The sequence below is a fragment of the Dysidea avara genome, chromosome 3 (genome assembly GCF_963678975.1).
Source record: "Dysidea avara chromosome 3, odDysAvar1.4, whole genome shotgun sequence".
Taxonomy (NCBI): domain Eukaryota; kingdom Metazoa; phylum Porifera; class Demospongiae; order Dictyoceratida; family Dysideidae; genus Dysidea; species Dysidea avara.
In genome coordinates, this window is record NC_089274.1 from 44,422,187 (window position 1) to 44,566,365 (window position 144,179).

General features: G+C 38.4%; 7 protein-coding genes, 4 long non-coding RNA genes and 2 pseudogenes across 17 annotated transcripts in view; 5 read left to right on the forward strand and 8 right to left on the reverse strand.

Annotated features, from left to right (window-relative positions):
* Positions 1-8,327: 8,327 nt before the first annotated feature.
* LOC136251180 (uncharacterized) lies at positions 8,328-9,950 on the reverse strand. Of its 4 annotated transcripts, none has more exons than XR_010698972.1 (7): positions 9,653-9,950; positions 9,534-9,600; positions 9,375-9,486; positions 9,233-9,326; positions 8,944-9,183; positions 8,715-8,888; positions 8,328-8,658 (listed from the first exon to the last, which is right to left on the reverse strand). It is a non-coding gene; the product is annotated as an uncharacterized lncRNA (long non-coding RNA). The 4 variants fall into 4 exon arrangements; XR_010698971.1 differs by having other exon boundaries at positions 8,715-8,773; positions 8,828-8,888; positions 9,534-9,947; XR_010698970.1 differs by having other exon boundaries at positions 8,715-8,773; positions 8,834-8,888; positions 9,534-9,946.
* A 4,540-nt stretch (positions 9,951-14,490) lies between these two features.
* LOC136248532 (uncharacterized) lies at positions 14,491-15,018 on the reverse strand. Its single transcript, XM_066040305.1, has 2 exons — positions 14,958-15,018; positions 14,491-14,903 (listed from the first exon to the last, which is right to left on the reverse strand). Exons 1-2 carry the CDS (start codon positions 15,016-15,018, stop codon positions 14,491-14,493), a joined length of 474 nt encoding a protein of 157 aa, XP_065896377.1.
* A 5,439-nt stretch (positions 15,019-20,457) lies between these two features.
* Positions 20,458-24,141, forward strand: LOC136248534 (NADH-ubiquinone oxidoreductase chain 5-like). The gene is made up of 10 exons (XM_066040306.1): positions 20,458-20,528; positions 20,861-20,896; positions 21,026-21,059; positions 21,476-21,504; positions 22,158-22,193; positions 22,321-22,359; positions 22,484-22,522; positions 23,123-23,135; positions 23,771-23,806; positions 23,934-24,141. The coding sequence occupies exons 1-10, from the start codon at positions 20,458-20,460 to the stop codon at positions 24,063-24,065; spliced, it is 465 nt and encodes a 154-aa protein (XP_065896378.1). The 3' UTR covers positions 24,066-24,141.
* A 3,316-nt stretch (positions 24,142-27,457) lies between these two features.
* On the forward strand, positions 27,458-35,425 carry LOC136251187 (uncharacterized). Its single transcript, XR_010698977.1, has 3 exons — positions 27,458-29,440; positions 31,900-31,932; positions 34,973-35,425. It is a non-coding gene; the product is annotated as an uncharacterized lncRNA (long non-coding RNA).
* Positions 35,426-41,255: 5,830 nt separating this feature from the next.
* On the forward strand, positions 41,256-101,442 carry LOC136251181 (uncharacterized). Its single transcript, XM_066043572.1, has 12 exons — positions 41,256-41,519; positions 41,600-41,710; positions 41,824-41,924; positions 41,986-42,115; positions 42,172-42,492; positions 42,559-42,761; positions 42,822-43,561; positions 48,357-48,386; positions 54,350-56,235; positions 58,313-58,349; positions 99,636-99,689; positions 99,742-101,442. The coding sequence occupies exons 1-12, from the start codon at positions 41,280-41,282 to the stop codon at positions 100,044-100,046; spliced, it is 4,158 nt and encodes a 1,385-aa protein (XP_065899644.1). The 5' UTR covers positions 41,256-41,279; the 3' UTR covers positions 100,047-101,442.
* LOC136251620 (uncharacterized) lies at positions 43,616-45,817 on the reverse strand (annotated as a pseudogene).
* Positions 68,242-70,602, reverse strand: LOC136248606 (uncharacterized). Of its 2 annotated transcripts, XM_066040370.1 has the most exons (5): positions 69,745-70,602; positions 69,471-69,697; positions 69,195-69,423; positions 69,080-69,133; positions 68,242-68,974 (listed from the first exon to the last, which is right to left on the reverse strand). In XM_066040370.1, the coding sequence occupies exons 2-5, from the start codon at positions 69,474-69,476 to the stop codon at positions 68,670-68,672; spliced, it is 594 nt and encodes a 197-aa protein (XP_065896442.1). In that variant the 5' UTR covers positions 69,477-69,697; positions 69,745-70,602; the 3' UTR covers positions 68,242-68,669. The 2 variants fall into 2 exon arrangements, with proteins under 2 accessions (XP_065896442.1, XP_065896441.1); XM_066040369.1 differs by having other exon boundaries at positions 69,471-70,602.
* On the forward strand, positions 88,564-89,098 carry LOC136251185 (uncharacterized). The gene is made up of 2 exons (XR_010698976.1): positions 88,564-88,761; positions 88,891-89,098. It is a non-coding gene; the product is annotated as an uncharacterized lncRNA (long non-coding RNA).
* On the forward strand, positions 90,463-93,788 carry LOC136251182 (uncharacterized). The gene is made up of 2 exons (XM_066043574.1): positions 90,463-92,422; positions 92,479-93,788. The coding sequence occupies exons 1-2, from the start codon at positions 91,024-91,026 to the stop codon at positions 93,663-93,665; spliced, it is 2,586 nt and encodes an 861-aa protein (XP_065899646.1). The 5' UTR covers positions 90,463-91,023; the 3' UTR covers positions 93,666-93,788.
* Positions 90,506-94,543, reverse strand: LOC136251184 (uncharacterized). 2 transcript variants are annotated; one of them, XR_010698975.1, is made up of 5 exons: positions 94,358-94,543; positions 94,268-94,310; positions 91,013-91,348; positions 90,751-90,960; positions 90,506-90,681 (listed from the first exon to the last, which is right to left on the reverse strand). It is a non-coding gene; the product is annotated as an uncharacterized lncRNA (long non-coding RNA). The 2 variants fall into 2 exon arrangements; XR_010698974.1 differs by having other exon boundaries at positions 90,507-90,681; positions 94,268-94,541.
* Positions 95,957-98,516, reverse strand: LOC136251183 (uncharacterized; annotated as a pseudogene).
* Positions 101,443-114,412: 12,970 nt separating the features above from the next.
* LOC136248535 (uncharacterized) lies at positions 114,413-115,536 on the reverse strand. The gene is made up of 2 exons (XM_066040307.1): positions 115,188-115,536; positions 114,413-115,143 (listed from the first exon to the last, which is right to left on the reverse strand). The coding sequence occupies exons 1-2, from the start codon at positions 115,534-115,536 to the stop codon at positions 114,413-114,415; spliced, it is 1,080 nt and encodes a 359-aa protein (XP_065896379.1).
* Positions 115,537-129,877: 14,341 nt separating this feature from the next.
* LOC136251191 (ubiquitin domain-containing protein UBFD1-like) overlaps positions 129,878-144,179 on the reverse strand; it is a 16,965-nt gene continuing 2,663 nt past the window's right edge. The window contains exons 4-9 of one of the 2 annotated variants that reach the window (XM_066043580.1): positions 143,809-143,952; positions 138,817-138,848; positions 138,699-138,764; positions 138,546-138,651; positions 138,407-138,489; positions 129,878-130,214 (exon numbers count right to left, since the gene is read on the reverse strand). In XM_066043580.1, the coding sequence (XP_065899652.1) occupies positions 130,107-130,214; positions 138,407-138,489; positions 138,546-138,651; positions 138,699-138,764; positions 138,817-138,848; positions 143,809-143,952 (539 nt within the window). In that variant the 3' untranslated portion in view covers positions 129,878-130,106. Of the gene's footprint in view, positions 130,215-138,406; positions 138,490-138,545; positions 138,652-138,698; positions 138,765-138,816; positions 138,852-143,808; positions 143,953-144,179 lie in introns of both variants that reach the window. The other variant, XM_066043579.1, reaches the window with a different exon arrangement.

Here is a 144,179-nt window from a genome sequence, read left to right on the forward strand (position 1 = left end):
ATCCCAAGGTGGTTCTGCCCCTCAAAGACACAATTAGCTAGCTACCTCACAACAAAAAGCTAAACTGGTAATTAAGACTATGTAAAACGACTACCCAGCGTTAATAAATGCCAGAGACAACTCCTTGGGTACTACACCCGTTCACCCTCATCTTGTGCACATGTATTCACACTTCGTTAAAATCATGTATTTGGGTTGTGGCGTGTGCTGCAACTATTAAGTGCCGCAGCTATTAATTATCTTTCAAGAAGAACAAAGAAGAAATTGAATGATGAAAGCAAACAGCATGATGCGGTGGACAGAATGTAATCGGAACAACAGATTCGTGAATCTTCCGTCATTACCTTGGCTGTCTGAAATTTCTGGAGCCGTACACTTAGCACTACCAGGTCTTACAGCTGGCAAACAGGCAGGCAGATGAAATGTAGGCGAATTTCAAAATTTTTTAGGGCTCGTTGTACATTGCAACACATTTGACTTTTTGCTTTGTTTACCCAAGGTACAGCATCATTATAACAGTACTAATGCATTCCAGGTGGTTTTTTCGGCTAAAAATTATTGCAAGGCCATTTTTAAGGTGTGAAAATCCACAACACCGTATGATTTCTTACCAACCCCTACTATGCGGTATTATCGTATTGTATGATATGTATAGTAGTTTCTGTGTATTTATATCTAATCAAAAACAGCCAAGCTGTAAAAAAAGGTGCGGCCCCCAAAAAGGCCATGGTGAAAAAAGATGTGAAATCCAAGGTGGCGGCCAAGAAATGGCTGTGATGGTAGGTTAATGGTTACATTTTAATAACGACAATTCAGGTGAATTTTGTGCCGCTTGGTTTTGGCACCAAATTCATCTGAATCGTTGTTATTAAAATGTAACCATTAACCTACCATCACAGCCATTTCTTGGCCGCCACCTTGGATTTCACATCTTTTTTCACCATGGCCTTTTTGGGGGCCGCACCTTTTTTTACAGCTTGGCTGTTTTTGATTAGATATCACTTCTTTTTGTATTTGTATACTGCAAAGCCGGCCTATGGCTGGCTTTGGGGCTTTTTTAACCCATGTGTTTTTTTCTTTACTACAGGAAGAAGAAAAGAACTTAAAGAAGAATTTTAGTACTTCAATTATTTTTGATTTTATTAGTAATTATACAAATTATATACATATATTTATTACATGCCCATTATTCTCCACAGGATATTTTTTTGCAGCTGATCTCTCTACTGGGTGATTTGAAATGTAGCTGAACTATATACAGGATGGTTTCTTTGTAGCTGAACTCTCTACAAGGTAACCTCTTCTAGCTGGTCTCTCTACAGGGTATTTTGTTTCTAGCTGAACTCTCTACAGGTGATTTGTTTGCAGCTAAACTCTCTACATGGTGGTGTCTTTGTAGCCAAACTCTCTACATTATGGTTTCTTTGTAGCTGAACTCTCTATAAGGTGACTTCGTCTAGCTGAACTCTCTACAGGGTGATTTTTTTGTAGCTGAACTTTCTGCAGGGTGATTTGTTTGCAGCTGAACTCTCTACATGATGGTTTCTTTGTAGCTGAACTCTACAAGGTGACTTCGTCCAGCTGATCTCTCTACGGGGTGATTTGTTTCTAGCTGAACTCTCTACAGGTGATTTGTTTGCAGCTAAACTCTCTACATGGTGGTTTCTTTGTAGCTGAACTCCCTACATGATGGTTTCTTTGTAGCTGAACTCTCTACAAGGTAACTTCTTCTCTACAGGGTGATTTGTTGTAGTTGAATTCTCTACAAGGTGGTTTGTATGAGGCTGAACTCTCTACATGGCGGTTTCTTTGTAGCTGAACTCTCTACATAGTGATTTGTTTGCAGCTGAACTCTCTACATGATGGTTTCTTTGTAACTGAACACTCTACAAGGTGACTTCTTCTAGCTGATCTTTCTACAGGGTGAATTGCTGTAGCTGAACTATCTACAAGGTAACTTCTTCTAGCTGATCTCTATACAGAGTGATTTGTTTGTAGTTGAATTCTGTACAGGTGGTTTCTTTGTAGCTGAACTCTCTACAAGGTGAATTCTTCTACCTGATCTCTCTACAGGGTAATTTGTTTGTAACTGAACTCTGTACAAGAGCGTTTTTGTGGGTGATCTCACTGCAGGTTGATTTGTTTGTAGCTGAACTCACTAAAGGGTGATTTTGCTTGTAGCTGAACTCCTTGCATTGTATCTAGTTTCTAGCTGATCTCTCTACAGGGTGATTTGTTTGTAGCTGATCTCTCTACAAGTTGATTTGTGTGTAGCTGATCTCTCTGCAGGTTGATTAATTTGCAGCCGATCTCTCTACAAGGTAATTTGTTTGTAGCTGAACTGTCTATAAAGTGATTTATTTGTAGCTGATCTCTCTGCAGGTTGATTTGTTTTAGCTGAACTCTCTACAGGGCGATTTACTTGTAGCTGAACTCCTTACATTGTGTCTAGTTTCTAGCTGATCTCTCTATAGGGTGATTTGTTTGTAGCTGATCTCTCTACAAGTTGATTTGTGCGTAGCTGATCTTTCTACAGGTTGATTTGTTTGTAGCCGATCTCTCTACATGGTAATTTGTTTGTAGCTGAACTCTGTACAAGGTGCTTTTTTGTAGGTGATCTCACTGCAGGTTGATTTGTTTGTAGCTGAACTCACTAAAGGGTGATTTGCATGTAGCTGAACTCCTTACATTGTGTCTAGTTTCTAGCTGATCTCTCTACAGGGTGATTTGTTTGTAGCTGAACTCTCTATAAGGTGATTTGTTTGCAGCTGAACTCTCTACATGGTGGTTTCTTTGTTGCTGAACTCTCTACAGGGTGTTTTGCTTGTAGCTGAACTCTCTACAGGGTGATTTGTTTCTAGCTTATCTCTCTACAGGTTGATTTGTGTGTAACTGATCTCCCTACAAGCTGATTTGTTTGTAGCTGAATTCTCTGCAAGGTGTTTTGTTTGTAGCTGACCTCTCTTCAGGGTGATTTGTTTCTAGCTGATCTCTCTACAGGTGATTTTTTTTGTAGCTGACCTCTCTTCAGGGTGATTTGTTTCTAGCTGATCTCTCTACAGGGTGATTTTTTGTAGCTGATCTCTCTTCAGGGTGATTTGTTTCTAGCTGATTGCTCTGCAGGTTGATTTGCTTGTAGATGAACTCTCTACAGGGTAACTTGCTTGTAGCTGAACTCCTTACTTTGTGTCTAGTTTGTAGCTGATCTCTCTACAGGGTGATTTGTTTGTAGCTAAACTCCTTACATTGTGTGTAGTTTCTAGCTGATCTCTCTACAGGGTGATTTGTTTGTAGCTGATCTCTATACAAGTTGATTTGTGTGTAGCTGATCTCTCTGCAGGGTGATTTGTTTGTAGCCGATCTCTCTACAAGGTAATTTGTTTGTAGCTGAACTATCTATAAGGTGATTTGTATGTAGCTAATCTCTCTGCAGATTGATTTGTTTTAGCTGAACTCTGATTTGTTTTTAGCTTATCTCTGTACAGGTTGATTTGTGTGTAACTGATCTCTCTACAAGCTGATTTGTTTGTAGCTGAACTCTCTGCAAAGTGTTTTGTTTGTAGTTGATTTCTCTACAAAGTGATTTTTTGCAGCTGACCTCTCTTAGGGGTGATTTGTTTCTAGCTGATATCTCTACAGTGTGATTTTTTGTAGCTGACCTCTCTTCAGGGTGATTTGTTTCTAGCTGATCGCTCTACAGGTTGGTTTGTTTGTAGCTGAACTCTCTACAGGGTGATTTGCTTGTAGCTGAACTCCTTACATTGTGTCTAGTTTCTAGCTGATCTCTCTACAGGGTGATTTGTTTGTAGCTGATCTCTCTACAAGTTGAATTGTGTGTAGCTGATCTCTCTGCAGGTTGATTTGTTTGTAGCCGATCTCTCTACAAGGTAATTTGTTTGTAGCTGAACTGTCTATAAGGTGATTTGTTTGTAGCTGATCTCTCTGCAGGTTGATTTGTTTTAGCTGAACTCTCTACAGGGTGATTTGCTTGTAGCTGAACTCCTTACATTGTGTGTAGTTTCTAGCTGATCTCTCTGCAGGTTGATTTGTTTGTAGCCGATCTCTCTACAGGGTAATTTGTTTGTAGCTGAACTCTGTACAAGGTGCTTTTTTGTAGGTGATCTCACTGCAGGTTGATTTGTTTGTAGCTGAACTCACTAAAGGGTGATTTGCTTGTAGCTGAACTCCTTACATTGTGTCTAGTTTCTAGCTGATCTCTCTACAGGGTGATTTGTTTGTAGCTGAACTCTCTATAAGGTGATTTGTTTCTAGCTTATCTCTCTACAGGTAGATTTGTGTTGATTTGTTGATTTGCTGATCGCTCTAAAGGTTGATTTGTCGCAGCTGAACACCCTGCAAAGTGTTTTGTTTGTAGCTGATCACTCTAAAGGGTAATTTTTTTGTAGCTGAACTCTCTCCACAGTGACTTGTGTGTAGCTGAATTCTGTGTAACTGAATTCTCTAGAGAGTGACTTAATTGTAGCTGAATTCTCTACACAGTGCATGACTTGTTTATAGCTGAACTTTCTTCAGTGTGACTTGTAATGTTCTGAATCTCTATAGTGATATATTTGCTTAACTCTCCACATGGTGACTGTCTTCTTGCTGAACTGTCTATAAGATTAACTGTTTGCAGCTGAACTCCCTACAGAATAACTTGTGATGTAATAAAATTCTATAACGGAATAAATAAATTATCCGAATGCTCTATTAGGGTGACTGTTCTATTAGAGTATCTCGATCTCGCATTTGCTACACGGAGTTGGCTTTCGAATCATAACTCAGTGGTTTGTAATTCGATTCTTCTGTACTACTGCAAGGACTTTCTATGAAGATTATTCCAGCTATACACCGATTTTCAGCTCATTGCTCTAAGCGGTTTGCCTAGTAGGCGTGAAAACTAATACTTTTTTATTCATAAAAATCGATCGCGTGATTGTGACACAGGTTGGGTTTTGTGTCATATCTCCGTGGTCTTTATCTCGATTCCTTTCAAACCACCAAAAGGCACTCCTACGATGGTTACTCCATCTACATAGCAATTTTCAACTCATTCCATGAAGCGGTTTACCCTGTAGGCGTGACAACAAATCGATCTTGTTTTACGCGAATAATCGGTCATAACTCCTGAACCTTTCATAGGATTTGTACCAAATTTGATGCTAGGATTCGCCTTTGGACTCCCTTTCTGTGTGCCAAATTTCAAGGCGATCGGAGTACGCGTTTGCTTGTTATAGCAATTTTTGCAAGTGTGCGAAAAGACGAAGAAGAAAAAAAACGAAACTTTGGCAGCTCGTATCTCGGAAATGGCTTGAGCGATTTCCTTCAAATTTGGAATGTAGACTCCCCTAGCTGGCGGGCAACTGTGTAGCAAATTTGGTTTCAATCAGATAAGTGATCACCGAGATACAAAGGTGTGAAAATGACGTTTTCGTTCTTCCTGTCAATATACTCACGGGTGTGGCGCGCCGGCTTCTTGGGCCGCACGATACACTACCGTGTGTCTTGATGTTTGTTTGTGTACCTGTTGTGGTGAAAATGACAAGTACACAGAAAAATTTGGAAATTTCAACTAGAGTAGGGACCGTAACACATCAATAAAAAGTACTGAAACAAGCTGGAGTAGTGCACGATATTAATTCACAGTAAAACTATAAGAAGTGTTATATCCCTACTGTGCATTTCCATTATGGTATCTTGAGCACAGTAAGGATATAACACTTCTTATAGTTTTACTGTGAATCAATATCGTGCACTACTCCAGCTTGTTTCAGTACTTTTTTATCGATGTGTTATGGTCCCTATTCTAGTTGAAATTTCCAAATTTTTCTGCGTACTTGTTTGTTAACTTCTTTTTTGTAAATAATAATTATGACTGGTGAACCCACGCACACCACATCTGAAATGGCGCCGCGAGCCCCAATTATCATCTGAAAAATGAAGTATCCATTACACTTCGTTGTCAGCTATGTTCAACCCGTTACGCAGCATTTCGAATCAAGAACTGTTCGAAAAGCACCTCTGCAATTCACGCATGCCAAAAGAAAAAAATGGTGTCGCGCGCCCCAGTTATTGGGGCGAGCCTAAGCGAGCCCCACACTAGTGAGAGAGCTGTCAGTCATTGTCCATTACACGGCAATATATGATTAAATATGAAAAGCTGTCAGTATACGGCAACTTCACGATTATATATGAAAAACAAACCTTACAAGTTGTTTAGTGTCACACAAGAACGCGATAGTATAACAAGAAGTGTCTGTCATTGTCAATGTCATGGAGGAAATTAATGTTGTAGATTACTGGACTTCCTTATTTGTACTTGTCATCGTCAATGCCACGGGCAAATTAACGGCGTAGATTACTGGACTTCCTTATTTGTACTTGTCATCGTCAATGCCACAGGCAAATTAACGGCATAGATTACTGGACTTCCTTATTTGTACTTGTCATCGTCAATGCCACGGGCAAATTAACGGCGTAGATTACTGGACTTCCTTATTTGTAATTGTCATCATCAATGCCACGGTCAAGTTGAACGGCGTAGATTACTGGACTTCCTTATTTGTATGTGTCCTTGTCATTGTCAATGTCACAATAAATTAACAGCGTAGATTACTGGAATTTCTTATTTGTACAATGCGAGGATTTCTCTTTTCGCACGTGTGTTCGTATAGAACCTCATGTACCACGTGCTGCTACCAGTTTTCATAATGGAAGACACCAATCATGGCTGACAACGATGTAAGACAGTGTAGGAATGCTAGGAGAAGAGAATTGTACAGAATGCAGAGAGCTGCAGAAACACCTACGGAGACTGAAGAAAGGAGACGTAGACACCGTGAATACATGCGAAGAAGACAAGCAAACATTAGTTCTGATGAACAAAATGAATAAACCAAGGGTACACACAAAGGAGAACACCAGCATCAACGTATGATCAAGGGCTAACACACAATCAAACCTCATCATCACTGTTAGCATATGATGAAGACATGACACATAATCACGTGTCATTCTTATCATTAGCGTTTCATCAATATATGAGATATGATCAAACCCCATCAGGTTATGATCAACATATGACACATGATAACACCCCATCACTACTGTCAATGTATGATCAAGATGTGCCACATGATAACACCTCATCACCAGTGTCAGAGTATGATCAAGACGTGCCACATGATAACACCTCATCACCAGTATCAGAGTATGATCAAAACATGGTAACACTCCATCACCACTGTCAGAGTATCATCAAAACATCGCACATCATAACACCCCATCACCACTGTCAGAGTATGATCAAAACATCGAACATGATAACACTCCATCACCACTGTCAGGGTATGATCAAAGCACAACACATGATCACACCCCATTACCACTATCAGAGTATGATCAAAACATTGAATGTGATAACACTCCATCACCACTGTCAGGGTATGATCAAGACATGTCACATGATGACACCCCATCACCACTGTCAATATATGACCTAGATATGCCACATGATCACACTCCATCACAACTGTCAGAATATAATCGAGACATTGCACATGATAACATCCCATCATCACTTTCAGGGTATGATCAACATGTCACACACAATTGCACTTCATCACAGTTCAATATGATTACACACCATCATCAGTGTATAATGAAAATACAAGACATGATCAAACCCCATCACCACCATCATAATATTATAGTGAAGGCATCAAACTAGATCAAATCACCATCACCAGTACTTATCTTTAACATATGAACTATATGTATGCTTTACAATCTTAGTACCAGGTGTACTTTAGAAGATTTAATGTTAATTTCAGATGTATTTTACACGATTTACAATAATTATTACACAATCAATGCAACCTAATTTGTACTTAAATCAATACGAATCAAATAAAACTTGTCTGCCCAATGGGCCGTATCCACAATGACGTGTCATAATCACAAAACAAAATGGCCGTGTTAGTTGGGGGAAGTGTGCATTGAAGTGATTGGAGCAATGGAGGTTTCAAGCGAATTATAGTACGTTCGCGTTGAGCTGAACCCTCAAAAACGATTAATAACTTACGATTGCTACATCGCATGGGGCTCCTGTATAGCTCGATACGTAGCGCTTCTCGATCCGCTAAAAATATATTAAAAGCGCTTCATTCGAATGTAAGACACTCCCGTTATGGCACTGTAAAGTTTCGCCATACATTTTCAATGGGGAAGCCTCTAAAGCGCGGCCCTTTGATGGTCGTGTTGACACATGTTTGTGGCGAAGCCAGACGTCACATTCCCGCCCTCAACACGCATGATTTCACCATCCCTTATGTAAGAGGCTGTAATACACTTTTACAAGAAAAATAAAACAGATTTTGTGTGTGTAAAACAGCTTATATTCAGGTAAAACATTCTTCAGCCTCAAAACAGAAAAAAACCAAATTATAACAGTTCAAAATCCGTTATGTAGCATTGGTGTTCCTGCAAGTGAGCCAAACAACATGTATTTTACTTCACATTATTCACCACAGCTGACTATCGTCTTCTGTTCCCATTTAGTCAATTTGTCATTTTAATACTTTTCTCATCACTTCGCCACACATGTACACAGTTTTTCCAGCCAGCATTTTGTTTTTGAAGTTACATTCCCAAAAAACTCTAAAAGTTTCAACAAATGAAATAATACTGTTTGTATGAATTTGGGCTGATAGTACCTGTAGTGACTTCCAAACACTCCTGCACTGATTAAATATACAAGGGATGGTATGTTCAACTTCGGATAGCACAATAAAGCAATGATATTTTTTATTAAAGTGCACACACTTACACGTACTTCATCTGTATTTTTATGTACTTCACAGAGTTTAATCCCAGCTACCTGATGACTCCTGGGGAACAAAATCAAGTTATAACACCAATGCTGCAAATATCAAACAATCTTACATCAGATGAAGTAAGCCCAGAAGAAGACTTGGACCCGCTGCTGCTAGTGGACAATTCATTAATACCACCATCACCATCTTCACTATCACTGCCGATTTGGATGAGGAATTGCTCTAGAAGTTCTTCATTACCCAAGTCTCATCCAAATACACAACTGGTCTTCCTTCAGTTCTGTTGCACCTCGTTCGTCTTTAATATTTATGATACTGATGGACTGTGCAGGGCTGCTCATAGCATACCCTGCACATACGTGTAGTGAAATTAAAGCACAAACAGTTTCAATGCTAACCTCTTGTCATTAATTGTCTTGTACTTAAATCCCATATCACTCTTTAAAGCAATGTTCTACCCCCAGAGAAAACACCATCATTCTTAAGTTTGGCCTAAGACGGAGTAAGTGACAAAGTTCCAGGTTTCAAAATTTAACTTACCAAAATCTTTCAGAGCGATAGATTTCCTCCCTTCCGTACAATGAATGGATCTTGTCTGATAGTATCTGGGTTAAAACTGTCTGTATCAACAAGGACTCGTGAACATTTGTACCTGACGATTACAGAATTGAGCGGGCTTGTGTAAAGTGCATTTTGTACCTTTTTCTTGGCGTAAATAAATCGCCTTTCTAGCGGTGCTCCATTCTAATGGATGTCCTTGAAATCCCTGCGTGGCGTAATGTATGCCAAAACCCAGCAAAGAAGGCATGATACAATACCGGTGGCCTTCGAGATTCTCTCCGTGATGTTGATAGAAATTTTACATTTCTTCGCTTCTTGCTTAAAGTACTCCCATAGTTTCATAAGTAGATACTTCGTTTGGCTGTTTAACGTCTTCCCAAAAGGATTTCGCTCCGCACTCGCTGACGGTACACTGGACGCCATATTCTCAACAATTAAGTGCGCGCCCGTAACATGGGCTTACGAATAAATGCGTCATAAACATTATGTTTAAAGCCTTTGAACTTGTATGGCTTCTTAATCAACAACTCAGGATTCAGCTCAACGCGAACGTACTATAGACGGTGTCGAGGGTGTTATTCACGAAGGTACGGCTGAAAAACAAGACTGATCCAAAGTTGCAGTCTGGATTTTTGTTTTTAGGAACGTGTAGATTTCACTGGACCGAGAATGACAGTGAACTTGACTGTGAAACAGCTATCACTAGAGTAGATGACAATGATCCCTTCATGAAGAACTGTGCTTTGGACGGCTTTCTGGTGCTGACCGAAAGTGATATTCCCGGTGCGTCACTCAATAGTAAACAGCCACAAGAATTGAACATACATCAACTGAAGAGATGGTTGGCCTGTCGTGGAGCACCAGTGACGGGTAAAAAACCAGATCTTGTTGAAAGGTAAAGCATCTTTTCTAATAGCAGTACGATTTTCTTAGTACATGACAGCTGAATAACTGTTACTTGGGCTCATCAGTTAGCTTTCACTTATAACAGTTAATCTAGCTATATGTTTCTCTTGCAGGATGCTTTGTTATATCAAGTATGGTTGGGATCAATACCTGGTCGACCCGGACAGAGGGGTTAACTGTCAGAAGAAATTGATGTCAATGTTACCACTGTCATATGACATACTTAGATCTCTCCCGGAATATGATTACCCACAATGGACTTCACAACTATACCAATTGCCTAAAGTAACTTTTAGTACAATTTACCATCTTATAGTTGATAGAAAGGTATATCTTAAGAAGGTCAGCTACTTAGAAGAGATTGCAGAAAAAAGCCCAGACAGCTCGAATGAAGAGGTTTTTCAAATGTGTGCTGAACAATCTGTACCGATTGAGTACACTAGAACACTTAGTAAAGCCTATGTTTTTTTTAAAGATGGTCATGTGCAGGATATGAAATATCATCTTTTTCCACAAAAGCCTGGTTATGTTTGTGTCGGGGCTACTGTTTTACCATCTATGCGCAAGGACCGTGTGTACACAACTGTTGTTTTTCTTCATGAATCTACTGCACATGTTACAAGTGCACACTGTGCTTGTCCAGCTGGGTTGCAACCATGTGACAACAATGCTGTACTGCTTGGAAGAATACGTTTACCTAGGATTATATGAAGATGAGTTGAAAGGTTGTACAGATAGACTGCAAATGTGGAACCGACCTAGGAAACGAAATGTTGTGCCTCAGCCAACTGATGAAGTAACTGTGTAAGTAAGACAGAATATGGCACTGACAAATGATCTAAAGTTCATCGTGTAAATTCTTGGGACTGTCGACCTGTTTCAAACAGAATCGTTGACCCGAATAAGGCAAGAAATCTACATAACCGTTTAGCTGTGCTTGAGCAGTGCAAGATTACTGCTGCTGATGAAGCTGTTTCATTAGCTTCCACCCAGTCTGAGAAAAAAAAGGCTAGCCAAACTAAAGCAATGCTAACTAGATATGGAACTTCCTGTTTTCTCCAACTACTAGATGAAGACGTACCACCTGCTGTCGAAATAGAATAGAAGTGATGCAAAGTGAAAGACAAGAGCGACTAGAACGAGCAGTTGCAAAAAAGAAGAAATTTTTAAGTGAGCTTGCTACAGCACAGCAATCCATTAGTCTGGATCATTCATATGCTTGTGCTCCAGATGCAAGCAAGTCTTGCATTCTCCAAGATCAGGTTACGCTTGTACAGCAGCAAGATTTGGTTGACAAGCTGTATCATAATCATGTCTGGTTGAACCCAGACTCTTGTAGACAACTTGCTGCAAACACACAGTCCCAGTCAGACCCTGAATGTTGGCACAAAGAAAGGAAACTTAGGATCACAGCATCGATAATGAAAGAAGTGTGTCATCGGAAGGCTACTACTAGTTGCAAAGCTTTTGTTCGAAATAATTATCTCCTAGGCCCATTGATACTCCTGCCATTCGCTATGGCAATGATAATGAATCACTAGCGATTAAGTCGTATGTGGATTACCAAAGTAAAATGGGTAAATCTGTTGTTGTCAATTCATGTGGTTTGTCAGTGCACCCATCTATGCCTTGGCTTGCTGCAAGTCCTGATGGAATTGTCTATGATTCTTCAGAAGAACATTACAAGAGAGGGTGCTTAGAGGTGAAATGTCCTTTTTCATGAAAAAATATGCTATTTAATGTAGCATGCAAACAAGTGCCTAGTTTCTGTCTTGTGTTAGACAAGACTGCAATGCCTTTATCAAAATTCCATACATAATAATTATTATCAAGTGCAGACCCAGATGTACGTCACTCAGCTTTTCTGGTGTGACTTTGTGGTGTGGTCACCGATTCAAAATGTCTTTGTAGAATGAGTTGTCTATGATATGAAATCAGCACTACAGAAAGCTCATGCTTTCTACTTCAAACAGTTTTTACCATCTATAGTGTCTTGTATGATTTTCTCTGATAGTCCTATAACAAAGTCTCAAGCAAAGACCATTTCCTCTGTTTCTTTGTCACAGACTAATCTGCCTGTTTTTAAAACAAAGACCATCACATCTGTTTCCCCATCAAAGACCATCACATCTGTTTCCCCATCAAAGACCAAGCCACCAGTATCTAAAGTATCAACTGTAAAAGCTACTCCACCATTAGTTAAAACAATGACCATTACACCTGTTTCTTTATCAAAGACTACTCTGCCAGTGCCAGTATCTGAAACATCAACCGTAAAAGCTACTCCACTGATATCTCCACCAATATCTAAAATGATGGCCATTACACCTGTTTCTTTATCAAAGACTACTGCACCATTATCTAAAACAACCTTTACACCAGTTACCCTTTCACAGACTGATCTACCTGCTGTTGTACCGAAAAAAGAGGAAGCGGAGATCATCTCCATAACAAGGCAAAGTTTACTGCCACTTTCCTGTGTTCTCCAGACTCTGAACTTACAGAAGCATTCAGTGTATGGTGACGACAGTTGCCTGTACCATGCTGTAGCCCACCAAGCTGGATTTGTTGACGACAGCAGTAGAGGTTGCAGGATCATTAGTGGGCATTTAAGACAAATGGTTGTAAAAGTAATGAGTGATTATCCTGCGGTTCGTTTAGGGGATGGCTTATCGACTACCCAGTGGTTGAAGAGACAGCAACCAATTGTTAATCCAGCAGAGTGGGGTGGCAATTTAGAAGTTCGGTTGTTAGCCATTGGACTTAAAAGAGATATAGTTGTGTTAACTGATGCAAGTAACAGTGCTACTTATACTCGCAGGTTTCCTTGTCAGCCACCTCCAATCCCTAAGATGACAGGAGGAATTTTCATTCCAGTATCTACAGAAGAGCTGTGTAAACACTAGGAATCCTACAACCTTCAACCATTACTAATTATACACAATGGGCATAGTCATTATGATTCTGCAGTAAATGTAGTTGGATAGTTACAAAATGTTTTAGTTTATTACTAGCACTGTGATACTTAAATTAATTTACATATAACATTATTAAAATTAATTAAGTTAATCACTGCTGTACAACTTTAACAATCACTAAAAGATTAAGACACTAAAGGGGGGCTGAAGTTAGTTAACATGCAACACACAAATACAACTTCATTAATAGAATCCCATATTGAACTTGGAAGGATTTTCTGCAATATGTGAAATTCTTTGACTTTTCCAATGGCTCGTTTTACATGCACCCTTAACTGGGCTATTTTCTTTGTCACAGCCACATCTTCTGGCAGCATTTGGGAATTGGACTGCAGTAATGGAGGAACATTTAACCGAACACCAATTGGGGCAAGTAGATCTTGAATAAGGAACCCCTTGTCAGCCAATCACTTCATCACCAGGTTCTAACATTTGCAGTAATCCACTCAGTTCTACCGATTTTCTGTCAGATATAGAACCTTCATAGGGTTGTGACACAAAAGATATGACACCACTTGGTGTAATGCCTACCAGTACCTTAACAGTATTTCTGTTCTTGTAGTTTGAAAACGTAGCCGATTGATGTAACAGTGATGAAGGGCGTTCTATAACAAGCTCAGTTACATCTATAATGATCCTGGTGTTTGGATATTCCCTTCTTAAAGATCTCTGGCATGTGTTTATTTACTACATTTTATGATGGAAATTTCACAATAGCCTTGAAATTGTGGTACATCAAATTGATCCATGTCAAGGTTATACGTGACACTGAAGATTGTGACACACCAAATCGGTTAGCAAGATCTAACTCCGGTAATCCCAAGCGTCATAAAAAAACTGCTCCAATAACGAAAGTTTACTTGGCCATCCACACTTAACACAATCAAAATCATCTTTGCAATCTTTGCCCTTCCATAACCGCATTACTTCGGCATTGTCCTTCAAGACTTCCTCATAAAAAATCATCAGCGTATCAAAATCTGGGAATCCTGTATAAAGTTTAACTAGACCAGCTTTCTGTTTAACATTTTCCAAACGAAAAAGTTGCTGTGCTGCATTATTCTTACTTTCTTGTAGCTTGCCTTTGAGTTTCTGCACTTTCACTTCCAACTGCTTACAATCCATTTTCAGGTCTTTGTTTCCAAACCCTGACACTTATCCTTTAGTTCCTGAATTTCTAATTCCAAGTCCTGAATCCTTTCGTCAGCTTCCTAAAAAGTGGTATAACCATCTGTGAGATCATCAGGGATTTCATGGCTAAATGGTTCAGTCGAGTCTGTTGACCTTAGATCACACCGTTGCTGTGAAGAAGTAGCTATCTTTGATGTCATGATTGAACATTGTAACACTGTTTGAGTCCAAGGAAACACAGTTGGATATGCATTTGGCTTTAAACGAGGCCTGCATGACTCCAGTTCTAACTCCAGTTGTAATTCACTAAAAACATAGTCCTCTGGTGTGAAATGCAAGGAGCAAATTTTAGTGTTTTTTGCAATGTTGAACTTGGGCCTTGGATCTCTGCGTATTCGTTTAATCCATTCCTTCCCTTTCTGCGTTTTGGGATCTGGGAAACAGTGAAATGAGACAGCTGGCAATCCTAGCCTCTTTCTTTCTGTATTCTCTCCTGATGAGCTGTGGCATAGCGGAACACAACAATAGGACCCTCGTCAAGCTTTACCTGCTGTCGATGTCACACGCTTTTTATGAAAAAAGCTAGGTGGAGACACGACCCCAGACATGACGGATTCGTCATCTATCCACTGAATATCACCCTTAGAGTCTCCTTGTTCTACAAGAGCATCGTTAAATGTGCTGCTTCCTTATTATGATAGCGCCATATCTTCATGAATGATATCCTCAGCACCGTCTAATTCGCTCGAAACCTCCATTGTTCCTAGAGGTGTACCGATATAAGAAAACTATACCGATCCGATACCGATACCGATACGATATGGATTAATCATTTTCAAACCGATATGATACCGATACAATATACCGATATAACTAAGTGTAGCTATGTTTGAAGAACCACATATGCCATTTTTAGCTACTGAAGAAACTACTGAAGACAGTCTTAAGATTATTGGCTATGCTTGGTTACCCATGGTGGTGTGGCCTCTATTGACAGCTCAGACTATAAGGCACCCACAAATATTTTAATACATGCCCCTGCCAAGATTAGACCGGATTACTCCGCATTTTAATGGCTTGTAGAGATGGTTGGTTGTTTTATGCTGTTCTCTTGGTTCATCTTTTTGCTGTTTCCCCAGGCCCACCACTATGAGTGTTTGTTGTATGATTGGAAAGCTTTGTGACAACAAAACAGTAAGTATCCACGCACTTAGATGGCTTCGCATAGCGTACTGCTTTTATACAAGGAAGATAACTACTGTTTCCCGCCCTTGTTGGCTAAATAATAGGGTTTATAATATGGCTTGATCATTGGACAGTGTCCTCAAGATAGTTTGTATATCGGTGTATTGTATCAGTTTTTAGCAGCAATATCGGCTCCCACCGATATAGTAGAAATGTCTATATCGGCCACCGATACGATATGTATCGGTATATCGGTACACCTCTAATTGTTCCAATCACTTCAATACACATTTCCCCCAATTAACGTGGCCATTTTGTTTTGTGACGTTATGACACATCATTGTGGATACGGCCCATTAGATATCGCATGTTCAGTAACACATCACATGCATGTTGAAACAGCTGACACAATATCTCTTTTGGTGATAGTAAACTGTAGTTCAGGTCCCGACAATAACTGTTCATATATACTGCAATCCTATTGTAGTAGCTAAATCATTCCCTACATTAATAAATGAATTAAACACAATTACTAGGTAAATACGTACACTTGCAAATTATATCACACAATACTTTTCAGAAGCTCTTCTTAGTTGTAAATCCAAGCTGCTATCATACTGCAACGTCCTTAATCATGATATATTGTACCCTGCACACACAAAACGCTCGCCCCTTGATGCTGATAGCATCTGTCTAGTATCAGTTATCGTCTGAAAAGTGAAGTATCCATTACGCTTCGTTGTCGGCTATGTTCAACCCGTTACACAGCAGTATGAATCAAGAACTGTTTGAAAAGCACCTCTGATATCAAAATAGCCACTATGACAAATACGGACGATTTCTGAGAAGCCATCACATGCTATCGCCAAATCAACACTTTTCGCTGTTAGCAAAGATGAATGGGACACAAAGGAGGACACTGGTAAGTCCATGAAGAAAGCATTGTACGTACTGCGGTGTGCCAAAAGGCAACTGTCGGGCTGAAACTATGTCGAACAATGAAACAATCAAGCCCATAGCCTTAGCTGTTATTGAGCTACACTTGTCTGAAGACATCAGTCAGTTACTTACTTACTTACATACTCAGTCAGTAGAAAATTCCGTTAAATAAATTATTTTTAAATTCCACAGCAACTTGTTGAAAGCATTTTAGGTCGATCTGAAAGCTTGTTTGGGCTTAGTTTCACCAACTAATACTGCCTCATTGTCGTTAGGGGAAATTGAGGCTGATTTTGGGTGATATTATTTCATGGGCCACGCCTACCCCTTTGTGGTCCCTACTATGCACTACTATCATAGTGTATGATACATATTGTAATTTGTAACTATTTTGCATTTGTTTTACTTTTCATGAACTTCTTTGTACAACTGTTTGATGCTAATATTGGTGGATAATCAGCTCGTAAGTGATATTTTATCTCTGTAGTTTCCGTGTATTCATATTGTGTGTTTGCATAGGTGTTGTGGTGAAAATGATGCATATTGTAATTTTTGCATTTGTTTTACATTTCATGAACTTCCTTGCACAACTGTTTGATGATGCTAATATTGGTGTATAATCAGATCATAAGTTATAGTTGTAACACACCTATGAGGTTTGTATCTGATTTGTAAACACAACACCCAAGGGTTGCAGACCCAAGGGTGGAGCTGTTTACAAATCAGACAGAAACCAAATGGGTGTGTTATAAAGCTGATTTGTGGTATGGGGCGTGCGAAGATCAACTGTACCCACTTGCAACACTGAAAGAACAAGAAGGCAAGTCTAATACTGGCTATCACTGAGCGCTATGTACAAGGAATAGTTTTACTGTCTTCATGTTTAGTTATAGTTCCTTGTTAGCTAGTTTGTTCATTGGTAGTACGTTTCCTATGCACAAGCACAAGGTACCATATCAATGCCAATTACTCCAGCTATTGTACTGCTTTCACATCATTTAGACAGGTGTAGATGAAGTGTCTGATATTCATTCTTCAGTGGTCCAGCACTACAGTAGTCTTGGTTAGCTTAATTTATTGGCAAATGAGCGTGTAGTACATATGTACCGACTCAGCCCAGCAATTGTACTGCTTCCCATTCATTCAGAAGAATGCAGTGCTGTGCAGTGGTAGATACAGGTGGGGGAGGGGGGGTGGGGCAAGGGGGCTCTTGACCACTCCTCCAAGAATTTTCAGTATACCAAGATCAAGATACTCTAATAGAGCAGTCACTCTAATAAAGCAGTCACAGTATTTAGAGTAGCATGTAGAAAGCTATGTAAGGATTTTTATGTAGTCTATCAGTGATAAATGCATAATTGGTGGGGTGGGCAGCTATTTTCAGCATGCAGGCCATGCTGTGACCTTTGTATTTTTTTGTTTTTTGGTCTCACATTACCAAACCAGACAATGTGGTGCCATTTCATTTTGATCCCACCTTTCCAAAAGTGTGGATCCACCCCTGGTGCTGTGTGTTTATTTGTTTCAGAGTGATTCATCTCCTTGATGTATTAACCCTTAAACGCGCATGAAACTTTTAAGGAATTAGTCCTGAATGCGCACAGACCATTTATGGAATGCGTGTTTACGCAAAACAAACTTATATGGTGAGGTAAGACAGCCTTTCCTACATCTATTAGCCTAAAACCATATATCAATAGAAAGCTTATTCATTGGTCTACTTGGGGAAGGCTAAATAACCACTGTAACAACAATGGCTTACTTGTTATAAAGCGAAGAAGATCTATGTCTCGCTTTATCGCAACGCCACATTCTTCGCTTCAATCGTAGTTTCGATTGTGGGTTTAGTCACGTGAGCTATATATGGCCTGATTCGCCATTGAATGGCCATTCGAATAGTACTTGTTTGAAGCAAATCAGACGAACTGTCAAGGAGTTATGGATCATTTTCTAAAGGTATGTAATATATTTTTTGTGGTTAGTTGTTGAAAATTATTTTCATGGCGATTTTTGGTCTTATGCTTTGGTCGTAGGGTAAACCCCTAGGTATCATTTTAATGCTTATTACATCACGAGTAGAATGGCACAAGTTACAAAGCCATATGGTAAACGCTTCAAAAGTTACAGCGCTTTGTTTACAACCATGCGTAAAAGCCTATATATAGGCTTATGCGTTTTCAAGGCCATGCGTAATCTGCCTATATATAGGCTTACGTGCGTTTAAGGGTTAACCAAATTCATTGCCTTGTATTTGTATTGTGACTTCCTTTATTGATCTTGTGTATGGTTTCGTTTGATGTCTTTGAACTACTGTACCGTAATTTGTTTTTTTCGTTGTAAATAATTTTCTTATGCAAAACTTGCACAAAAATTTCTTACACAAAAATTTTTGCACAAAATCGAACTACTCTATAGAGCAGTCATTCACGTAAATCATACGAAAATATTTTTACACTAAAATTTTTATTACTAAAAATGTTTGCACAAAAATAAAGCGAATTACGGTAATTAGTGGCCAGACTGTGTGGCCAATTGGAGGTACTTGGCCATGTTACAATTATTTCTAAACCGGTTTGCAACTGATTTGTAACACTGGCGGCAGCCTTTGATCTGCCCACGCACCATACTACAAATGATATATTTCCCCTGTAGTTTCTGTGTATTATTATCTAATGAAAAACAGCCAAGCTGTAAAAAAAGAGTAAGGCCCCCAAAAAGGCTGTGGTGAAAAAAGATGTGAACACTAAAGTGGCAGCCAGGAAAAGGCTGTGATGGTAGATTAATGGCAAAAATTTTAATAACAACCATTCAGGTGAATTTGTGTTGCCACCTCCAAGATTCGGCACCAAATTCACCTGAATTGTCGTTATTAAAATTTTTGCCATTAACCTACCATCACAGCCATTTCTTGGCCACCACTTTGGATTTCTCATCTTTTTTTTCACCATAGCCTTTTTTGGGGGTCACACTCTTTTTTACAGCTTGGCTGTTTTTGAGTAGATATCACTTCTTTATGTATTTGTATACCCCAAATTTTTTAACGTATCTTTTTTTCTTTACCACAAGAAGAAGAAAAAGTTTTAAAGCAGATTTTTAATACTTTAACTATTTTTGATTTATCAGTAAATATATATACAAATGATATATATATATATATATATATATATATTTATTACATGCAAATTATTCCGTACAGAATAAATTGTTTGCAGCTGATCTCTCTACTGCGTAGGTGACTTGAAATGTCTCTACAGGATTCTCTCTACAGGATAGCTTGTTTCTAGCTGAACTCTCTACAGGGATATCTGTTTGTATAGTTGAACTTTTACAGGGTGGTTTGTTTGTAACTGAACTCTCTACAGGGTGATTTTGTTTGTAGTTGATCTCTCCACAGGGTGACCTGTTTCTAGCTAATCTCTCTACAAGATGACTTGTTTCTAGCTGATCTATCTACAGGGTGATTTGTTTGCAACTGAATTTTCTACAGGGTGACTTGTTTTTATCTGATATCACTAGAGTGATTTGTTTGTAGCTGAACTCTTTACAGGGTGACTTGTTTGTAGCTGATCTCTCTACAGTGTGGTACAGGTTGGGTTTTGTGTCGTATCTTCATAGTCTTTATCTTGATTCTTTTCAAACCACAAAAAGGCACTCCTATGAAGGTTACTCCATCTACATAGCAATTCTCAGCTCATTCCTTCTAGGGGTTTACCCTGTAGACGTGACAGACCTTCAACCTTATTATACGCCAACAATCTGTCATAACTCCATGAATAATCATTGGATTCCTACCAAACTTGGTACTGCGAACAGCTGTAATACGCTCTTTGAGTGTGCCAAATTTCAGCTCAACTGGAGCACGCATTTGTATTTTATGGTGGATTTTGCAAAGTGTGCAAAACGAAGAAGAATAATAAGAAAAAATGAAGAAATTAGAACAAAATTTTGGTCACTCGTATCTTGAAAATGTCTGGAACAATTCTCGTAGAATTTGGTATGTAGACTCCCCTAACTGGCCAGCACTTCTGAAGCAAATTTGGTTTCAATCGGATAAGGGATCGCAGAGCTACATAGGTGTGAAAATAGTGTTTTCTTTCTTCCTGTCAATATACTCACAGTGTGGAGTGCTGGCTTCTTGGGCTGCACTACACACTACTGTATGTCTTGATGTGTGTGTTGCATACCTGTTATGGTAAAAATGATGCATATTGTAATTTGCAATTATTTTGCATTGGTTTTTATTTTTCATGAACTTCTTTGTACAACTGTTTGATAATGCTAACATTGGTGGATAATCAGGTCGTAAGTTTTGTTTTACCACTGTAGTTTCTGTGTATTTGTATGTGTGTTTGCATACCTGTTGTGGTGAAAATGTGATGCTTATTGTAATTTTTGCATTCATTTTACTTTTCATGAACTTCTTTGTACAACTGTTTGATGATGCTAATATTGGTGGATAATCAGGTCGTAAGTTTTATTTTACCCCTGTAGTTTCTGTGTATTTGTATGTGTGTTTGTGTACCTGGTGTGTTGAAAATGATGAATATTGTAATTTGTAACTATTTTGCATTTGTTTTTACTTTTCATGAACTTCCTTGTACAACTGCTCATGATGCTAATATTGGTGGATAATCAGCTGGTAAGTGATATTTTACCTCTATAGTTTCTGTGCACACCTGTTGGATTTTGCAACTATTTAGCATTTATTGTACAACTGTTTATGATACTAATATTGGTGAATAATCAGTGTATAATTAATAGTTATGGCTGCAAGGGATTTTGCTGATATATGCACCCAAAGCCGGAGAGCCGCACAAGCAGCTGTGGCATAAGTGATATTTATTATATTACTCAGTGCACAGGTGAAAGAACTACAGAGCACTCACCCCATTTGTTTTATACACTAGCATCTATTGATCAATTGTGGTTTCAATTGCGCAGGCAAATAGCTCTAAGAACGTTATTCCTATGTCAGTATGTTTCAAGACACACCAGGAATTTTCGGTTGTCGGATTGCTTTTTGGGGTGTTAAGGAGGACTATAAGCTACTTACCTAGTTGTCATATTCTTCTTGCTTTGTCGTCTGCTCAATGGCTGACATGCCCCCCTGTGCAGTAGGTAGAAATACTCATCCACGCATCGTCCAATTTCTCATTACTGTTTACAGATCATTTGTCTTAGAATATACGTAGTTTAGTTTACTGTAAAATAATCTAAACTTAGCAAGTACACTGAGCCGAGCCTAACTTGTAAACTCAAACCCATAATGAAATGCTCTGTGTCGCTCAATATAACGAATCAAAGACTAAACATATCTCGTATCTTTGAACTGGTTGGGCATCAAAGCCATGAATAACCGCGTTCCTATTTTATTGCGCAGGTAATATCTAGATATTGTCTGGAAAATACACCAGTTAAACCCTGAAAGTCGCCACACTAAAGTGGTATACGTGATATTTTACCCCTGTAGTTTGTTTTGTGTGTTTGTGTACCTGTTGTGTTGAAAATGATGCATATTGTAATTTGTTACTATTTTGCAATTTTTTTTACTTTTCATGAACTTCTGTTTATGATACTAATATTGGTGGATTATCAGAACGTAAGTGATATTTTACCCCTGTAGTTTCTGTGTATTTGTATGTGTGTTTGTATACCTGTTGTGGTGAAAATGATGCATATTGTAATTTTTGCATTTGTTTTACTTTTCATGAACTTCTTTGTACAACTGTTCGATGATGCTAATATTGGTGGATAATCAGCAAGTAAGTGATATTTTACCCCTGTAGTTTCTGTGTATTTGTATGTGTGTTTGCATACCTGTTGTGGTGAAAATGATACATATTGTAATTTTTGCATTTGTTTTACTTTTCATGAACTTCTTTGTACAACTGTTCGATGATGCTAATGTTGGTGGATAATCAGTTGGTAAGTGATATTTTACCCCTGTAGTTTCTGTGTATTTGTATGTGTGTTTGTATACATGTTGTGGTGAAAATGATGCATATTGTAATTTTTTCATCTGTTTTACTTTTCATGAACTTCTTTGTACAACTGTTCGATGATGCTAATATTGGTGGATAATCAGATGGTAAGTGATATTTTACCCCTGTAGTTTCTGTGTATTTGTATGTGTGTTTGTATACATGTTGTGGTGAAAATGATGCATATTGTAATTTTTGCATTTGTTTTACTTTTCATGAACTTCTTTGTACAACTGTTCGATGATGCTAATCAGGAAGTAAGTGATATTTTACCCCTGTAATTTCTGTGTATTTGTATGTGTGTTTACATACATGTTGTGGTGAAAATGATGCGTATTGTAATTTTTGCATTTGTTTTACTTTTCATGAACTTCTTTGTACAACTGTTCGATGATGCTAATATTGGTGGATAATTAGCTCGTAAGTGATATTTTACCCCTGTAGTTTCTGTGTATTTGTATGTGTGTTTACATACATGTTGTGGTGAAAATGATGCATATTGTAATTTTTGCATTTGTTTTACTTTTCATGAACTTCTTTGTACAACTGTTCGATGATGCTAATGTTGGTGGATAATCAGAATGTAAGTGATATTTTACCCCTGTAGTTTCTGTGTATTTGTATGTGTGTTTGCATACATGTTGTGGTGAAAATGATGCATATTGTAATTTTTGCATTTGTTTTACTTTTCATGAACTACTTTGTACAACTGTTTGATAATGCTAATATTGGTGGATAATCAGTTGGTAAGTGATATTTTACCCCTGTAGTTTCTGTGTATTTGTATGTGTGTCTGCATACATGTTGTGGTGAAAATGATGCATATTGTAATTTTTGCATTTGTTTTACTTTTCATGAACTTCTTTGTACAACTGTTTGATAATGCTAATATTGGTGGATAATCAGGAAGTAAGTGATATTTTACCCCTGTAGTTTCTGTGTATTTGTATGTGTTTGCATACATGTTGTGGTGAAAATGATGCATATTGTAATTTTTGCATTTGTTTTACTTTTCATGAACTTCTTTGTACAACTGTTTGATAATGCTAATATTGGTGGATAATCAGGAAGTAAGTGATATTTTATCCCTGTAGTTTCTGTGTATTTGTATGTGTTTGCATACATGTTGTGGTGAAAATGATGCATATTGTAATTTTTGCATTTGTTTTACTTTTCATGAACTTCTTTGTACAACTGTTTGATAATGCTAATATTGGTGGATGATCAGTTGGTAAGTGATATTTTACCCCTGTAGTTTCTGTGTATTTGTATGTGTGTTTGCATACATGTTGTGGTGAAAATGATGCATATTGTAATTTTTTCATTTGTTTTACTTTTCATAAACTTCTTTGTACAACTGTTCGATGATGCTAATATTGGTGGATAATCAGGAAGTAAGTGATATTTTACCCCTGTAGTTTCTGTGTATTTGTATGTGTGTTTGCATACCTGTTGTGGTGAAAATGATGCATATTGTAATTTTTGCATTTGTTTTACTTTTCATGAACTTCTTTGTACAACTGTTCGATGATGCTAATATTGGTGGATAATCAGATGGTAAGTGATATTTTACCCCTGTAGTTTCTGTGTATTTGTATGTGTGTTTGTATACATGTTGTGGTGAAAATGATGCATATTGTAATTTTTGCATTTGTTTTACTTTTCATGAACTTCTTTGTACAACTGTTCGATGATGCTAATGTTGGTGGATAATCAGCAAGTAAGTGATATTTTACCCCTGTAGTTTCTGTGTATTTGTATGTGTGTTTGCATACATGTTGTGGTGAAAATGATGCATATTGTAATTTTGCATTTGTTTTACTTTTCATGAACTTCTTTGTACAACTGTTCGATGATGCTAATGTTGGTGGATAATCAGGAAGTAAGTGATATTTTACCCCTGTAGTTTCTGTGTATTTGTATGTGTGTTTACATATATGTTGTGGTGAAAATGATGCGTATTGTAATTTTTGCATTTTTTTTACTTTTCATGAACTTCTGTTTATGGTACCAATATTGGTGGATAATCAGAAAGTAAGTGATATTTTACCCCTGTAGTTTCTGTGTATTTGTATGTGTGTTTGCACACGTGTGGATTTTGTAACTATCTAGCATTTGTTATACAACTGTGTATGATACTAATATTGGTGAATAATCAGTGCGTAATTAATAGTTATGACTGCAAGGGATTTTGCTGATATTTATACCCAAAGCTGGAGGGCCGCACAAGCAGCTGTGGTATAAGTGATATTTCTTATATTGCTCATTGCACAGGTGAAAGAACTACAGCGCACTCATCCCATTTGTTTTATACACTAGCATCTAATGATCAATTGTGGTCTCAATTGTGCAGGCAAACATCTCTCAGAACGTTATTCCTATATCGGTATGTTTCAAGACACACCAGATGTTTTCAATTATGAGATTGCTTTTTGGGGTGTTAAGTTTTAATACTACATCAAACCTTTGCTATTGTGGCAGTAAGTTAATACATTAAGTTAAGTGCTTAGGACTATAAGCTACTCACCTAGTTGTCATATTCTTCTTGTTTTGTTGTCTACTCAATGGCTGACTTGCCCCCCCCGCTGTGCAGTGGGTAGAAATACTCTTCCACACATTGTCCAATTGCTCAATATAGTTTAGTTTACTGTCAAATAATCTAAACCTAGCAAGTACACTGAGCCGAGCCTAACTTGTAAACCCAAACCCAAAATTAAATGCTCTGTGTCGCTGAGTATAATGAATCAAAGACTAAATGTATCACATATCTTTTAACTGGTTGGGCATCAAAGCCATGAGTAACCGCGTTCCCATTTTATTGCCCAGGTAATATCTAGATATTGCCTGAGAAAGATGCCAGTTATACTCTAAAAGGCACCTTTGATTGGCCACAATAAAGTGGTATACGTGATATTTTACCCCTATAGTTTCCTGTTGTGTTGAAAATGATACCTATTGTAATTTGTACCTGTTTTGCATTTGTTTTACTTTTCATAAACGTCTTTGTAGAACTGTTTGCTGATGCTAATATTGGTGGATAATCAGCTCTTTAGTTATATTTTACCCCTGTAGTTTCTATGTATTAGAGTATTTTGAAAAATTGTTAATTTAAAAATGAAGTAGGGATCTATGCAATATAAAGTAATGAAACAAGAGATGAATGATGGTATTACAGCATAGCTCAATTGGAAGTCCCTACTTTGGCATTGAACAAAATTATAATAACTAGTGTGCGAAAGTAGGGACTTTCTCACTGAGCTATGCTGTAATACCATCATTCATCTCTTGTTTCATTACTTTATATTGCATAGATTCCTGCTTCGTTTTTAATTAAGTATTTTTTTAAATACTAGTTTGTTTAGTTTTTTGTTGTGATACAGCTAGCTACAATGTATCTTGTATTGGTCTACTTGTATTTTCCATATTTGTAGGTATAGGGAGACAGATACCATCACTTATAAACATCTTGCCTATTTACTCAGTGAGAAGTGGAGTTCCCCATATTCTGTGGTTATGGGCTGGCTTTGCTGTAGTTTAGAGTTCTCCTTGCTGCATTCTTCAGTAATGTGTATCAAGGATCACGTTCTAGATCCAAGCATCTCTGTGTGCCTCCAGCTGTTGACCTTGCTGTTGTTGAGGGGCACCTGTCTCCTTTAGAACAATAATGTTTTTATATTGTGTTTGGTTCTTTTTCTTATAAAAGTATGTCTACCAGAACAATGTAATTTGTAACTGTTCTATCATACATAACTATATGGACTAGTAATATTCCGTAAAGGTGAATTTCATCGCAAAAAAAAATGTCTTTAGGATGATTTTTAAAGGTGGAATTTTTGATGGCGCACAAAATTTTCACAACGATCCCTACTTAAACGGTACTACTGTACCATTTGATTTTGTATGTTTGCGTACCTGTTGTGGCGAAGATGATGCATATTGTAATCATATGTTTTACTTTTCATGAACTTCTTTGAACTATTTGATCATTTTAGGACATATGGCCCAGCTTGTTGGGGTGAGCCTGAGTGAGCCCCACATTGGCAGTAGTCACTTCGTATAACTGATTGTACATCCGACCATTCCAAAGAGTTTACATAATGAACACGGACAGCCCACACTAGTTGTACTCGCTCACATACGTACGACCATTCCTGAGAGTTTATGTAATGAACACAGAAAGCCCCACACTGGTAGTGCTGAACCATACATACGACCATTCCTGAGAGTTTACGTAATGAACATAGAAAGCCTCACACTGACTTGGCCCATTCCAACAGTATGGAACTTCAATAATCTATTCTGTATGTATTTTCAAAGTGTGTATTAATTTATGGTGCCTAAAAACACTGGTAGTGCTCAACCGTACGTACGACCATTTCCGAGAGTTTACATAATGAGACGTGGAAGCGATACTTACCATCAACCTCTCCTTTGCATGGCAAGCAATGTGCAGACTGATGAAGCTAGACAAGAAAGGCTTAGAAGAAAGAGAAACAACGATAGAGCAAAGAGAAACTTCTGAAGAAAGGGATGCAAGGTTTATTTTTGACACGCAAAACAATCGTGTCACTTCACGACTACAGATTAACTAACTAATATTATAAAAACTCAGGCTCACCCCAACATGCTTTAGCATCTGTCTAGTATTAAAATTAACTCAGATAACAGTTTCCAGTGACAGACAGTTGAAATACTCTGCTTCTTTTATCATTAAGGTCTGCTCTTGGCAACTCCAGCAGCCATGTCTTAATCCAGTATCCTGCTCTATCCTCATTAAACAACTGGTATTGCATGAGGAGAATGACACAAATTTTGTAATGATACTAAATTTATGGACTGTTTAATGGATGTTGCTTGCAGGCGTGAGATTCAATACTATAGATGTGAGAGCACCTCAACTTGTGAGAATTATGCAGGAGGGGTGACAATGCATGATGTGATCTTCCATGGTCATGTAATGAAGACAACGTAACAGTAACAGGCCCTCACGATTGTAAATGCATCACTTATGTTTACTATATGTGCTACTGTTTATGCGCATCTTTTCCACCCACACACACTGTGAAGGCCATGCACTGTTTGTACATACCCTATTAGTGGATATTCCCATCGGTAGTTGTACTTGGTTGTATGTGCCCCGGGCCTATAGTAATAATAATAGTACATAATATTGATCCTTTATCATCAACTTGTGCAGTCTGACTACATTCATAATTAAATCCCTTCAACTCTAATTTGCTGGCAATTTGGGAATTGTCATTGTACAGGAAAATATTACTAGCCAAATAGAGTTACAGAGAATTAAGTAGGAATGCAGTAGGACTGCACGAGTCAATGATAAAGGACCAAATTTTTATAGTTAGTTATTAACATTCAGTTCTTGGCCTCACCAGATATTAACTTCTTTAGTCATCAGTTACTTTTAGCTTTATGGACACGTCATTTTTGTACAGCCTAGCTTTTTACATGGGGCATTGCTGTGCCACAAATCAGATATTACTCTGACTTTTCTAAGCATGTGGCAGATCAATAAGACCATCCTATGGGGATACACTCTAAGACAAGTGTATAATCATTAAAGTAAAACAGTCTGTATAAAGAGGTGGCCTTTGTTAGGGGGTGATCTTGTAAAGAGGTGATCACTGGGTGAAATTAACTAATCACCATTCCATTTCAGTCCACCATTCCGTTCCACCATTTTGGTCCATTCCACCATTTTAGTCCATTTCACCACTCCAGTCCACCATTCCATTCCACCATTCCATTCCACTGAATCCAAACACTCCCAGTGGTCCAGGACCATCAGTACATTGCAGAGTTTTGATTGGCTCCAGTTGGTTGACTTATGTAGCAAATTATGACAATTGTAAAGTATTTGAAAGTACCGAGTTGGCTTCTCTGTGATATTTGGTACCTCCCTCGTGTTTCCTGGGTGTAGAAAAGGCGGATATGGCAGACACGGACATAGACACAGACATTTTCAAAACACACTTTTGCATCTATACAACAGTTAATTCTCATACCTAGCATTGTTCTGTACAGTAGTCTTTGCTTCTAGGCCCAGACATGGTCTTCACGCATACAGATTATCCATTTATAAGCGCATGTGCGGAGGATTGGCTAGCATGCTGCAAGTGTTATAGGCCATAGACTGTTGTACAAATTCTCTAGAAATCTAATGCAGTTTTGTAATTGTAGAGATCCACCCTAATTTACTGTCTCAGGCCAGATCCAGGAGTTCTCATCAGTGTAAAGCACAGGCACTTATACTTACTAAGGTCCTGGCTTGCGAGGCTGAGTTGGGGCATGCCAGCTGAATCTCTGTGAGTATGCATTAGGGTGTACACCAGTACACCAGTACGTATATGGTGTATGGTACTCTGTAGCATGCTCCGTACATTTGCTTATAATTAAGCGCTACTCAAAGTTGATCTCTGTGTCTGAAAGCGAAGACTACTATACAGAACAACACTAGGTATGAAAAATAACTGTTGTATAAATGTAAAAGTGTATTTTGAAAATGTCTGTGTCTGCATCCACATCCATGTCCAACCATACTGCCTTTTCCAACTACCCTGGGTGTGTATCAAAGTGTAAAAGAAGCCACTGGGGCAATACCATCAGTGTATCAGTACTCATTGGAATTGTTGTGACCTGTTTTGAAAGTGTTTTGGACAACAGTTGGCTTTTGGTTAATAATTTTTGTGTCAAAAATGGCTATAACTTTTGATTATTATTCACTGTAATAAAATTTAATAAATAATCAAAGCAGATGATTATTAGGTTCTAGCCATGATAGAGTTCCTCCCTGCATGCTTATTTTGTGTTAGGTATATACATATATGTGAATTTTATGAAATGTCTGCAGATGCCAGTTTGAATATTCAACCGGAAACATATGACAACATTTCAGATATACCTCATCGTAAGTCATTCTCATATAGTGCATGCTTCATGTTAATGTACTACAGGTTTTTGCTATTGAATTCGTCACCTTTGCAATTGACTTTGTTTTGTTTGTAATTGAATTCATTGCTTTTGCAATAGAATTGTCACTCTTGCAATTGAATTCATCGCCTCGACAATTAAATATGACATGCCTGCAGTAGAATTAGGATCTATTGCATTAGAATTAGTTGTGTTTGCAGAACTTTCATCATGACTCATTGTTTGTTTTACAGGATAGAAGTAAATTTCTTTCAGTGAGTTGTTGTTGGCATACTTCCATGTATGCATAAAGCCGTTTCTAAATGTATGACTGGATATCTAGTGTTTTCAGAGGTGTAAAATTTGGGTGCGCACCTGACCCCGCTTCTGAGTCCTGCTGGCTCTGGAATCCCCTATTAAAAATCCTAGATCTGCCGCTGTCAATATTGATAGTATTATGATGTCATGCAACCCCCAAATGCTTATAATTATTATTATTATTATTATGTATAATTGGTCAAAAAGAAGACAGAGTCTTATAAAACCAATCTCAATTAAATCATACAAATGAAAAACGTTGATTATACAAAAAATAATCTAAATTAGTCTTAAAACTTAGTACATTGGGAGAAGTGGCGATTTCATAGGGTAAAGAATTCTAGTTATTAATTATTCTCTGTGAAAAAGCAAAACGTCGTGTTGAAGTCTTATTAAATTTCTTATAAATCTTAAATCCATTAGATCTAGTACTGTAACTGGTGTTCATTGTAAAAAAATATTCTTTGTCTACTAATACTGCTCCATTCAAAATTTTATACATCATAATTAAGTCCATACGATTTCGACGGTAAGATAAACTAGGCAAATTGAGGCTTTGTAGTCTGTCAGAATAGAGTAAGTTTTGAAGGGTAGGTATCAACTTTGTGGCTCTTCTTTGAATATTTTCCAGCTCACGGATGTTTCCCAAATGATGAGGATTCCATATGGTAGAGGCATAGTCTAGAATTGGTCTTACAAGTGTGGTGTAAAGTAATCGTATTACAACAGGATCTCTGGAATTAAAGTTTCGTTTAATGGTGCCTAACACATTGTTGGCTTTGTGTATTATTTGGTTAATATGTGTCTTGAAATGTAAGTTGAAGTTTAATAAATCTTGATGTTTACAACTACTATACACATTAGATTTTAATGTAGTTATTGATTATCATCTAATGCAGTTTCTGAGCACTTCTTGAACTTCTGCATTGCAGAAATACAATGGTGTCTTCACCAGCTTATTAATTTTACCAGACTCTAAGACAAGGTACAATACTTACGGTATATGTTATACATTCTATCTATACTGTGATAAGTATGCAATCCATTCACACTCATTAAATCATGTTCAGTTAAAAGATCAATGCTTTTCATACTCTTGCAGGAAACTTAAAAAGCACTAGCTATGTACAATACAATGGGACTTTAGGCCTAAACTTCTCTTCATCTGAATCAAAGCCTTCCTCCAATAAAATCATGGTTGCCCTTGTAGTTTCTACTCACAAAATATAATTGCAGCTGGGCTACTGTATAGCTAGCTAAATTTATATACCAATAGTTATGTATAGCTAGCTTTGTTGGATGTCAATGTCTAGGTTAGCTATACCTATCTACTGAATCCTTATATGGTTAGCTTATTTGGCTTACTACTGATGATTCTACTTATCAACTCTTTTCTTCTTCATAGTACTTGGCATTTGTCCCTCATGTACTCTTGGAAGACTTATTACTAATAATGTGCAAATTATTAAACTATTAATCTACTACACAATAGGCATTAATTAGAAATTCAAAAACTTGGGGTGTGATCCTCAGCTAAGTTTTGCTGTGAGGAAAAGTGATGGTATCAGTTAGCTGATGAGCATTGGTGAGTACTATTTGTGCTATGGAGTGGTTTAGTTATAGTTAAGGAAAGAATCAGTGTAATTCTAGCTAATAGCTGGTTGCCTAATGGCTGGACAGCTTTTCTGAAGTAAGCCAATCCCAAAGTGGTTTTCAGAAACCTCAGAAACTCCCCTAAAACTGCCCCTGAGTGAACTACGTGCAGTGAAAGAAATCTTTATCAAGTGTGCTCTAGACAAATTAAATACTGAATACAATTAAGTACTGCAATTTTTTTTGTTTTTCAGCTGCTTTGCATAGTATTCTTAGTTTAGCCAGGTGCTCACTGATCTATTGTAACAAAATTTCCTGCAAATGTGATGAATTGTAATGCAGCAGCGCCTAATTCTACTGCAAGTGTGTTAAATTAATTTGCAAAAGTGATGGATTCTACTGCAAAAGTGACAAATTTAATTGCAAAGGTGTCAAATTCAATAGCAAAGACCTGTACTATATGGATAAATGTTTATACTACAGGAAAACCTATACAGTTCAAGGTTGCAGGTTACATTTACATGCTAATTTTGTTTTTACCTACAGGAGATTCTAATATTTCACTCAATAGTGACAATGGTAAGGCCAATTGTAATTGCATATGTAGTGTTTTGAATATTGTGTACCAGTTATGATGTATAATCAAATTTGAGTAAGTTTGCATTTCACACAAAAGCTTATGTACGCTAAAAAGGTATACTGAAACAAGGGGATCATCACTTAATGTGCAAACTTAATCACTTAATCCCTACTTGCCAACCCAAGTAATACTTGTGTGACAAGTAATACTTGTGCAAGCTACAGTAATTCATATGTCAGTCGATGCATGGCAGAGGGAAGTTGTTGATGTGAGGTTGGGATGAACAATGACTGAGAACTAGCTGCTGGAACCCACTTTTCTTGAAATCAAAACACATGATAGGGTGTTGTGTTGCCAGTGCGGGCGCGAGACAGACAAGTTGTTATACAGGTACCAAGAAAACATCATTTTCATGCATCCGTAGCTCAATAGTGCCTGACTGGAAATTAACCATTTTTGCTTTGGTAACTTCCTCGGGGTGGGGTCTTCTTAGTTTTTTCATAATTTTTCTTCTTTTTGCAACACTTAGAATGATCATTATAACTTGCACATGCTTTAGTTGACTTTCTTCAAATTTGGAGAGCAGCAAGAATGTAATGCAGCTTGTTTACAGTCTAACATTCGTACACATTGGATAAAGAACAAAGGAGTTATACGTGATTTTAAAAAAATCAATAGTGTTTTTTGTCACTGTCACAGGTTAAATTGCTGGAAGGAATAACTTAAAATTCAGTCTGCACATAAAGCAACTATTGTAGTACAAAGCTTTTGTGGTCTGAAAGAAATTGCACCAATTGCCATGGAGTGATAACAAAAACGCCAACTATGTTAGGGTCCTCAATGCAAAAAATTAATATCTACCGATACTACCCAACTATTGTCATGTGTTAGGCTAAGTGTAACTTGAGCGTGGCAGCCAAGTTTGTCATTTTCCTCTTGTAGAAACCTCTTTAAATTATGTGATTTTTCATTGCAGCAGTTCGTAGGGTGCTTTGTATGCTACGATATTCACTCTCAACATTATTCAAGTAGTCTATCATTAATTCAAAGTATCAGCAGTTTGATTTTATTGGTCAGTTTGGTGGCAGCACAATCTGTGCAACTTTTCGGTGACAAACAAAAAGTTTTTTTCTTCTGGAGCATAGGACAAGCAGAGCAGCAACTGCACCGTCGGTCAGCAATGACCAGTAATACTAGGTAAAGTACCTGCATGCGGAGTATAGTTAATGTTGATTACTTGACTCACCTTTGACCTGTCTGGGGCCATAGATTATATATACTACGTATCCGGGATTGGAAACGCCAGTTTTTATCCAAATTATCCACGTTGGAGCGCACCCTTATGACAGCAAAACGCCTAGCCAGGCAAGTAGTTGATTCTTTTCATTTTCTTGTGAGTTCATAGCTAGCTAATAGAGATATAAAGGCTACTTAACTCCACATTTCGTATTTCGTAGGTTTACTAAATGAAGGCATTATTTGGAGTTAGACCAGGTGAACTCGACATGAGGGGTGCGACACCTTTGTAAATCTGTACGTGATTTGAAACCTGATTTATGATTTGAAAATGGATTTGTGATTTGAACTTGATTTGAAACTTCACGCGTGATTGCCGTAGTGTGATTTGTGATGTTAATAGTGTGTTCTGAAGGACAGTAGTTCATGATTAAAACTAGTATTGTATCACTGTGAGCTTAGAAATATGGTTTCGAGAGTAGTTGTCAAGCAGTTTTAATTATTTGCGTGGGCAAAAATGCTCGATATTTGTTGATTTGTGATTTGGTAGCTGGAGGGCATACGTAATTTGGAGAGGTGTCATATCCCCCAACTTGATAGGAATGGGCGGTCAGCGGCAAGGTTCATTGAATTCGAGGTTGAATTACTCAGACCATGCTCAGACACAATGGTACATACATTATTGTTACAGAGCAGACAGCACAGGTGATATGGCTAGGGAAATTACAAAACAAATTAAATTTTATGTATTTCAAAAATTAGAGTGCTTTTCTAGATGGAAAATAGCCCTTAGAGTAGAAACTTTGCTGGTGTGAATAGGTAGATGAGTTTGGGAGAATGAAACAATGACATTGATGGTGTGGTGTAATTGCTGTGTATTATTAAGAATCAGTGGAGTGATTGCAGGTGATATTACCTCATGCTCAGTAGTTGAGTCGTCGGAGATAGATTTAACAGCTTATTGTTAAATCAACTACAGATGGTATAGCCTGGTGGATCTTTCCATTGTAATGAAATAGTCGAACCATCCAGTTGGTATTTAAAGTTGTATTGGAATCTACCAATGATTGAAGTCTTCTGGTTGTCATAATGTAATGTAATTTAAGCACGCGGGGTCACTAATACTGCATGCTTGTGAAGTAACCTCATGACATGTCAAAACAATTGGGGATTTGAAACAGACCATTACTCTCCCTACCCAATGACAAAGAGAAAAATGGAACCTGTCCTGTATAGAAAGGTCATCTCTCTAAAATAGCCTAATTGGCCAACTTTAATTCCTTTTGTGAGGCAGCTATACACTAACCCGATTGTATAAAGCAAACATCAAGAAATGTTGGCCTGAAGGTGACCAGCTTAGGACAGGTTCTACTGTACATCAAACACATTGATGTCATGCATTCACAATGCAACAGTCAAAAGAGAGGGAAATCACAGTAATCATATACTGCACTGTGCTAAGCAGAGATGCCATGTACGTTTATCACCACTACTCTTGCCACTGCTATGGTACATTCACTTTAAGGTAAGTGAGAGCGGGTAATTCTGGACACTTAGCTTGTCCTCAGCAATGGAAGAATCCCACAATGGTTAATTGTATTACAACATATAATTGTACAGGAAATGCACCATAAGATAGGCCTTGCAACCATAGCTACAGTTACTGTTAACTCGTCAATGGAACATGCTGCAGTTGTTTTAGGACTGGTACCCATACCGTTAGGCCAGACCACTTGTACATTGTACAATGTTAGTGTTGCATTTGCTAATGTAGCTCAGTACTTATGTAGACTGTTTTTGTAGGTCAACAAAACCCTTCCTGTGCTGTGTCTTTCTACCACCTGTCAAGGAATACAGTGACAGTGTTTGTTGCTGTGAAAGATTCATCTCACATTGAAACTGATAGGATTTTGTAACAGACAAGTTGACTATTGAAACTTACGTAATTTCTATGCTGTACCAAGTTCAGGCTGTTCTTAGTAATAAATTAACAACATGATGGTACGGCACAACAGTGTATGTTGCAACATATAGCTAGAGGGATGGTTGTACTTATCTAGCAATGGAGTCAGCTGTGACGTTATGTAACTTATCTAGAGTCTGTAGTTGCTGTGAATAGCTAAAACAGCCACTGCCATGAAATTGAGTATGGTGGTAGGAACCATATAACATACTCTATTACAACATTCATTATGTACACTCAATTGACTTTCTGTTCCAACACAGAAACATGCACAACACTGTACACTTGTAATCAGTGCTCCATGTGACTATCAATTGTTAAAACTGTGTAGCTATTAGTAGGTCTTTATTGGATAAATATTTCGACTAGCTGAAGTACTATTCAAGTTTGAGAGCTGTACAGTACCACTCTATACAGAATTGCCTATCATTTTAACTTCTGAAATTGTCAGGTTTACAAATGATTGAGACCAGAAGCACTTAAGAGTTTTACCATATTCTTGTACAGGCTAGAGACCAGGTACTATCACATTCCCTCTGTCAGGAATGGAGATGCTGCATATGCAGCTAGAGCTGTTTTAATGCTCTGCTTCAGAGTGGAATGACCAACATTGGCACAGGGCAGCCATGTGTTGATCTACCTCTGAAATGTGTGGAATTGGCTGATGAGCGAGTCATAGGGATGGCATTCCACTTGGAGAGGTAGCAGTTGTTTGGATAAACATCATGCTGGGCTCTCTGAAGATTAGAAGCTGAATTGTGCCCATAAAAGAGCAACACCTCCACGCTTCTGTCTGAGAGGTAACACCTACTGGGAAGCAGTGTGTTACACTCCTTGCAACATGGAGCTGACACTATCCAGCTGTGGCTTAGCTGCGAGTCAACACTCCTGTTGGGGGAGCTGACATTGACCCATGACGAGGGTCACACACCAGGCGCTCCCATGCTTGTATCAACACTCCTGTTGGTGGAGGTGACATTGACCCATGAGGGAGTCACATGCCAGGCGCTCCCATGCTTGTAGAGGAGTTGACAGTGGCCCATGATAGCATTGCCAGTTGGCACTTGGTCACCTGCAGTGAGCTAACGAGTACATCAGAGTGTGACAGTAACATGTAACAACAAAAGCAGTTATACAATCTGCAGTATTGACTAATAATTGTATCGGCACTGACAAAGCAGAGCTGTGGGAGAGCTGGCATTGACCCGTGACAGAGCCACATGCCAGGCATTCCCGTGTTTTAGAAGAGCTGGCAATGGCCCATGATAGGTGCCTGTCTGTACCCCCACTTAGAAGAGCAGAGATATAGGTTCACCTGCAGTGAGCCAATGAGTACATCAAATTAGACAATATCATGTCAACACAATAACATTGCCACAGCATGCAGTATTGGCTAGTAATACATAGTTGTATTGGCAATAATATGCTTGCAATATTTGTGCTGCCACTGAAGCGGTGGATTGTGTAAAGTTATGTATAAATTATGTGTGCCAACAATGTGTGCCATGCCCCTGTATGTGTGTCAACCACATTATTTTGCCATTGATATGTATCATTATGAGCATATGTTGCTATTGGGTCATTCCGTGTCAAATCAACAAGGAATTTAGGGTCACCTCTCGGATTTTGACGAAACTTGGTGTGTTTGTACTACCTATGGTGCTTATCACTCATGCTAATTTTTAGCTCCATACATTCCATAGTTTCTGATTTATGACCACAAATATTTTGAATATTTCATGAAAATTTGGTCCATCTCTTGTTACAAAATCAATTGCAACCTTGCACTGTGTAAATATTTGTAAACACAATTTTCAGTGATTGAAGACTGTTGATTGACCTTTCCAGTGATCCCTAAATTATGGGATATCTACTTAATTATGGTTCAAAAGTACTTCATTGAAAACTTTAATCCCTTATATTTTGAAAAATGCTGCTTGACATTTTTCGAATTCTTTTGTGAATAATGATTGGGTCATAGTCTATGTTCGATAAAATTTTTGTGGTGGGACCACAATGGGCTCAAGAGATATAATGAATTATGTTGTGGTATGCAGTGGAATTTGCCATCTATTATTGCTGTATTGGAGTGTACACCTCCAATAACCACTCGCAACAAGGCCATGCCAAGTTTGTCTTACAGAGTGAAGGTGTCTAGGTGCATTGCAATCTGTATTAATGACCACCTGTATTGAAAGGCCATCTATGTGCTGCAGTTAAGTTATACTTCATTAATGTATAGCACCAAAGCATCAACCCTTTCTAGCAAATCCAAAAATGGTCCTTATTAGACAGGTTGACTATAAATTACTGATCTGACCACCATGTGTCCATGAACATCATGTAAATGTACTATCTCTTCACAAATACCTTCTTTATTAAGTTGAATACCACTGTAGTAGACTTAGCCATATTTAAGTTGCGTATGTGGCTACATAGATACATACAACAGAACTCCTCAGAAGGGATACCTGGATATCTTGATAACCAGGACACCTGTTTATACACTGTACTCCCACTCTAGTGGTGCACATACATTTAGACCAAGATACGTCTGTGGCTTCTGTAATATGAGCACTTTATTATGGTCCTAGCAATGGAGGGGTTTTACCATACATGCATTAATTGTACCTCAATATGTGAAATTAATTACTACATTACTTTACATTCATGACCACTTTGAAGATCAAGTCATAAACTCATGCACATACTCACATAGGACATGCTGACCACATACTTAACATTTGCCTGTACTGATCTTCAAAGCGTCAACCCAAAATACTTTGAAAAACCGTTTTAGTAATTACAGTACTATAAATCACATATTGAGGTGCAAGCAAGTGTTAACAATATAAAAACTCTTGGTACAAGTAATGCATCTACCGTATATAGTGTAACTCTTCTATTCCCTGGACCATTGATGAAGTGTTCATTTTTGAGAAACCACAGACTTGTCTTGGGCCCAAAATGTACGTACAATTATAAAGTAAGATCATGAGGCTATTAAGGTGCCCAGGTATCCTTTTTGAGGAGGTCTATTGTACCTATGCAGCCATGTACATAACTTGAATAGTGTAGAGTGGGGATATGTATGTGAGTGCACTACGACAAGATTTTACTTAATAAATAAGGTATAACTGAAGAGATGGTACAACATTAATGTGTTTATGGACGCATGATAATCTCATTTATAGTCAACCTGTCTAATAAGGACCATTTTTGGATTTGCTAGAAAGGGTTGATGCTTTGGTGCTATACATTAATATCCAATTAAAGTATAAATTAGCTACAGCTTATAGATGGTCTTTCAATACAGGTGGTCATTAATACAGGTTGCAATGCACCTAGACACCTTCACTCTGTAAGACAAACTTGGCATGGCCTTGTTGTAAGTGGTTATTGGAGGTGTACACTCCAATACAGCAATAATAGACTGCAAATTCCACTACATACCACAACATAATTCATTATATCTCTTGAGCCCATTGTGGTCCCACCATAAAAATTTTATCAAACATAGACTATGACCCAATCATTATTCACAAAAGAATTCAAAAAATGTCAAGCAGCATTTTTCAAAATATAAGGGATTAAAGTTTTCAATGAAGTACTTTTGAACCATAATTAAGTAGATATCCCATAATTTAGGGATCACTGGAAAGGTCAATCAATAGTCTTCCATCACTGAAAAGTGTGTTTAAAAATATTTACACAGTACAAAGTTGCAGTTGATTTTGTAACAAGAGATGGACCAAATTTTCATGAAATATTCAAAATATTTGTGGTCATAAATCAGAAACTATGGAGCTAAAAATTTGCATGAGTGATAAGCACCATAGGTACTACAAACACACCAAGTTTCATCAAAATCCGAGAGGTGACCCTAAATTCCTTGTTGATTTGACATGGAATGACCCTATTTTAATCCTGCGGCTGTGAAAATGGGGTGAAGTACAAATACAGGGATGGGAGAGGAGGGTAACACTTGACAGCCACTTGTCAAATGGTTGACGCCACGTGCTACTACGCATGTGTTAGTACTCTTATTAAAGCACTGTTATTCCTATATTGTCTCGCATCTATGGATGATTATTTGGGGCCGCCGTCATCTTTAACCTTAACTTTGTTTAAAGGTATTTTAAACTACATTTATAATTGAAGCTTGTTTACCATCTGGCTAAGCCATCTATATGCTGAAATTTTGTCAAAACAAGGAGATTTTTACAAACAAATACCAGAATGGTTGATAAATCAATGAAGCAGTCTCCAACAGCAAGGATATGAAGCTTACAAATACCTAAAAATATGACTATCTTGCCCAAAAACACATAGAGTAATCCATTGCATGAAATAGGCACTGACGTGATCAAATCGCAGACCATAATCTATTCCAATGCCAGACCTAAATCTCTTGAAATCAAATGACAATAAATGCTTTAGATTCAGCCTCTCTATGATGCCATCACAGTATAAGACACACCTGCAAAGTCCCAGACCATGCCTGAGTGAACAGTTTAACACAAATATTTACAAAAGGAGCACACTGTAAGGTTCCTTTTCAGAAATGAAAGTGATTTGATGGGTATTTCAGCAATTTGAATTTCAATCATGTGAGTGCCTATTTCATGCATTGGATTGTTCTATGCATTTACTAGGCAAGATAGCCGTATTGTTAGGCGTTTATAAGTTTCATATCCTTGCTGTTGGAAACTGCTTCACTGATTTATTAGTTGTTTGCAAAAATCACATCATTTGGCTGAATTTCAGCATATAGATGGAATGGCTAACAAGCTTCAATTATAACCATACTCCACATGCAGGTATGCAGTATACTTTACCTAGTACTGGTCATTGCCAACTCACGGTGCAGTTGCTGCTCTGCTTGTCCTGTGCTCCAAAGGAAAAGAAATTGTTTGTTGCCAAAAAATCCCACAGACCGTGCTGCCACCAAACTGACCAATAAAATCAAACCGCCAATACTTTGAGTTGATAATAGACTACTTGAACAATGTAGATAGTGAATATCGTGTCATACAAAGAACCCTTTGAACTGCTCCAATGAAAAGTCATGTGGTATAAAGAAGTTTGTATCGTTTTCTACGAGAAGAAAGTGACAAACTTGGCTGCCATGCTGGTATTATTCAAGTTACACTTAGCCTAACACATGACAATAGTTAAGTAGTTGATTGGAGGATATTGATTTTTTAATTGAGTTTTGTTAATAAAAAAATATTGCTTGCCATGCCTACCAGGTAAACTAGTTAATGGAATCATAAGTAGAGAGATATATTAATTATTTTAGTGGAACGATCTTTCAATGGTTTATAAGGAATCAGATTAAAAACCACTGAGTTACCACGCTGAGTTATTTACTTGAGTTATTCGCCCTCAAGATACGTGCACTGGTAGTTATGTATCTCGCTTGTTCGCGACAACCTCGGTCACAACTTTATTTGCACAGTGTTATAGAGGCCTAGCAATGTACCAATCATTGTCTCATCAGCACTTGCATGGGCATACATTTACACTAACATAAACAGAAATAGCTACTTGTAATGGACTCACCGGACTCAACATACGTAGGCACATTCCCAGACTGGTCCTTTGCTGGCTGGCGTGCCACTTCCTCAGACAGCCTCTAGCAGCACCTCTCTAGTTCAATTTCACGATGATGCGCTTAAACTTGTCGCGCACAGTTCTCCCAGGGCTGACACTAGCAGGCTCTACTTCTGTCTGGCACGACAGTGAAAGGCCTCTCTTTCTCATTCCAGATTACGAGTTCCCATTCCAGATTACGAGCTGTTTTAACTCCACTCCACTACTATTACATGTGGTGCTATTTATCACATGCATAATTCCAATTTAATCCCAGTGTGTGGGAGTATCAAAGCACCGTGCTGGGTTATAACTACCATACAGCTAGACAGAGCGGCACTGCTACTGTACGATATATTAGTTATCACCCAGTGATAACTAACTTATCACCCTGTTGCGGAGCCACTCAGTCTCGTTGTGACATCTTAATAACCGCGAATGGTATAGAGAGATTGCACGCGTGATGCGTTATGACGTATACACACGCGTATTACGTATACGCTTGACAACGGTTGTTATCCCGCCATTTGTGAGGTTGGTAGCTAATGTCTAATGGCCCAGCTAACTGCTCCGTGTTTGGCTAAGAGTTCAGAGTATGTAACGAAGCTATCGTTAGAAGCTAGAGAGAGATACGAGAGAAAAGTTTTAAAGTCCGGGTTGACTGTAGACCCGTACGTTATTGCACCAGGAGGGTGGACTCGGGAGCCAAGCAACTTACCACATGTACAATGGACTGATTTAGTATTGTATATGGTCACTACTCCGAGTCCTTACACAGCAGAAACTGTAAAAGTAAGCAGTGTTTGAGCTATTGTGTACAGTTATGCATTAGCTATTGGCCGGGCGCCGCTTTCTCCATAAACTTAATATAGGCTTGGAAAGGAATGCAAGATTCTGCCGGATTCGTAAAAGCTGGCTGGGTCCATGATATGTTGTTACATCATATTTCAATACCAGATGAGAGGTTCATCATCAAAGGAAAGGTATAACTTTATATGCAGTGCACAAAGCTATACATGCTTATTTTTTTGGTATAGTTAGCTAAGTAGCTATAAAGTCAGTAAAAAAATCACTGAACGGATTTTTCCCCATGTAGATTAAGCATTCACAGAAGATGGCAGCCACACCATTATTACCTTGGGCAGTGATAGAGAAGGAAGAGAAAATATTGGCTTGCCACTGTACATGCATGGCTGGGTAAGATGCAGTTTGCTATATTTATATATAATGCAGCCATATTGCACACCTTATATTGTAGGCTTGGTGAGGCATGTAGTCACATTGCAGCATTGATATCTTGTGTGATTGCTGCTGTAGAGAGTAGGGAGAAAGCTGGTATTGACTCAGTTACATCACAGAACTGCAAGTGGCTACCACCAGCTAGAAATGTATGGTGCCAGAATATCTTGGTATATGCTGGTCATAACATTTTAAAATTGTTTAGGTTACCCCAGCTAAAATTTGTGAGATCAAATTTAGTAATCCAATTAGTAACACAGATGCTCATGGAAAGTCATTATTGCCTGTCAAGCCAAGAAAGTCCCTTCCTGAAGATGAATTCAAATCATTCTTAGACTACATCAGTGGTTCTGTCCATAAACCTGGACTCTTCAAGATAACTATGCCATTTGCTAATAAATTTGTTCCGAAGGCATATAATTCCAAGCTGCCTCAACCCCTATCCATTTTATACTCACCAGAAGCTTTACATTTGAACTACCTCTCTCTACTGCATGAATGTGAGGCAGTGTTTCAAACTATCAAGGTACATACATACTTACAATAATGCAGTTATATTTGTCATGAGAAGTTTTTACTGTGTTTTATATAGGCCACAAAAGATGAAATTGATGAACTAGAGCGTAGTTCCAGAGGACAGTCTTTGAATAAAGTATGGTATACCTTTAAAGCTGGTAGAATCACTGCTTCTCTGATGAAGTCTGTTGTTCAAACAAACCATGCTATGCCGTCTCAGAGCCTAATTTGTAGAATATGCTACCCAGAAGCATTTAAGTTTTCCACTGAAGCTACAAGGTGATTATTTCATATTCTATATACCGTGCATGCATAGCTAATGCTGCATCTGTTGCACAGATGGGGTTGCGTATATGAGCAAGGTGCAGTAAAGGCTTATAAACATCATGCTGAATTACATCATCAAGGATTCAGAATTGAATATGCTGGCCTTTTCTTGCATTTGGATGATCCATACATAGGAGCATCGCCAGACAGAATTGTCTGCTGTGACTGTCATGGAAAAGGTGTGCTAGAGGTCAAGTGTCCATTTTGTATGAAAGATGGACTGCCAGACAACGACAAAGAGAATATCTTCATGGTGTTGAAGGATGGTAAATGGACATTGAAACATGATCATGCATACTTCTATCAAGTGCAGACTCAGCTTAATGTTTGTCAAATGCCCTATGCTGACTTTGTTGTATGGACAAAGAATGGAATGACCTTTGAACGGATCCCCAGAGAAACCCAGTTTTTGGAAATATACTCCGAAACCATTAAACATTTTTTCACATACGGTATTTTGCCTGAGATTGTAGGAAAGTGGTACACCAGACAACCAATTGCTGGTGATGATGGCATCGTTGATTGTGTAACAAATACAAAGCCTGTTGGTAGCAGTGGAGGTGATGATGATGAGGAGGATTATGAAAAAGATTGGTGTTATTGTGTCCAACCAAGTTTTGGACGGATGATTCTGTGTGATAATGTAGCTTGTCCAATTCAATGGTTTCACTGTGAATGTCTCAGAATTCGAGGAAAACCGAAAGGAAAATGGTACTGTCCAGGGTGTGCAAAGATGAAAACCAGAAAGAAAAGTAAAGAAGAATAACTATAGTATACTTGTACTTATTGCTTTATATATATATATATATCATAGTACCAAGAGTACATAATAAAGTACACACAACAATAATAATATTCATTAAACATGTCAGTCTTGTGGCACAACAGAAGGACACAAGTTTACCAGAGCACAGCTCACTTGTACAATCTTGTCTAAAGTTTACAGATTTCCATCACCTCCTGATATGAGGCTGATGGGTAATACACCTTGTAGAATGGTATATTTCTGTTTCAACACCCCGATAACCCTTTCAACATGAATTCTTACTAAAGACAGCTCTCTACTCCAGTCAACTTCAAGCTTTTCAAGCTGGCTTTTACCCTTTGTGAAAGGTGGAGTCTTTACTTCTGCCATCACCATTCTAGCATAATCATCACAGGTAAAACCTCGATCGGCCAATATTACATCACCTATGTGAACATACATAAATACTTTAAAACTAAATAGAGGCCAACCTGGAAGAAGAAAACTAATAAGGTTTGATTGCTCAACAATTTCTTTGTCAGATATTCTTCCACCATAACAATTTGACACATATGAAATAGTGCCTTGGGGAGTTATGCCAATAAGAAATTTTGCAGTTGAATGGTGTTTATAGTTGCTCCAAACCTGAGCCCTGGCCAACAAATCAGATGGTCGCTCAATGAAAACCTCATTATTACAGCACACTTTTTGAAAAACTTTCTGAAGGAAGCAGGCATTGTCAACCTCAATACATCTCTGTCGGGCCACTTTATGCAGTTTGCTGTACACATTACCAGCACATCCAGGACTTTGTGAAAGTATCTAGACACTGTTGAAGCATGGCATCCAAATCTAAACCCTATATCTTCATCAAATAAATTCTCATGAAAAACATCACAAAAGCTGAGAATTTAGAGATTTTTGTTCCACTATTCATGTACCTGGAAGCAAGCTAGCTTGAACAGGCCTTCAAAAACACACCATTCATGTATTCCTATGAATATAGCAAACAGCTGTAATCACACAATAACCAGTGTTGGGCAAGTTACTTTGTAAAAGTAACTAGTTACATATTACATATTACTTGCAACTGAACTATTTAGTTACAGTTACATATTACTCATAAAATAAAGATATTACATATTATATTACTTTGTGTCCACAGCCTTAAGCTGTCACGTGTGAAACTACCACTTTATCACGTGACATGATTGCGTTGTTGGAAAATGTGCAAATCTTGGTTTTAAGTAAGAAGCTGGTGAATAAGCTTCATTCAGTAGGCTTCGTTACTTCGTTGTGGCTAGGCGTTACTGAGAGGATAACTAACGAGATTAGTAACTTCGTTACTTGTAGTAATAATATTATGTAATATTAGACTCGTTACAGTAACTATATCACTTAGGTAACGCGTTACATTTGTAAGTAAAGTAACTTGAGTTATATTACCCGTTTTTATAGCGTATTTTGTTATATTACTTAGTTACCACAAAAGTAATAATATTATGTAATGCGTTACTCCCAACACTGACAATAACACAATGCATGTAAAAGACATACCTGTATAAAACTTCAACAACTGGTTATTCTTCTTCAGCATTTCCTCAGTTAGTGTCCGCATATCAAGCTGTTCTTGTAGTTGTGAAATCTTGTCATTAAGATTAAGTATTTCCAACTGAAGTCCTTTGATTTTTGCTCTTACTTAGTGACATCATCTTCACACAAGTCGGTTTGACTACCAGTTTTGATGATGGTAACATTACCATCTTCAATCCAATCTAAATCTATGCCTGATATATCAGTCTAACATTCAGCATCTACCACCTTTATGCATACTGGCTGTTCATGTGCAGGTGGTTGTTCTTGCGCTACTTGCATCTGGCACTACTTGCATCTCAGATGGCACTACTAGCATCTTAGATAGCACTGCATGTATCTCAGATGGCACTGTGTGTATCTCAGATGGTGCTGTGTGAATTTCAGATGGCACTGTGTGTATCTTAGATGGCACTGTGTGTATCTCAAATGGCACTGTGGGTATCTCAGATGGTAATCGTCTATGTGATGTCTGCACAGGAATATTTTCATTGCCTAAGTATATATAGTACAGCTAGCTACACCATTAAAGAAAACTAGTAAGCTCACTTTCATTTGAAGTGGTCTGCTTTCTTTTCTTTGTATCAGACTGACAATCCAACTGCTGCTGCTGCCTTTTTTTCTGCTGTCGCTTCTGTAGCCTGTTGTATCGATCCATTGTGCTCAGCATCACACGTCTTATATCCCATACAGAGACTAGGCACCCAATCAGGATGGTTCATTTCATAGTTGACAGCAGGTTTTCCTTTAAAGAAAGCACTATAGACTGAAGAGCAGCTTAGCTACCTCCCCCCCCCCCCCAAAAAAAAAAAAAATTTATACTAAAATCAAGATACTCTAATAGAGCATTCAATCAAATATTCTAATAGAGCAGTTACCGTATGCCCATAACCATAGATAGTGTATAGACTGTCGCAGTTACCGTATGCCCATAACCATAGATATTATGTATAGACTGTCATAAACTAATGATTGTTACTCTAAAAATGTACCAGCTAAGTAGTGTGATTTACATATTTGAGCTACATCAAAATTTTGAGTCCTGAAACACGATGTCGAAATAGCTTTAGCTCAGTATAGACTGGAATGCTTGCCGGGGATATATGACCCGTCACGTACTGAGCTATACGCAGTTCACTGAGCCTAACTACAATAACTATACACTATACATTACCTGAAAAAAAGTGCCTTGAACATATTCGTGTATTGTCTGAGGGTGACCACTTCTTCCTGTTTATCTTCGCTAGCCATGCATTTCGACGACGAGTAGTTATTTCTAAAGTCTTGGCTCCTTGACTGGTAATTATCGTAGGTATTTTATAAAACGAGACTCCACTACTCTTTACACGTATACCACGACAGTCCACTACGCAACAAACAAACACCATTGCTGTCTCTCAGTACAAGAGTGAGCAAGTAGGAGTAACTACTAACCTCACAAATGGCGGGATAACAACGGTTGTCAAGCGTATACGTAATATGCGCGTAAATAAGTCATAACGCATCACGCGTGCAATCCCTCTATTGTTTACCAATGGAACAAAAAGCTAAATAAGGAAATATTGATACAAAACACACCAATACAGTACTTAAACCAGCTAAATCTTACAAAAAAAACTGTTAATCCTTTACACAGTAACACTACAAGTTACCAATACGATAGTTTAACAAATGTCAAGAACAGTCTGTGACGATTTTCGCTCCAGCAATCACTCCCAACAGTCACTATGATGAAGAACTAACTTCCTCTAGCTTCATCATTCTATCTCGGACTACGATAGCTACTTGTTGATCTTTTTTCCTCTTACACACCATGCGACACCACCATACCAACTTCTGATGAAGGCGAATTGTACCTGGAACCGCTGCTTCGTAACATCGCCCTTCACTACAGTTTGTAGACAGTATGCAAGGTCTCTCTTGTAGCTACGAAGTAGAATCTCCACACAATTCGGACGAAATCTTGAACACAGTGACAGGAACTCAAACCGGAACTTAATTTACTATCCGTAAACTTCTGCACACTCCCGCACACTGGGATATAAAATAGTTATATCCCATATACTCGGATGATATCACCCTCGTAATGGGATATAACTATAACTAAGCACACACATGTGTACACGTGATATAGCAACACCGACTCACTCAACTGATGGATCACTGTTTAATTGCAGCCCTACCCACATTAACTTGGTTTAAGGTCTTAAACTTCATCATCACACATTCGTTTACTGACTTCTTCCACCTGCAGCCAAAGTTCCAGGGACAATGATTACTTACTGATTAATTATCAAATTCTAGAAATTTATTTACCCTTGGGTATAAATTACCAATGAGCAAGTAATCTTATATAATTTCATAGCTAATATAAATGGTCATAACTGTGAAACAAAATCATCTAATGACTTCAAATAAAAACCACATTGTTACTTTAAACAAGGCCATTAATTTGAAACCATGTTTTAACCATGTAAAATAATGCCTCAGGAAGAAAAAGGCAAAAAGGATGAATTGTCAATTCAAAGATGAATGTAAATATCACTAAAGGTCAAATATGTGGTGGCACTATATCAAAAAATAGATGTCATAAGAAGTACAATCTGTGTTGAAAGTTTCAGAATTGTATCAAAAATTATGCATTTTTGCACTATACTGCTCTACTATAAGCTAAATACAACACAAAGAACAGTTGTAACTATAGCTCTCTACACGAACTGAAGATGGAGGGCATTTCTACACAAACAAAGTGTCTCATTTTGTAAGAGCAGCTTGGAGCTGCAAATGCGTGAAAATGCATTTTCTTCCTGTAAATTTGCTCACAGTGTGGTATGCCAGCTTCTTGGGCCACACAACACACTACCGTGTGTCTTGATATTGGCAAATGTGTTATCATTGGATCAATATTCATTGTGAAAGTGTGTTTGGACTGAATTTTACCCAGCCAATATTACCAAGGCACTGTAAAGGTACGTAGCATGAGGTTTTGTTTCTGGTCAATATGTTTCTGGCAGAAATAAAGCAAACCTTTTGTTATCCTTACTGTAAAATACTGCCATATTTGTGATAATATAGCTGTGGAGTAAATACAATTTGTATGCAGATAATAGTTTATTGCTGTGTGGTTTATACTTCTAGTACATCCATGCAGTTTTTTAGAAGAGGTTTCAGGTTGCATTTACACATGCTAATTTTTTTTTTTGCTACAGATGATGAAGATTTTCTAACAAGCAATGCAGGTATCAAAATTAATGTTTTATTAAATGCAATTAATAGTAGTAATCTATAGTTGAATAATCATGTTAGCTCAAAAGTTCCTTTAATAATATTTAATACTTTTTGATTTCTTGAGTATATATCAATTGTGTGAGGAAGCATGCACCTCAATGCAATATGTTAGCTACAATTTATCCTCAAAATGTATGTATATGTATATAATATATATATACATAATTCAATTCTACAAAAGACTAATTTCTCATAATATTTGCTTTCATAAGTAGTGGACATTTATTTCCTACTTCAGTCATATACAGGGTATAGCCATGGCCAAAGGAGAAAATAAATTTCCGCTCATACATCTGCAGGTGTAGATAACCTCCCTTGTTTCATTGTTGTTTTTATTTCTATGATGCCTACTCAATTATAAAATTTCTCCTTACATTTCTTTTTTACTTCTTTGTAACATAATTTATTACTGGTGAACCAACACATACTGTGTCGAAGTGCTGCATGGTCAGACATAGCATTGTTGAAATTAATTTAGTGACCTAACACTAATAATGCACAGAAGTATCTTCTCAACTGTTTTGTAGTTTGTCTATAGCATTTTCTTACACAAATTCTCCAGACAAAGCCTCAAAGCTGCTATTAATGTTCATTTGCATATCTACAGGCATGCCTCCTTTCAAATTCATTATGCCTGGTAGCCTAAAAGGCCAGTCGTGTTGTTTTTCAGTTGTTTGACACCTGTATAGCCCATTGGGAAAGGCCTTCACCGCTGTCTTTATACAATCGTTTCAAACATATTTCAAACCTCTTTGTATTAACTGCAAATTTAATACAGGCTGTATATTATATTATGGCCTTTATTTCTCACATAAAGGCTGTTTTTAGCGAGCAAGGTTTTGCTCATGTGGGACAAACAAATATGCTTAATACATGCATGCTTGCATGTACACTTTTTGGAAATCAATTTCAGTAAACCAGGCACGCACCTCATTTAAAAACATTTTTGTTATGCCTTTCATGTAAACCATCAAGGAATAAGCTGAGAACTAGTCATTCCAAAAATATAGTTTTGACCGCTTCTTGGAAAAGAGTACTCTTTCTACCTTTTCATTGTCTGTACTTAAAACGCAAAAGCACCTGTAGCTTTTACTAGCTTCCTTTGTAGTACATATGAAAATTTTAGAGGGAGGGAATGTTTCGGCACCTCAATTAAAGCTACCAAAAGCTAAATACTTTAATAGAACAGTCAACTAAGTACTCTGCTGATTCTATAAAGCTGAAATACCGGTGTGTGAGCTGAAATCAAACTTCTTCATTATTTGTGCACTGTAATCTCACCATTGTACCAAAGATTCTGTCATATTTTATACTTTTATGTGGTGAACCATGATGGCACTTTCAAAAACCATTCTGAATGAATAACTATATGGTGGGTATTTTCAGTTTGATTACAACTTGATGCATGGGGATTTTAATGGTTCCTTTTGCAACTAAAACATTAATTCTAGTAAACTTTTAAGCTTCTTAGTATTACAGCATCTGGATCCAGACTCACTGTTACCGCGGTTTCCATACAAACTTGATCAAGCTGCACACATCGTATATGTGACTGGATTTTGGAAAAACGATCCAAATCGTACATTAGAAGTTTCGAGATAAGCGGTTTTAAAGAATACAAGTCAGCATAACTTGCCAAGGATAGCAAGCATTAGGGTCGTATCCAGGATTTTTATAATAGGGTTTCCCTCAGTAAGAATATGGACAGCTACACAGTTAAAACAATTGTGTAATATTAAATAGTTAGCACTAAACTACTCAGCAATAATCATTAAGACAAATAATACATTACTATAATATATGCACCTTCTCTTTGTTTGAAAAAAGCCATCTGTCGTCACCTGTCACTTGTTAGAAGGCATTTCCATAGTAAACTTAAAAACCCACAATCGATTATAACAATACTCTAATTAAAGCACAAATTACTGGTATTACTGCTGTGAGTGATAGTGAGACTCAAAGTGAGACTGATTCTGAAAGGTAGTATATTGTATTTGTACTCTCTAGTTAGCTAGTATTAATAATTGCACACTTACTGAGGCAGGTTATTTTATAAATTGTTTTCTGTCAAAGGGGTTTCCTGAAACCCCCTCTATAAACCCTTGAGCATGCGTATGAAAATTACACAAAAGATGCATCAATCTATTTCCTTTCAGGCCACTTCCAGCACTTGTAGCTGCTTGTAGAGTTTCCCACAAAATAAGATAGAAAATGTGAGCAGTTGGATGAGCGAAGTAGTATCACGAGTGCTCACAAAGGGGTGGAGAGGGGTAGCGGGGAGAGTGAGAGATAGACTTCAAAATGGAGGCAGACCACGATTGGAGTCCAGACACAAGATTTCAGGGCTGTGCTGGCTCCTTAGTGGCTGATATGTAGCAGAATCAACAGACAAAATGTCTGGCCAACATTATCAGGCTGTCCACCAGTAAACCCCTGATTCTTGCCAAGCCAGGTCCTTCACAAGGCCAGAAACTGCCATTCGAGCTCTCCACATCACCCAGAAAAGATGTCTGTTAAAACCAGCCTCAAGTAGTTTGAGTAGTACTGAGGGTTAAAACTAGTATATAGTACGATAGTGTAGCTATCCACTGGTGGTGTTAGTTTGATTTTGCCTGATGTACGATTTGGATCGGTTTTGTAAAACGCTGTGCCTAGAGTCACAGCACCGTGACTGGACATTTTGCTGCTAAAGTCACGGCGCAGTCACCCAGAATTCACATACTAGTTGTATGAAGGTAAGTTTTTGTTGAGTTTGAGGCGAGCTAGGGTTAGCACGAATCTAGTATGCCCCGAGCATTCAACTTTAGGGGATGCGCCTAGTAGTATTCCCCAAGCATTCAACTTTAGGGGATGCATCTTGTACTTTAGAGTTAGGGTTAGAGTTCAGGTTTAGTTTCTTCTTTACTGGTGTTATTTATATAGGCTTCTTCGTGAATGACATATGTAAGGTACAAACTAAGGGAGTAGGGTAGCTGGAACCGCAGTGATACAGTGGTAGAGCGTTGGGCTAGAGTGTGGTTCGAGCCTCGCTTTAGCCAAAAAAAAAATTCGTTTTCTTAGGTTTTTTGTCTAAGTTTTTTTTTATTCACGTGATTGCCGTGACTCTAGACACAGCCTTTGTAAAATCTGGTCACATATAATAACTTTGGTGCAAAATACATATTTATGTCCACTGTCCTACATGTACGGTAGCCCAAGCACAATGTCGCACTCGCTCGCACACACAATTTTGCTCAAGATTAAAGAAATCGCTAATTAAGGGGCATGGCAATGTTTCACTTGCGATTCTCATGAATGAAACAGCTTCCACACTGTCTTGCAGGCGAAACTGTTTCCATGCCCCTTAATTAGCAATCTTGATCAAAATTGTGCGTGTGAGTGAGTGAGTGCGATGTTGCACTTGGGCAGTACCGTATATTGCATTTGAGGGGATGTAGTTTTACATGAGCTTTTTCTTTAAAATTCCAAACTTCCAAAGGAGATAAGAATAACCACAGTATCAAGCAGTATTGTAGTACTAACATAGTAATAATAAATAAATATAGGGTTCTCCCCAAAATGAATGGCACACACTGAAATATTTCCATTACAAACCGTCATAGATATGACATGCGACAAAAGCCATCTATACTGCCAGTGCATCTAACATCAAATCCAGTGTCAAAAACAAGAAGACAGACTAGACATCTACAGAAAACTGAGTATTGATTTTAAAGCAAAAGATTGCCAAAACCCATTTTATATAGTCTGCCAGCCTGCCTTCCTTACTACAGTTACAAGGTAGAGGATAAACCAAGCATTGCAGGGCCACCATTTTACACCACAATAAAACTCCCATGTGGCATGTGTCTTTTCTGGTTCCAGCAAGAGCCCTTTGTCTTTCCTTTTATCTTCAATTACATGGCCTATGCAAGGAAACCATATTGAGGCAATGATTTTCTATAACAACACTTTCCTTAGAAGAGCGCATATACATGTAGATTTAGATGCTGCAAAACTATTAAAGTGCTTAAGCTACTATAAGAGGAAGTAGTATTGAGTGGTACTAACAATTTTAAAATAGTACTGTTCTAGTATTGCAGTATGATTACAGTATTACAAACTTTGCAATACGTATATGTAGCACATTGATTTCAGCACTCTGACATGGTACAGTAATAATTATTATGTTTGTACATTTTCTAGCTGGTCATAGTAGACTACAAGTTGTAGACTCAAAATCACACAGTAATATTTATATTGGGAGGTAGTGAGTCAGCTGTCTTGTTCATAGCAACAATACTTCAACTTCATTTTCCACTGCACACTACAGTGTAATTTCATTTTACATTACATTATTTTGAATGCTGCTTTGATATGTTGAATGCTTTCAGTTAGTTTGGGGTGGTACAATTTAATATTAATATGATCCACATCTTGCATAATGTGAAAAGATACAAGTGCTGTTTGAGATGTTATAACAGTGTAGGACTTGGTTTAATGGTATATACCACTATAATGCAACGGTATTTGTGTTTAGTAGTTTAATATGATTGCAGTATTGTAGTATTACTGAACACTAAGAGGAAGTAAATACATGTAACTGCACTTCTAAATGATTACATGGCATGACCACGCCCTTAAATATTAGAACATGCTACCATGCCCTTACTGAGCAAAGTTGAGTGACCACATCCCTTAATTATCTAGTTGCAATTTTGCTATAGAAAACAACACACGACAACCATACCTCTTATACTCTATTGCTCTCTCAAGATAAGCAGTGAGATCAAGATACTCTAATAAATGTTATGGTAACTTGAGCACAGTAGGGATATAACACTTCTTAAACCCCAGTGCGTGGGAGTATCAAAGCGCCGCACTGGGTTATAACTACCATACAGCTAGACAGAGCGGCGCTGCTACTGTACGATATATTAGTTATCACCCAGTGATAACTAACTTATCACCCTGTTGCGGAGCCACTCAGTCTATTTCGTGACATCATAATAACCGCAAATGGCATTGTTTACCGATGGAACAAAGAGCCAAATAAGGAAATATTGATACAAAACACACCAATACAGCACTTAAAACTAGCTAAATCTTACAAGAAAACTGTTAATCCTTTACACAATAACACTACATAGTTTAACAAATGTCAAGAATAGTACGTGACGATTTTCGCTCCAGCAATCACTCCCAACGGTCACTATGGTGAAGAACTAACTTCCTCTAGCTTCATCGTTCTATCTTGGACTATGGTAGCCACTTGTTGGTCTTTATTTTTCTCTTGCACACCACGCCACACCACTATACCAATTTCTGACGAAGGCGAATCGTACCTGGAACCGCTGCTTCATAACACCGCCCTTTGCTACAGTTTTGTAGGCAGTATGTAAGGCCTCTCTTGTGGCTACGAAGTAGAATCTCCACACAATTCGGACAAAATCTTGAGCACAGTGACAGGAACTCAAACCGGAACTTAATTTACTATCCGTAAACTTCTGCGCACTCCCGCGCACTGGGATATAAAACAGTTATATCCCGTATACTCGGATGATATCATTGTTATTACACTCGTCCTCGGCTCCGCCTCGGACTCATGTAATAACAATGATATCACCCTCGTACCGGGATATAACTATAACTTATTGTTTTACTGTGATTTAATATCGTGCACTACTCCAACTTGTTTCAGTACTTTTTATTGATGTGCTATGGTCCCTACTCTAGTTGAAAATTCCAATTTTTTTGTGTACTTCCAAGATTTCACAATGGAACCTGTCAATCAGGACAAAGTTAATCAGGACACTTGATAATCAGGACACTTTTGGTCAGTCCCAAGTAGACTTAGTTTCATGACAAAGTGATTAGTTACACATTGCTGCATGTCTAATGCTTTTGTATTCACTGCGTATATTTGTTTTTGTAGAGTTTTCTACTGAACGCTATTTACAGTGCAAAAAACAAGGGTTTGGAAAAGAAAAGCTGCAACTGTACAAATTGCTGATATTTGGTCCTCCTGGAGTAGGAAAATCATCACTATTTCAAGTTTTAGTTGGTGAAAATCCTAGTGATGTTAGAAACAGCACTGGTGTCTTGAAAGTTGTGCAAGTGCAGGTCAAAATTGCAACCACCAAACAATCCTCCTGGCATTTGTTTAGTCGAAAAGAGGAAATAGCGCGACTACGTGGTGTTATAAAAACGCAATTTGAGAATCATTGTAAATGGAACACCTTTTTCACTGACCATGATGACACACTGATGAGTGTAGAAAGAACCATAGTGCAAGACACAACTTCAATATCAGATAAATATGTTGAAACCATACTAATTTGCTATGACAGTGGGGGACACTTAGAATTTTTTGATGTAATGCCAGCCTTATCTACACTTCCCACAGGAAATATCATGGTGTTTGATATGGAAAAGGGATTGGGGTCATGCACTGTAGATGGGTTTTATATAGATGGTGAATGTCACTCATCACAAGGTCAGGATCAGTTTGATTGCACTACACTGCTTCAAACTGCTGTAGCCAACATTCAGTCTTTAACTAAAAGGAAAGTTTCTAATGCCAGTGCTACTTCCTCTCATAACTTATTAGTAGTTGGCACTCATTTGGATAAATGTGTTGAAAAACAGAAAACCTTAAAATGTTTAGACAAGAAATTTTATGAAGATGTTCTTTCAAAAGATACTTGTATGGTAAAGAGACGTCAAAGGGGACAAAATAGTCTAATAATACATCCCATTTCCAATACTGATGCTTCAACTGAAAGGGACAAAATTGCTCAAGAAATACGTACTGCGATCGAAGAAATGTCTAAAGATGAAATAGATTACAGTGAAATTCAAGTAGAATGGCATTTATTCCAGCTTGAAATTCAGGAAACTCAAAAAAGTTACATTGGGCGAAGTGAGTATCTGCACATAGCTAGGAGCTGCAATATGAGTGAAGATGATACCCCAAAGGCATTGCAGTTCTTTCATGAACTTGGAATTTTGTTTTATTATAAAGCAGCTGTGGATGTTGTATTTTGTTATCCTCAGTGGCTGTTTGATCGTCTAACGGATTTAATAGTTCAGAAATATAGGCCAAATAGTTATGATATTGAAGAAAACACGAAGAAAGGTAAATTCAGCATTCAGGATTTGGATACCATATATAAAGAACACATTTATCATGATGGTCCTTTAAAGCTAGAAGATCTTCTCAACATTTTTGTGCATCACAACATAATGGCATGTTTGCCAAATAGTAATGAGTACTTCATGCCTGCACTTTTGAAACCCTCACCAGCAAGTTTCTCTTTATCACAGTTATGTGGCGAACAAATTGGCTCCACTTTGTTTGTACAGTTTGAGAATACGTATGTTCCTCGAGGTGTGTTCTGCTGCTTAGTTGTTAACTTGGCACAAGAGGACTGGCTTGTCAATGAAAATAATTCTTATAAAGATTTGATCATATTTCAAATTGCAAGCAATCAACAGGTTGTACTATTTGATAAAATTAAATATATTGGATTGAAAATGTATGTAAAAGAGGATAAAACGCTGAAAACAAACCATTTTGACATTTGCAAAACTTTTGATTTGAAACTGAAGAACATTTGCTCACAGATGAGGATAGACTGGAATTTCAAGTTTGGATTTCCTTGTAAAAATCCTGATTGCTCTGACATTGTTTGTATAGATTTCCGCTTTCCGTGCTCTTTAGAAACAAAATGTAATAACTGTTTTAAAAGAAATTCCTTGGATTATGATCACCTTGTTTGGCTTTTTCCACCACAGTTCACTGATGGACTAAAGCTGCAGGTATGTATATGCCAAGTTACATCTTACATGTTATCTTTGAGTAAGTACTACATAGCATAATTACATTATAAAACCAATTTTTTTGTGCAAAGTTTTCTGCCTAAAAGGTTTGCAAATGCTTCTGTAATACCATACTTAGACGTGGCAAAGACAGCTGTTGTTTTTATCAATTAACTAGCAAGCAACATGGGATTGTGTTATGGCAGTGATCTCACTCATCTCAGTACACATATATGCTTTTCTACTTATCCAATGATATACATATCACCATCAGACGGAGTATTACCTTATCCATTGAGTCCCAATAGAGATCTGTGTATGACAATTTCTAGTGTTAGACTTAAAAGTGTGTGACATGCTCCATTGTAGTTCTAGAATAGATAGCATGCATACTTGTTTGACTCTTGTCTCTTTTTTTCAGCTATCTCTGTTTTGATTTCTTTACCTACATATTAGCATTGGCTTTATTACAAGCATAGTTTTACTTGCACATGATGATAGGTTCACTCGATACTCTATTTTTATGTAATAGAATATTCATATGAAAACCTTCATCAGGAGCTTATAAGCACCAAAGTAAGCTCCTGCATTCATGGAAAATTATTTTCGTATGATTTGCACTGTACAAAATTTATTTTACTGTTAGAATGTTAACACAAGCTGTCAATTTTTTAATAAATGACTGTCTTCATGATAGCTACAAGTCTACAGGTATTAAAAACTATCCAACTATGCCAGAACAATATTAAATTAATAGTATTGTAGTCAGAAGCACAGTAGCATTTCACTTTTGGTTAACCGAATGCTGAAAATGATTGTTTTGTTAGAATAGTAGAGAATTCATAATAGTTTACAAAGGTGTTAAATTTCTTGTGTAATTTTGTACACTCAACTTCAAAGGTATGGCCTTTTCAGTTATTTTAGCACTCTCAAGTTAATGTAGCTATGGTATACAAAAAGCATGTTTCTAGCCTAAGCAATATTGTATATAGGAAAAAATCAAGTTATGCTACCAGTTAGCTGGCTAATTAAAATCAGTTAGTAGAAATTAGTTTATAAACATTTTAAAATTATGCAGTAACTTGTCAGAAGCATTTTGGTCTGTATAAAAGGCAGATTTGCGCTTAATTGTACCTACCAAGTAGAGAAGCAGGAAAGTACGATCTTCATGATCACTACTATACAGTATATACTGTATAATATGCCATAGAGTTGGGTTGTTAAGTGCATGTATCTATTAAGTGCATATTATTTGTTAAGTGCATACACATTTCTTGTGCTTAACCATGGCTGATAAGCACACATGAGCAAATGCGAGCTAGGCTCAACACGTGACAAAGCTACACACAGGAAGAAAAGCTGGAATAACTGGAAAAGGAATGTCTTCTCGAGCACTTGCATCTCTCTTGAGGTCTCCCTTCACTATGTATACAGCAAATCAGTCTTTCTGGATTGCAATATTCTAGATCATCACGAAGGATTTCACCCAGAAATGGAGTCAAATATCCTTATACACTGGTGTGGTGACCGGAACGAACTACTAACTACACTAGTAATTCAGTGTTAAACACACCATAATTATTTAATAGGCATGTGCGCCTAACAGATAGTATTATTTTTTACAAAAGTTTTCTCGGAAAATTATAAGTGCATGTGCTTAACAACCGGACTCTATGGTAGCTAGGTAGTTTTTTGATTAAGTATTTTGTACAACTTTTGCATAAGAATTCATTGTACAACAATAAAAACCAAAGTATGAAACCACTGTGTATTTGTGTAGCACCATCATTGGTGCTTAGTTGAAAGTTAATAGGTACAGTATATTTAAAGGAAATAATTCATGAATATATATAGAAGACAAAATTATGGCTATATATTGTGTTAAAAGTGTTGGGAATTCTTTTGTACAATGTTTGCATACAAAATTTGTTTTATTGAATTGTGTTAGGCAAATTTGTCATTTATAGTATATAGAAAACATATGGAGTGATATGTGTAGTAAAGTTATTGCCAGTAGCTATTATTTTATAAGCTACTCATTTTCATATAATTATAAATTTTACTTGATTTTTTACAGCCACTACCAATATCACATGAACAGCAAGTACAGAGTGGTACGTATGTATTATGTTTAATTGTTAAGTATGCATGCCAAGAGGCCAAGAGTTCATAATATAATATTATGAACTCTTAATAGTATGTGATATAAGAGTTTTAAATTAAACACTTTGTTTTTCCAACCAAATTTAAAACTTCACGTATATTTGTCAAAGGGTCTTAAATATGATAAGAGGCCAAACATACAGCAACACTGGGCTGATTACAATGCAATTGATTTGGCCATTAGAGTTGTACACATATTCACTACTTTAGTTTATTCATGGCTAGTAAAGTAATAGTAGAGCGGCTAAGCAACAAATTCTGATGAAATCGTTAACTTTATGATAAAAGCACCAAATTTTTCTGTGGAAGTTGAGTAAGGTATACCAAATCATTTGAGATATGGTGCCACGTCAAAATCATTGCCTTAAGGCATGTTTTGAAACTGTTAAACTAGGTTATAATCCCAATTCTAGGTACTCAGAAAACCATACAAGTGTATCCAAAATCTTCGTTTTTGCTTAAATAGCTTGAATGTATCTCAAATTTACAAGTGTAATCAGAAAATCTTTCAAAATGTGGTAAAATAACCTGTTTTTAAACACTTCTAATGCAGCCAGTATTTCAGTGTTAAAAGTACAGGTATGATCGAATAGAAATAATGTGATGTACATATATGGCTTCATACACCATGACCCTCCATGCTGTAGCTAATGACCTGGATGGACACCTCCCTTGTCCAGCTTTTGGATATGACCATCCTTTTCTTGTCTATTCAGATGCAAAGTTTCAGTTTACTAAATATTGAGCCAGCTGAGAGTACCTTTATGGCTTCCCAATACATTTTCTGCTGATTTTACTTTTCAGGTTCTATGAGCATGACATGATTGGTAATTTTAATGGCACCGTATCTAATATGAAATAGTATAAATTAAACAAATGTTGTACCAAGTTTGGTGCTTTTATCAAAAAGTGAATAATTTTTTCACTTAGTCGCTCTATACTATAAGTACTTTAGTGTACTTAAATGAGCTTGCATTTTTGTCTTTATGTTGTTGTTTTGTAAACACCTGGTGCTGTACAATGGGACCTTTCTATTACGAACATTTTGGGACTCTGAATTTCTGGTCAGCATATTTTGCTGTACTATAGAGGTTAAAAATGTATCAATCAGACATCCTGTTGGGACCAAAAATTTTGTCCTTATTATGGATTGTGTCCTTAATTCGGGGGAGTTTGTTAATAGAGGTTTCACTGTGTGTATGTAGCACTGGGTGTGGCATTTAATTAATTTGGCCATTAGCGCTGTAAACATATTTACTACTTTAGTTTATTCATAGCTAGGAAGTAAGCACTTTAGTGCACTTGATTATGAGCTCATGTTTTGGTTTTCTGTGTTCAATGAGTACCAACAATTGCATGCTCATGTCCATTTTGTCTCAGCAATGTCTTGTCTTTGTTCTATTTTATCCACAATTGAAATTCACTCATGAAGCATTCAATCATACGAAAATATTTTTACACAAAATTGTTATCATGATTTTTTTTTGCACGAAAATAAAGCAAATTATGGTATATATAGCTTTTATATCTGGTTTTGATAATGATCAGTATGAAAGAGCATCTCTCAATAGCAATCTAGATGGGAGAGTGTCTCCCAATGGCAGTCTGGATGAGGGAGTATCTCCTGATAGCAATTTGATCTGTAGAGCATCCTTCAATAGCAATTCAGACTGGAGAGCATTCTCAGTACAGGGCACAAAAGTGCATATATTTGTTAGAATAGGAAACTTATATTTTGTGTACAATGGCTCGGAACAACTGGATGCAAGTACAGCAAATATATAAGTACATCACTACAGTCTACTCTAGTGCTACAGAAGTATGTGCAGGGGAATACTATATATCTATATTAGCACACAATAACTGCTATGTGAATATGCTACTTGCATGCTGTAAACTTTTTAGTGGGTAGGGATAGCTTAGTTTCTTCCAACAAGTATGAATCACTGCCAAGGTGTTGAGCACATGGTGCTGTGCATGCTAGAGCTCTAATAGTTCTTGCATTTTAGGGACTTGCACTAACTGTGCTCCGCAATATTAACTGCGTTTGCTATATGTGACTGGATCAGCGAAAACCCGACACAATCGCGCATTTTTCAAATTCCTGTTTATTAAATATTTATAATCTACTTAGCCAAGTGTACCCTCTGGCAAAGTTTCAGCCTCATATGCCAATAGCTTTCAAAGTTACAGCCCTACAAAGTAGCAACAACAGAAAAATCGATTTGTACAGTAAGTATAGGGAAAATAAATTACAGGCACCTACAAAATCAGTTGTAACTTACCAACGAATGGAGGTACGGAGCTACTATTTTCACCATCGTGTTCGCCATGAACAGGGGGATCAATTACTGGGTAAGTTGTTCTTTTACTCACCCTTCTTCACTATATACAAAGGTGGAATCCGTGAAGAAAAATCGATCGCGTACAATCGCTTTGACGTGACATGAACAAACGCTCATAACTTCTGTATCCTAATTGGGTCTACTGCAACAAAACAAAGATTTTCCAACTCCTCTTGAGCAGGCGAATAAGATGATATCCAGGGTTTTATTGTTAGTCCCTTCCTTCACTAAGAAAGAGGCGTTCAAAAAATTTACAGAATTTTTTCAATAATACGCCAGTACAATAATACGCAAGTACTATACTGTAAATTTAGGCTTGCGCGATTGTGTCGGGTTTTTGCAGATCCGGTCACATATGTACTTCATGTAATGTTAGCACTCCCAGTGTTTGTTAAAGTGTATCTATGTATAATTTCTATTAGAGTATGTTGACCTTTGCACAAAAAATCAAACTTATTTGCCTCAATTGCTTCACAGTGTATAGTTTATAACTATTTAACTTGTTTCCTATCTGCCCATTGGCTGTCTGTACTTTAATGCAGTGCAAATGTTCCCATTTGGTGTCGATATAGTCATGTTAAGTCCAAGAGGGGGTTGGTGGGTATCCCATGGCCTCCCCTCAGATCTGCCTATGGCCTCATCTGCCATGGTTGACGCTCTTGGTGTAGTTGTATAATTCGAGGAGGACCAAAGTAGAAATAGGAGTTTTGGTTTAGTGATGGTTTAGTGATGGTTGGGTAATGAAAAATTTTAAAGCGTATCCATCCTTCTAAACTCTACAGCAGAGGCTATATGTAGGCCACAATAAGCATGTCATGATAGCCCCCCCAAGCATCAAGATGCATGTTTATATCAGGAAAGGTAGTATACAAACTCATACAGATGGGAAAAATTGTCTCCAAGGTGGAATTAATATAGCTGTATGGTTTAAAATTACAATAAAACAGAATAAATAACAAGCAATGTGGCAGTGGCCAGATATAAGACAAGCAGTGGCAACAGTAGCATACCATGGATGACAACATGCTAAATAAGCAGTGGTAGCGTAAGTGACCAATTATCGAACAAGGTTTATACTTTACTTCATAAATATCTCCAGGAAAATAGTATCAACCTCGAATTTTCACCAGGAGGTAGCGCCTTTCTCATAGAATACCTCATGTAAGTTTGAGCAATAGTATCCGATTAGTGTCCGTGTTATGAGTGTATTTCTGCATTCCATAAAATATGAATTATCGAACACTGATACCTATTATCGAACGCCCATTAATTTCTGTTAATCAATTATCGAACATTTTGCACCTTTTCTACTCTGGTGACCTCAGTGCAACCTACACACTCTTGATTATTATATCAACGTGTTATCTGAAGTACCAAATATAGTTCTGATACAAGCATGCACTTGTGAGTTACAACGGCAAATCATTTAGTGTTAAATGCATACAGTTAAAAATCAGCATATTACGAAAAATAACACAGTCTTATCATCCTTGTTTGCAACAACTCCTTCTGTACAGTCTTCGTGGATACATCTTTTACTCAGGAAAATGATAAACAGTTGGCCAATTCCGCCGCCAAAGTCACGCTCAAGTTGTAGTTCTTTCATGGCAATTCCTGTGTTCTTTTCTTCATTTCTTCGTCAGTGGTGATGAGTATCAAGACTGTTGTGATGTCCACACATAAACTCTAAGGATGGAAAGCTCATTAAGAATAGGCTGGAATTCTCCATATAAACACCTTACGGAATAAAATTGTGAACTTCCGAATACATTACGTGATTTTTATGTTCGATAATAGGTACCGTTCGATAATAGGTCACTTACGCTAGCAGGCATAAAATTATTGATTGTATTCATAAACTTGAGCTTTTGACATGTACAAAAAGTGATGGTAGCAACATGCAGCAGTATACAACATAAACAGCAGCAGCAATATCAAGTGGTATACAAAGCAAACAATGGCAGTGACATACGTACAAAAATAAGCAAAGATGGCAACATAATTGTATTTATTCCAGAAATTGTAACATACAGGGCAAACCACTGCACAGCACATAAGCAATCAGCAACACTGTGACATGGCTTGCAACACTAATGCGACGAAATTATTTAAAGCACTTACACTACTGTCAGATACCTGTAACTTTCGAAACCATGATCTAGGTTACTAATAATGATCAAGAATAGTGACCATGCCCCTTGGTAGGTGGGACACTGGGTTAAAATACTCTAATGCAGCAGTCACCCTAATAGAACAGTCACACATGTAAAGCTGTATGCAAAACTAAATAAACTAGTATATTTTATAAAATGAAGTAGGATTCCAAGCAATAAAAAGTTTTGAAACAGATGGCATTACAGCACAGCTCAGTGGAAAAATTCCTACTTTGGCATTGAACAAAATAATTGTTATACCATGCCAATGTATGGGAACTGTGCTGTAATATCATCATTCATCTCTTGTTTCACTAATTTTTATCATTTGGATCCCTACTTAATTTTTATATTTTTAAATATAGTATAGTACTACTGCACCGTATGATAAATAACAACAAATTGAATAACTATAAAGTTGCAAATGCTGTGATGAATAATTATACCAGTACATTAAGAAAGCCAAAGAAATACTGATACCATTCCAAAGCAGACAAAAAAGATTAAATTAAAAAGGATGCAACCTTCAAACATAATCCATGTGAAATCAAAAGTGGAAGCCAAAAATGACTGCAGTAGTGTAAAGGTCCATCACTTTGATTAATAGTCATGGCGTACATATTATTAGAGCAAAAATTGTAAGAAAGAGGAAGTTTTTAAATACATGAAGGAATCACAGATATAATTTTGTAAAAAAGCAACAAGGATCTAATCTATACATATCAATTCACAATAACATGCATTTCAATCCTTACTTCATTCTTTTAGCTTGTAAATATTTAACACACTAATTAATTGTATTACTGAGGTATAAGGGATTAAGGTTACACTGCATGGTCTGACATTGCAACCATATTGTCACCAAAACAAATTTCCACTCTCCAACTGTAACGGAGTCTAGGAGAGGCGTTTCCAATTGGTAGAACAGCCAAGACGATCTGAGCGCCAACACGTGTCAAGGACCTTATTACTCACGTGACCCAACTCAAACCCACAATTACATACACACAGAATACCTAACCTAACCTACTACATACACAAAGGTTCAAATGATAAGTCCTAAGTAGCTAGAGTGAGTCAATCCTTGACATCCTCCGGGGCCATGGATAGTGTGTTGGTCCGATTCTTGATACGTTCACGAGCCTTGATAGCAGCATTTCTTGTTACTCGCGTACAACTAGAAGTAGCATCTTCTGGAACCTGGACATCAGAAACATTATCACTGTCAGCATGAGGAGTGACTGTAGTCTCATTAGACATGTTCACTTCAAGTGGGTATAATTTGGTAATTGGTCTATTGGTCTTACCCGTCTTGGTACGAATTCTTGCTGCTCTTGTGAACCCATCTAACCCTTCAATCAATTCTTCAACAACTGCTAATTGCCAACAAGTTCGTGGTATATCATCATGGACAAGTACAATGTCCCCTTTCTTTACTGTTTGCTGCGTGGTACCTCCACCCTTGTGGGTCTCTCTCAGTGCTGTTAAATATTCCCTTTTCCAGCGAGTCTGAAAGTGCTGCAGTAATTGTTCTTGTCTATGAAGCTTGTCCCGAAGTACAGTTCCTGTAGTGAATGTGGGATCAGTCAGTTCATCATTGTTGGTAACGGGGTAGGGAAGAGTGGTGATCCGGCGGCCATACAATAAGTAGGAGGGTGTCAATGGCTCTGGGTCCATAATGTCAGCAGATTGGTAAGTCAATGGGTGGTCATTCAACACTGCCTCGATCTCTACCACCAAAGTCTGCAATGCCTCCAGCGTGATAAATGATCTTCCTAGTACCTTTCTTATGACCGTCTTAGTCATTCCAATCATCCTTTCCCAGTACCCCCCATACCATGGAGTTCGCTTTGGTATGAAGTTCCATCTTACTCCTCTTGTACTTAAGGTTTCCATCAACTCCTTTGAATTAAACAGTTTTCTCAATTCCTCTGCTGCTGATTCAAATGTTGAGGCATTATCTGAAAGCATCAAGCAAGGCATTGACTTACGCGATATAAATCTACGGAATGCCTGTAAGAATGTCTCTGTACTCAGATCTGTGACCACCTCAATGTGTACAGCTCTAGAAAGACCACATGTAAATAAGCATATGTACACCTTACATTCCGGTCCATGATTCCTCACAAATAGTGCCCCTGTGAAATCCACTCCAGTTATCTCAAATGGTCTACCTTCCTTAGTACGGGAATGTGGGAGTGGTGGTGATTCTGGTGCTGGGTAGGGTTTCCCCAGTGTCCTTCGGCAGGGTACACACTTTCTGAGAAGTCGTTTCACTAGTTGCCTGGCTGATGGAATCCAGTACCGTTGTCTCAAGGCTGCCACTGTGTTGGAGACTCCCGCATGTAGTTGCTCCTTGTGAACTGCATAAACTATTAACCTTGTTAGATGGTGATCCTTGGGTAGAAGATATGGAAACTTTGTGTCAGAGCTTACAGGAGCATTGTGTATCCTCCCGCCACAACGCAGATAACCAAGGTTGTCAAGGAATAAACGCAGTTGTCGCACCATCGGTATTCGTCTACTATGATTAGTCTGAAGGTGGTGTATTTCCTTTTGAAATGATGTATGTTGGCAACCATAGATCCAACGAGAACGTGCTACATTAATCTCTTCAGTAGACAGTGTGTCTTCCTTGCGGTCGCTGGGATGTCTCACATTATGAATGAATCTGAGGATACATGCTGTTACACGCAGTAGCCTTGGTAGGGTACTGTAGTTTGATGCTAAAATAATGTTATGGATACCTGGAACAGCAATGCTTGCATGAGTCACCATACAGGTATTTGTAGCAGGGTCTTCCTCAACTTGTAAAAGTAAGATTTCACTAACATTCCAAGTAGGCCACTGTGATTTTTGAGTCAACCAGTCTGGGCCATGATACCATAGATGAGATGCTTTGAGGCAGTCAGAGGAAATTCCCCTTGTAAGAAGGTCAGCTGGGTTACATTCTGTGGGGCAGTAGTGCCAAGTAACATCTCTCAGTAACTTGTTAATCTCATTAACCCAATTTGCTACGAATTGTTGTAGCTTCTTCTTACTTAACAACCAATGCAATGTAATCTGATTGTCTGACCACATCGTGACATCAAAATTGAGATGGTGAAGAGACTTCAATACAAATGTACAAAGACAGGAACCAACAACAGCTGCCATCAACTCTAGTCTTGGGAGTGTGTGATTCTTCATCGGAACTACTCTAGTCTTGGCCATGACAAAGGACGTCTGATCTCCCTGGCAAGTGTATATTACAGCCCCATAAGCCTTCTTACTGGCATCACAAAACACATGCAATTTCTTAGTTGTGTCACTTACAGGGGTCAGGTAGCATCTCTGAAGTAAAATGTCTGTAGTGTCTTGCAGCTGTTCAGCAATCCATTGCCATGTGTCCCTGTGTTCCTTGTCTAGGGGTTCATCCCAACCAACACCAGACCGCCACAACTCTTGCATGAATATTCTTGCTTTAACTGTAACAGGTGAAAGGAACCCAAGTGGATCATAGATCCTTGATGATATCTGAAGTACGCTTCTCTTTGTGACAGACTGGTTATTGAGAAGAAACTGCTTTTTTGTAAAGCCAATAGTGTCAGTAGATGTATTCCATGATAAGCCTAGTAAATTAACAGTTGTGTTGGTGTCTGCTGTTTCATCCTTAAGTGCTATAGCTTGTAACTCTGGGCAGTTAGAGGCCCACGATCTCAAATTAAACTTGGCATCATTCATTATTAAACGCGATTCCTTGTAATACTGCACAGCTTGTGATGTGGTGGCACAACCAGAAATGACATTGTCAACATAGATATTCTGTTTCATGTCGTCTGCCACGGGGTTATTGTAGGAGCTAAGGTGACAACAAAGTGTAGCATGAAGCATAAAGGGAGAACTTGTGGATCCAAACAACACACTCTTAAATCGGTATATGTCAAGGTCACTCTCTGGGTCAGAAGGTGAAGAGAGCCAAAAGAAACAAGTATAGTTTCTGTCTGCTTCATCAAGGCAGACATGTAAGAATGCCTTTTCCAGATCAGTGGAGATTCCAATTGGATGAGATCGAAAACAGAGGAGAATACTGCACATATCCGTCAGAAGAGAAGGGCCTGTCAGAAGACAATCATTCAGGCTGGGGTTTCCTGATGAATGGAAACTACAATTGTAAACAATCCTGATGGGAGTTGTTGATGAGGCCTTCCTTACAGGGTGATGTGGTATGTAGTGAACATCTGTAGTGTGATCTGGAATGGTCACCTTCTCGATGAAACCTCTTTGCTCTTGTTCCATAATGATTTTACTGTAGAGTTGTAGAAGTGCTGGATCTTGGCTGAATCTGCGAGCCAAGGAGCGAGTTTTCTTCATACACACAGTAAAGTTTGTGGGTAGGGGTGGATGTTCTTGTTTCCATGGAAACTTGACGCAATGAGCACCATCACTTTGTCGCCTTATGTGAGACTGTTGGTAACACTCGAAGATGTTCTGGTCACTCATGTCAGTTGGTGTATGTGTGATATCTGTGAGATCAGCCACCCAAAGGGGTGAACCCACTTCCTCCTCAATTGGTATGGAGACATGTAGCACACTAGCATCAACCAGGGAGGGGGTTGGTAGGGTAAGTGGTCCAGAGAGGAGGTATCCTAGTTTAGACTGCATAGCAGTTGGACCCTCACCTCCACAATACGGTCACCAACAAACTTCCAGTAATAATCTGCACCAATTAATAAGGATATCTCAAACTTGTTGCCCTTAGTAACTGGGTTGGCTAGTTGGAGACCATCCAAATGCTTCATGTTCAACAAATGGGTGTGGTAGGTGTTCTGTAAAGGTGCAGCAATCATTGGAACCAACAAAACTGATACTGTAATCTGTTCTCCGATAAGTGTTTCAATGTTAATTGTTGTAACCCCTAAATGTTGAAAGGATGATGGTTCTCCTCCAAATGCGGAAATGTTAATGTTTTCACTGTGTTGTGGAGAGATTCTCAGTTTCTGTGCTAGCTTGCTGGACATGAAGGAGCGTTGCGCACCTTCATCGAATAAAATGTTTGCTTCTGTGCGTCTTCCATTTACACAAACTGGTGCGACTGCAGTTTTCAGTAGACAGATAGAACTAGTAGGTGACTTGGTTGTACATTCAGGTGGAATGATGGCGGCGGTAACAGTTGTTGTACTGTCTGATGTTGTCTCTGTTTTGTTAGTGTCTGATGGCTTTGGTGCAGTAACAGTCTGTGATGTGGCTTCAGGTTTTCTAGTGACATCTTGTGATCTGCCAAATTCAGCACCACAAAGGCTGGAGTGGTGTTTCTGCTTGCAGGATTTGCAACGAAACTTTGATGTACATTGCGAGACTCTCAGGCAGTTGAAACAGTTCTTCCCCTTCTTTACTATCTCTAGACGCTGTTGGGGGTCTGTTACATGGTCACAACGAGCTGAGAAATGTGGTCCCTTACAGAACAGACAGGTATTCTTACTCCGTTGTGAGTGGTGTCCATTAGTGTTAGTGTGGAGAGCAGTGGTCAACTGGTCCACATGTGATTCATGAGGGATCTTGTTCAAGGGGGACAATGCAGAATCTAGCACTCTTATCTCTTTAAGAATTGCATCCTTGAGTTCACTAATGGTCCATTCAGAACTTTCATGTTCACGGGCAAGATTTCTGCGAATGTCAATTGGCAGTTTCCCATATATAATGGGTACAAGTAATAATTAATATGTATGTAATAATTTGACAAACAAATAATAATTTGTAGACACATAATTACAGTATGTATGAAATAATTTGACTATGTGTGCTTGTTGTATTGTGTTTTGTGTAATGGCAGTTCAGCAAACTTTAAGTGCTCATCTCTGTAACTTGAGCCACTGTGGGGATCAGTACTGCACTGCTTTATCAAATGTGCTGCCCTTAAAGTTGAATAGTTCACAGAGTCCAGTTTCCCTCCTGCACTGTATTTGTATTGGCTGAAAAGACTTTCAACAGCAGATCCTGATAGCCGTAGTGGAAAGACAAAGTAAGTAGAATAAGTGGTAAGAAACCACAGGCAAAAGGCTCTGAACCCATATATGTCTATCCGAAGCAGATCCCATGCTATTGCAAAATGGGTAAAACATACATGTTAAAAGACCAGCATACATTTTAGTATGTGAAGAGCAAATATTCACACAACCAAAAATTGGCCTGGCATGTACTTACTTTGCCAAGACAGAAATGACCTTTGTGTTGCAGATGTATGAGGATACTTGGCATCTATCAGGAAAAAGTCAAATAACTTTAAATTTTATGTATACAAACTTATGTAACACTTTACCTTCATCAAGGAGAGACCTCAACCAATCTGAAAAATACTGGTATCCTTTGGAGATATTCTTCAAGACATGGGAATCCATGTTTCTTATCCGATCATGAGAAAGAAATCCTTCTTCAAACAAAAGGTTGCATGCTTCTAAATATGCTAATGTTTCGGATGCAGTACAGGAGTCTGTAGGTGGTGGGTCTTGGTTGATGTACCAAATTAACTCTCCCAACACTTGTTCTTGCTGTAGCAAGAACTCAATAACATTTATTTTAAATAGAGCACCATTACCTGCATGATCTTAGCAGGCAATACATTTAGGTTAGTCCAGGAGTCTCTTAAGCAATGTGCTTCTTTCAGTCGTGGCACAATTCTTGCCTGTCCATTGCTGGCTCTACCCAGCTCATGCTTGTACAAATCTGTAATGGTTATCCATCCAAAAATGACAGAGCTTTTCCACGCTGGAACTGCTTTGTGCCTTTATCTTTTGACGAAGAGTGCATTTATCATATTCTTAGCTGCCAAACATGTAAGTGTAACGTATGACATTACACATAACACTTACCTGGTGGGATGGACAAATCATCCAAAAGATCTTACTGGGAGGATTGAAAGGGTTCTTTATCCAGGGCTGTACTTCAAATGGATCTTTAGCATCTTTATTTATAGAGTACGCACCATGGCGTCCGTGGCTAGCTTTAATCACTGACACATTTGCAGACCCTCCATCACAGATTAATAAGCTGGTTTTCAAACCATGATATTGAAAAAGTTTAATGGTTTCAAAAATGCATGCCGTCACAAATTTGTTCTCAACAGATACCGAGGATGTAAAGCATGGCCCAACAATATCATAACTGCTTGTGAGGACCCTCCACAAAAATTGCAAAGTATAAGAGGTCTGTATGTTGGTTCCAGGGTCTTGCAAAACTCTGTAAATGTCATTTAAAGATGACAGGTCTGCAGGAGTCATGGCTAGTCCCATAAGTTGATGGCTCCGAGAATTCCATAAAAGTTGACATGCAACCTTCACCTCGTCAAATATCAAAACACCGTCAGCTTTAGGCTCTTGTTTTCCGGCTTTGCAACACTCCTCTACAAATATCACATACCGAGCAACTTGGTCATGCAGCTATGCAGACACTACTAGCTCCAGGCTCATGCATGAATGCACCAGTGTATGCTTGCATTTGTAGACTTGAACGGTAGTTTAAGGATCCCAAAACTTTCCAATGCCTTGTACACAGCTGGACTCCGCACATACACAGCTAATGCTACAAAATTAATATACAAGAGTTTAAAGCATAACAATAACTAATCCATCCGTATGGTGATCATATTCCACCTGTTTCCCTGCCTCCTTGTTCTGTGAAAGACACTCATGCATTACTACTTTAAAATTTATCAACCACTACTCACTGTTGCTTTCCTGATCATGGAAAAAATCACTCTTCTGCCGATCCTTATCAGTATACCGTATGCTCTTCTCTTCATTAAGCTTCCAACACCATGCTCGTCACCCTCTTTGAACAGTTTTTCAAGCTCATCAGGTTGTGTGGCCTCCAGAACTGAACACGTTTCAGAATTCTGCTCATCTAGTACAAGTTCACTAGCTTTATACTTCCTCAGTTTGCGTATGCTACTTGTCCTTTGATACTGAACATACATCTTACGCTTCTGCTTGCTAAATGGAGACATATACTGTAATCTGGCTCTTGAAGATGGGTGTTGATGTTTAATTTTTTTGCTCGGGCTTTCAGCATCCGTTTTCTTCTTTTGCCAATTCAAATCATGCACTAAACGCTTGCAAGGTGGACATTTAACTTCACTTGCTGCCTGCTCTGTAGCAGACAAGTTTAATGCTGGTTTAAACCAAAGCATACAGTTCACAGAATCCACACGTGTAAAAGGAAAACGACACAATCACACACTTTTCAGGTGAAAACGTAATATTTTGTGGTACCCTTCTTCATAGTAGTCTGGGTCAATTCCAGGGCAAAACTTGTATCTGGACGAGCTACTGATATCTCGACAAATTTCATATGCATCATCAAAACCATTCACTTCACCAGTACTCCACAAATGAAGCAAAACAAAAACACTATACTTCTTGTACTCAATAGTCACTTGAACACAAGAAATCATACCCAATGGAGGATGACTGAACAAATCCTTCTGTGTAATTGTTAACACCGGAGCACTAGTGGTTCCATCGCGAGCCATTGTAAAGGAAAGTTCAGGAAAATGAAAACTCACTCCATCAAGAATGGTCTGTAAAAACTGCTGTTGTTCGATCAGTGAAACTGAGCCACAGACTCGCACAGTTGTTCTTCCGCTAAAACTACATCACCATCAGAAGTGTTAAAAGAATCGTCAAACAAAAATCATTGGTCTTCAGCATCGAGCCATCAGGTGGAACGTTTCCAATTGGGCGTTTCCATGGTGTATCTTGTTAGTAGTCACGATGAACTAACAGTCATGCCAGTGTAGTCACCGTTGATTGTGACCACTGTCGCTGCACTCACGTTGCATCCGCCTAGCTAAACCACAATCGAAAGACTTCGAAACTGTCACATGATATATGCGGCTTTAGCCGCACCATGACCAGACAGTCAGTTAAGGTGACGATTGCTAACTATCAACACTCATTTGATATGCAAGGTTTTACGGATATACTTAAGTGCTCATTTTTGATGCAGTATATTAGAGTTGGATACTCTCTCTTCCATTATTATTTTACTCTTGTTTTGACTGATTTAGTCCAAAAGCCTACCCCAGTTATAATGGTCATTGTAACAAAAAAGTTTGTAGTTTTAATTTACCCATGGAGGTTGAATTGATCCATTTGAATTTACTGTATATGAGCGCACGTACGGAAATTAACTGACTACTTCCCAGAAAAAATGGCAAGTCATATCGAGCGAAACTACTCCATATGTTTAATTACATATCAAGATTGTCCCATGAAGCGCAAGAGTGAATGAATCAAACTTTGAGAAAATCGCTAATGCATGGTGGCTCTCGCAAGAGAGGTGGAGTTCCAAGATTTGTACTGAAGAAACTAGCCAAAGAACTTGTGATAGCAAATCCAAAGCTGTAGAACTGTCACAATCTAAGATATAAGAGTAAAAAATGAGCAGCTCGTGCTAACAAGTATGCGAAGAAGAAGGAGAAGATACGATGTTTTCAGCTAAATTTCATGCGGTGTTACTAAAATATAACAGGGATTACTTACTCAGTAATACACTTATATAACAATATACCAAAGGTTTTGTTGTATTGCGATGTTTTTTTTACAAAAGAATAGTTTTAAAGGTAGGTTTTAGGTGTGCGTTCTATTAGAGTTAGTCGTTTGTGTAAATAACTCACGGTAGTCGTGCGCCCTACTTTCCTTGGCCGCGCGACTCACTACCGTGAGTCATAATAAGAGTTGTAAATTAAACACTTTGTTTTCCAACCAAATAAAAAACTTCACATATATTTATCAAAGGGTCTTAAATATGATAAGAGGCCAAACATACAGCAACACTGGGCTGATTACAATGCAAAAATCAATATATCACTTTCACACCTCATTCCAAAAGGAAAAGAAGGTGTATAAATGCCATATAGCACTGCAATCAGTGCTCAGGAATACTTTAACGAGAAACAGAGGTAGTATATCCCTCCTATATAGGGAGTATATTTGAAAAACTACCTCCATTTCTTAGTAATGCATTCCAGCCATTCTTAGAAATGATTGATTATATAGACATCTGATGTGATGTCATGTATGGCACTGGGAGTGGCACTTAATTGATTTGGCCATTAGAGTTGTACACATATTTACTACTTTAGTTTATTCATGGCTAGCAAAGTAAGTACTTTAGTGCACTTAAAACATAAGCTTGCATTTTCTTCTTTATGTTGTTGTTTTGTAAACACCTGGTACCATACAGTGGAACCTCTCCATTACGGACATTTTGGGACCCAGATTTTTTGGTCATATTTTGCTGTAATATAGAGGTTTCCTCTTTCAGAGGTAAAAAATGTATTAACCAGGCCTGTTGGGCGCAAAATTTTGTCCTTAACATGGAGGTTTTTTATATTGTGTTCTTAATTCTGGGAGTCTGTTAAGAGAGGTTCCACTGTATTTAGCACTGGGTGTGGCATTTAATTAATTTGGCCATTAGTGCTGTAAACATATTCACTACTACTTTCCATAGCTAGTAAGTAAGCACTTTAGTGCACTTTAAACATCATTATGAGTTAACATTTTGGCTTTCTGTGTTTAATTGAGTACCAACAATGAAGCTATCTGCATGCTTGTGTCCATTTGGTCTCAGCAATGCCTTGTCATTGATCTGTGTTATTTACAATCAAAATTCACGTAAATACGCTCACAAAGCGTACCTGTAGTTGCCCACTCTTGTAGGTGAGTCACCAAGAGAAATATATATTCGGCCCTCATGCGAATCCATATATTTCAGGTAAATCACTTGTTAAAGCTCTTACTTGAGGGCAATTTTATTTTTCAATAGTACTACTTTTTGATTTGTATATATGTTCTGCTGATGTAAATAAAATCACTTTAAACATTCCTGAAATATGCGATTAAAGATTCTTAATTGTGTTCCTTCTTTGGCTTTCTTCTAGTACATTCAGTGAATCAGGCTGTATATAAGTAAAAGTGTAAGGGAAAATGAGCACATGATTATAGGGATCATGGCAATAAAACAAGGGAAATCACATTCCTACATCCTGTTGATAGTATAGCCAATACTGAAGAAGGGATTAAATATCCACTAGTATAGCTACAAGTGTTGATAACCTCCCTTGCTTTATTGCTTTTTAATTCTATGATCCCTACTCAAATAAATTTTTCCTTACACTTGTTTGTATACTTTTTTAACATTACTAGTGACCATCACATATGCATTAAAAGAAAGACATCACACTAGACACATTATAAAAATTAATTGTCTGACTCCAACTATCAATGCACTAAAACACACAGTGGTCATTTTCAGCTATGTTTCACCCATTATACAGCATTAAAAATGAAGAGCAATATGAGAAGTTCCTCTGCAATCAATCCAATCTCACTATGTAAATTAAAACACTGAAACTATATGACACCCATTCACCTATGTGGTACGTAGTGGAGAAAGAAATGAGAGACAAAAGTAATCCCATGATGCATGCATTGCAACTACTGCAATTGGCAAAAGCACATCTCAGACTGAAGCCAGTTAAGTAAGTCAAGCCTGTAGCCTTAACAATAGTCGAGTTATGCCTGGCTGAGGCATCAGTTAGTTAGTTAAAATGTTTAGTTACGCTAACACTCACCTACTTACACAAATGATGATCTTCATTTTCAGCTCCTATAATATCTTGGTTGAGGAGGAGGGTTGGTAAGTGCAAGGGGCCTCATCCGCTATGGTAGATGCCCTTGGTGAAGTTGTATAATTCCAGGGTGACCAAAGTAGGAAGTAGGAGTGTTGGTTTCTTTTGATGAATGAAAGAGTTTAGAGCAGAGAAACGTCTCTATCCCTCTAAACTCTTTACACCTACATAGGTATTCTAAATGGGAAACCTAATGGATTAGGTAGATAACTTACGTGCATGAGACCTCAGACTCCTCTAAGGAGAATGGACAAATTGCATATAGCAGCAGTGGGTGATGTGCTGACCTTGCAGTTTTCCACAAGGGTGTGTCACCTAACCATTGGTTGTAGCAAAGTAGTGAAAGCATCAACAGCTGTGATAGGATGTGACCAGAGTTGTTTTTATCCACTGGAGTTACAAGTGGCACCTTGAGGAACAGTTAAGCATGATAGTAGTGATATGGTCCATCCATAGTAGCGTAATGGCTGGCTGGTGCTATATAGCTTTTGTATCTGGTTTTGATGATGATCAGTATGCAAGAGCATCTCTCAATAGCAATCTAGATGGGAGAGTGTCTTCCAATGGCAGTATGGATGAGGGAGTATCTCCTGATAGCAATTTGATCTGTAGAGCATCCCTTAATAGCAATTCAGACTGGAGAGCTTTCTCAGTACAGGATGCAAAATAGCGACCTGGCTAGCACTCCTCTTGCAGGTGTGGTAAAGGGGGTCCAGTTAGACCTACAGCTGAAGAACTCACAACACAAAAGTGCATATATTTGTTAGTATATAGCAAACTTATATTTGTGTACAATGGCTCAGAATAACTGGATGCAAGTACAGCAAATATGTAAGTACATCAACAAGTATATCACTACAGTCTACTCTAGTGCTACAGAACTATGTGCAGGGAAATACTATATATCTAGGATTGTCATTAGCGCACAATAACTGCATATACCACCTGCATACTGTAAACTTTTTAGTGGGCAGTGATAGGGTGGGTGAGCTTTCTTCCAATAGGAATGAATCACTGCCAAGGTGTTGAGCACATGGTGCTGTGCATACTGGAACTCTAATAGTTCTTGCATTTTAGGAACTTGCACTTACTGTGCCACACAACATTAACTGTGTTTGCTATATGTACTTCATTTAATGCTAGCACTCCCAGTGTTTGTTCCACTAAGAGGAGAAGAATAAAACTCTAATACACAAATTACATTCATTTACACAACTTTGGTTGGTATCACTAGATGAACGAAGGACATATACATTCTAAGACTCTAGTTGGACATCTGAGAAATTTTAAATAGTTATTTAACAAAGCTGTATGCTTTGCAAAGCATGTAATAACCTAGAAGTGTCAAAATAAACCAGCATTGTTATAATTAGTTAGCCTATCTGACATAAAACCTGTTTGATGGTAAAGTGTATTAAACAAGTATTTTTATAATTTGCAGTTAATAGTGTCATCCTGAATATGATGTGCGCTTTAAGGATACCTCACATCCTACCAAAACTCTATGGTGGAGGTTTGGCAGGTTTGGCAGCTGGTGTAGTTTGAACCTTTCAATGTATAGGATTCTCTAGCTGTTAAGGAGGCCCCTCTTCTGCTAACCTTATTCCCTACCCTTTGGCTTAGGTAGGGAGATGGAGCTGGTGTTTGTAACTTTACCAATAGCTTACTTTCTTCAGCTTGGGAGAGACAGTGGGAAGGGCTTCCTTCCACTACACCCAGGGGTGAGTTCCTGCCCCTGGTTTGTATCTGAACTCTGGGGCAGGAGGGAACCTCACCTGAGCTGACCTTCCAAACCTCCATTCTTTATTTATTTTTAAACTATAACAGACAATGTGAATATATATGTAATAGTTGTAACACGAGCACGAGGGCTTTGCCTGATATATATGCCCAACTGCCCGAGGGTCAACTGATATGTATGCCCGAGGGCCGCAGGCCCAAGGGCAGAGGGCTTACATATTAGGCAAAGTCCGAATGCCCCGTGTTACAGCTAATACACAACACTCATCGGGCTGATAGCCTGTACAGGGCAATCAATCACCCAAGCCAATACGAGTGCAGCCACTGGATATATTGTATATAAATACCTAAAATTTTGGATTATGGGTCAGCAACTGGTACGTTCTGGTTACATTCGGTTATGATGAATGGACATATCCTAGAGGTATCACGGAGAATTTTGGTTACACAAGTTTATTGTTTTAATCAGTGTTATTGAATCATTATAAAAAAATTATGGAGTTCACTAAATGCCTAGATAGGTAAGCTTGCTTGCAGAGTGGTTACTCCGTGCAGAATGGTAGTTTCATGATGGGGGCATGTCTGTATTCAAAAACGTGCGGAAACGATTGGTGAATAAGCGATAGCACTTGTTTTCACCTTAGGTCAACGTTTTTCAGTTTGTAGGATAGCAAGGATAACAAAACGCTCTCTGCCTAAGTGGTTTTCACAGCAAAATCCAATCCTAATTACGTGAGTATTAATTGATCCCCACAATCGATTTTGGGATCAACGTCTATATAATCACTGCCCAGTTGTAGCCCTGCTACATTTCATATGTAGCTTGGCTAGCTGGGCTACATATGAAATGTAGCCCAGGCAGCTCATCTGAGGTGTGAAAGTGTTACATATATAAATACCTACTACATGCATACATAATACACATGACTTGTTCATAACTGAACATTTTGTTTTACTTCATGTCTTCTTGCTGCTAACCAGAGCCTTGGCCACTTTGGTTAGTCTCCCTCGATGTCCAGATATACCTGGTATAGGCCATGCTCTTCCACCTACCCAGGGTTTTAATCAGAGAGTCCTGCAGCCCCTGCCGAGCTGCTGTTGTGGCAGTCCCAATGCGGAAGCTATGACCAGCATAGTTTTGGGCTGTGAGACCTGCAGCTGCTAAGGGTGTCCTGACTGCTGTTGAAAAGTAATCCCTCATCACCATCTCTCCTGATGAAGAATAGTGCCTCTCCCCATCATGTAGCTGACCACTGCCATCACTGGACGCAAGTCTGACCCTGGACACCCAATGCATGGCATCACTTCCTGCCTGAATGGGTCAGTTTTGGAGGTCTTTATCTGTATTTGGAGAAATGTTGGGTAAGTGTGGCTGTGTATCCGCACATCTCCTTAGCACAAGTGTACCTCTGGATCATATGTGTTGACTGTTGGGGTTACCACCTCACCAGACCTTAGAAAACCAAAGAAACATAAGCAAGAGGTTGCCCATAACATCTTCATATCTACATCATCTGCCTGTTTTCCCCATATTCTTGTCAGTTTCTGTAAAATGGGTGGAGTAATTGGGAGTCTCTTACAAGAACCTGACTTGGCTAATCTCTTGACTGCCTTTAGCACATACCCAAGCTGAGGCATCTGAGATATCTGGGGGTTATCAAAGTCTGCCCTGATCTGATCATGTCTAATTCCTGCTAGATTAACATTTTATAGTGCTTGGGGATAAGGCTTCTCCATGAAGATATGCTACAAACAACATTAAAGTATTTTCTGTTGTTGGGTATGCAGACAGCATTGCAGCCTCACAGAACTTCATGTAGCGGTTTGTTCCTGTGGTGTACACCTTCTTGGTTGAGGAAGTTGTGCCTGCAGCAAACAGTTCTTGAACAACTGGAACCAATCTGGCGACAACCAGTCTGGCTGTTGAAGAATCACCAAGTCCACTGCTGATTGAGGGATGATGGATGGGCTGTTGAGATCTGTGAGAAGAATGAAGTCAGGTTATTCCTAGAGATGGATATTTGCTGCTGTATTCCTTTCCCCTGGTATATGTGTAGCCCTTATAGCATAACCATGGTGGGCTGATACGAAGAAGATAACACGTAGTAAGTGCAGTAGTGTAGCATCCTTCAAGGAACCTGAATTGATAACTTCTACCACCGCTTGGTTGCCATAGTGGGCCAAGATCAACTTATTGCACCACTGAATTCCCCAGATCAGGGCTACAATTACTATTGGGACTAGCTCTTTAGCTGCAATTGACCAATCGGCTACACCATGTGTCCATTGAAGTTGGAGCCATTGATTCCCTGTCCATGCACCACACTCATAGGAGCCTGACGTATCAGTATGTAGGTTAATGTCTGGAGGGCATTCTGCCGGGTTCTCTACAATTCTTATTCCATTCCACTCTTCTAGAAACAAGTTAGATCTGACAAGAAGGACTTGTTTAGGTGTACCCCTTGTTGATTCTTCTTACACCCCTTTAAAAAATCGAACATCCTACGCAGAAATTCTCTACCTGGTCTGATTACCTTGCAGGCGTGTTGTAAGAAGTCCGCCAGAGACTGAAGATCTTTGACTGAGCATGACGACTTCTTTGCTGATGAAAGCTTCTCTAGCCATTCTGCTACCATTGACTTTAATGATTGTAGTTTTTGGTATGGGAGACAGATAACCATTTGGTTAGTATCAATCTCGATACCCAAGAAGGTAATACAGGTAGCTGGGCCTTCAACTTTCTCTGGTGAAACTTTCACTTGGAGGCTTTCAAATACTGCCAGTAATGTGTGCAGGTGCCTGCTTCCTTCATCTGAACTGGACAGGGATATAATTAAGAAGTCATCTAAGTAGTGCAAGATAATTGGGATCTCTTCAAATTTTGCCCTCCATTCCAGTACATCTGCAATTGTTGAGAAGTTCCTTGGTGCAGACCTTAAACCAAATGGGAGCGCACAATCAACAAACAGATTATCATTCCACATTATACCTAACAGCAAGTGGTCGTCAGCGTGCACTGGCACTATATGGTAGGCACTTTTGATGTCCACCTTTACCAGGTTAGCCCCACTCCCTAACCGGGATATTGCTCTTACTGCATCCTCAACTTTCACATACAATGTTGAACACCAATCTCAATTGATGCCATCATTGACACTGTCTGGTTGAGGGGCTGACAGATCTACGATCAGGCACCACTGGCCATTTTTCTTTGGAATTACTCCAAAATGGCTTACTTGCACCTGTGGCAATACTGCTGGGTTGAGTGAGCCAACCACTCTATGTTCTCTGCATTCCTTTAACAGATACTCTTGTACCACCTGTGGGTGTTCCATGGCTGAGTACATATTGTCATTTGCCTTCTTTGTCTTGTGACTTATGTAGTCAAACTTATCCGGAACCCATCCCAGATACCTTGAATCACATAGTGGGATAGGAATCTCTCTGGGTGGTTGGCTAGTTGCGCCTTGCAGTCTTTTCAATTGAGAGGTGCATGAAGGATTGAAACACAGGATTTGGAGGTGACACATCCTGCTGGTCTTCTGTAGCTCTCTAGCTGTCAAAGTTTGTCAGTATTTGTTTGGGCTACACAGCATAAAACTGCTGTGCTACCTTTATTGATGCCACCGCCACTCCTTTTGCATATAGCTAGGGCATGGCCATTTAACTCATGTATACAGTATATACAATATTTTTATAATATATAATTAACATGAAATTTAGTTGATCATTGGTACGGTGCGAGTCATTATAAATGTCCAAAATTAGTGGTTTATGGCCTATGACAGTTTAATGACCATAACTCCACCACTGAAACACTTACAGGTTTCAAATTTGGAAATATGGTAATATAACAGCTACTCTACACACAGCAGGAAGTTGGAACATTTGTGACATCATCAACCACCTCCATGATGTAATAACCATGAATATCTAATAATATGCATATTTCAATTTTTCTCAACAGATGTACTAGATGCCAGCTTAACATTTGAGTGCCACCAAGCTATGGGTAGGAGGAAACTTTCCACTGAAAAATAATATTGATTTTTAATGATGGCATAAAGTTATGCCAGCTTTTTTACATATATAAATTACAATTTATCTGTACTCTACAATAACATAAGGTTACAAAACTTGAATTATAATTAGAACATGATAAATACAAAAATTGCACTGAAAAAAAAAATTAAAATTAGTTAGTGTAATGAATTTACAAGAAGTTTCAAAAGCTCAATTATCTATTCTCGGACTTTACGGTGTGACTTGTACTGCTTTATAGCAGCTTCCATTTGTGGACCCAAAGTTAACCCTTCTCTATAGGCTGCTAAGTAGTCCCTCATTTTCCTAAAAAATCTCCTTATGGTGTTCAGTGGAATGGTATCTAATGATTCGTCCAGCGTATTTTCTAACCCCTTAAATGAATAATCACAATGAGCTCTGGTAAACTTTTTGCTTTGTCCCCATACTCGTTCTATGGGGTTTAATTCACAGTGGAATTTTGGAATAAAATAACCTTTAAATTGTTTGAATGCAATAATGTTTCAACCCTGGTTTTCTCGTACTTGAAATCTGGCATTTTTTGAAGTTCATTTCTCATCTGTTCAGCTATCATTTTAGTCACATTAATTCCCCTCTCAATCAAAACTTTCTTCATTCCTTTAGGCGTACCATCAGGGAGTACCATTTTTTGTACCCTACCCCTCCACATAGTATCCCGCATCTTTGGTTGTGCCCCACCAGAACGTACATTCATTCTGTTTACATTTAGGGCATCATCAGCAAAAGCTGTGTGACCAGAACTATGGTCAAAAAGCCAAATCACATCATACAACTCTCTGGGATACTTAACTTTAACAATTTTAATAACATGTTCAACTTGGGCAATAAATTTGTCACTGTTCCAGTAACCTTCACCCTCAGCCCCATACTTCAGTAGCACACGGGCTGTCTGCTTTAAATCAGGATACTCTAATTTGCCTCTTTCGAACTCTTCCATCGTTAACCTCAACAAGCCATTGAATTCATCAACAAAATCGCTTACCATTATCCCTCGACCTTGCCCTTTAGGTCTAATTAACTGGTTTTCCTTCTCAGCCCACATCCAGCCCTGATCCTCGTTTGAATGATATGTGCTCTCGTCATGAAAAAGCAAAACTAAGTGTCTACGTTGGGGCCCGATAAAAGGCTCTGACACTTCATCTGTACATAGAGGTGGGGGTGCATGAGTACTGGACAAAATTTCTAAACGCCTCAAATAAAGGGTTCTGTATTCGACTACATCTTTCCTCTCATGCCCATCAATGTAGACACCCTTTTTGGTGCTGGAGAGCTGAAACCCTAGCTTGTGGAGCCACCTACGAGCTGTACTCAAACTAACATTGGCTGGTATGCTAGGATGGTGCTCCCTTACCAAAGGCAACAGGGTCCCATTTGCCCAAATACAAAAATCACGAGCAGTCATGTTCGGCATACCCTTCACAGATGCATGTCCACGAACCCATTCTAAAGTAAGATCTCGATATTGCTCGTCCATCATCACATGGTACCTATTGTGTCTTCCTCTGGAATCTTCAGTAAATTCTCCACTGTTGCTCAGAAAATCTTTTCTCCACCTTCTTATTGTCTTCTCATTCACTCTAAAAAGTAGCCCAGTTTCCTTTGCAGCTCCTGTCTTGGTTAACCCAAACCTCTGGATGTAGTTGTCATAAACTATCATTGTTCCTTCTGCTTATCTGTGCGCTTCATGTCACTAACCCAGTCCTCAAATATAGCGTGAATTTCATCTTCAGCAATCGAACCTTCGTAATCTTCATCTTCATTGGCTTCCTCATCACTACTATTTTCTTCTAAAGGTGCCGGCAAATCTTCAAATGGAACGGTGTCGACAGCACTAGTGCCTTCTCTGGTATCTTCACTCATCTCTTCCGACGTTCCAGCTCTGACCTCCTCACGAAAAACCTCACCAGACCTCAAACGCTTCTCAACTTTTAGCTTATTCATTTCAGAAGCCCTTTCCCTTAGGGACACCTTGCGCTTTCTTGACATGCATTTTCCAGCTTGTTGAATTGAGCAAACAACAGACAGGAAGCAACAGAAGGTGCGAAATATTTATTGCTGTGATGCAATGCGCATGGTTGTGCTATGGCAACCACAAATATCAAAGATGCCGCTTGCTATCTGATTGGCTAAAATAAAACAGGTGATACATTAGCAACCATTCGCTCAATTGACGTCAAAATCAATACGTGACTTCATCACAGTAGCGCCTACGACTCGCGAAAAAGATAGAGTTACCGATTCTTGGTGAGTGCGATTACTGTGCGATAAATATTTGGACATTCTTGATGACTTGCACTATACTATGTTTTAAAAACTTGTATTACAATAAGATCATAAAAAGGAACTGTCACTGCTGAAATTTTGCTTCTAGTATGGTCAATGGTGGGGAGCTCGACTCCTGCCACGGCCCCTCCTGCCAGACTGCCCACATTATATCGCTGGGTGGCATTCCTCACACTTGATACACGCATGACGATAGGAGCAATCCATTAGGGTGCACCTCCCTTCATTGAATCGGCAGCACCGAGGCCATGATTCATTAGGGGTCTGACTACTGCATGAGGTTTAAAGAGAGGGTGGCTTGACTAGACTGCATGGAGTTTAAGGAAGGGGTCTCTCCTGGTAGCTGTTCTGACTTCAAGGGACAGAGTTGGAGGTTGTGTCTGAGACAGTATTCACATCTCCCCAGGGATTGGGCTTTCCCAGTGGAGCACATAGAGTACAGGGAGAAGTTGTACACACCCCAGTGTTTGTTACCAGAGACTGCCACTTGTCTTCTAAAGGTATCATCATACGTCAACCATGCTGAGCCCATGAAGTCCTGGCTGGCCTGGATTATATTTTTCATGTAGTCCAGTAAGCCTGGCATCCTGTGCGGTTCATCTTCAGCAATCACCCAAATATACGTTGCAAAACATTGCGCCCACACCCGAATGTCCATGGTGCGACAGCAGCCCCCATGCGAAGTTTGCTCACTCTGGTCAGGTATTAACCACATATCTGGGAGCATGTCCTGCATTTCTACAGAATCTCCTTTCTTGGTCTTATTTGCCAGCTTGGTAGGTACTGGGGGTAAAACCTCTCCAAGGAGGATGCCATAGCCAGCTCCTGCCAACCTGTCCTCCTCCATGGTGCCTTTGTCCAAAGCACCCAATTGGTGCAGAAGGTTACCCAAGCTATTAGCTGCTAGTGCTTGCAAGCTGTTGTTCTGGTGCTGGCCTGCCTCCTGGGACCCTGCATCATCAATAAGTGGTAGATTGGAGGCATTTAGTTGTAGCAGCCCTGGGCCTGCAAGATACCAATTTTATTTGTCATTAGAACTCACTGCCGCACACTGCTGTCTGTGCTTGCATATGACATTGGCCACTTGTTACATACCATATGGGTATTTAATTTTGAGGGGTTTAAATTTTCGTGGATTTCATGGTTACCTGCTATCCACGAAAATATAACCTTTTAAAAATTTGTGTGGGTTGCCCATTTAAAGCGCTCATTTGAGATGTGTTGGATAGTAATGGTGTTACGAAAGTTTCTGCGCCCAGCAGATGATGATTCTGGCTTTCATCAAACACCTAAAGCCTCGCCTAAAGTAGTCAATGCTGAATATGGCGAGCTTCGTGATACCAGTACGCAGGATAACAGGAAGAGAAGAGGAATGTACCAAAAGTTTTCAGACGAAGAAAGAGCGACAATTGGGAAGTTTGCCAGTGAATATGGTGTGGCTAGTGCTTCAAGGAAATATGATGTTGTAGAAAGTAGCATTAGAGACTGGAGGGATTTGTACTGAAGGGAATTAACTATAAAATCCAAGGAAGTAAAGGTGGGAGAGGAGATTTGTATCAATGCACTACCGTTGAAGAAGCGGGAAAAGCCTCCCTTGTTGGGTGAGAAACTTGATTGTCACCTACAAGAAAAGATTCTCGGCATGAGGTGAAGAGGCACACCAATTGGAACAAGTGTAGTCATCGGCATTGGAACAGGAATATTGATGAAGCACAAGTAAGCAACAGCCAGCTCTTTTAAGCTCACCAAGGAATGGGCTAAAAGTGTTTTACATCGGATGGGGTGTACGAAGAGAAAGGCTAATAGCAAATGCAAAGTCAATCCTATTAACTTTGATGAGATTAAGCAGTAGTATTTACTTGACATCCATGCTGCTGTTGAAATGGAGGATATACGACCAAGCCTAGTCAAAAACTGGGATCATACAGCCCATAAGATCGTCCTTTCAAGTCAGTGGACTATGGAAAGAAAGGGCATGAAGAGAGTGGAAATAGCAGCTGTGGATGACAAAAGGCAAATAACAGCTATCTTTGCTTGTACGCTGTCAGGGAAATTTCTGCCCATACAATTGATATACCAAGGTACCACCCCTAAATGTTTGCCAAAAAATGTCAATTTTCCATCTGACTGGAACCTTACCTACACAGCCAACCACTGGGCAAACGAAGAAACATGTATGGCCTACATAGAAAATATCATCCTTCCAAAAAGAAAGAGCTTCACTTGGCCTTAGCAATGACCATTGTGCACTGGTTTTGTTTGATGTATTTAAGGGACAGTGTAGAAGTAAAGTGCTGAAGAAGCTAGAGGATAACAATATCCTTAATGTAACTGTGCCAAACAATTGCACTGAAGACTACAGCCACTCGATCTGTCAGTTAACAAACCTGCAAAAGACTTCTTACGGAGCAAATTTCAACAGTGGTATGGAACCGAGATCTGCCAGCAATTAGACAAAGGAATAACGGAGGAAGTGGACATGAGGATGAGTGTGATGAAACCATTGGCTTATGGAAACATACAAATGTGCTGTTTCTCAATGCATTCAATAAGGTGCTGACACATACAGTCTTGTTGAAACGAGTTTTTCCAAAAGCCAAATGTGTGGCAAAAGCTATGGAAAAGAGGCCACAATCTTTATATCCTTGCTGTTTCTGCACAATGGGCACTACAAACTTGACTTTAGAAGCAAAAGTCTTCTCAATCTTTCGCTTAGTGGCATCATCAACTCTGTCATATAGAGAATCATATACCTTTACCTCCCCATGTTGGCATCCTATGTTGCTTACTAAAATCCAATGAGAAGATCGGCAGTGGACTATTTGCAAATAATTATTTGTCCAACATCCTAACTGGTATTGAATTAGCATAGATCGTAAACCTTTCAACAAAGGAAATTGGACAATTAACATCTTTTGTGCAGCATTAATAACTCTGTCATCAAGCTCATTGCCCACCATTAACTTATCTGAATTCTTCAATAATGAACCATGAACTTGTATCCAAACACCATCATTTATCTCACCCCCCTCGTTTACATGATCTTCATCGACTACCTTTCTCTTCTTGCTGTCTGACGCTACCACACTGTCACCATCTATGGCTACGGCATCTTTGCTACTGTGACTTCCTGCATCACTAGTATGGGGGGCTATGACTGCAGTTGAGGTACTGGACACAGTAGTTACCACATCCTGGCTACTCCCTGGGCTGCTTACATCGATAGTGGTGGGGGCTGCAACTACAGGAGAGGTACTGGACATGGTAATATCAGTCGTTGGCTTAATCAATTTTTCAACTTTCACCACATACTTTTTCTCTCCTTTAAAGGTAAGCTTACATGGCACTTCAAGTCCTCCTTGGGTAAGATCTCTTGAATATCGTCGGCTACCCATAACGGTACACTGAATAGACCCGCGACTCTGCAAGAGCAATGAACAAGCAGCGGAAATTTTCCTTGGCACGTGGCCTATAATATTACCAGCTCTCACAACTGACACAGCAAACGGGTTGAACGGATTTCTTTCTTCTCGTAGACATGGAAATGTCTGTCCATAACTAGCTTCCCAAATTTCTTGATAAATGTGATAGCCTCGAACAGCAGACTCGCAACCGAAAAATGTGGTCTCAGCCATTTCCAACGTTAAAAAACATGAGCACGTGGATAGTGCAAGTTCACGTTTGACCATCGAAAATTTAAACCCAGGAAAATAATTAACGAATAGCTATCCACGAAAATTTAAACTCTTGAAATTAAATACACATATGGTATTCTGCAGGTCTACCAGTCCCCCCACTTAGCAGCGTAGATTTTAGCAGGCCATTAATCAGTCATTTTTAAGAGGAGGTTTACTCTATAATATACATGTAAATATAAGCATTAAATTCAACTCCAGCCCGCTCTCTCTACAACTTGTATATACCACCATATACATATATATACAGATTGCTAGTGCTGACCCAAAGCCGATAATTCCCTTAGGATGCTGGTTCCGTTCCTTTAGAGGAGTTGAGGTGTTGATACCCTTCTCAGGGACGCTGGTCCTATTAATTAATCAACTGAACTGCCGGTCTGCCCCTGGACACTGGACCCAGCTCCTGCTATATGTGGGGTTAGAACAAATTCTCAGGAAACTGGTTTCAGTTATCTGTTACAGATTGAGATGCTAGTCACCTTCTTAAGAACGCTGGCCCTGTGTATTATGTGGCTGTACCCTGACAGGCTGCTTGACCTGGTCAGCTATTTAAGTGTGGGACGCTGGTCTCTCTCAGTAGACTGGTCACTATCTGAGACTGAGCTAGTCTGTCTTCTATTGGACGCTGGTCCACTTGGGTTTCCAGATTTGGCAGTGAGTTATAAATGCAGGAGTCTGGGGTTTTAAACATTAAAATGCTTCAAAATTTACTAGATTCTGAGCTATTTTTGATGCATGCATGGTTTCCTTTAAATTGTAATTAATGTTTATATGAAGTTTAACCAGTTAAACTAAGTTAATTTAGCGACTGTGTACAATGGGGATTTTTCTTTGATGATGTGATACTGACCTGATGGTAGTGGGCTAGGTGTGAAGCACTTCCAGTGTAGCGGGCACAGCACAGCTGGTATCACCAACATTCGTGATCAAAGATGGAAAGGGTGGCAATAACTAGAAATTGGGTGATCATTAACTGGAGAATAATTGTTGCACATGGATCAGTCAAAAGACACGTATAAAAGTGTCAAAAGGCATGGCAAGCTAGGTTGTTTGTCCCTCCCTAACTCCCTCCTTTTGGTACTGGCAATTAAAAACATTTATCTTAAGACAAGAAAGGGGTCTGGACACAGGACTAGCTTAGAGCCCAACAAAATAGACTATTTAAAGTGTAGCCTGGAATTTCTGAATTCAGACTTCTAATGGGGGTGTGGGGGAATAAGTGCACCACAGGAAGTCTCAGTTGGGAGACTTAGGCAATTCCACTTCCCTCATCATCCATCCTGAAATTAGCTCAGGGTGTGAAAGTGCAGGTGTTTCACCTAGGGACCTGTTGAAATTCTTGTGGCTTCCACAGATTACTAGAACCCCGCAAGAATTCCTACCTCCAAGCCGTCCTAGTAAAACATTCAATGTTAAGTAGGGTTTTGAAAAAAGTGTTCTGAATCATGGACCTATTATAAGGCTTATAGGAGAATCTGTGAAACCCTGCACACCTTACCAAAACAACCACCATCTGTTGACGGTGACAACTGACTCACAACAGGATCAGACTGGCAGCTTATGGTTCTAGCAGCAAGGAGCTACATTAAGGCTATTTTAGGGACCCAAATGTGCATATCCAAATTCTCCAATTTAAATAAAAATTTCAACTTAAGATTTAGTTGCTAACTTAATCAAGTTAATTTTATGTTATTATCATTCTATTTAAAATTGCATTCTGTTATAAATGTTCTATTAGAGTAGTGTTAGAATGCTCTATTAGAATGCACCCAACTGCTCTATCAGAGTATTATCTCGATCTAGGAATACCCTTGACCTTGTTCTCCACTATTGAAGAATCATTATAAATTTCCTATTACAATGATTTACTCTATACATTTCTGCTGCCAAACTAAGATAATTTGGTGATCCTGCTACAAACTCACAAGTTAAAATTTCCAAGGGAGTTTCCAAAACCCCAGGAAGCCCCCTAAATATGCCCCTGGACAGTGATTTTTTGTCCACTTGTTGTGTTGAGGGTAACTAGGCCTAGTTTTGACTGGCAAATAATGCTACTATATGCCAGAAGTAGCACAGTTTTGCATGGTGTACTTCATTTTGTTATTTGCTTGGTTAAGGGTGCTCGCTGATATTTGAAGCCGTTTAAGTGCCAGCCCAGAAACCACATGCGGCTATTGCATCATAATTGGCATTACTACGCATACTCGTTTAAGTGCCAGCCCAGAAACCACATGCGGCTATTGCATCATAATTGGCATTACTACGCATACTTGTAGTATCCGTGTTAAGCGGACATGTTTTGCGCCAGAGAACACGAGGAAGAATAGCATGTTTTTTCGCTTCAGAATTGTCACTGAAGTGTTAGCAAATGATTGTCTGATGGATCAACAGTTACACTAACATGAATTAATCTAAAAGTAAGTGTTATTTAAGGCAACAAGTGTGAACGCACTTTTCGCTTGTAGGCGACATGCGTTTGTGCCTTGTTTTCTCGAGTGACAGGGTATGCTGGTAGTTAGTATTGTAATTGTAAGCTGCTTATGTAGGGAACAATGTTACCAGCTGGAATCACAAGGCGTTACAAGCTGCTGATGATGGCGTACCTAGCGCAACCTATCCAAGAGCGACTTGGAGACTCCAGGCGGAGCAAGAAGCTGTTCCTGTGTGTGAAGAAGAGAAAACAGAGCTTTTTGTGTTTAGAACAGCGTTTATGACATGTTATTTTGAAAAGTTGGTGATTGCGGTCAATAGGAATTTGTGTGGTTATTGTATCAATAATGTTGGGCACACGCAATCTTTGCACATGTTTACTAAAAATACAACTAGTTTTTGAGTGATAGCCGTGAAGGCTTCAAATTTTGTAGGAAGATTCGCTGATAAATTCTCCAGAGGTCTATGTTTAGATTTTGTCCGTAGCGTTATGGCTTCATGAGTTACGGCACCGAGAACATGAGGTTTTGAATGGTGTAGCACACTTTTAGTACTAACTTAAGTTCTATGTACACTGTGTACTAATACTAAACATAGAGTTGTGAGTTATAAGCTGAAGTTTGTTCAACGTGGTTTCCAGTGCGCTACTGTGAAAAATGGAGGACTAGTTTCGATTTAAGCGCTTCATAAAGAACTACGCATAGTTATAAAATGGTATAGGCTAAAAGAATTCTGTTTGGTTTGTGTTGAAGAGAAAGAGAAGCACTTCCAACGTAAGTAGCATATGGATTCATTTTATACATTATGTGAATATAAGCAACAATACAAAAATTGCATGTTGTATGGCTTCAAATAGCCGCGAGCACCCTTAAGGTTATGGTATACCGGAACTAATTAACTAACGGGAGTAAATGAAAGAGAAGCATGCTTCGCTGAACAACAAATAATTGACCAATGTACTGAAACATACCGCGATATAATGTTAGTCACAGTACTGTACAATAGTTACTCTTACTATAAATCCAAGTTTTATAGCAAAGCAATGAGCGTGCTGCTCACAATACTGCTGCCTAATCGCACTACAATTTACTCGTTTGCGTCAGATTGTGAATCCAAGGAATGGTCTATGAGCGCGGCTACGCACTTAAATGAAGAAGTAGATCGTTCTCCAGTGACCCATCGTAACACTTGAGCAATAGATGACTGACAACAGTTGCATTTTCGCCAAAACGTTTGTTTCGACTTCACTGCATGGACAATAACCCTTCGCCAGGGATTCACCTACTTAGCGCCACCATTTTTTTTGGCAATCAGGCACTACTCCCACCCATCACGGATAACTTGGTGTTACTAGCTGTGGAATATACGGAGGTAAGTGGTAGAAATTTGACGCGAAAGTATAACAGTCCATTTTGGCATCACAAAAAACCGCAGTAGGCCACGTCACCGCAAGGGTTTCTACACATTACGTAACTTTGCGCGTAAAGCCATCATGCCTCCCTAAGGCTATTGCAGCGTTTCTACACACTTTATCAGTAAAATATCGCTATAAAGTAGTAAAGACAGTTAACTACAGACATCTCAATACCCAGCGCTGGTGTATTAAATATTTTAACTAGCGGAGCCACCTCCAATAATACGTAGCTACTAGCTAACTATATACAAAGCTCCATTGCTGTAGTGTATTCACAGTGTGAAGGGCCATTGATCCCATGTGTACTACATCATCCGAAATGACAAGTTTATTCATGGGGCAAACAGCCATTGATCTCATGTGTACTACATCATCCGAAATTCTACAGCACTGCTGGTATAAAGCAAGCTTTTCACACATAGATACACATATAATACAAAATGGGAAGTATTCGAAGGCAAAGGCATCATCGTAATGGACATCGGCGTGTTTTCTGCAGCAAAAAGAAGAGGTAAATATGCAATAACATACTGTATATTCAACTGACAAGTGGTTTACTTACAGAAAGTCTCCAAAGCGTAGCTCAAATGCAGCACCACAGCCTCATAGTGCAAAACCTTGCATCGTTCAACCCTCTGTCCCTTTAGTCACGGAGCCATCTGTTGTTGAATCCTCAGTTGTGGAACCACTTGTCACAGAGCCATGCCCTACAAACAGTCAGTCTCACAAAGAACATGAAGGTGCTGCTGAATGTAGGATAGTAAATCTGCAGCTATTAAACCAACACATAGAGGAAGTAACACAACATGCCATACAGTGCTTACCTTGCCAGGGGATGGCAGACTCCACTGATGCAGTTACCATCACTGAAGAGAAAGACCGTGATGGACTAGCTTCAATCATGAGCTGCAAATTCAATGGCTGTGGTCAGCAGATCACTTTTTTAACATCAACCAAAACAACTGGTCTAACTGGCAGAGCACACTGGACAAATAACTTAGCAGCTGTTTGGGGACAAATGACAATAGGTGGTGGATTCAATTCACTGGAAGAATCAATGAGTGTTCTTGGTGTTCCAGTAATGACGAAGTCATCATTCATCCACACAGAACAAGTCATTGGCAAATGGTGGTGGACAATTTTGGGGGAGTCTATGATAACTGCAGGGAAAGAAGAAAAGCAAATTGCAATACAAAAAAACAGCTATCATGGAGAGTACCCAGCTATAACAGTCATCGTTGATGGGGGATGGTGCAAACGCACACACAAGCATTCATACAATGCCTTGTCTGGAGTTGGTGTCATTTTTGGAAAAGAAACAAAGAAGCTTTTGTATGTTGGTGTACGAAACAAGTTTTGTGCGGTATGTGCTAAGGGTGGTGACAAGGAACACGAATGCTTTAAGAATTGGTCTGAATCATCATCCTCCATGGAGTCAGACATTATATTGGAAGGGTTTCGCATGGCTGAAAAACAGCACGGTTTACGCTACACCAACTTTATTGGTGATGGTGACAGTTCGGTCCAGTCCACATTGAGAGACAATGTCCATGAATGGGGACGTGACATAACCAAACAAGAATGTGCAAACCATGCTGTAAAGTGTTTCAGGTCTTCCTTAGAGAATTTAGTGAAAACCAATTCTCATTACAAGGGTAGACACAAGCTTACGAAAAGCATGCGAAAAAGACTGGCTTCATCAGCTAGATGTGCAATCATAATGAGGAGCAAAGATGTAGCAGAAAAGAAAAGCGATCACGCAACCGCTTCCAAACATTTGCAAGAAGACATTTTGAACTGTGCATTACACTGCTTTGGAAGCCATCACAAATGCAAAGCTGATTACTGCAAAACAGTCCAGCATCTGAATGCCATTCAACAGTCAGCAACCACAATCCCATCTACTGATACTTTAGTACCTACAGATTCTTTGGATACAACGTTATCACCTTTGGACACCACTGTATCTTCTACTACCTCATCTGATACGACTGATGACTCACTTCAAGATATTACACACGACACCTTACCAGCAGTTGAGAGGGATATAGAAATTGACATCATAGACACAGTGGTGCTAGAACAGCTGACAGCATGGGAGGATGCAACTGCTGATGACCAGGCTGAACCTGTTAATGCCACTTTAGATCCACCTGTACCACTCGATGAACAGATGATCTGTGACATACAGAAGATTGCTAGTAGACTAGCAGCGAAGTCCAGTCAGCTTATAGGTAAGATACAAACATATAGGAAATTCAACATGTTGTTATCTCTGTTACTCATCTAGGCAATTTTACAACTAATTTGGCAGAAGGCTACATGCACATCCGCAGCAAATTTGATGGCGGTAAACAGATCAACCGTTCTCAAAGTGGGTCCTGGCAAGGAAGATGTGCTGGTGCTGCACTGAGGGTCAATGAAGGGCCAGAATGGGGACCAGCATGCTGGACTAAGGTGACACAATCTCAAGCAAGTGAATGTTTCAAGTCTGTCTCGGCTACTAAAGCCAAACAAATTTACAATGATCGTAAACGAAAAGCTACAGATGATGCTAAATATAAAAGAAAGCAAAAAAGAAATGACAGTGGCAACTCATTACAAGCCCGTCTAGATTATTCACGATATGATAACAACGGGCCAAATGCAAGAGAAGTTCCCTCAGACATCTCAAATTCAAACCTACATGAACTAATGATTAGGTACTACAATGCTCAGGTAAAAGTAACTGAAGTCTCAGCAGAAGAAGTCAATATGAGCACAACAGAACAAGGTAGCAGCAGGAGATGGCATTCAGAGAGGCGAAACAGAATCACGTCATCAAATGTCGGCCAGATAGCCAAGAGAAAAAGCAGTACAAAAGTTGCTGCCACTGTCAAAAAACTATTATATTCAAATTTTCGTGGAAACAAAGCCACTGAGTGGGGGATTCAACAAGAAGAAACCAGCAGAGAAAAATACAAGGATCTAAAGCTGACTATTTCAGCTGACTACTCAGTTGTACAGTGTGGCTTAGTAGTTTGTGTTCAACATCCCTGGCTTGCAGCTAGTCCAGATGGCTTGGTTTATGATCCCACAAGCAACCCACCAGAGGGCTTAGTTGAGTTCAAAAATCCTTACTCTGCTAGGGACAAAACGTTGTTACAAGCGGCAAGCTCTAAGACCTTTTGTCTTCAACTTGATAAACAAGGTAAACTTACTTTAAAACCTAACCATGATTACTACTACCAAATACAATGTGCTATGTTTTGCACAAAGCGTAAGTGGTGTGATCTGGTGGTAATGACTATGGATCTACATATAGAAAGGATTTATTTTGACTTAAACTTTTGTGAAAAATTTCTTCCTAAGCTACGTGAATTCTACTTCACATCAATTTTGCCGGAGTTGGCATCTGAGCAGGGTGTAATACGTGAACCACACCAGTGGTTAACAGATGAATGGACAGAAACATATTTACAATTGGACATGAATTAGTGTATTTATTATATTATTGTATGTACACTATTTAATTTTATTAAAATAATTGTTCTACTAATGACACAGAATGTTACGCTCCACATAACCCAAGTTGGATAGTGGGTGGGAATTTGTAGTGGAATTGTAGAGGAATCGTAACCCTCAGGGTAGACAAATTTGCAATTTGAATAGCCATTATCAATGAATTCCGAGGTAAAGAGCATGAATTAGTGGGATTTGTAACTCAAAGTTGTCCCCAAGCGTGGAAATTTGTCATCTATTCTTTGCAAACCCCACCTATCCCCACCTCTGCCGGACTTGGGATAAGTGGAGCATGACATTGATAGGTGCAACCTAGACATAATGCTGAATACAGAAAAATCCTATGTATACTCATGTGGTGACTTTATCAGACCCCCAGCAACATCTATGCCATGTATCAAGCATGTATGTACAAAGGAGCCACAACAACTGAGATGTAGAACTTACTCTAAATTCAGCCAAACCTTAAACACATAACATAGTAAAACCCATGTACCTTTTATAGCTACCTACACTGGCATAGCTAAATGACAACTGCTTAAAACACAGATTACTTTATTTACATATACTAAACAAACCTTTTCCTTCCCATTTTCTAATCTTCTCTTAGTAATGCACACCCTAGCGAAACAGCTTGCCACTGGTTTTCCATCTATTACCAAGGTCACCTTTATAGTTATAAACCAATCCTGCACTGGAATTTAGCAGATAGAGAACCAAATGAATGGCTAGTGCACTCTTCGCGCAATCACCGTCCATTGATTACATAACGCATGATGCAATCTTAGGTATGAATAAATTTTAAAGCCATATGAATCGAATTCCTGGTTAACCAATGTTTCCGGTATACCGTAACCTTAATGCCCTTTGGCAGTCTTATTTCAATTCCCTAAAATACTACTCCATGATTTATCAACTTCAACAAAAATGGTATTATGCAAGATGGATCATCCAATGATACAAACTTCATGATATGGTGAGAATTTTTCCCAGTGGAACTAATGTTCTTAACAGGTATACAAAATGGAGGTATCATTGATGATCAAAATATTAAATGACAGTGAAAACCACCCAAGACAATTAAATAACAAAAGCCATAGGAAATTAAACACTTGTATATCAATTACAATACCTCAAGACTTTGAAATTAACTGGACCACAAACTGACATTCTGACCGCATAGATTTAATCAATACATCAAGTGCTTCAACCACATTCAATGGTAGATAGACATGTTATCACGTCACCACAACACTGTTATACAGGTCTTATCGTGGTTCCATATCCTCTAATATCTATACATTCTCACTCAACTCTCACACAGAAGCACAATAGCTATTGGTGTTTAATATCCAGGCTTGCACCAATTATGTGAGCATAAATTTGATTGTAATAGGCTAGCAAAGCATCAAGCATTATGCAAGAATAACAGAATGATTTTTTAGTTGAAATGTGCAATGCATGAAAGAAAATACCATATAACGGGTTAATTTCAAAAGGGAAATTTTGAAGAGCAGCTGCCGGCTAAAATAGATTTCAATGGTATAATTTTCGAATGTTCTATCATCATGCTTAGCACCACTAAAGTTAGTTTTTGTAAGTGCGCGCGTTAAGTGAAGATGGTTACCATGCAGCAGTACAATCGAAATTGAGATATTCATTTGGTGTTATTGTATTATAAAGAAATATGGACTGCTCCACTATAGGAAAGATGGTTTTGCCTTTTGGAAACAGGTAATCTTTACTGTCGATTTACTGTGGGCGTAGCTGTTGTATAGAAACTAAAGGTGTTGGCCTGGCTGCCAGGTACAGAAAGAGATATCATGTATTTGTACTGTGTTTCTTCTACTCGAGATGTGGAGTTCTGTTTAATAGTGGACAGAATTCAGCCGACCTGGCACAAGGTAGCTTTATATTCGAAGAATTAAATTTTTGTAGAAGCTGTGTTCTTCGAATATAGTATGTTCGCATGGAGCTGAATCCTCAAAAACGATTAATAACTTATGATTGCTACATTGCACGGGCCTCCTGTATTACTTGATATGTAGTACTTCTCAATCTGCTAAAACTGTATTAAAAGCATTTCATTCGAATGTAAGACACTCCAGTTAGAACACTGTAAAGTTTCACCATACATTTTCAATGGGGAAGCCTCTAAAGCACGGCCCTTTGATGTTCATGTTGACACATGTTTGTGGCAAAGCCAGATGTCACACTCGCACCCTCAACATGCATGATTTCACCATCTGTTATATAAGAGGCTGTAATAATACTTTTGCAAGAAAAATAAAACAGTTTTTGTGTGTGTAAAACAGAGTTGCATGAGTAGAAGAACTGGGGCCACTGTTGCATTGTATTTAGAAGATAAGTGGCCCACTTATCTTCAGGGAAAAATCCTATTTCAGCCATTAAGAGGAAAAACCCAAATTATAACAGCTCAAGTACTTTTATCCAGCATAGGTGTACCTGCAAGTGAGGCAAACAACATGTTTTTAACTTCACATTTACCACGCAGCTGCCCATTCTCTCCTAGTCAATTTGTCATTTTAATCCTTTTCCCATCACTTTGTGCACATGCCATACAAGTCGTTTCAAATCAGCACCTGGTTCTCGAAGTCACATTCCCACAGAACTCTACAAAAGGTTTCACCAAATGAAATACTGTTTGTATGAATTTGGACCTATGATACCTTTAGTGACTTCTAAACACTCCTGCACTGATCAATATACACAATGTCTGGTATGTTCACCTTCTGCAAGCATAATAAAGCAACAATAACTTTGAAAGTGCATGTACTTACACTTCATCTGTTTTTGTCATGTACTTTGCAGAGTTCAATCCCAGCCACCCGATGACTCCTGGGGTACAATTATGCAAGTTGTAACACTGGTATTGTAAATATCAAACAATCTTACATCAGATGAAGTAAGCTCAGAAGAAGACTCAGACTCACTGTTACTGGTGGTGGAGGAGTCATTAATACCACCATCACCATCTTCACTATCGCTACTATCACTGCTGACGTGAATGAGGAATCATTCTAGAAGTTTCTCATGAAGTCCATCCTGTTCTCAGTAATGATCTTCGACTTCTTCTTGAACATGCTTTATCAAAGATTGCCACCTCTCAGATGTAACAGCCTCAAATCCTTGATAAACCAGTTCCTTCACTTCAGTCAAAGTAAACCTAAACAGATGCCAAACTATAACAATGTCCATAACAATGTTGATATACCTCTTGTTGTTCCGCTTTACGTGTCCCTTCACTTGACTCCAGGCCATCTCAATAGGATTCAGTTCACAGTGTGCAACTGGTAATCTGACTACTTCATGGCCTATTATTGTTAGCCGAAAGAACTGGAATCACAACAGTATACCAGAAAAAAGCCATACCAGAAAAATGTCAGAGCCACAATGTATACACACTTAACACACCTTTACTTCCAGCTATCTCGTCTATAGCATATCTTGGAGGAGTTTTTGCTCGTTTGATGATTTCCCACAGATCTCTCTTCAGTGAACTTTCTGGATATGCTATACCTGTGAATCATCATACAGTCACATACTGAAACAGTGGCAGTATATACACACTGCCTTACGTTTCTTATCTAACCACTCTTTCAGCTGTGCTTTTCACCACTTTTGCTTTGGTTGCTCCTCCAAGTGGCGACTGCAGTTAACACAGTAATGTTTACTGTTGACAAATGTAACCACCTACCTGTGGTAACTGGCATTGTCCATTACAATCAGACAATTGCATGGCTGGTAATGTTGGAAGTAACTTTTCTTGAAACCATCTTTCAAAATTCTCTGCATTCATTTCTTGATAGTAATCAGCTGCAGACCCTTTCTTGGCTCTAAAAACCCAATTACAACCTGAAAGAACAACTGTGTTTACTGGATACTTCACATCATAGAAAATTACCAGGAACCCATCCATCTTTGCCCCCAGCATGTAAGATAATAAGGCACTCTCCTTTACCTGATGGTTTGCTATGTATAAATTAGGTTAAACAAGCAGAATTTTGAAAGCTATTTAACCAACCTGACTCCTCCTATAGTCCCCCCAGTAGTCTTATCAGCCTCTACCCAGGCTCTGGACTTTCCATCATGTGCATTGGCCCAAGTCTCATCCAAGTTACACTACTGGTTTTCCTTCAGTTCTGTTGCACCTCATTCGTCTCAAATATTTATGACGCTGATGGACTATGTGGGGCTGCTCATAGTATACCCTGCATGTATGTGTAGTAAAATTAAAACACACAAACTGGTGCAGTGCTAACCTCTTGTAATCGTTCTATGTTTGAATCCCATATCCTTCAATACCCTCCTAAGTGATGTTCTCCCCCCAGAGAAAACACCATCATTCCGAAGTTTTGACTGTAGACGGAGTAACAAAACCAAAGGCTCGAGCGTTCAAATTCACCCACCAAAATCTTCAACAGTGATAGATTTTCTTTCTTGTCGTACAACGAATTTATCTTCCATCTGATTGCATCTCGGTCGAAACTGTCTGTATCAACACGGATTCGTGAACGTCTGTACCTGCCGTGACGATTAGATGAATTGAGTAGACTCCTGCAAACTGCTTTTGTACCTTTTTCTTGGCGTAGAAAACCCACCTTTCTTGCGGTACTCCATCCTCACTCTTACAATAGATGACTCTGAAATCCCTACATGGCAAAATGAATACCAAACCCAGCTGCAAAGAAGATATTTATTTAATACCAGTGGCCTTCGAGATTCTCTGCTTCACATTGATGGAAACTTTAGACTTCACCTCTTGCTCAAAGTAGTCCCATAGCTTCATGAGTAGAAATTTTGTTTGGCTGTTTAACCTCTTTCCAAGAGGGTTTCGCTCCGTACTCACTGATGCTGCACTGGACACCATATTTTCGACAATTAAGTGCACGCCCATAACATGAGCTTACGAATAAGTGCATCACGAACATCATGTGTAAAGCCTTTGATCTTGTGTGGCTTCTTAATCAACAACCCAGGATTCAGCTCAACGCGAACGTACTATACTTCAAAAATTAAACTCCTTCAAAAATAATCTGTTATACAGTAGTGAACTCATTACACATTACTGCAGCATTTAACCCTACAGGTATACAAGTGGACATTTAATCCCTACGTCAGTCATGTCTATACTGTTGTATACACAGCTGCAATGGAGATGACCTCATATCAAAACTATACCTATTGGGATTTGTAAAATAAAAGATCGACAATAAAAATTTTATGCAACACTGAATTTTACCATCAATTCTTAGGAATTACACCTTAAAACAACCTAAAATATAATAAAATACAATTTATGAGCCTTAACTTGGTATTACAGGCTCATTGAAAAACTTCAATGACAGCCATTTTCTCTTTCCCAATACAAAATACATGTATTTTACACCAATTATACAAAATGCAAAATATCAAGCACTAGCACTCAAAATCTCTACAGCATACTATACAAGGAAAAAAGCCCTTGAAAAGCTCTACACTATTCCACCCGTACCTATGTTGCAACGTCACCATAGCGACAGTATTTCACTGTTGATTACAACACAAAATGCGCTCATACAAAACTTTATAGAAAAAAAAGTTATTTGGGCAGGCAAACCTCGAAATTTCAACTAGTTAACCTCGACCAAATTAGTTAAACTTGGTATCATTTGACTTACTAAAGCCTACTGATTAAGAATCCACCCGTACCTAGTGATTAACTGGTTGGGTTAAAAAGATACTTTACAAAATGTGTGAAAAAACAGGGTTTTTTACAACGCATCTCAACATGTAATTTTGCCATACAAGGCTCCCCCTTTTCCTACAAACTTTTTGATATGACCCTTGTTCATTACTTTTTATTTCTATAATCCCTACTCAATTGTATTTTCTTTACACTTGTGTTAATTTAAGGCAATGTGTGGTTGATGTTTATAATTGCAGGAAGTAATGGACAAGTGGAAAGCTATGAAATTAAACATGAAATGCTTACAAAAGGTTAGTATTATAATTACAGTAGATTTGTCAAAATTATTTCAATATAATGTAGAGCCATTAATGGGTCATCTAGTTTCATTTGTGACACCGAGTATCAAAGCACAGTGGGAAGATTTTGCTTATGTCTTGTTGATACGTGACTCTGAAACAGTCGAGGCTATTAAAGCTGAGTGTGGTAATGACAGTGTTGCGTGTTGCAGACGTGTTTTCAAGCACTGGTTAAGTAGTAGCCCTCAGAGTCATAAGACTTGGTCAACATTGCTTGAAAAACTTAAACAATTGAGAGAGCTAACAAGAGGTAGAGAAGAAATAATAAAGAAGCTGCAGCAACCATCAATTGTTAAGGAGTATTTATAGCTATGTACCTGCATATGCATGCACTATATACTGTAACCTCTATACATCAATTAAGTAGGTATATATTATTATTAAGGCTCAAACGAATAGTAGCTTTCTGTATTCGAATATTTACTCAACTATTGTCCGAATACTCGAATATTCGGTGTAAGGTTTCATTGCTATGAATGCAATCCAGTAATTAAGGTGGCCACTACCAAGAAACCTATAAAGAACCACAAACAAGTTTGTGGCTTCGTATGAATAACTTACTGAGAAGAAAAGGGTAGCATAGTACCCTTTCTGAAAGGATTACCGCAGCGATATTGTGATGGAAAGTGTTTATAACAAAGTAGAAGTATTTGGAGTAAACCATGAATCCATATGAAGTCTTGTGCTTACGGCGATCTGCCACAGCATTAGTACATCTTCACCAATTAGTGGCTGCCTAATGCTATTTCTACTGTTCGCTTCTTCAACACCATTCTTTCCATTCAATGGCATCGTCTCCGCTTCCTTAATTGCTTACAGCTAATCACGTGCCATTGTATAATGATCATGTGCGAATATTCGGGGGTTAATTTTATTATTCGAATACTATGCCAACGAATATTAATACGAATAATCGGCTATTCGTTTGAGCCCTAATTATTATTATATGCACCTGTATTTTCCTTTATATGTGACCCAGTCTGAGAAAACCGGTCTTATCGCCCATATCAGCAGATTCGATTTTTCACCCAGGGCACAAAGCTACATGAATATACTATCTAATTCCACAATCAAAATCAGCTAGACTTGAGTGGTCTGGTTTTGCTGGCTGCTTTTCCCAAGCCCATTGGCGATCCGTACGTGTGGTGTAGGGCCTTAATGGAGCTCTGGTCACCCTGGGGATGATTGTATGTGGCTGTACAGCTCTGTGGTGTTGAATAAGTACCTGGGCTGTGAATTTCCTTTCATTTTAGCCAGTTTTGAGACCTCAGTGGCCCAAAACTTGGCCTAATTCATCCCTTGGCCTTCCTTCTCAATTTTTGAACACCATCTTGCCCACCTCCCAGGGCCCTCGCCTCCCACCCAATTTACAGCTCGCCTGATACAGTCAACCTCGGTTTAAAAACTATCTAAAATGGCGGGAAACTTAGTTGTTGGCTACTTGCACAGTGGATGCTCTGGAAGGTAAGGAATTGGTATAAAACGTGTGAAAATTTGCTTCAACCATTGGCGAGTTACAACACACTGAATACTTAAAACCGGCCTTTCTCGATACTTTTAAATAGACAATAAGCCCGGTTTTCCCAGACTGGGTCACATATACAATTTGTATTTTTATAGGTAGACTATATAAGACACTTTTTATTTAGAATTGAAAAAAACTGTACCCTATACATTTGTAGCTTTTGATTAATTTGTGTTGTGACATGCATGCTATTCAGGGGCATATGGAGGAGGGGTCTCCAGGGGTTTCAGGAAACCCCTTTGGATTTTACACTGTATTTGAAACATTAAGAAATTGAAACTTCAGGGTTCCAGAATTTGGAATCTGTCATGGAACAGGACACATTTTATACTTTTATCTTAGTTAAATAACGTTCTTTCACATGATAGCAATGCTTATAGCATTGTTCTGAATTATGAATTTGGTGAAAAGATTGAGATACTCTAATAAAGCAGTCAGGCAATATCGTAATTTGCTTTTTTTCGTTGTAAATTAATTTTCGTATGCAAAAACTTGTACAAAAGTTTTTATGAAAGATCGAAGAACAGTCATCCACGTAAACCATGCGAAAATATTTTTATCACGAAAAATTTTGCACGAAAATAAAGCAAATTATGGTATAAACTACTCTAATATAACAGTCACTTAGCTGTAGTGGAAACCCATTTTCAAAATTCCTGTGTACGCCCCTGCTATTAGAGTATGCAGTGTTTCCTTTTTAACTTTTAAAGTTATAGCTAATTAGTAAAGTCATTGAGTATATGTGACCGGATTTGACAAAACCAGGCTTCCAACACATCCACATTTGCATCTTTAAAGGACCATGGCTACATGTACGAGTAAGCTATCGCTTTCAAATATTGATCTGTTATTGCATGTTGCAATGAAAGAAATTTGTGAAAATTATAGGCCAATAGCATACTGAGCGGTCAAGTTACAAGTGGTTAATATCGAAGAATTGGATGTTTGTGGAAGCCTGGTTTTGTAAAATCCGGTCACATATATGTAATGCAGGTAAAGGGTTTGTTAACTGCATGAGTATACGTAAAGGGGCAATTTACAACTTGGTGCATTTTGGATAAAATCTACTGTCAGTGTAGATCAAGTTGTTGTTTCATGCACGATTCATTTATTTGTTTATACTCTGGAGTTCAGCTAAGGTTTTCATCCCAGAATATTATTATTATTATTGACACTTAACAGTGACCAGCACTGAAGGTCTGACAGTAACATGTGCTGCAGCCTTAGGATTACTTAACCTAATTTCAAGGACTTAGACCTAATGACTTCACTTAATGACTTATAGCTGATAAGGTGTAACAGAAAAGGGCCAAAGTAAGGAAAAAAATTCCTCCAGCCCCAGGATTCGAACTGTAGATCACCCAATGTCTAGTCGAGGCCACACTCAAGTCTTCCTCCAGGAGAGATGGGTTTTCTTCCTTAAACCTAAAGTGTACCTAATGAAAATTGGTGCTGATTTTAGCATCAGACACCTGCAAACTGATAAGTTCTTTAAGGAGTACACTGCTAATTCCTTTGGCTTTGCATGCAAAATCTTGGGTTTTCATTGGTTTGTGCTTGCCTTCCATCCCTTTTTGCATCAGATGTGTTTGTGGTAATTAATTTCCAGTTAGAAGTACTGACCTAAAGAATGAGAATTCTACATATTTTAGATCTAGTCTCACAATTATTTTTAGTTTTATGCTCTTAAACTTTAAGTATGGAGTAATTTTTGAAGTTCTTATCAAATGAGGTATTGAACTCTTTAAATTTTCTGTGAACAGCAATCTCCTCTTTTGAAGCCATAGACCTAAAGAATGATAATTCTACAAATTTGGATCTAGTCTCACAGTTTTACTTTTATGCTCCTAAAGTATAGAAGTAATTTTTTGAAGTACTTATCAAATAAGCTATTGAACTCTCTAAATTTTCTGTGAACAGTAATCTCTTTTGAAGCCATAGTAGTCATTCCTAAAAGTGTTCATACTTTAAAAGATAATGTTATTACAAGTCACTAAGAATTTTTGGGGAGTTTCACAATTAGCTGTAGGAGGAGAATCAATCTTAGTGCTAAAATTACAGTATTTTGTAACCATGCCATAATTTGTACATACTTCAGAGGATTTCACTCACATTTGCACTAAACAGAAGTTTAATGTCTCAACTAAAACATGTGTTATCATCAGGTGGAGAACATTGGTTTTACAGCTTCATATAAAACACATAATTTTATTCAAGCCCTATAGTTACTTGCTCCCTTAAGTAAACTGTATATAGTCTGTACATACAACTTTAGTGTTCACTAAACAATTTAACCCAATATTCCATCAATTCTACCCTTGGGTGACTTTAATTTTCTAAGTATTGTTTGGTCAGATGACCATGCATGGTCTAGCTAGTCCTAGTTATATGGCAGTGAATTAAAATAATTTGTTTCTAATGCACAATGTTAGTTTATAATTAGAGCAGTAAAATGTTAATTATAACAGAAATACATATTTGACTTAGTCTTGTCCAACAATAGTTTTAGTGTATAGTTCCTGGTATCTCCAATCATGATGCAGTTCAGTTTCAAATTTCAGTATCTCTGTTATCTTATAAGCCAACCACCCACATGTCTGTTCACATGTAGCACAATACCATAGAAATAACTTTGCAAACATTAAGAAATACCTTGCAAACACACTTCTATTGATACAATGTGGTCAGAATTGAAAGGCACACGTACACACATTAATAAACATGTAGCACATATAATTTAACAAGGGAGTCTCTACCTTGGATCAAAGAGGATATGAAAACTATATAATAATGAATTTATTCAAATCAGAAACAATACACAAGAGATGCTTACAGAAGAATGAAGAATTTGATTAATCTAAGGTTGAAGGGAAACTCATATTAATTGCTACAGTCAACTGTCAGTTTGACAATTCCTTTGGTGGAAACAAGACAGTTCTGGAAGTATATATAAGCTAAAAGAAAAAATACTAATGAAATTTCCACAATTATGATTAATGGCCCATTAATCATAATTGTGGAAATTTCATTAGTATTTTTTCTTTTAGCTTGTATGTACTTCCAGAACTGTCTTGTCACTAGCTAGCTATACAGTTTACTAAATGGCTGAGTTGGTATCTAGCTACATATTATAATTATACTGAAGCTGATAACTCTAACCAATTAAACCAACTAACACGTTTTATATAAAAACCACATCTTATATAGTGGAAAACACTGCTAATTATCTGGAAAAAATAATACAACTTAGTAACTGGAGATTCAACCCACAATTGAAACCCGTTGTGGTTTATTTTGAAAGTGAGGAAGAGGAAGCATACTCTCCTGGACAGAGTTGAACAATAGGTATAGTTACATAGACATTATTTGTGTTGATAATGATGCATTGTTCCTGCTTTTAACATAAGGTACAAACTAAGGGTGTATGGTAGCTGGCAGCGCAGTGATACAGTAGTTAGAGTATGGGATGTCCCAGGTTCGAACTTCAGTTTAGTCAAACTTTTTTCGCTTTCTTAGTCCAAGTTTTTTTATTCATGTGACTGCCATAACTCTGGCACAGCCTTTTTTGATAGTCTGCAGTATGGATTATCTACTAGTTTTTCCAAAACTCTGAGTCATTTGTTAGGAAGTTTTAGATGATGCTACCTACCAAAATATTCTGTATCCTCAGAGAGGCAGGAACCTATAAAGAGTGGTTAACAGTAATTCTCAACAATAAAGGATGTCTCATATTAAGACAAATACAATTATAGAGGTCTTTACATAGAGGGGCAGGGGTACCATGCGCTGGGGAGCCCTGGCCAGGCTTATACTAATTAAATTACAATATTATAACATGAATTCTGTAGGAGCAGGAGATGACAATGTGCTCAAACAGTGATCTTATAGTTCTCTTTATTATTTGGCTTGCATTAGGCACTTGAGTGAGTGTGTGTGGCCAAAACATCAATCTCAATAGAAATAAGACAAATAATCAACCCAGAATGTTGAAGGACATGTACCATTAATTAGTTTATCGTAATTTGTGTACCCGTTACATAATTAAGTTCGGAGAACAAGTGTAATAACAATGATATCATTCAAGTATATGGGATATAACTATTAGGAGTAAGTAACAGTTTATGGATATTAAAGTAAGTTACTGTTTAAGTTCCTTTGTAGTGAGTTCTAGTTCCTGTTAGTGTGCTAAATGTAATATCTGGCTATATGACGCCTAGCTAGCTACACGCGACTCCTCTCAGCTTTACTTAGATAATAACTAATCAAACAATAGCATACATACAATAGATATAGATCAGCTACAACAATAGAACAATATGAAACCTTTACAACAAACCATAATATATTAGGAAACTATACAGCTACAACCACACATTAACAACCACATAATATAACATACAACTACAACCACATATTACTACATCTCCGATCCCCTTCTGGGATAAATAAAACTAAAATATACAAAAATTAACAAACCAGTTCAAATAAGTCCGCTAGAAATAAATCGATCTGGTGGTTTAGACACTCTGCCACTTCTAGTACGGGTGGGTGTGTGTTGAATCTTGTTGGTTGTTACTGTTGGTAGGTAAATCATTGTTAGTTGGAATGGTTTCAGCGCTGGGTGGTAACTCTGATGTTAAGTTACTTGGAGTTGGAATGATATGTCTGTGATTTCGTCGAAACTGTCCATTGGGGGTTCGAACGGTATAAGACCTTGGACTAGATTCTTTGACTACTGTTCCGCTAGACTCACGATCTGGTAACCACACTGTTTCTCCTGGAAGTAGTGGTTCTAAGTTTCTTGCTCTGTGTCGACAATTGTAATTGGCTTTCTGTTTATTTCTCATATCATCCTCCTTGCTTTGTAAAGTTCTCTTGTTTGGTAACTTTGGTTGGAGAGTTTGTGAGATAGTAGGTAAAGTAGTTCTGAGTTTTTGACCCATTAACAATTCAGCTGGACTATATCCATTTTGCAAAGGAGTTGAACGGTATGTTAGTAGTGCCAATAGTGGATCATCATTTTTAGACAGTAAAGTTTTGATAGTTCGCACTGCTCGTTCTGCTTCTCCATTGGTCTGTGGATAGTTGGGACTACTGGTAACATGATCAAAACCATAATCCTTGGAAAAGTTGGAAAACTCTCATGTACAGAATTGTGGACCATTGTCTGACATTAAGCTCTCTGGAATACCATGACGAGCAAAGATAGTTTTAAGCTTGTGAATAACACTTGCAGAACTAGTACTTCTGAGGGAACACACTTCAATGTATCGTGAATAGTAATCAACTACTAAAACATATGTAGTTTTCTTCCACTCAAACAGATCAGTGGCCACCTTTTGCCAGGGATATTCTGGAAATGGAGTTGGTTTCAATGGCTCTGTGTTTTTGCTGCTTGTGCTTACAGCAAATCAGGCATTTGGAGATCATGACTTCTATGTCTTTGTTGATCCCAGGCCACCAAACAGATTGACGAGCTCTCTCACGGCACTTAGATATTCCCTGATGTCCACAATGGCTGCAGTGATTGAGGAATAACAATTTGGTCACCTCTGAGTAGTAGGCCATTGCACACAGAAAGTTTAGCTGCTACTGAAAGGTAAGGCTTAGCAAAACTTGCAATATGGCTGTGATGTGGCCAATTATCATGACAGTATTTGATTAGTGTTTTGCATGTGTCATCTTCTTGCTGTATAGCCATAATCTCTTTCAGTCTGTGTTCAGAAGCTGGTAACTGTTGCACAGTGAGATTGATATAAGCTTCTACTTCTTGTTGAAACTCTTCATCATCAGTTACTCCTGATGAAACTGATGCCCTTGAGAGTGTATCTGCCACTACGAGGTCTTTGCCAGGTACATGTGATACAGTGAAGTTGAAACGCATCAGACGAAGATGAAAGCGTTGAACACGAACAGGAAGTTCATCTAAGCCTTTGGAGGTGAACAACGGCACAAGGGGTTTATGATCAGTCTGTATGTGAAAAGAAAGACCAATTAAGTAATCTCTAAACCTTTCACATGCCCATGTCACTACCAAAGCTTCCTTTTCAATCTGGGCATAACGCTGTTCTGTTGGAGTCATAGATCTTGAAATGTAAGCAACTGGCCTCCACTTGCCTGATGGTTGCTGTTAAGTCAACACGGCCCCCAGGCCAAACGAGGATGCATCTGCACTTACACAGGTTTTCCTGCAAGGATCAAACAAGGTAAGTACACAGTTTGAACTCACCAGACTTTGCAGCTGTTTGGATGCCTCTTGTTGTCTACTCCCCCAAGTCCACTGATTTTTAGTACTCAGTAGATCATGAAGAGGTTTAGTGTTCTCTGCCAAATTTGGTGTGAACTTGCCTAGATGGTTGATCATCCCTAGAAATCTGCGTAACTCAGAAATGTTTTTAGGCTCTTTCATCTGTTGTATGGCTTTGACTTTGCTAGGATCAGCATGGACGCCTTGTGTATCAACCAACTGTCCCAGGAATCTGATTTCTTTGCAGGAAAACTCACATTTGGCTGGATTGAGTGTAATGCCTGCAGCAGCAACTTTTTGTAAAACAGAAGTCAAGTGTTTGTCATGTTCTTCCTGGGTTTTTCCATAAACTAAAATGTTGTCAATAAGGCAAACAACACCTTCAAGGCCTTGTAAAATATCTGACATACGTCTCTGAAAGTGTTCAGGAGCAGAAATAATCCCAAATGGGAGGCGATTGAAACAATATCTGCCATAAGGAGTTATGAAAGTCGTCAGCAGTGCTGATTCTTTGGTCAGTTCAATTTGCCAGAAGCCTGAATTTGCATCCAGTTTTGAAAATACGGTTGATCCCCCCAACTGAGCTAGAGTTTGTTCAACAGATGGTAGTATGTGTCGCTCACGTCGCACACTCTGGTTTAGTTTGGTGAGGTCTACACAAATTCTGACTCTCCCATCAGGTTTGGGGACAACTACCATACCAGCACACCAGTCAGTCGGTTCTGAGACTCGAGAGATGACTCCCATCTTCTCCATTCGTTGTAGTTAGGCCTAAGCCTATTATGCTCAAAATTTTACCTATTATTCTTTCCAGAATTTCCCAAAATATCCCCCTATTATTCTTTTTGCTATTCTTGTATCCAGCCTATTATTCCATAATTATTCTCATTCAGTATATATCTGTGGCTAGTCGCTTAGTTTTCAAGATGCTGCTATAAGTAGTTTTGTCCAAATTATTAATAACCGTATATGTAGCATTCCACCTTACACATCATCTTTCTATCCATAATAGTTACAGCAGACTTAGAATAGCTATCTACAGTAATAATTCAAGTGTATTTAATTATTAGTGTATTATAATAATATGCTGTAACTACTGTATAGCTACTAAGTTACGTAGATAATAATGCTCAAAGACTTGAAGAAGATACACTGGTATAAGATGTACAAGTTTCAGAATTTCAGATAATCATGCAGTTAAATCCCTGATGCTGGCTGCAGATTGTTAACATGAAACAATCTGACTGCTCTATTAGAGTATTTGAGCGTTCTATTAGAGTATATCGATCTTTTAGCTCCTTTCAGTAAGCACTCCTGTCAGCTTTATATCATTTGTAGTAGCTTAACTCTTTCTTCTAGGTAATCAAGAAGAGACACGCGTACGCCCCCTAATTCCACCGATTATTCCGTGGTCATCCGATTATTTTAATATTATGCCTGTAACCATCCTATTATTCCGGAATTATTCTGGTGGGGTCTATTCTACGGAACGGAACGGAACGGAATGATGGACTAAACTGCGGAACGGAATGCTTTCTCAGATTGAAGCTTGCAGCTTACCATTGCTGTACAAGTTATCAGTGGCACTTCCAGCAGGTAATCAAACAGTCAAACGTACCCCAAGAAAGATAAAACGAATTTAAGGATCGATTGTGGGTTCTTGTTGGTTGTCATTAGTAACGAAGTACTAATTGTGGGAATAGCTGACTCAGTGTGTTCATCTTCGGATATATCAAGTAGGGAACTTAATGCATGACTTGTTTTTACTAGTATGTGAGTTATTTTTACTTACTTACTGGACTTTAGAATGTACAGTCTGAGGCCCAGCCTTTCTAATCGGCATAAATCAGTATGTGTATAGCTACACTACAAAGGAAACAAGTATGGTGACAAGCTGAATCAACTCAGTCTAAGCAGAATCTAAAGGAATTTTGTGCAGTGTGTGAGGAGCAAACATTCAGATACCTCAAGGAGGCTATATTGTGTGAACATCAATGATTCATTAGGCCAATGAAACTTGATTACCAGTTTCTCGCTCAGATTTTTGAAAATTTGATGCAGGCGGGCGGGCGGTTATTATTCATTATTTTCTAAAAGCACAACACACATCTCAAACATGAAGATTTCTGCCAAAAAAAGTGAGTCTACATTGATTACTCCTGCATTAAATAGCTAAAATACGTTACTAATCCGTATAACAAGTGATTTTTCCATTAGAATATAGCTCATTGCTCCATTAGAGTAAAAGTGACTGCTCTATTAGAATATTTCAATCTGAAATACCAATAATGAAATTCCATGTGGGTGTATCAAAAGCATGCGGGCGATGACGCGAAACTGGTAATCAAATTTCATTGGCCTTAACAGAGTAGTGGACTATTGTCAGATATCTCAGCCTGAGTACTGAGTTGAATTCTGGATGGGGTCTATTTTACAGAATGGAATGCTTTCTGGATCAACTTGCAGCTTGGCTAGCTGCTATCATTGCTGAAATTGCATTTTATCAGTGGAACCTTCAGGAAAATGGAATAGGATAATTATAAAACATTAATTAAGTGATTGTTTAGGTAATCATGACTTTATTCAGTCTAACAAACAGAATATATGGTTGATTGAGTGAGGTATCACTTTCAGAATGTTCAGACGACCAGTGATGAGATGCATGGATTCATCAAATTTTTGTTGTGGTTGGAGACATCAAATATCCAAAAGCAAACTGACTGTATAATATTAATTCACTTTTTATTTTCTCAATTTTGAGCCTGTATACAAATAATTGAATTTTCCTTGTCAATAGAAATCCTAGAATAAGATGGGAGAGAAACTTATCTTTGTTCAGGGGCGTAGCTAGCCAGAAGGTGATGGAGGGGCAGGCATACCCCCACGAAACACTCAAAATCATTCATGATTACAAAAAAGGCTAATGACCCAATGGTGGGCTAGCCAACATACGGTGTTGTATTATTACAGCTTAAAGAACTAGCTACGTAACTATTTCAGTACTGACTGCTTCCAATCGAGGTAGCTATATTCGTCGAGCATCATCGCACGTGCCACAACTGTACTCCAACAAATTCATCCACAGTCCGGTAGAGCTAATACTTTAATGCAAATACAGGTTACTTTACGTTAGCCACAGCCTGTGCTGCAGTCCTAGCACACTGCTGACAGGATGACGTATTCACTCACTTCACTCGGCGAAATTGAAATGCCATGTATTACACGAAATCCCACTTGTCTTGCTAGCAGAACTTGTAAGCTTGACTGGTCCACCTGACTGACAAAGTAAAAACAGACTGCACTTCCGTACGTACAAAGGTCCAGTGTGATCGACTCGATAAAACAAACTTGGTACATTTATTTAGCTAACACTTTATCACCTCGTAGGCAGTAGGTTCGTAGCGTCATCTGGTCTCGTTTGTCACTTGTGACTCCTGCCGCGGAGAAGCGGGTCACTCTTTTTAGATTCAAAAATGTTCTATCACGCGAGTAATCTAGTAGTGTTGGGCGATATATCGATATTATATCGTATCGTTTGATTTTTTGCTAATATCGAAAAGTATCGATATATTTTACAGAATCCGATATTTCGATACGATACATCACGTGATCTGAATTTAATTTTAAAATGCATTTTAGCTTATTTAATTGTTAATTGTAGCTTTCCATTACCTTCAGCAATTTTCAAATCACTATTACTCTTGTGTATGTGGGCGGGGAATCTCCATTGTGTATAGCTATAGCTACCTACTATCAAATTATGTAAGAAAACTGGCAATTTACATGAACAAATAATGTTACAATATCGTATCGAAAAGTATCAATATCGGTCAATTTTAATCAATATCGTATCGATATCGTATCGTTCTGAAAATCCTGATATCGCCCATCACTATAATCTAGGCTAAACATAGAAGTATGTCTCTAATATTTTCGTTCGATGGATTCACGAGCGAGTTGAATGTTGTGTGTGCGCATTCACTAGCAACCCCTGGTGATACCGCGTAGTAGTGTACATAATTTACAGTCATTTGCGTGTCAGTTTAATACTGGTAAACTTGTGACGAAGGTTTTAAAAAAATCATTTAGTGATGGGGGGGCAAATTCCCCCCCTTGCCCCCCCTTAGCTACGCCTCTGTCTTTGTTTACCTATACTGTACAACCAAGAGTTCGTAATACTAATTTGTATGGGGGAGAGTGTCTAACTCTCAGTATGGCCTGTACAAACACCCTGCGTAAAGTTCACCTTTCATCAAATCAACAACTTTACTGGGGGATAGAAAACTGTTGATTAGTGTTGCTGAAGAAGGTAAAGCCTTTGTTCTGAAATAAGGCCGAGGTGTTACTTTAAGCAGGGTGTTTGGTGAATGCATTCAAGTTAGACACTCTCCACCTTATTATGAACTCTTGATACAACTTCAAAGGAAAATGAAGAAAACATACAGATGAATCAATAAAATCACTACAGTAAGGTGAATTACAGACTAGTGAGATCTTGGTTAATTAATGACAGTGGTTGGAGATTAAGTGTGGTAGCTTCTTGTTCTTGAATATGTTGCAAAGTGGAAGTACAAATCAAAATGGGATATCAATTTCATTGGGGCGAGCCTGAGCGAGCCCCACACTAGCGAGTCGCCCACGTAAGTTTCGTGTCATGGACCATGCGCAAACAACTACAAAAGAAATCGGAAACTTACCGAATTAATGCCCACTGTAGTCCATGTCACGGCAAAGTAAACGGCGTAGATTACAGCACTTCCATATATGCTCGTGTCGTCGACCGTGCCACGGAAAAATAAACGGCGTAGATTACAGCACTTCCATATATGCTCGTGTCGTCGACCGTGCCACGGAAAAATAAACGGCGTAGATTACAGCACTTCCATATATGCTCGTGTCATCGACCGTGCCACGGAAAAATAAACGGCGTAGATTACAGCACTTCCATATATGCTCGTGTCGTCGACCGTGCCACGGAAAAATAAACGTCGTAGATTACAGCACTTCCATATATGCTCGTGTCATCGACCGTGCCACGGAAAAATAAACGGCGTAGATTACAGCACTTCCATATATGCTCGTGTCGTCGACCGTGCCACGGAAAAATAAGCGGCGTAGATTACAGCACTGCTCGTGTCCTCAACCATGCCACGTGTTGTCACGCGGAGATTGGCTATACATGGTACAGCACTGCTCGTGTCCTCAACCATGCCACGTGTTATCACGGTGAGATTGGCTATAGATGGTACATAATGGATAGAGAAGAACGGCTTAGAAGAAGAAGAGAGCAGTATAGATTTAGAAGAGATCGCGAAACACCAGAGCAAGCGGAGGAAAGACGAAGGAGAAACAGAGAAAGTAGCAGAAGAAGACGTACTCAATTGACACAACAGCAAAGGGACACAATCTTACAGCAGAGAAGGCAGGATTAGTACGTTTTAATTAAATTTATTCAGTAGTTTATATTGATAGTGGTTTGAATGCTGGTGTAGTAACAAATGCTCATGTGAATGTGGACCAATATATAGCTATACTTTAGCGCATTTCATCATTACACATTACACCATCAAAATGTATTTACAACAATATGCTGACTCCTCGTGCTGACTTTGCCATCTTGCCACAGTGCCTGTAAAAGTATACATAGTATCATTAGTTAGCTATAGCTTCTAAGTTCAGTTCAGGCTCGCCCCACGATGCTGCTAGCATCTGCCTAGTTATGAAAAATTTGTATACATAAATAACCTAGCATTACTATTTCATTTGTCCTCCACTTAAACATGCTACAACAGTACTAGTGTCAGTACATTGGCAGTGAGTCTACCTTGAAATTTCAACTCTAGAGTAGATCCAACACAGGACAGCCTGCACTGTAACAAATACATGTGATCCCATTGTAATTTCATGGACCAGCTGGACTGGGAATCACTTGAAAATAGACGAACAAATTTAACCTGTTTTGTTTGAAGTGAAGCATGTGAAATGTTACACTTAAGAAATCCTAGGATTCTTAGGTGGTATGTAATTAATGTGAGTGTTCCATTTCAGGTCTGACTAGATACATTGAAATTACACACACATCCTGGTCCAAATCACGTTTGCCTGGTGGCTACGGGCATGGTTTCACGTGCGGCTTATAATAGAGATTTGGCTGATCTTGGAGTTTTGGCATTTAGCCTGATTCAAGGCTAGCAGTCAGACACATCCTTGAATTGTGCAACAGATAAAATCAGCTCACTACTGAATACGGCATTAGTCCACTGCACCAGCTGTTAATATATAAATAACTTCATGCATACACTTCAGTGATGTTTGCAGAATATACCCTCCTTGCGGTCTGCCAAAATATTTGCTCCTCACACACTGCACAAAATTCTTCAAGTTTTAATTCAGCTGGCTCTTTCCTGTTACCAGTATCTTCCTGCTTGCTTTATTTATACACTGACTTATGACTTGAAAGACTGTTTTCTAAAGTCTAAATAAGAAAAACAGCTCACATAAAGTTCCCTTCCGTATGGATGAACATCACTGATACAGCTCATCCCACAATAATACTTCGTTACTAATGACAACCAACAAAAACCCACAATCGATCCGTTAATTCTGTTTAATCACCCACTGGAGATGCCACTGCTAACTTATAAGGGAAGTTTCAGCAATGGTAAGTTGCAAGCTTCAATTTGAGAAAGCGTTCCGTTCCGTGGTTTAGTCCATCATTCCGTTCCGTTCCGTAGAATAGTCCCCACCAATTATTCTCACGAAATTGGTGACCCATTATTCTCAAGATTATGCCGGCATAATAGGCGCAGGCCTAGTTGTAGTTCAGTTTTGACTTTCTCCATGAGAGGTATAGCTACTCTACGAGGTACTGTGAGAGCAAACGGAGTAGCATCAGGTCTGAGATCAATGTGGTAAGTTCCTTTCATACAGCCTAAACCTGTGAAAAGATGAGGAAACAACAACTGTTTTACTTGACAACACTTCATCAACACGAATTAGTAGCCCTAAGGATTCAATTGCAGGTCTTCCTAGAAGTGCTTTCTGTAGCTCTCTGACAACATAGATTTGCTCTTGTGTTTTGGATTGATCCTTCTGTAAAGTTGCCAGAAACTTGCCCAATACTTGTAGAGAGCGCTTGCTTGGGCCGCGGAGTATTCTGTCTGAGGAGCTCAAAGGTCCATCTCTAGACTCATTGTAAACATGTTCTGGTACAACTGTAACATCTGCTCCAGTGTCAATTTTAAATTCTGTCTGACTACTGTTCAGACCAAGTACAACAGTCCATGGTTGGCTTCCTCCATGCACAACGGAAACTTCTGAAGAAACTGTATTAAGGAAAGATAGTTCTCCGGTGCTTGAGGTAACATCAGAGTTATTGTCTGAAATGTCATCCACAACCTTAGATCGGCACACTGACTTAAAGTGTCCTTTCTTAGAGCAACGGTGACAGACAGCATCTCTGGCTGGACATTGCTGTCGTGGATGCATTGGTGATTGTCCACAGTAAGAACAGTTGTAATTGTTCGGTGGTTTACTATGAAACTTGCTGAGAGGTTTGTGCACTGGTAGTTTGTCGTTATAGCTGCTGAACTGCTTGCGGACTTTGTAGCCCTGCCCCTTCTGCAGGCGTCTGCCTTTTTGCAGAACGTCAATGGCGTCATCATGGACTTAGCCACACCCCTTACTGTGGCTTGCTGTGATTTTACAGCTTCACTCTGGCGAACAGCATTAACAGCTTTCTGTAAATTGAGTTTGGGATCCATTTGTAGCTTCTCTGATAGACTAGTGTCTCTGACTCGGTTTCTGATTCCCACAACAATACGATCACGAATTAGTTCGTCGTGTAGTGTACCAAACCCACAGTGTTCTGCTAGTCCATACAAGGAAGTAATAAAAGAGTCTGCTGATTCTCCTTCTTCTTGTATGCGAGAGTTAAATTTAGCTCGCTCAAAAATAACATTTCGGCAAGTAATGAAACGACAGCCACACCTGCATGGTATAGTATAGCTGAGATAGTAATAATTCATGTAGTCAGGATGCATGCAGCAGGTGCAGTAGTTAGCCCTGCACACAAAGACTGAACACTCGTTCATGAGCTGGAGATCACCTCATGGCATCACAACAAAACAAAATTAGCAAGCTATCAGTATAGACTAGTATCGAACTGCATGAGTAGCTACGTCAGATAAAACGAGAGTAAGTAGTTTGGATGCCTATTGCGACAGCTATACTGTAGCAAAACCATGCTTGAGTAACTCTGAACTTTATTTTCATGAAGATTTCACGTTAGATTTCGGTGACATGTCGAGATTTCACCGTGATTTCAAGACAATTGTGTGATTTCAGTGATTTCTGATTTCGTTCGGTGATTTCTGATTTCGTTCAGTGATTTCTGATTTCATGCAGTGATTTCAGTTGATTTCAGCCGTGGGTGTACGTGATTTCAGCATGTGTCGGACCCCTCGTAATGAAATGACCTTGGAAACGGGTAACAACAGTGTCATACTTTTTGTGATCCTCAGTCGACAAGTTGAAGGATTGAAAAATGTCATCTGCTTTGCCGGGAGCCCATTGTATAGATCAATGTATTGATTTGACTTTCTTCTGACTTCTCTGCGAGTCCTGAAGCATGTTTAAACCGCTCGAAACGTTTAAGCCACTTAGGCCACTCTTCTGGCCTAGCGAAGTTGAAGCTACTTGAAATGTGGCCATCCTATGGATCCCACTTCTGACACCATGTAATATCTGGCTATATGATGCCTAGCTAGCTACACGCGACTCCTCTCAGCTTTACTTAGATAATAACTAATCAAACAATAGCATACATACAATAGATATAGATCAGCTACAACAATAGAACAATATGAAACCTTTACAACAAACCATAATATATTAGGAAACTATACAGCTACAACCACACATTAACAACCACATAATATAACATACAACTACAACCACATATTACTACACTAAAGATTTAGACTTTGTAGCTATACTAGATAGACACTTTGCAGTTTTCAGAGGTACGATTTGACTTTTATCTAAGCTGGTTGGTGGAGTGGGCATTGTGTGGCATGCAACTGGGCTAGAAAGTGGCAAGGATAACTCCCAATTGCAAGGTAGAACAATGGAACCAATTCCTCGGCACGCTGCAGTGAATGAAACTATTCGTTGTGCTCTGGTGTCTGGAGGTGTTCCTGCTGTTTTGGAGCCAGTCGGTGTGTGTCGTAATGATGGTAAGAGGCCAGATGGCATGTCATTGATTCCTTGGTCACGGGGCTTACCCTTGCTCTGGGACTTTATCTGTTCAGACACCCTGGCCCCATCTAATTTATCTACTTCTGCAAGTGATGCCAGCCAGCTGACAAACTCTGCAGAGTCAGCTAAGTGCAGAAAGTATTCTTCTCTGATTCCATCATTTCTCCCCTTTATGTGTTGAGACCTTGCAGTGTGTAGTGAGCTATTCTCAGCTATATAGGGATTTTATGTAGTTTATCAGCTATAAATGTGTAGCTGGTGAGGTGGGTAGCTATTCTCAGCTGGCTGTGACCTTTCTTTCTTTTTTTTGGTCTCACCTTACCAAACCAGAGACAATGTAGATCATTTCCATAAGTCTGGTCAGCCCAGCCCCCCCTCATATCAACTACTTCCTCCGCCCCTGTTGGTAAGTCAGTCAGTCGATTTCACAAAATTAAAATTTCTAAAAATCAAGTTTGAGGCAATGAATTGGAAACTTTATGGGTTGCACTAAATGTACTTTTGGGCTTCTTCACCAATACTGCTAATGTTTTTTGTGAGAAAGTACAAGCTATGATCCATATAAAATACAGTGCTACTGTGCTGTATGATGTTCTTTATTACACGTGTGTATTAAAATCAGTCAAAGCACTTGTGCTGAAGTTTACAAAAATCTAAAACTAATATTCATAAGTAGTACACTGTATACCTTTACCTTTGGTAAAGTGTACATACCATAACAACATTAATGTACGGTAAACAGCTCTGCTATAGAATAAGGTAGCATAAGTAGCTGGGGACCAGTCTAACTTTAGAATCAGGGATGTGTCGTCATCCACCACTACTCAAATAAAATAGCCATGCACTATTATTATTCACCAAATGCTACAGATTCACCTCTGACTTACACATGTTAAGCCCCACACATTTCATTGTACATTTCTGTACTCAACCCAGTCTCTTGTAGCCATCGCTATTGTATATCTGGGCACACAGGCAAGTTGAATCTGTTGTATCTCTTATATAGTTGTTAAAGTACAAAGTAATTGTACTGTATTTCATGGGTATCTTCATTACTTGGCTCCTGTTGACAACTTTGCGTATTGCAGAAGGTCACAACAAAGTGATCACTGTTGATAGCAACAGCAATGATAATGATACATGCTGTGTAACTGGTGGATGTCCTTGTGGTTCTCTCACTCTTGCATTACAAAATCTGACAAGTAATTCCATTATAAACATCACATCAGAATCAGTTACATACACACTACCACTCCAATAGGATCAGGAAACCTACACAACATTACAATAACTGGTAATGGTGCTACTATCATGTGTAACAATAGTGGAGGTGTGTACTGTGAGTCATGTAGTGATGTCATCATTGAGGGGATCACATGGGATGAGTGTTATACTAGTCGTCTTCTCATAAGAATTTCTAGTGTTATAATAAGTAACCGCTCTTTTTGTTACACTGAAAATGATGTGGATGACATGCAATACAGATTTTATGGGGACCAACTGATATCCATACAAGATAGTAATTTTACAGCATGTGGTTCAAGGATGGATTATGACATTACATTAACTCGATCTGAGCTTTGAAACTATTAGGCACTTCACAATTGTGATCAGCTATTCAACCTTTTCCATTAAGTTGATGGTTTCTCAACAAATGATTATGCCATTTAGTTTGATAGTCCTTTCATGTGAATTTACTGAATACAGTATTTTATCAGCAAGTGTCACAGCCTCCCAAGCAATGTTTCAAATCAGTGACACAAATTTTCAAACTGGTCATCATCAAGATGGTTTTGGGTATGGCTTTTTTCTTGACAATGTGAGTGCGCCCACCACAGAAATATCAATTTCAAACTCACAATTTGTAAATTACAGTAACCCAGCACTGTTAATTAATTCTCTGATAGGAAATAGCAGCTCTATTTCATTGAATAATGTATCATTTATTGGAAATAAAGGAAGAAATTCGTATGGATGTGTGCATATATCAGCAGTAATAGACAATAATTTCAATATTGATTTGTTAACACTGCTTTTATATCTAACAATTATAGTAATATAGGTTATGAGATAGTGTACATTTTAAATACTAGCTGCTAGTGCTGTTGATGACAGTAGTTTGATGGTAAGTTTACTGAATGCACATGGCAGAATAATATTGTGGGTGGCTCAACCTTAACTTTAGAGATTCGATTTTGCAGAACATTTACTGTTGACTTTTCACAATGTTTATTTGAAAATAGCATTGGATCAGCTATACACATTGCACCAACTCAAATTAGGAGGGGTATAAGCTGCAACTTTTCAAGATGTGTAATTGTTAACAATACAAGTAATAAAAGTACAGGTCATGGAGCTGCATTGTACATTTCAACAGAGAACACCAACTCAGATATTGATGTTCCATATACTCAAATAATTATAATTGAGTGCTTATTTAGATACAGTTTTGGAGGAAAGAGCATAGTATATATTGTTGATATGCTTAAACAAGTAATGCCAAATTTGACTCTTAACTTTACAAGATTTAATAACAATGTTGGATCTGCTCTGTTTATTTCATCATCTGTACTTCATTTGAAAGTCAATAATACGTTTGTGGAGAACACAGCTGACAATGGTGCAGCCATATATCTTAATGAGAATTCTTATCTTAATTTGGAATCATCTTCTTTAGCACATTTTATTGGCAATACTGTAAGATTTCGTGGAGGAGCTATTTATGTTGATTTTACCCCAGATAGCTCCAGTTGTAATCCAGTGAGGTCTGTGAGGACAGTTGATGAGGCAGCAATCTCCTTTGATAGTAATTCTGCCAGCATTGCTGGTAATGATATATACTTTAACTTTATTGAATCATGTGATGAAGATTTTACTCTTCGTATCTTGAACATTAATAGCAAGTTCAGTTACACACAGGCTAATGGTGCTATTGATTCTTCACCTCTTAAGGTAAATTTATGTTCACGAGACGCATGTGATCTCACCAATGATAGCTGTTCTGGACCAAACATGTTAGGACATCCGATATCTTTCTCTACTACAGTGTGTGATTATTTTAATGATCCTAGTAGGGAAACAGTACAGGTTTTCATAAGTTGTGTTGATTGCAATTCCACGTACCGTCTACAGAATAGTGAAGTGTGTTTGCGAAATGGAATCACTGTTGCTGGAGTAAATGCTACAGAGAGCAATCATCATGATGATTTTAGCTTGCTGTTGAACATGATTTCAATTCCATCTCCTCAGTTTAAAGTAATAACAGCAATGTTGTCAGTGAAATTATCACCGTGTTTTAGTGGATACGTTTTTAACCCAATTTCTCAAATATGTGATTGCTACAATATTGATGATGTTATCCGGTGTAATGGAGATAATGCTGAGATCAGACAAGGATACTGGTTTGGTAGTGTCTTAGGAAAACATACTGCATCATTATGTCCCAACTTCTATTGCGATTTTAGTATCACAATGAGACAGGAAATGGATATTATAGCTTACCAAGAGAATTAGATGATCAATGTAGACTACACAGGACAGGAGTAGCTTGTGGTGAATGTAGTTCAGGATATACTCTAGCATATAATGCTCCTGACTGTGTTGATGAGAGGAAGTGTTCTTGGATGTTACCACTGGTGATTGTGTTGACAATTCTGTATTGGATTGTAATAGTAGTGGGTGTGTGTGGTTTAATGCATTCCAAATTTCAAATATCTCTGGGACATTTATATGGGGTAATATACTATTATAGTATAGTGGATGGTTTGTTAGGTAATGACTTGTACATTTCTGATCTAGTGTTTCAGCTAGTTGCAGTGATATCAAGTTTTGCCAAACTGAATCCACAAATTATTGGAAAATTGTGTTTTGTTAAAGGATTAAATGGAATTGACCAACAGTTTATCAATTACATTCAAGTGATAGCTGTTTCACTTATACTATTTGGGATATCTAGAGCAGCTAAATATTCAAGGAGGATAGCAAACTTTGGCCAACGTTTTATTGTACAAGCTGTGTGTGTTCTGCTGTTGTTGTCTTATACATCACTAGCATCAACCTCACTTCAGTTGCTGAGACCACTGACATTTAATGATGTTGATGGTACATTCTCTTATTCCTCGCCAGATGTGAAATATTTCAGTGGTAGACATGTGATGTATGGCATTGTAGCAATTTCTACTGCTGCAGTTTTTGTAGTAGGTTTTCCATGTTTACTCTTGCTTGAGCCATTTCTAAAAAGAAGGTTCAATTTCATCAGAATTAAAGCATTACTGGATCAGTTTCAAGGAAGCTACAAAGACAAGTATCGTTGGTTTGCAGCTTATTATCTGATATGTCGATTAGTGGTTTTCCTAGTGGTTTGTATTATTAGTGACTCTCAGATTAGATTGTACTGTTTACAGACAACTTGTGCTATCATTCTGCTGATTCATGGATGGATTCAAGCATATAAACATCAGTTTTTGAACATCTTCGATATTACTGTTTTGCTCAACATGGTATTGGTTGTTAATTTGTCCACTTTCAGCATTTCAAAGTCTGCAACTATTGCAATTTCAGTTTTATTGACCATATCCCCACTTTGTTTATTTTGTGTATTGATGGCTAAACCCCATTCACCTCATGGATGTTAAAGCGGAAAAAGAACAATAATAATGAACCAGATGTATGTAACCTTGTTAATAATAATGATCACCAACCAGTTGTGAGGTACATACTATATACAAGTATAAGGAATTTTAAGTCTGATTAGGTGGATCAAAGAAAAAAGGTAAGGGAGGTCGCACCTGAAGATATACTATATACTATAGTGGATATTTAATCCCTACTTCAGCCTATACCCATGACTGAATTAGGATCAAATGCAGTGGCGATTCTAGACCTGACCTACAGGGGGGGCCCAGTAGGGAACAGCATAACTATTGTTGTTTGGTTATAGTATAAAGTAGAATTTTCAGGGGGGTCTGGGGGTGCAACCCCCAGAAGCTGCAGGATTTTTGCAATTTAAAGGCTTGAAAACAGCCTAAAATTTGTTCTAAAAACATGAAAAATACTAAAAATAACAATGCCAATCTATACAGCAACTTTTCCCCAAGATGTTTTAAAAGTTATTTTTTAACAGGGGGGGCCTTGGCCCCCCCTGGCCCCCCCTTAGAATCGCCTATGATCAAATGTTCTCTAGTATATCCGTAGGTGTAGGCAACCTCCCTTGTTTCCCCACTTTAGTTTTTCTATGATCCATAATCAAACTTAAACTTCCTTATACTTGCTACTTTTTTGTAACATTAGGCCAGGTAAACTTGATTAATTGTTTCTCATCCTCACCCACATCCCACCGCCTCTAATTTTATTATTGTTGTTATCAATCACATGCACACATATTTTGGTGCTAAGAAGGCTGGCTATCATTTTACAGCAGTACAGCAAATGTAACTTGCATCTCAGAAACGGTGGTAACACGAATTAGTTCATAAAGGCTTTAGCTAATCTTTTTAGTAATAGACAGCTTGATTTGGAGTATTTTATTTAATAATGAATAGTGAAAAATGACCTTCCGCCCACATGGAAATCCGAATTTTTGTGGATGAGAAACAAGTAATGAAGTTCGCCTGGCCTTATTATGACTGGTGAATCTGCACATACAACATCAAAAGAAATGAGAGCACTACCAGCAGTTAACATTTTAGTCTGAGCATGTGCCCCAGCTATCAATTAATGACTCGAAAGTGAAGTGGTGATTATGCTTCTATTCGGTCTGTAACATAGTGCTAAAAATGAAGAATAATAGGAGAAGCGCCCCTGCCATACTATGAAAAATATGTGCTCCAACTACCGATTAGCTACTGACTCATAAGTGGCCATTACGCTTTGCTTTCAACTATGTTCAGCTTGTTTCATAGCATTACAGTGTAGGAGAAGCGCCTCTGCAGTCACAATGGAAAATACGGACAATTCCAGTTTACAAACATAGGGAGGCCGTCACACTACCAACTGTGAATCAAGACCTTTGGCTGTCACCAAAAAGAAATGGAACACAAAGGAGGACAAAGGTAAGTCCATGATCCATGTATTGTATGCACTGCAGTATGCTAATAGACATGTCTCGGGATGAAGCAACATTACACAGTGAAAAAAAATCAAGCCTGTAGCCTTAGCTGTTATTGAGTTACGCTTGTCTGAAGGCATTAGTCAGTCATCAGTCAGTCAGTCTGTCTGTCAGTCAGTTAGTAGAAAATTCCAATTTTCAAAATAAAATTGTAGCATTTTTTTGGAAGCATTTCAGGTCATATTGAAGGTACTTTTGGGGCTAACCAATACTGCTAAGGCACTATGAAGGTATTGTAAGGTTTTTTGGCCAGAAAAGTGTGTGATGTATATATGCAAACACACCACCAACTGTCTTGATCTGCAAGCACATCATACAGTACTACTGTACTGTATATTAAGGATAACAAAGTTTGGGCTTATAATCACGTATCATACAGTACGATAGTATCATACAGTACGATAGTACTGTATAGTAGGGACCACAAAGGAGCAAGCGTGGCCCACGAAATAACATCACCCAAGACCAGCCTCAATTTTCCCTGATGATGAGGCAGTATTGGTTAGGTAAAACTAAGCCCAGGCAAGCTTTCAGATCAACCCAAAACACTTTCAACAAGTTGCTACAGAATTTTTTTTTTTAAATTTAACAGAATTTTCTACTGACTGACTGACTGATGCCTTCATACAAGCATAATTCAATAATGGCTAACGCTACAGGCTTGATTTTTTCACTGTTCGAAGTCACTTCGGTCTGAGAGGTACCTTTTGGCATACCGCAGTACGTACAATGCATTCTTCATGGACTTACCAGTGTCCTCCTTTGTGTCCCATTCATCTTTGTGACAGTGAAAAGTGTCGATTTGGCAGTAGCACATGATGGCTTCCCTTCGTAACAGTATTCGTCCGTATTTTTCATAGTGGCTATTTGATTGTAGAGATGCTTTTCGAACAGTTCTTGATTTGTGCTGCTGTGTAGCAGGTTGAACATAGCTGACAACGGAGTGTAATGGACACTTCACTTTTCTGATGATAATTGATAGCTGGGGCATACGGCGCCATTTCAAAATGTGGTATGCTTGGGTTCACCAGTCATAATAATCTTATTTTACAAAAAAAGTTAATAAACAAGAATGCGAAAAAAAATTGGAATTTTCAACTAGAGTAGGAACCATAGCACATCGATAAAAGTAGTGAAACAAGTTGGAGTAGTGCACGATATTAATCACAATAAAACCATAAGAAGTGTTACATCCTTACTGTGCTCAAGATACCATAATAGAAATGCACAGTAGGGATGTAACACTTCTTATTGTTTTACTGTGATTTAATATTGTGCACTACTCCAGTACTTTTTATCGATGTGCATGGTCCATACTCTAGTTAATTTTTTTTTTAAACTTGTACTACATGTACTTGCAGAAAGGCAAGCTGGTATAGAAAAGCAATTAAACACTGCAAAACTCAGTGGAGAAAGTTGAAATCACCATGATGTATGGCCATTAAAGCAAACTTGGTGCCTGGTTGTTTCTTGGAATATGTTGAGGTGGCCTTGCAAGTTGCATGGCATGAAATACAATTTTCAGTGCATTACACTGCTAGCACTTGGTATGGATTTGAGGTGTCATGTTCAGAGATCACAATTCACAATCAAGATGCTTGATGAAGCATGACTAGCCTTCAATTGTAAGAGTGGAGCCTTGATTAGTGGTTACTACTTTTGCAGCAGAAAATTTAGTTGCATAAATGTATACATGTACGGCTTGTTAGTTAATGTCTTCTACAGACAGTAGAATCCAGAGTAACAAATCAACAAACATTGAGAGTATATAAATAAATAATGTATACCAACTTATATCACAGTTAGTTATGTATCTTACAGGTATTGTGAGATGCGCATCTCTGATGACAGAGTGGATCAATTTCAAGAGTCCTTGCTGATGTATGAAGACAATTGATCCAACTGTATAGATGGTGTGAATTAGAGTGACAGAACTATTGAAGCTGTAGCTACTTATTACTCAATTACTTATTTGTGTAAATTAACACCAGAACATTCATAAATAAAATTTTATACAGTACTTAGATAAACGCTAAACACACAAACATCGCACTAACCTGTCTGAAACAGAATAGTCTACACATATATACACTCTTCTTCCTGTCTGTAGATTCCTTTGAAATCATGATTGATTGATTGATTGACTGATTTATAAATTACCCTCTGACGATCAGCAATACTGTTTTTCCTTGCCAGAGCAGCATACAATACAGACAAAATTACACCTAGCTAGCAAACAAGCACAAGACTTAACACATGGATACAAAACAAATACATGGACACAAATAAAATAAATGCAAATTAGAAAGATGATTGAACAAATTACATAAAAACAAAAAAGAACAACTGTCATTACTAACAATAGTAAAATTCTCATCAGTAGGTAATCCATTCCACCATTGTGAGTCCTTTAACAAAAATGTCATTGTGAAAATGTTAATGGCATCTAGCCAGATTAGCAAAGAAAGAGCATGTTCTAGTATTATGATAGTGATGCCTACCAAACAGAATAGTAGTTGCAGTGGTGGTATACACCGCATTCTATGAAACTGGCAAGCATAAAGAATGATACTGTATGAAAGTATCTAGTGGAAGCCACTGAAGATGTTGGTAGTGCTCCAAGACGTGTGCAAATTCCTACAAAGACATACTGCCCTATTCTGCATCCTCCTGAGCCTTTTGTAATGATTGAGTATGTAGTAAAGTGCCCCACACTAGAAGAGAATAGTTAAGATGAGAAAGGACAAGTACTAGTGCTTCAGTCAAAAGTTTGCCAAAAACATTTTGATGACAGCGAATACAAATAGTAAGATATTTTCTTGCAGACTTGTGAGTGGTCCTAGGATAAATTATGATCAATTATTATGATCAAATACTAGGCCAAGATATTTCTGACTTGTAACAACTTTCTGGCTATGCTTAGACACCCTGAACCACTGCACAAAAATATGTGTTTCCTGAGATTTCATGCATAACAAATTTTGACATTTTCTTGAGCCAGAAATGCCTGAATGTGGAGTCAAGGAAAAGTGAATGGAATTGTTTAAGGAATTGTCACAATTTGGTAATTTTTAAGAAATGTGCAAAATTCCTTACAGGAAATGTGTATGAATTATGACGGATAAACTTATATGCTTCCTGAAAATTTTAAGTTCCATTACAGAAACACCATGGAAACATATCTTTTTGTACTGTGAACCACATCACTGTTGATTCTGAGTAATTCAATTCCATTCTACTATCAATTGCCCACTGATTAAGAAGTTCAAACTGTGAATTTATATACAAGCAGCAGCTTCTGGGGTGTGAATAAGGATTTGTATAGTAGAATAGAGTGAATCAACCTTTTGAAAATCCAGAAAGGTAGCCCATTTCCCATAAAGCTATCAACTGCTGGCAACAAATATCCTCAGTTGACTTTCTTGCACAGTATGCTCCATGATGGGGATTGAATAGATTGTTCTGTTCTATACTGTCAAGTTGGACTGACACAACTTTCTATAATACTTTACCAAGAACAGACACAACAGAGATTGGTCTGAACAGTTCATCTCCGCATATTTGCCCACATGGGATACTGAATAACCCTTTTGTACTTAGGCAGACTCACCTAGCCAAGAATTAGGGCTGGGAGATTATATTGATTGTAGGATTTATCGTGATTGTCTCTGAACATCGTGATGTTGATATGCATGTGGTATAAATAATCGTGATGTTGTGACATCACATGCAAATGTGTATTAGTATATTCAGCACATACTGTTGTGGAAGAACACAATCTAGAAAACAATCCTGATACAGTTCATTGTGTGAATAAATCTTGTTTAAAGCTTACCTGTTAGAAGCTGTTGAATTTTAAGGATACTATTATTTATTATATACTGTTTGTATTAAACTGTAACTGCCTATGGCCTTAATTGTGTCGAACAGGTTGTACACAATTTCTCCTTGTATATAATTCATACAAAGTTGTGCATGCACAATGTTGATGCATGTGAGTTATAACATCGTGATAGTTATCATAATCGTGATATGTTGCATCCTACATGTACAATCGTGAAAGTAGCAAAATGTTGCAATCGCTCAGCCCTACCAGGAATGTAAACAACAAAAGTTTGGCGAATTTGGCAAATCCACCAAACTTTACTTTTGTCATTTACAGTAATCTGTACAAGCTTTTGAAAAAGGCCATGTCTCCAGGAGTGTGGGTACATTGCAAGGACTTGCATCAGGGACTTGGTCTTCCTCATGAAAAGCATAGTAGATGCATGACGTAAAGCCCTCTTGTCTTGCAAGCTTGCCAACACAATTGAGTTTCCTGATCCTACCTGGTCTCCAGTCTCTCCACCACACGGCAGAGTTCAACACTGAATTCTGACCATGTGACAATTCTTTATCACACTATATAATTCTTGCCTGCAAATTGTCTATATAGAATCTAAGAATTCAATATACCCTTTTGCAAACACAAATCAGAGGAATTGACTCAATGCAACAATCTGTTACAGATCTTTTTCTCAAAAATGACCTATCAAAAGTTCTGCAAATATTCAGACATTTACACAAATAGCTTTATAGTTGTCTCTCAGTGTTGCTCTATCCTGTATCATATACAGTATGGATATTAGGGATCATGGAGTTTTGGGCTTTCTTGTCCTCCAAAGAGCCTCAGTTTTCCTTCAAAACATACCAGTGTTTTATGCAGTAGAATTATAGTTCACCCTTAAATGGTATGTTGAAAGAGTCTGTACAAGTAGAGTAAACAAGTAGTGAAACAAGAGAGGTTGCTACACTAGCAGATATACTAATCGAAAATTACTGTAATAGCTACCAACACAACCACAGGGAAGCTGTATTGTGCTATCACAGATCAACACTTAGCGTTGTCAGTGAGAAGAAACCGGACACAAAGGTAAGTCCATGTTGTGTGTATTGTATGTAGTGTGGTTGGAAAAAAGGAATGTCCTGGAACAAAGTAAAGACAGTGAAAAAAATCAGACCCATATATAACTTTTGAGGTCACTCTGAAGGTATTGGTGGGCTTGGTTATGCTTAACCAATACCATCATGCCAGTATCATTTGCATGCCTATATAGGATGAATTAAACCTAATCTGCTAGTGAAATTTAATCCTTTGAAAATTTCAACAATAGTTATAATAGACTAAGTTCAGCTCCAGTCGGTCTCCATATTTGATGGTAACACATGATTGTGGTGCCTCAGGACACAACCCCAAGATTAAAAGTTGTTAAAAATTATTACCATGCAGGCTCATGCATGATTCCATGGATCATGGATAACATTCAATAGCTTATGTGCAGTCATGAAAAAATTAAACTAGTGGAGAAATCCACAAATTCTTCCAACTGAAAATGAAAATCGCAAGAATTAGTTACTAAACTTGTATGTTCTATTTAATACTATGTGTACATCCTTATTACCTGAAGTTACAGTAGCCTGACCTTTGACTACCTGAACACTCAGTTATTTGAACAGTAGAAATGGTAGAGTATTTTGTCTATGAGGTGTGCATCCTATTAGAGTAATTGAACAGAGTTCTGTATGGGCTTTGAATATTCAAACTTACTTTTTCTTGTCAGGCTGAAGCAATGTGTAAAAGTGAAAAAATCAAGCCTGTATCATTGGTCGTTATTGAGTTATATATGCTTGTTAGGCAGTTGGTAAGTTTGGAGGCGTCAATCCTGTATTATACTCATCTTTATACTTTAGTATAATGCATACTATACTATTGCATATATGGTTTCAGTTTATTTACCACATTACCTGAAATTGCTTATATCTATTATAATGTCCACACTATTCCATCACATATATGGTTTCAGTATGTTTAACACATTAACTAAAGCCTTACATGAGATGGTTAGTATAATACAGGTTATTCCAAGCTTTTTAGTATTCAATAAGCCACTGGAAATACCATCTTATATCCCTCTTTTTTCACAGTGCAATACTGGAAAGTAGAGGCGTAGCTACAAAATTTAGTGAGGGAGCTAAGCAGGGTGGTGAATGGTTGATACATTTGTTCAATGTGTAAAGCTCACTCAGTATTATTAATTATTACTGTGTAAAACTCACAGGATGAGTATGTAAATATATAATTATACAAGCTGTGGGGAAGAGTTGAGCAGATAAATCTTAAATTGGTTAGGGTTGTCCAGTTCAACTATTGATTGGGGTAATTTGTTCCGTTTGATGGTCAAGAGTAAAAATCAGGATTAAGTTCTAGAGAAAATACTGATTGTGTCCATGGGTAGTCAGTGAATGAGGTGTAAAAGTTACAGAAGTTCATTTGTAGAACATTGTTAGCTTTAAAATTGTTCAAGTAATAGCCACTCAAGTTGTTCTAACATGTTAGTTACACCACTGTAGTAGGAAATATCATTCATAACTGAACTCTGTTGCTCTCTTTCTATCTGATACTGTAAATGTGGTGACCAACTGCAGCATGCACAACACGCCAGGGTCTGGGGGCATGCCCCCAGGAAGTTTTTAGCTTTTTGAATTTTGAGATTTCATAATAAATAACTGTTTTATTTAGTACATGACTGCTCCAGAACTATTAAGAGTATCTGACTGCTCTATTAGAGTATATCAATCTAGGGCAAGCCCCCTCTAAGAATGGGGAACTCTAGCCCTCATAGCTCCTACGCCTATGTTGCCAAGGCACCATGAAGGTATTGTGAGGCTGGTTTCTGGTCAATATATTCTTTTTTGTAAGTGCAAGCCTTTACTTCATGTTCTTAGATTATTGTTGTTATTACCTATTAGCTCTGTATACACTGCATTTCACTGTTCTTGTTTTTTTCTGTACCTTTGTGTTGCCAAACTTTAATAGCCAGTAAGGTGTTCTGCTGCCAACTTACAACTTTTCAAATTACAGAAGGGATTTCTAGAACACAAAGAAACCCCCTTCCTATGTCCCATGTCAAGCAATTTGAATCACTATGCAGCCTTGTCACTTTTAACAATAAGGAAAAGCTTGGTTGAATTTGCCAGTCCTATTGTCTTTACCATAAGATTTGATGTTCATAGTATACCACAAAAACTACATTCATTTGTTAATTGTAAATTAATTATATAATAATGCAAATTATTAGCAAAGCAGCAGTAGCTCTAGCTCATTGATAGTAATTTGACACTCATAAAGTTATTATCCACACAAAAGTGGGTGTGGCTGGGTGGAAACAAAATAATAAGGAGGCACAGCTAACGCTAGTATGTCCACTTTCCTAAAATGGTGTCCTTGATGGCATCCACATATTGAGCTGGTACCCAGTAGATCCAGTAACGTGACATTTCAGTAGGTCCCAATTGGATAGCCTATAGAAATAGCAATGTGCTATATATCATCAATTACTATGACATAATCTTTATATCATAATGCACAATGGTGTATACATTTACTGGACATGATGTTTTAAGAAAACTTATTTTCTTTAATGAGAGACTTCCAGTAGGTGATGAAAAAGTGTAAATGACAGAAAATAAGTTAGGTTGCCAATTTGAAGTTCTGGTTCCATCAAGGAATTGAACCTTCTATTTCATTAGAGAGGGCTCACTCTATCCTCTAAGCTATAAACCACACACAACAGTAAAAGCCAAGGGGGTAGGACATGACGTCATGGTAATTGTGTGAAATATGTATCTCTGTACTGTACATTGTACCATAGGGCTAAGCTCTAGTAAACCATGAAGTTTAGTGCACCGATAATCAAATCGTTTATTGGAAAAACCATATATCAGCGGCTGTGTTTTTTTTGTATATCGGTATTGGATCGGCACCAAAATGAAATACAGATATACGAATCTATTCAGAAATATACCACTTTAGCGTGGGCGTTCAAAGGCACCGCTCAGGTTTAACTCGCATATTGCCCAGGAAAGAGGTTTGCCAATGATTTTGATACCCAGCCAGTTCAAAGGAACAATGTGCTTTGACTCATTATATTGAGTGACATAGAGTTTGTATTGTGGGACTCACTTTTGTAGTGGTTGCTAAGCTGAGTATATTTGCTAAGATAGACTAGTTGGTTGTTACTAAATGATAATGAAGGCACAAAATAATTGGCTGGGCGATCATGGATGCGTATTTCTACCCACTGCGTATTAGCTTTTGAACAGACCACAGAACAGCAAAGCTACTACTGCTACGTTGAAATAGGTTAGCAACTTACAGTCCTAAGTACTTAACTTAATATAATAACTTACTTACTGTCCCAATAGCGAAGTTAGTTGGCTTAACTTAGTACAAAAATGATAACAATATAAACTCAATCCCACAATCGCAAGTTTTCTAACATTGCGTGTTGAAGCATAGTAACATATTAATTACGGTTTAACATATAGACAACGTTTTGATGGCTATAGCCCACGCTTTTAAAACCACGATCGATTTTCAGATGCTACTGTATAAAACAAACGGGATGAGTTCTCGTTAGTTCTTTCACCTATTAGGTGTAGTGGTGTGCGATATTTCAAAAAAATATCGATATCACGATAATCTGTCAATATCGTTATCGTATCGATTTCTATACCACTTTAGCAGATTTCGATATTATCGAAAAGTTTCGATAATTATCGAAATATCGAAGAATCTTTCGATGATTATCGAAATATCGAAGAATATTTCCATAAATTAACAGCATTTAGTGTGTGATTGCACAATCACGCTTGAAATGAAGGTTGGTTCTGTACAATCTAGCTACTTTAAAAGCTTGTCTACCAGTTTTATAGGCTTATTATTAGTTCTATGCAATAGCTTTGGGGTGTAAAATGTATTTGAAGCATATTTATAAATATCGGCCGCCCACGCAATTACTCCACCCACACAATTAAACATTATCGAAAATCGAATCGAAATTCAATATATCGTATCGATATCGTATCGAAATGAAAATCTTGATATCGCACACCACTAATTAGGTGAGTGTGCCCCAAGTGGTATATATATCACTTATACCACGGCTGCTTGGGATTTTGCTGACATATACACCTGCAGCCCTCGGGCTTTGGGTGTATATATCAGCAAAATCCCTCGCAGCTGTGGTATAACTATTAAATACATGCTCATGTGTACCAAATGATGTTTACAAATGTAATGAGTTACATTTTCCTGTATTACAATGTTGTTATTTCTGCTTCAGTGTACTGTCAGCTGTTGTTGTAGCAATACTGCCACTATAAACAAGCTAAAGTAGGCCTTCACAATCAAATTTCTAGTAAAAATTGCTATAAAATAGACATGTTGTACTATATCGGATCAGCTACTTTCATCAGCTTGAAAATATTATCCAATATTGGCTTTCGGAATATTGGCAAAATCTCATATCGGTGCAACACTAGACTTTAGTGCTGTGTTTATTTTTAGAAGTGGTAGGTACTTCACTACAGTACAAATCCTTTTATCTACTAATCCCCAGGGATATTAAAAAACCTGCTTATATATAAAGGCATGTAGAGCTGGAATGGCTAAGGTGTTTACTTGCAGTTTGTCATGCTGTTCACACAAAAAATCTCAGAGCGAATTTTACCCTACACCCTTGAATTCAATGATGGCAAACAATGGCTAGTAGAAGCTTCAATCAAAGGTAACTTTTTATGATGACTGTCTTGTTTGACACAAGACCCACTTCAACACATGCAGAAACTTGTGAGAAAAGTGGGTCACAGCAAAAGAATGCAGATGGACAGACAGACAATTTTTCATCTTTATACATATAGATACACTTCTCATACATACTAACCATCACATTATGTAATAGCTAAGCAATACGGTAGGATGCACTGATTAATTAGCAATACATTGGAATTTAGTGAAATACATGGCAACACTATAAAAATGTCAGCATTATAGTGAGGTAGCAGATCTTTGATAGCAATTTTAGGTTCTGATAGTTATGCATAGTCCACCACTTGCACCCGTTCTTTACAAACACAAGATACTACTACAAACGCAAGATGCTACAGCTATACTCACTTGGAATTATCAATAAAAAATGTCACACTTCAGAAACAATAATGTATAGAGCTGCAAAGATGAATAACTCTAAGAGGATTTAAGAAACAATGAAGGCAAGCGGTGTGTAGGTTGAACTTGACTCAATCCGAGCACTGCCAGCCCATTTTGAGTGGATAAACAACTGAGTGTATAAAGAAGACAATCCACATCTGAAAGTGTGACTGGCAACACAGTTCAGTATTCTGAATATTATGCAGAACTGGATGGTGATGCGAAGGCAAAATACGAGGAAAAGATGAGGATGATTGGCCTAAAGTTTAGATCCATACTGTCACCCATTTCTCCACTGTGGAATGGTATGAATGGCCTGAAGTCCTACATACAGAGGTTTTTAATATTTTAACCAACACAACAAGTTACTGTAGATACGAAACAACAGCAGAAATACAGAAGTCTGGAGGTGTTGGCCTGTTCTCACATTGCTTCTTTGTTGTTTGCAGCACCGAGCTAAGTTTACGAGCCACCATGTCCTTGTTTGTGGTTGCTGCCATTATTTCGATCAGTACTAATTGCAAAAATAGCACAAATTGACTTTTGTCTCCTTCACAAAAGCATAAACACTTGATGAAAGCCAGTGAAGCTAATGGTCCTACAAATAGTGATGAGTTGCAGCAAACAAAAAAGACAGCATCAATACTAAACGAAGAAGAATACAAGTATGTTTGAATTGTTACAATCTGTAGGTAGCCCTGTTATTTTATCACTGTTAGGCATACACACCTTTGAGGAAAAGTGGCAAAGCCACTCACAGAACAAAACTTTAAATTATCATATCCAGAATTACATTGCCAGGCCCAAAGTTGAGATGACTGGAACACAAGCAGATTCTCGGCTGTGGTACCAACAATGAGCAGGATGTGATACAGCTTCAAAACTGAAACAGGTATTGCATATAGAGAATAATCTCATCAATCTGTTATCCAGAATCTCACAAGGCAATGCCAGTTGCATGTAAGTATGGTTGTGAGCATGAGAATATAGCGAGGGAGAGGTATGTTAAGTTACCATGATCACTTCTTCGTTATCAAGTCAGACCTTATTTACATCCATCATTCCCCCTTTTTGGTGCTACAGCTGATGGGATATTACTACATACCTGGTGTTTTGGAGATCAACTGTCTCTTTCAAATATTATTTAAACAGGCAGGATCACTCTGTTTAGAAGAAAATGGAGATAGTTTGCAGCTAAAGGAAGAGCATGCATACTATCATCATGTTCAGCTCAGGATGAAAATATGTCAGGTGGCCCATTGAACATGTTGATTTTGTTGTGTGGAAGGAAGAAAAACTATTTGTACAGAGGATATCAATGGAGAAAGAGTTACTTATGAAGGACAGGACCATTTGTGAAGCTGGCAATACTGCCAGGAAAGTTGTTCACTTGGCAAAAGGCAAGCTTAAATGGCTCAACAGTATGATGTTTCAAATAATAATGAAGAACAACTGTGGTACTATTACAAAAAGGGTAAAGACTATGGAGCGATAGGTGGCAACAATGAACAATGTCTCATACAGTGGTATCATTTCTCATGTCTACAAATGAGCCAAGCGATGTATCTAAAGGAAAGGCGTTCAAGCTTATGGACAAGAAAGGACATTCTGGTATACAGGATTATTTACCTGTTTATGAAATGCTAGCTTGGCTGGTTCCAAATCTGTAAACTCTCCAACATTTAGCTGCAGCTTTAATTGCACTAGCACGTACTGCTGAAATAGCAGACAATCTACTGATTTGGGTAACTCCTTTGCAGCTAAGTTATAAATGACCTACAAAACTTGGCAGCCCTATAAAATATTTAACTTGTTTTAGTATCATCTTTCACTCATACTTTACTTAATACTTGTTTAAACAGGGATGCTACCTTTCTAGTTTCCTTTTTTCCTGCCTAACTTCTGACAATTGTTGTTTCAAACCAGCACATTTGGTACAAGCTCTTCATTAGTTTCTTCAAGAACTCCATTCGTCGTCTCAGTTGCTCACTTTTTCCTCTGCTCTACTTTAGCATTGTGTCTTTCTCTTTGTATTTCCTCTAACTGCTTTCTCTCTGCTTCTTTCTTTAATTTCTCCCTTCTCTCTGCCTCTCATCACATGTTTTCCCTTCCATTGTAAACTCTTACTCAGTATAGACAATACAGCAACCAGCAGCACAGCAATTCTTTGGCATCAATAACAAACAATACACTCATGTGTTCACTCAAAATGGTGCTGATAAATTACGAGGCATTTTGAAAATAACATGTCCCCTGAATGTAGAATAGTCATCCATTTTCGGTTTGTAATTCCTCTGCTCCCACTCAAAACTGAAATTCATGATTAAATGCATTACGAGTACAGCAGAACCTTAGTTATCCGAACCATTTCAAACCACCTAGTGTTCAGAAAACTGAAAAGTCCATAACTCCTACACCTATAAACAGAACAACCAGTACTTTGATAGGACACTACAAAATCAGGTGGATTTTATTTCAACAGTTAATCGAGAATTATTGGTGCAGAATTATTGGTCCTGAGCACCATAAGAAGTGCTTACATACAGTAACTACTCTAATAGAACATACAGTAGTTGACAAAATACTCTAATTGAGCAGCCACTTCCCGAGAGGAATCTAGGTCTTTTATCAGCATTGAAACCGGGTCACTACTGCTGGCCCGGATGACCCGGATAGCAATCCAGGTTGGATAAATTAAAAGTGAGGCGTGCACCAAGAGCTTTGTTTTGAGTGCTCGACTAGCACATTAAACACCAGGGTGTCTATAATTAACGATGTTGCATGGTTCCACGTAAGTTTGCAGAAAGCAAAATACATTTCCTGCAAGTGGGTGTGGCTTTGTACATATCTAACACACCATAATTACAAACAGTGTGACACATTTCCAATGTAAAGTCGGCGTGGCTCATGAAAGAAGCTGTCCTAGACCATATCTCATATAACAACATTCCAATATTGGGCATGGCTCCAAATAAGCCTGCAGGCAGTTATGAGCATGGTTTACATACCTACAGACTTTAATATCACAGACAAATTAGTGTGGCTGCACGGATGGCTGCAGACAGTAGTCCAATAAGTGGGTGTGGCTCAGGAAAGAAGCTGGGTTGCATCAGGACTTGACTATGACGCATTTATACACTTCCATATTGTCCAACTAATTAAGTTGGCTTTGTGGGTGATACATTTTGAATTTAAGCTGATTGTCCTAGCGGTATATCACTGGTGGAGCAGTAAATGTCTGGGTTGGGCCAGTTTGGCTCAGAATTGAAATACTTATCAAAAACCCTGTATCAAGGCATTAATTTTTCATATCAATACCTTTCTTCAGTAGCATATTTAATGCCACAAAATTATTTGAAGTGCTATTACTTGGTAGATACCTGTAATTTCATGATTGGATCAAGACCACACTCATTAATAGATTAATAACAATCAAGCACAGAGACTACTTCTCTTAACAATCTGTTTATGCGATCATAATGACCACACCCCTCATTATTGGTCTAGCTGTATTTGTAACACTAGAACAGTAATAGTGACATGCCTCCCGGTATATAGGTGAAAGGCTGACTCAAGATACTCTAACCCTAACAAAACAGTCAAAATGTATATGTAGCTGTGTGCTATAACAAAAATACCTGACAATAAAAATGAAGTAGGGATCCAAGTGATAAAAAGTAGTGAAACAAGAGATGAGTGATGCTATTACAGCATAAGGAGAAAATCCCTACTTTGGCGAACAAAATGATTGTTATAAAACATATTGATAACATGCTATCGTAAGGATTTTCTCACAGAGCTATGCTTTAATACTATTATTCATCACTACTTTATTGCTAGGATCCCTACTAGGGATGCAACAATACGGGTAAATACCATATTCAGGGATTTTTCTAGGGAGGCAAAGGGGGCATTTTGCCCCCCCTGAAAATGATTTTGCCCCCCTGAACTCAGCCCAATGATGAAACAATGATAAATTGATTTGAAATCATAAAATTTAGTCGATAGCTAGCTAGCTACAATAAAACAAATTTAGCCTAATTTAAGTTCTGCCTCCCCCCCTCAATTTCTGAAAAACTCGGATTGCCCCCCCCCCCCTGAATTTATTTTCTAGAAAAATCCCTTGCATATTGCCTTAAAAATATATTGCAATTTATTGCTGCATTACAATATTTGGATTAGGGCCTTTGACAACGTCAGAGTGCTATACTTATGTAAATAACTCATTTAAGCTTCATAAGATACAGCAGATAGCATTAGTGTACACCCACCAGTCAAAAGCTGTTATAATGGCCAACAGTTATTAAAGTACAAGTAGGCAGTACTACAACCAGCACTGATTGTTTAGGATATGTGGCTTCTAAAACATCAACAATTACATTCTGGTGGCTTTGATGCCTGCCCTCCAGGAGGGTGGCAGCTATAGGTCAATTATCCACAAGCCACAGCTCATTACAACCCAGCAATATATTTAATAGTTATACTACGGCTGCGAGGGATTTTGTTGATATATACACCCAAAGTCCAAGGGCTGCGGGTGTATATGTCAGCAAAATCCCAAGCAGCCGTGATATATATCACTTGGGGTGCACCCACCTAATAGGTGAAAGAACTAACGAGAACTCATCCCGTTTGTTTTATACAGTAGCATCTGAAAATCAATCGTGGTTTTAAAAGCGTGGGCTAATAGCCATCAAAACGTTGTCCATACGTTAAAACGTCGCTAATACGTTACTATGCTTCAACACGCTGTTAGAAAACTTGCGATTGTGGGATTGAGTTTATATTGTTATTATTTTTGTACTAAGTTAAGCCAACTAACTTCGCTATTGGAACAGTAAGTAAGTTATTATATTAAGCTAAGTACTTAGGACTGTAAGTTACTAACCTATTTCAATGTAGCAGTAGTAGCTTTGCTGTTTCATGGTCTGTTCAAAGGCTGATACGCAGTGAGTAGAAATACGCATCCACAATCGCCCAAACGATTATTTTATACCACCTTCATTATACTTTAGTAACAACCAACTAGTCTATCTTAGCCTATGTAGTAAGCTTAGCAACTACTACAAAAACGAGTCCCACAATACAAAGCTCTATGTCGCTCAATATAACAAGTCAAAGCATCGATTCTTTGAACTGGCTGGGTATCAAAGTCATTGGCAAACCGCTTTCCCATGATATTGCCCAGGCAGCAATATGCAAGTTAAACACCGAGCGGCGCCTTTGAATGCCCACGCTAAAGTGGTATATATTGTAATACAGCAATATATTGCAATAAGCAATATATCGATATGTTTCATCACACATATTGTATTGTATTGTGATAGAAAATATTGCAATATATCAATACATTGTTGCACCCCTAATCCCTACTTCATTTATTAAATCAATATTTTTTTCTTTTACACTGGTTCCGGAAAAAATTTTCCAACAAAATATGAAAAAGGGGCCAGCTATGCAAGACCACCAATGTAACAAAAGCTAAAGAAGTCAGTACACTTACCAACATGTGATAGCGTTCATGACCTTTGATTGGCTCAGATACAATATTCTTTATGGAGCCCATCATTATTTTTTCTGTACGTTCTAATGATAGCACAACAGGTTACACATCAGTACACACCAAAAGATGATCTTAATACCTTTAGTGCCTAGCCACACTTGGTCATCTTCTAACTTGAATGTAAGCCGTACCTTGCTACCATGCTTATTTACCATACCAGACAAAGGTTGTGCTGGTAACCCTTCCTATGAAACATTTAGTATTACAATAATCATTTTAGAAAACTGCTCACTTTGATTCCAAGTATTCCAGGCATGGCATCTTCAGGCACTCCTCTCTCTATTACCTTCTTGTGTTCCTAACAGTTAGTACATGTCATATTACATCATATGACATCACTGAAACAGTACCTTCTGTTGGGATAGTGGCTCAGCAGCAGGACCTACTATATATTAGTGTTAAGTGTGTACAATAGTATGGTTCTAAGGTACATGTGCTTTAGTGTTTTAAACTGTCCTATGTAAGACAAGTATGGCAACTTCATTATCAACATTTCATGAAGTGACACAAAGAACTAACTATATTTCAACAGATGCTACCTGTTAGCATCAAAGCCAGACTAGAAGGTGGTGACAGCTGTCAGTAATAGAACAAGAAATTTTGGTTAGGTTGGACTGAACAGATCATACAGTAAGGATTAGTAAATGCTATGCTTACTTGGCTTAACACTACACCTCAAATAGTAGTTGCATTAAATACCGTCCAGCAGGTTATTGCTGAGAGGTACAAATTTTTGCGAACAAACAGCAAAAATGTCAAATTTATGTGTTTGCATAAATTTGACATCTTACTTATGCTCTTCCCAAAAGACATAATGCAGTCAATGCCGTACTGTGGGTTACATGTATGTGTGAGGTCCAAATTTGGGAATCGAAATTTTAACTATTAAAAATTTCACAATTATGCGCCTTTAAGAGTAATTAAGACACAGAGCAGTAAGGGTCATACCAGTTCAACAAACAGTAGAAGAAACAACATTACAGTACAACAAACAATCTTGAAATTAATTAATTAATAAACAAGACTACTGACTCAGATAATTAATTAATTAAAACCACTGTATACTTGTGTCTGAGAAAAATTATACAATGTATAAAACAGGTGTACACCCAAACTGGCTACAAGTCAGGTGTGGATACATAGCTGGTTCTCTAAATTAATTTGGTAAATTACATGCTCACTTGTTTATGTGTCCACATGAATAAAGTTTTAAAAATAAGTAATTACATTATATAAAAGGCTATTTATCAACCATATGTGACTGGCTAAGCAAAAACTGATTGTTTTTTGCACATTCCTCAAATCCAATTTATTGCTTCCCTGTTTTCTATATAATAGTTAGACGTCAAGAACCAGGGTTCTACGGGATTTAGAAAACTCGAAGGCCCTGGGCTGTAGCGCCTGAGCGCAGCGAGGGCGCTACTAAGGGCCTGAGGGTTTTCTAAATCCCGTAGAACCCAGTGGTTCTTGACGTCTAACTTATTTAGACTACAACTCGTTATTGTACCTTGAGTTGACAGCTACTTGTAAATAGGAAATGTATGGCTAATTACTAGAAACAAGCCCTCTACACCTCCTGACATGGCGGGACCTCAGCGTGGCTGTTGCTACCCGTTTAAACGCCCATGCGTTGCCAATGTTACAGGCGCGTGCTATGTATCGAAGTACTGGACTCAGCGAGTGGACTACAACTCATTGTTGCTGTTGTTGTGCCTCGACAGCTGCTTGTAAGCAAGTAATGTAGTGTTGATTAGTACAAACAAGCCCATTACACCTCCCTCTAATTCAGTACGGCCGTTACTAGCCATTTAAATGCCCATGCGTTGCCAATGTTACAGGCGCGTAATTATCGTGTTTCGTATCGCCTCAGAGCGTGGTCTCTATTGGACATGACCGTGGCTCTACGAGATTTAGAGACCACGTTTTCAGCCAATCAAATTTCAGTATCAAACTTGTTGTAGTCTAAAGTAACAAAGAAGCAGACAGCCAAACCTTTTATGATAAATAGTTATAGCGCTGGACAGTTGGAATAACAATAAATTAGATTTGTACAGCAAGAACACAGCAAAATATTACAGATGTTTAATATAACTCATGACTGAAACATGCTATGAAGACTGGACTTGGCTCAATCCGTTCACTATAAACTGGTAAATCCATCAAGGTATAGTGCTTGTAGTATTTTCACTGTATTCCTCTGTTTGGGCCATCACTCCAACAAAGAAAAGACAACTACACCCTGTATAAACTTTATTTTTACTGCACCATAAAAAAAGTGCCCAAAATTCAAGTGCCTTTGCTGTACGAACATGAAACAAAACTTTTCTTACTCTCCATGAACAGGCAAACCAGCATGATGATATACAGATTTTATTGATTTGAGCTGTGTTTCAGTGCATACTGAAGCAATTAAAACATGAGTTAATTTTTTGTGCAGCATGCATTTGTTTATCCCATTTGTTTCAATAGCAAAATAGAATTTTGCACAACAACCGGTTTTGCTCAGTTGATCACATATTATTTAACAGAGTATTGTGGTGTGATACATCTATACTGAAAATGTGCAACTAAATGCCCAATGTGTTACTGCAATGTGGGTACTGCTAATAGCAAAACCTCTCGTCATTGGCCTATAGCAACAATAGTGAGTACTACAATTAGAGCTGGGCAATAGTAAAAAAATATCAAGTATTGTGATATTAATCTTCAAATCGTATCATGATATTTAGCCTCTACACTATCGTGATGGATGTAACACTTCTAAATGACTACAAAGTAGTTCTATTCATAAACCATATTCTTGCCTTTTCACAAGAAAGGAGCAATGATTAGGTATAAACATTTAACAATGTATAAAACAGCAAGTTTGTTCACAAAATTCTCAATTGTGCAAGCAGCTAACACTGATCTGTCATTTAGGTACTATCGTGATACATATCATTATCATGATACTTTCATTACTATCGATCGTCTTGTGAAATTTTTGCTATCACCCACCACTAACTACAATTGAACAGTAGGCATGACATCACAAAACACTGAAGTAGGGCTGGAACGAAGATCAAAATTAAGGCGATAGAACAAAGATCAAATTAAGCTATACTGAAGGGTAGTGTGATCATTTATATTTCAGAAGGCTCAGTCTCACATATCAATGGTGTTTTGGCCTATTTCTAAACATTACAGCTTGTTGGTAGTACAATTCTGTATGGTGCACACCGGAAATGGCTTGCGCATGTGCAAAAACTGCCTTATAAATACCCAACCGGATGGTCACACTTCGACCTTTTTTCAAGCTCACCGTAGTTTGTTGGTTGTGTTTCTACATCGTCTTCGATGGATAGCGAAATCTTGGAGCAGCTCAAGAAACTATCTAATGGAATGGCATTAATATGCCAAGACGTCGACACGTTGAAGCACGAGCTTGCTTCAGCGTCCTACCTCAGTCGACAACAGGGAGGAGGATGAAACGACAGACGAGTCTGTCCAACCCTCTGGCCAGCCAGTTGCTAACAACAGTGGTCTGGCGTCCTTAACCAAGGCTCCTCATGGGCTTAAAAAATGGATGTCCATGATCCACTGTTGGACGACGATCTACCAGCAAAGGAAACAGTACCCATCAAGGTTGTTCCAGTGATCGACCTTCCTGAACAATGCATTTACTTGCAAGATGACATGAGCTGATAGATGGGCCTTGTGTAGCCTTTATATACTTCCGCAAAACTAGCCGACAAGAGCCCTTTTCCTTGATGCAATGATGGGATCTGAATGATCCAGAGCTTCTTAAGTCGACGGACTGTTCCCTGTACACCTTACAAGGACTAATATTAGAGGCGAATGACCGCTCAGCCAGCTCCTAGATGTGGTGAACGATCCCAACCCTTAGGTAACCATAGACCAGATAGGTGATGCTGTCGATACAGCCAATGCCTCCAACAAGATATCTCTAATGAGGAGGACGAAGGTCCTGGAGAAATATAACAAGGATCTGGTGTCCTTTGCTGCAGCCAGGAGCGTATCAAATCATATGGACAAGGGAGCATGTAACTTTGTAAAGAGCAAAATTCAAACATGGCTGCCATGTACTATAATATGTAACTTTTAAAATATCCTAATTTGCATATTATGGAGAGGCGCATGCTCAAATACGTCACGTTTTTGCTGCGATGAAGCGAAGCTATGGAAATGAAGTTCAATGGCATGATGGAGGAATTATAGCACAGGCTTAGCAGGACAGTCTTTCTACAGTCATTGATCATGCAAAATTACTCCGCTTGACTATTCCAAGCTTTATCTTCGACTCGACGATCTTCCTATCGAAGCAGTTTTGCTACTTTCACACAAGACGATGGTGTAGCAGCCCATACAGTGTATCCCTGTTGCGCATAAGAATGATGCAACCAATTATACACATAGTAACATTGGACGCCATGTTTGAATTTCGCCCATAGTATTGGTAGCGTATGGAGTTACATACTCCCTTGTCCATAGGATTCGATGAGCTCCTGCTGCAGCCCAGGAGTGAGATTGGGCAAGTACAGTCCCTCTCCTGTTTGGTCCGAACTTCTTAAAGGAAGCTGCTGACTATGTACAGAATCTCCAGCTGGTCGGGAAAGTGAAGCAGCCATCCCAGAGTTGTTAGCAGCCCCCACCCTTCTCCTTCAGGGTCAGCAAGGGGGGCAAAGGCTCACAGTCATGCAAATAACCTCCATACTCACAACCAGCCAGTCAGAAGACTTATCCCTCAGGAAGGAGAAGCTTCCCAAAGAAGAAATAACTAGAATCAACAATTATGCACAATGTATTGATGAATTAAAAAATTGTTGTGAATCCTATGTTGATCAAAGCACAGAGCTCATTGAAGCAGGTTGGCTCTATTTGTCAATACCTGGAAGGTGTTAAGAAAGGACAGTTGGGGGCATTACAGACTGTCAAAGGGTTTCAAATTCCCTTTGTAGGGCAACCTGTTCAGGAAAGGAAGCAAACAGTGCCTTCCTTCCCATCAGAGCAACTAGCTCAAATGCACCTCCTTCCCAGTCCATCACAGAAAACAAGATACACATCAATTAAGGTTGCATTTATACTATTTCTCTAGTATGATAGACTAAGTACAGAGTGGAGTATCTGGGACCAAGGTCACATGAGAGGCAGTCTTAAAAGAAGACTCATGATAGTATAAGAACGACAGTTTCTTTAAAAATAAATCACTGTATTTAATTTATTGCTTACGCTACTCAATAAGGTACTTCTGATACACATAGCAGGGTAGTGGCAGTCACAGGGAGCTAGATTTACTGTATAGAATTACACACAAAAGCTATACTGGTGTAACATGAACATACCTGAAGATGCTGTTGATGATTTTGTAGTTTCTGGTAGAGGTGGAGCTACTGTCAGTACATCTTGTATGGTTGATCCCATCACCATCATCTTAGCTCCCTTGGTTAGCTTGATGTCTCGTAGTGTGCTATCATCCTTTAGCATACCTAGACATCAATACCAAATTACAGGGAGACACTTAATCCCTAAAGTATCTTCTATTGAAATGCATCATATTTCAGGCATTACATATCAACAACTAGCAGACCACAAAGACTCAAAATAAACCATGATGCACGTGAACTTTAAATGAGCTGCCGGGTATATATTAGGCACATAGACCTTAAACCACAGGTGAACATCATAGGCGTATCTAGAAGACACTGCTGGGGGG

Bases quoted from the DNA above. Each gene is read 5' to 3' on its own strand.
- LOC136248606 (XM_066040370.1), bottom strand. The intron at 69,134-69,194 runs GTAAAGTGTTAC...TTTTCCTGATAG, and splicing joins GAGGTCTCTCCTTGATGAAG to ATGCCAAGTATCCTCATACA. The intron at 68,975-69,079 runs GTAAGTACATGC...ATTTTGCAATAG, and splicing joins GTCATTTCTGTCTTGGCAAA to CATGGGATCTGCTTCGGATA.
- LOC136251181 (XM_066043572.1), top strand. From the start codon at position 41,280: ATGGCCCAGCTAACTGCTCCGTGTTTGGCTAAGAGTTCAGAGTATGTA. The intron at 41,711-41,823 runs GTATAACTTTAT...TTCCCCATGTAG, and splicing joins GGTTCATCATCAAAGGAAAG to ATTAAGCATTCACAGAAGAT. The intron at 42,762-42,821 runs GTGATTATTTCA...TCTGTTGCACAG, and splicing joins TTTTCCACTGAAGCTACAAG to ATGGGGTTGCGTATATGAGC.
- LOC136251182 (XM_066043574.1), top strand. From the start codon at position 91,024: ATGGCAGACTCCACTGATGCAGTTACCATCACTGAAGAGAAAGACCGT. The intron at 92,423-92,478 runs GTAAGATACAAA...TTACTCATCTAG, and splicing joins GAAGTCCAGTCAGCTTATAG to GCAATTTTACAACTAATTTG.
- LOC136248535 (XM_066040307.1), bottom strand. From the start codon at position 115,536: ATGAATTATTACTATCTCAGCTATACTATACCATGCAGGTGTGGCTGT. The intron at 115,144-115,187 runs GTGTGGCTAAGT...TTCTGCAAAAAG, and splicing joins ACAGCAAGCCACAGTAAGGG to GCAGACGCCTGCAGAAGGGG.
- LOC136248532 (XM_066040305.1), bottom strand. From the start codon at position 15,018: ATGTCTGGGGTCGTGTCTCCACCTAGCTTTTTTCATAAAAAGCGTGTG. The intron at 14,904-14,957 runs GTAAAGCTTGAC...ACAGCTCATCAG, and splicing joins GCGTGTGACATCGACAGCAG to GAGAGAATACAGAAAGAAAG.
- LOC136248534 (XM_066040306.1), top strand. From the start codon at position 20,458: ATGAAGAAATTAGAACAAAATTTTGGTCACTCGTATCTTGAAAATGTC. The intron at 20,529-20,860 runs GTATGTAGACTC...TTACCACTGTAG, and splicing joins AACAATTCTCGTAGAATTTG to TTTCTGTGTATTTGTATGTG. The intron at 23,807-23,933 runs GTGGTGAAAATG...TTACCCCTGTAG, and splicing joins TGTGTGTTTGCATACATGTT to TTTCTGTGTATTTGTATGTG.